The 144179-nt window shown below is 44.9% G+C and overlaps 2 protein-coding genes across 5 annotated transcripts; both read right to left on the reverse strand.

Annotated features, from left to right (window-relative positions):
* Positions 1-9789: 9789 nt before the first annotated feature.
* LOC310780153 (uncharacterized protein) lies at positions 9790-43801 on the reverse strand. The gene is made up of 9 exons (XM_083640712.1): positions 43759-43801; positions 40356-40461; positions 38470-38569; positions 38157-38296; positions 36164-36247; positions 35064-35204; positions 16955-17050; positions 16763-16849; positions 9790-12180 (listed from the first exon to the last, which is right to left on the reverse strand). Exons 2-9 carry the CDS (start codon positions 40371-40373, stop codon positions 10348-10350), a joined length of 2499 nt encoding a protein of 832 aa, XP_083496838.1. The 5' UTR covers positions 40374-40461; positions 43759-43801; the 3' UTR covers positions 9790-10347.
* Positions 43802-61766: 17965 nt separating this feature from the next.
* Positions 61767-102708, reverse strand: LOC310780156 (uncharacterized protein). 4 transcript variants are annotated; one of them, XM_083640718.1, is made up of 7 exons: positions 102621-102708; positions 93255-93362; positions 80876-80984; positions 79129-79236; positions 76497-76610; positions 73921-73988; positions 61767-66527 (listed from the first exon to the last, which is right to left on the reverse strand). In XM_083640718.1, exons 2-7 carry the CDS (start codon positions 93295-93297, stop codon positions 65308-65310), a joined length of 1662 nt encoding a protein of 553 aa, XP_083496844.1. In that variant the 5' UTR covers positions 93298-93362; positions 102621-102708; the 3' UTR covers positions 61767-65307. The 4 variants fall into 4 exon arrangements, with proteins under 4 accessions (XP_083496844.1, XP_083496843.1, XP_083496845.1 ...); XM_083640717.1 differs by having other exon boundaries at positions 76497-76607; positions 79129-79239; XM_083640719.1 differs by having other exon boundaries at positions 73945-73988; positions 79129-79239.
* Positions 102709-144179: the final 41471 nt, after the last annotated feature.

Below are 144179 nucleotides of genomic sequence, written 5' to 3' on the forward strand. Positions count from 1 at the left end.
GGACAGTCCATACACCTTGGTAATGTGGCTCAAACACAGGTCATACCAGAGTAATTACAAAATAAAAACAAAGACTAGGTAAAAACTAGCCTCTAGCTACGTTAACAAGCAGGCGGAAAACACTAGCCTCTACATTAGCATCAGGCTACAGTTCTCAGACAATAGGATAGCATGCAAAACTTTAGCCGTACAAACACACTTATTACAAATGAGTCAGGCTAATTGTAGAGTACTTGAAAATAGTAGACTTGGCTTGCTTTGGGTAGCTAGCCACTACGTTAATAGGAAAACACACGCGCTATATCAGTAGTATCACCGCACTGTCAAAATCCTAACACTCAGTCCCACCCAGCCGCCCCATTAGTCAATAGCATTTTTGAGAAACGGGATGTACCTCTCTAGACTGACCAATCAGAAGCAGCTAAAGATGAGCAGTACTAGCAAGTTAGTTTGTCACACCTCGTGTGCAGCTGTTTGACAGTGTTACCAAACTATAAAGTGACAGGTCAATATTCTTAACTCTGGAATTTAACCAGGGGTTACAATTAATTGTGTCGGGAGATAATTTACAGGACACACTGCAGATTTTAATTGACAGGTTTTTGATTAATTTTAAAGGCCAATGTCCTGCAATTACGGGACAACGGAAACGCTGATGCCAATTTGCCAGATTATGTCACATGATAATGTGCATATCAATATAGAGTTAGGTCCATATACATTTGGACATTGGACACAATCATCAGTTTGGCTCTGTACACCACCACACCACAATGCACTTGAAATGAATCAAGATGTGCTTTAACTGCAGACCTCCAGCCTTAATTTGATGTATTTACATCCAAATTGGGTGAATGGGGCAGGAATTACATTACATTTTAATGGACCAAAATTAGATTTTGAGGGACCAAAAGTAATTGGATAAACTAACTGAATATGAGCAGATCATTTTGCCCAGAACACTTCAGAATTCATCCTGCTGCTGTTGTCAGCAGCCGCATCATCAAATGCAATGGAAGTGGAACTGACAGTCATACACCAAAATTATGAAGATTGTGTCCAATGTCCAAATATATATATGGACCTAACTGGGCCAGTTAGGTTTGGTGTACACCAGGAAACACTTACAAGTGGACCCTATCCCTGCTCAGTCTCAGCAGAGGGAGGCGGGCTGTGCTGTGTGGGAAACGCTGTGATAATTAGACTATCTGGATTAGACAAGTACAGCAAACCAGTACCATAATGTCCATTTAATTTCCACAGTACCATAATGTCCTTTAACTTCCACAGTACCATAATGTCCTTTAATTTCCACAGTACCATAATGCCCTTTAACTTCCACAGTACCATAATGCCCTTTTAATAACTTCCACAGTACCATAATGTCCTTTAATTTCCACAGTACCATAATGCCCTTTAACTTCCACAGTACCATAATGTCCTTTAATTTCCACAGTACCATAATGCCCTTTAACTTCCACAGTACCATAATGTCCTTTAATTTCCACAGTACCATAATGCCCTTTAACTTCCACAGTACCATAATGTCCTTTAACTTCCACAGTACCATAATGTCCTTTAATTTCCACAGTACCATAATGCCCTTTAACTTCCACAGTACCATAATGCCCTTTTAATAACTTCCACAGTACCATAATGTCCTTTAATTTCCACAGTACCATAATGCCCTTTAACTTCCACAGTACCATAATGTCCTTTAATTTCCACAGTACCATAATGCCCTTTAACTTCCACAGTACCATAATGCCCTTTAACTTCCACAGTACCATAATGCCCTTTTAATAACTTCCACAGTACCATAATGTCGCTTTAACTTCCACAGTACCATAATGTCCTTTAATTTCCACAGTACCATAATGCCCTTTAACTTCCACAGTACCATAATGTCCTTTAATTTCCACAGTACCATAATGCCCTTTAACTTCCACAGTACCATAATGCCCTTTAACTTCCACAGTACCATCATGTCCCTTTAATAACTTCCACAGTACCATAATGTCCCTTTAATTTCCACAGTACCATAATGTCCCTTTAATTTCCACAGTAGCGTAATGTCCCTTTAACTTCCACAGTACCATAATGTCTCTTTAACTGTGCCATAATGTCCCTTTAACTCATTCATGGCCAGTTTAGGACTGCCAATATTTAGCACAGGCCAAAGATTTTCATAATTGTTGGTCATCTTTCAAGACCCACAGTAAATTATCTATTAGCACCAAAGTGATTTGCAATACCTCAAAATGAAGATGTACGTCTCTGGGTTCACCAGGGAAAAAAAAGTGAGCTTTTAGCATGTTCTGTACTCTACTTATAGCCATTTATATACACCCTGTTTTCACCAAAAAGGTCTCTCTGAGAAGACAAATTGCAGAAAATGGCATTTTTGTAAATCACACATTCTCAGGCAGAACTCGCTCTCAATTCTTTTATTTTGAACTGTATTGACATCAGACATGTAAATATTATTCGTTATGACACAAATGACAAAAAAAAAATATATATATATACAAGTGCTTTTTTTACATTCAACAATACAGTTTACTCAGTGTGAGTGAGTGTGATCATAGAATAGAATGCAGAGATCAGTGTAGTCTCTCTCACACACACACACACACACACACACTCCTTACCGCGAGATCATCCGGGTCCTGTCGCATTGGAGTCAGTCCAGTCTTCCTCGCCCTCGACAGGAAAGTGGCCGTGCTGTGTGCTGCTTGGCTCTGTGTGAAAGCCATTTCTGTGGCGAGGCTGCTGTTCTCCTCCTCCTCACACAGTTGTGACTCCGTCTCGTCTCTTTCGGGCTGGGACACAGGAACGGGGTGCAGAGACCAGGATCGATCATGTTGGTCATGGGTTTGACTACCGCGGTTTCGATGTCCGCTGCCCTGCAGCAAGCCGATCAGCTCGTGCAGCGCGCCGAGGGGTGTTTCAATGGCGTTTCTCCTCTGCAACAAGGAAGCGCGTTTCTCTGTTTTCTGTTTTTCCTCCTGCTCATTTCAAAACAACAGCTGCGGTATGTGTTTGATCGCGTGTTGTCGGCTTGCCTTTGAGGCTAGGGACCTGAAAACATGTCACAGGCTGGGGAAGTCTTTGAACTACGCGCTGCACTCATAAAAACAAAAACACGTCAAACACGTCATTGGCCCTGAGGGCTATTCCTGATAACACGTCAAAGACGTCTTTGGCCATGAATGAGTTAACTGTGCCATAATGTCCCTTTAACTTCCACGGTACCATAATGTACTTTAACTAACACAGTACCATAATGTCCCTTTAATAACTTCCACAGTACCATAATGTCCCTTTAACAACTTCCACAGTACCATAACGTCCCTTTAACTTCCACAGTACCATAATGTCCCTTTAACTTCCACAGTACCATAATGTCCTTTAATTTACACAGTACCATAATGTCCCTTTAACTCATTGAGTGCCAGCCACTTTTGGAGAACGGACACTCCCAGTGCCAGAGTTTCAGAGCGTTTTCAGTGATTTCTCGAGGCCCACAGAATATTGTGTGATATTACTATGTAAACACTGAACACGCACAAAGAACGATGAGACTCTATTGTATCAGCAGCAAAAAAAAAGTTTATTGATATCATTTTCCGTTCTTTAGTTATCAGCCGGAGAAGATAGATCAAAAACAGCAAAAACAGGCGTTTCCATCTACAAGCTGAGATATTGAGCCTTTTGTGAAATGAAGCATTTCAAGCAAATCACTGACTCTGAAGCTAATATTTTCTGACCTGAAACATCTGAACAGTAATTTCCTTCAATATAACAGCACCCCCACCCCCTCTACTGCAAACTCCTCCTCCGTGGGTGTGTCTCTGGTGGCTCTGCTCGCTCTGAGTGCTGCGTGTATCAGGCGAGTCTCTGCTGCCCGGATGGCGGCTGCTCGTCGTGGGAGTCTGGATCGGGCTCGCTCGTTTCTGGGGTTTCGGTTGTGAGCTGGGATGAAGCTGTGTCCGATTCTGGGCTTTCTGCTGCGCGTTTCAAAGTGTGCTGCACCCAGAGTCTATTTTCGGAGCCCCCCACCGTTGTGTGCCGGCTCCCAGCGCGACAGCGAAAAGCCAAACCATTCTCATGAGAATGGTTTCATCACGGCTTTTTCTGCTGTTTTTACTCAACTTTCTCTAATCTGGAGAGCACTGTCGCCACCTAATGGGTCGGTAAAATAGGTTATACACATTCAACATGCCCCAAAATTTACAGGAGATATATTAGGCTTTGATCCACGTCCCACCGTCAAAAAACGCAATTGACGACAATCGTCGTCAATGGCACTCTACATTACTAAACGAATTGACGACGATTGTCGTCATTGGCACTCAATGAGTTAATTTTCACAGTACCATAATGTCACTTTAATTTCCACAGTACCATAATGTCCCTTTAACAACTTCCACAGTACCATCATGTCCTTTAATTTCCACAGTACCATAATGCCCTTTAATTCCCACAGTACCATTACCTTCCTCAGTACCATTTTGTCCCTTTAACTTCCACAGTACCATAATGTCCTTTAATTTCCACAGTACCATAATGCCCCTTTAACTTCCACAGTACCATCATGTCCTTTAATTTCCACAGTACCATAATGTCCCTTTAACAACTTCCACAGTACCATAATGCCCCTTTAACTTCCACAGTACCATAATGTCGTTTCATTTCCACAGTACCATAATGCCCCTTTAACTTCCACAGTACCATCATGTCCTTTAATTTCCACAGTACCATAATGCCCTTTAATTCCCACAGTACCATTAACTTCCTCAGTACCATAATGTCTCTTTAACAACTTCCACAATACCATAATGCCCTTTAATTCCCACAGTACCATTACCTTCCTCAGTACCATTTTGTCCCTTTAACTTCCACAGTACCATAATGTCCTTTAATTTCCACAGTACCATAATGCCCCTTTAACTTCCACAATACCATAATGCCCTTTAATTCCCACAGTACCATTAACTTCCTCAGTACCATTTTGTCCCTTTAACTTCCACAGTACCATCATGTCCTTTAATTTCCACAGTACCATAATGTCCCTTTAATTTCCACAGTACCATAATGTCCCTTTAACTTCCACAGTACCATCATGCCCTTTAATTTCCACAGTACCATAATGTCCATTTAACTTCCACAGTACCATAATAGTTGGGGAGCTCGCTAAGGTCAGATTGATTGTTTGTTGTTGGTCATGATTAACGGTCCGCATCAACAGGGCTGAATCATTGACAGTGGTGGTGTAGTTAGGGATTGTTTGTTGTTGGTCATGATTGACGGTCCGCATCAACAGGGCTGAATCATTGACAGTGGTGGTGTAGTCAGGAATGTCATACCGAACCGACCTGGATAGCTAGGCTTAGATAGTGAGGTAATATGCAGTTGTGGTAGCATGGAGGGGGGTGTTTCCAGGACGCTGGATTACACCGTTAAGCCTTCTTGAGGTGTCGTGGGCCTAACTTAACGAAACGTCGGTGAAGGAAGGTGCCCACTTGAAAACCCCAATGACATGCTTCATACTGCTGTTGGCTAGGGTAGGTAACTGGTGATTTGTGTCTTGTTTATTAGTTTGTTAGCCTGTTAGCTTGTTTTATTCTGGATTGGGCTTCTAAATGTGTTTTTCCTCGGATTTTGGCACAAGGGATAGTAACATCTTGTCCTGTGTATTAATTAATAACACAGTACCATAATGCCCTTTAATTGCCACAGTACCATAATGTCCCTTTAACAACTTCCACAGTACCATAATGCCCTTTAATTGCCACAGTACCATAATGTCCATTTAACTTCCACAGTACCATAATGCCCTTTAACTCATTCATGGCCAGTTTAGGACTGCCAATATTTAGCTCAGGCCAAAGATTTTCATAATTGTTGGTCATCTTTCAAGACCCACAGTAAATTATCTATTAGCACCAAAGTGATTTGCAATACCTCAAAATGAAGATGTACGTCTCTGGGTTAACCAGAAAAAAAGGTGAGCTTTTAGCATGTTCTGTACTCTACTTATAGCCATTTATATACACCCTGTTTTCACCAAAAAGGTCTCTCTGAGAAGAGAAATTGGAGAAAAAGGCATTTTTGTAAAGGACACAATCTCAGGCAGAACTCGCTCTCAATTCTTTTATTTTGAACTGTATTGACATCAGACATGTAAATATTATTCGTTATGACACAAATGACAAAAAAAAAATATATATATATACATGAAGTGCTTTTTTTACATTCAACAATACAGTTTACTCAGTGTGAGTGAGTGTGAATGTGTGTGTGTGCGCGGGGCCCATGTGTGTCTCTTTACATTACATTACATTTCGTCATTTAGCAGACACTTTTATCCAAAGCGACTTACAATGTCACATTCTGTCAACATTAGTGGAATCAACTGTGGAACATCATCTACACAGATACACCCTTGCAGCAGTAGAGTAACTGAAAACTAAAAGAAAAAGTTGAAAAAAGAAAAGAAAAGGAGTTTTCAATCTTCGGCGAAAGATGGGCAGGGATTCGGCCTCATTCTGAGATGTGGGCTCACTGGGTTGTGCAACAATCGGCTCCTCATCTGAAATAAAATCAACATATCCTCAGTAAACTATATAATCACATTTAGTACAGAGACAGTGTAGTGTACTAGTGTCTCAGTAAACTATACGATCATAGAATGCAGAGAGACAGTGTAGTCTCTCACACACACACACACACACACACACACACACACACACACACACACACACACACACACACACACACACACACACAGAGAGTTCTGTCCACAGCTGCTGCTGGATCGCACCTCCTTCCCAGGGAACAATATTGATCTCCCCGCAAATTAGCATAGGAGGAGAACACCAAACTGGTCTGAGATCAGCGTCTAGCCTCCTCTGCCTCTGCATCGTTGGCAATGCATATATATCAACAACAAAATTACTCCTTACCGCGAGATCATCAGGGTCCTGTCGCATTGGAGTCCAGTCTTCCTCGCCCTCGACATGGAAAGTGGCCGTGCTGCTTGGCTCTGTGTGAAAGCAATTTCTGTGGCGAGGCTGCCAAGCTTTACGGGCTTCCCGAACTACAATTTTGCTTGATCTGTGTTTGAAAGAGCCTATAGTCACTTTCAATGTAATCCCGGCGGGTCTTTGCACGGCGCAAATGTGGAATGGAAATCATGTCTGTTGCTGTGTTGTCCTCGTTCTCCTCCTCCTCACAAAGTTGTGACTCCGTCTCGTCTCGTTCGGGCTGGGACACAGGAACGGGGTCCGGCTTGGGTTTGGGACCAGGCGCTGGAACCGGATCGATCATGTTGGTCACGGGTTTGACTACCGCGAACAACTCATCCAGGTTCGCTGCCCTGCAGCAAGGCGACCAGCTCGTGCAGCGCGCCGAGGGGCGTTTCAATGGCGTTTCTCCTACTCTAACAAGGCAGCGTTTCTCCGTTTTCTGTTTTTTCCTCCTCCCACATTTCCAAACAACAGCTTCGGTAGTTGTTTGATCACGTGTTGTCGGCTTGGCTTTGAGGCCAGGGACCTGATACCATGTCACAGGCTGGGGAAGTCTTTGAACTACTCGAAGCACGAATAAAAACAAAAACACGTCAAACATGTATTTGGCTGGGAGGCACACTCCTGATAAGACGTTAAAGACGTATATGGCCAGGAATGAGTTAATTTCCACAGTACCATAATGTCCTTTAACTTCCACAGTACCATAATGTCCTTTAACTTCCACAGTACCATAACATCAATTTAACTTCCACAGTACCATAATGCCCAATGCCCTTTAATTTCCACAGTACCATAATGTCCTTTTAACTTCCCCAGTACACTTTTGTCCCTTTAACTTCCACAGTACCATAATGTCCCTTTAATTTCCACAGTACCATAATGTCCCTTTAACTTCCACAGTACCATAATGTCCCTTTAATTTCCACAGTACCATAATGTCCTTTTAAATTCCACAGTACAATAATGTCCCTTTAACTTCCACAGTACCATAATGTTGCTTTAATTTCCACAGTACCATAATGTCCCTTTAACTTCCACAGTACCATAATGTATCTTTAACTGCGCCATAATGTCCCTTTAACTGTGCCATAATGTCCCTTTAACTTCCACGGTACCATAATGTACTTTAACTAACACAGTACTATCGTGTCCTTTAACTTCCACAGTACCATAGTGTCCCTTTAACAACTTCCACAGTACCATAATGTCCCTTTAACAACTTCCACAGTACCATAATGTCCCTTTAACAACTTCCACAGTACCATAATGTCCCTTTAATTTACACAGTACCATAATGTCCCTTTAATTTTTACAGTACCATGTCACTTTAATTTCCACAGTACCATAATGTCCCTTTAACAACTTCCACAATACCATAATGCCCTTTAATTCCCACAGTACCATTAACTTCCTCAGTACCATTTTGTCCCTTTAACTTCCACAGTACCATAATGTCCTTTAATTTCCACAGTACCATAATGCCCCTTTAACTTCCACAGTACCATAATGCCCTTTAATTTCCACACTACCATAATGTCCTTTTAACTTCCCCAGTACAATTTTGTCCCTTTAACTTCCACAGTACCATAATGTCCCTTTAATTTCCACAGTATCATAATGTCCCTTTAATTTCCACAATACCATAATGTCCCTTTAACTTCCACAGTACCATAATGCCCTTTAATTTCCACAGTACCATGTCCTTTTAACTTCCACAGTACCATAATGTCCCTTTAACTTCCACAGTACCATAATGCCCTTTAATTGCCACAGTACCATAACGTCCATTTAACTTCCACAGTACCATAATGCCCTTTAACTTCCACAGTACCATACTGCCTTTTAATTTCCACAGTACCATAATGTCCATTTAATTTCCACAGTACCATCATGTCCCTTTAACTTCCACAGTACCATAATGTCCCTTTAACAACTTCCACGGTACCATAATGTCCCTTTAACTTCCACAGTACCATGTCATTTTAACTTCCCCAGTACACTTTTGTCCCTTTAACTTCCACAGTACCATAATGTCCCTTTAATTTACACAGTACCATAATGTCCCTTTAACTTCCACAGTACCATAATGTCCCTTTAATTTCCACAGTACCATAATGTCCTTTTAAATTCCACAGTACAATAATGTCCCTTTAACTTCCACAGTACCATCATCCCATTTAATTTCCACAGTACCATGTCCCTTTAATTTCCACAGTACCATAACGTCCTTTTAACTTCCCCAGTACAATTTTGTCCCTTCAACTTTCACAGTACCATGTCCCTTTCATTTCTACAGTACCATAATGCCCTTTAACTTCCACAGTACCATAATGCCCTTTAATTTCCACAGTACCATAATGACCTTTAATTTCCACAGTACCATAATGTCTTTAATTTCGACAGTAATTTTGTAAATTTTGTAAAGCGGCCTTGGGTTTCTTGAAAGGCGCTATATAAATCCAAGCTATGATTATTAGTAGTACCATAATGTCCCTTTAACTTCCACAGTACTATAATGTCCCTTTAACTTCCACAGTACCATAATGTCCCTTTAATTAACACAGTACCATGTCCTTTTAAATTCCACAGTACCATAATGTCCTTTTTGAGTGTGAGAACACAGAGTGTAGCTGAGCCTTGATGTTTTAAACTGTGTTTAATAATGAAATCGGTTAATTGCTGCATCTCTAAAGCACCTGGGATTTGAAGTGCAGAGCCTCGTACATCGATAACTGACCATGGTGTCAATTTTGCATCAGAAAAACAAGCAACTGTAACATTTAGTCTAACTCACCAGTGCTGTGCAACCGATTCAAACCTGCAAATCCACAGGTTTAGTCAGTTAGCTGGATTATGACCAGCCCAGGCCTTTTTTTTTAATCCATGAAAACATTTCCAGGCATTGCTGCTCCTTTCCTTACATGGGTACACAAACCTTCCACACACTGGTTGCTCTTTATAGTTTATTTCCGTACCCACAAATGGCAACACTAGGCATCGTTGATGTATTCTTTTTCATTGATAGTCAAAGTGAGCTACAGTGCCACACTAGGTAACATGGACGATAGGTACATGTCAACAAGACATATGCTATGGAATTAGCTGGAAGTGTGACATACACACAGAAGATACACACAAAAAAACATTACATTGGTTACAATTAGTTCTCCACATAAATGCACATTGCCGATTCATCACATTACAAAGGTACAAAAAAGGCACTGACGAGTGCCAACAGTGCGGGACACACCACAAAGACTAGGGCCACAGACGCTCACCGACGGCTGACCGTCTGCCCGGTGTGTCTGGGGCTTTAGAGGCAGCGGTGGTTCTTCAGCTGAGATGACCGAGAGAAGATTTTCTTACACTGGTCACACCAGTATGGTTTCTCTCCAGTGTGGATTTGCTGGTGTTTCCTGTAGGAAACCAACTGTCTGAAACTCTTGCCACATTGGTAACAGTGGTGTGTTTTTTCCCCTGTTGTTTGTGGACAGTGATATTGTTTCTCCCCATTGTGGATACGCTGGTGGACTCTTAGGTGAGTTGACTGGTTGAAACTCTTTCCACATTGGTCACAGAGGAATGGTTTCTCTCCGGTGTGAACACGTTCATGATGTGTTAGAGAACCTGAGCAACTGAAAGATTTCCCACACTGCTGACAGGAGTAAGGTTTCTCCCCTGTATGAGCTCTCTGATGACTCTTTAAGCTGTTAAGTGACCTGAATGCTTTGTCACACTGTTGACAGGAGTAAGGTTTCTCCCCTGTATGAGCTCTCTGATGATGCTTTAGGCCATTACGTGACCTGAATGCTTTGTCACACTGTTGACAGGAGTAAACTTTCTCCACTGTAGGAACTTTCTCCCCTGTATGAACTTTCTGATGATTCTCTAGGCGTTTAGGTGTTGTGAATGCTTTGTCACACTGCTGACAGGGGTAAGGTTTCTCCCCTGTATGAATTATCTGATGAATCTTTAAGCTTTCATGTGCTGTGAATGCTTTGTCACAATGTTGGCAGGAGTAAGGTTTCTCCTCTGTATGAGATCTCTGATGAATCCTTAAGTTTTGATGTTGTGCGAATGCTTTGTCACACAGTTGGCAGGAGTACGGTTTCTCTCCTGTATGAATCCTTTGATGCCTCTCTAAGCTATCACGTATTCTGAATGTTTTGTCACAATGTTGGCAAGAGTAAGGTTTCTCCCCTGTATGAATTAGCTGATGCATCTTTAAGGCAATACCTCTTGCAAATGCTTTGTCACACTGCTGACAGGAATAAGGTTTCTCCCCTGTATGAACTCTTTGATGAACCTTTAAGTTTCGAGGTGTTGTGAATGCTTTGTCACACTGCTGACAGGAGTAAGGTCTCTCTCCTGTATGAATGCTCTGATGATTCTCTAAGCGCTGAGATGTCGTGAATGCTTCGTCACAATGCTGACAGGAGTAAGGTTTCTCCCCCGTATGAACTCTCTGGTGAATCTTTAAATTCTCACGTCTTTTGAATGCTTTGTCACACTGCTGACAAGAGTAAGGTTTCTCTCCTGTATGAACAATCTGATGACTCTTTAAGATCCGACGCGTTGTGAATGCTTTGTCACAGTGCTGACAGGAATACGGTTTCTCTCCTGTATGAACACTCTGATGACGCCTGAAGTTTCGACGTGTTTTGAATGCTTTGTCACATTGTTGACAGGAGTAAGGTGTCTCACCTGTATGAACTCTCTGATGATCCTTTAAGTCTGGACGTGTTCTGAATGCTTTGTCACACTGCTGACAGGAGTAAGGTTTATCTCCAGTGTGGATACTTTGGTGTACTCTTAGGTGACCTGACTGACTGAAAGATTTCCCACATTGCAGACAGGAGTAAGGTTTCTCCCCTGTATGAACACTCTGATGATTCTCTAAGTTTCGAGGTGTTGTGAATGCTTTCTCACACTCTTGACAGGAGTAAGGTTTCCCCCTTTTATGAAATCTCTGGTGATCCTTTAACTTTAGAGCTGTTGTGAATGCTTTGTTACACTGCTGACAGGAATAAGGTTTCTCCCTTTCATGAAGTCTCTGATGAATCTTTAAGTTTTTAAGTTTTATGTATGCTTTGTTACACTGCTGACAGCGGTGACGTCTGCGGCGTCCACAAGGGCCTCTCCGTGTCTGTAGAGAAAGATATAGGAAGGGGTCAGGACAGAGACACAGAGTGAGTGTGTGCTGAGGGGGGGGGGGGGGGGGGCATTAACACGTTCAGTGCCAGCGACGCCATATGGCGTCATTAGAAATTTACCGTACAGTGCCAGCGACGCCAAATGGCGTCATAACTCCAAATTGTTTTTTTGACGGGGGGGTGTCGATCTAAGCTTCTTACGTCGCCTCTAACAATATTGTAGCTATTGGAGGTCGATAACCTATTTTACAAACCCATTAGGTGGCGACAGCACTCTCCTGATCAGAGAAAAAGGAGCCAAACACACAGAAATAGTCACTGGGGAAAATGAGGAAATCGCATCGCATCCGTCCGTATGCATCGACGTGCCTCCATAAACGAGCACAACGCCAGCTGTGCCCCCAGCAGCAGCATCCGCTGTCACAACTGAGCACCTCCATGTACGCTGCAACAGCACATTCACATAATCAGCCTTATTATTCCGAACTGGAAGCATGCCAGCCCGTGACAAACACACGCGGAACCAAAAAGCTGAATGTCGCGCACCATTCACTGTGTGTGCGCAGCAAACTCAGCAGAGACTGAGAGCCACCAGACACATAAGACACACCCAGGAGGCGTGTGCAGTTGAGGGGGGGGGGGGGGGAGCACGCAGAGCAGCAGAGCAGCATACACTTCACCCAGACAGACCCAGACATCAGAAAATTAGCTTCAGAGTCAGTGATGTGCTTGAAATGTTTAATTTCACAAAAGGCTCATTATCTCAGCTCGTAGAAAAAAAGGGATGTTTTTGCTTCAATCAAGCTATCTTCTCCGGCTCATAACTAAAGAACGGAAAATGGGATCAATAAACTTTTTTTTGCAGGTGATAGAAGAGAGTCTCATCGTTATTTGTGCGTGTTCAGTGTTTACATAGTAATTATTAAAAAAATTATATGACTGTTTTAAAATGCATTGCGGCCTATGTGGCACAGCAAGCAACCTTTTGCCCAAGGGCCGTGGCACTGAAAGTGTTAACACTTAACTCATTCCCTGCCATTGATGTGTTTTTACGTAATAAAAAATTAAATTAAACCAATTAAAATGCATGAACAATATTTGCATTGCTTGACACACCATGGCCAGTGTTGGAATAGTTTCAACTGGTAATCTTTATTAACACTTTGAGTGCCACGGCCCTTGGGCAAAAGGTGCTGTACTGTGCCACATAGGCCGCAATGCATTTTAATATAGCCATATCATTTTTTGTGTTCCTCTTATATGGACAACCAATAGCCTCAATGAAACTTTGAACCCTTCTGTTTCATTTTAAAAAAAAACTGTGTTTATAAACCGTTCCATTTTGGAAATACACCCCTCTGAAAAAGAGTGTTTTCGACCGAAAAGAGCATGCTGAAATTAGTTTTTGAGATAATCACCTCTTTATGTTAGAAAGGCGACAGAATTAATTCTGCTTTGAGTTCGAGCCTGCTGCTTGCTGCCTGGGTGTGTGTGTGTGTCAATGGTTGTATGCTGTTAGTGCCCTGCGTGCCCACCCCCCTCCTCCCCCTCCTCCGTGGTGGGAGGAGTCGAGTGTCTCTGCTCTGCGGTTTGCTCTGTTTGCTCTGAACTGAAAAGTCCGCTGACTGCATCCCCCGCTCCTTCACAGCGTGTCCTCGGCTCCCAGCCGAGAACAATGTAACCCCTCAGAAAGACGCCGCTGTCGCCGTGTCGGCAACTAAATCATATGGATGGACCATAGCAGCGGACACGGATGGGGCTCAACCGTGGCAGCAGATGACTGCTTTTCACAGGCACAGCCAAGTAACGTTATGCTTCAAGCATATCAATGGCGATTTCCGTTTCCTCATTACTTCTTCTCTCTTTTCTCCTGGCCTCTGTCTAATCGGGAGGGCACTGTCGCCACCTAAGGGTTCTGTAAAATAGGCTAGACACATTCAACAGCTCCCATATTGTAAGAGGCGATGTAAGAGGCTTAGATCGACATTCCCCCGTCAAAATATGAATTTGGAGTTATTGACGCCATTTGGCGTCGCTGGCAGTCTACGGTAAATTTCTCTTGACGCCATATGGCGTCGCTGGCACTCAATGTGTTAACTGTTACCATTTATTAGGCATCCACTGCTGAAGCCCTATTGTTTTTGTCTTTCATTCTGTCTGTCTTTCTTTATTTCTGCTAGAAGTGTTTGTGCAGCAAAAACTAAGACCCAAACTCACCAAAATTGGCAGGGGCGTTGCAAATTCCTCCCACTACTCAGGCACATACAATTACACTCATTCACCTCAAGGTGGCGCTATAACAATCAAGTTTACATTTTTGTAATATTCTAAGTTAAAATTGGTGGGCTCTGTGTCTGTGGTGGTGGGCGGTGTCAGTCACGATTTGTGACGGAAGAGATGGAATTGATCGCGTGTTTAGTTCTTCTGTGGTGTTTTATGGCAGTTGGCATCCTTTATGTTGCATTACCGCCTCCCATTCCCACCAGCTTCCCACCCGCAGACACGGCCAATTGTGTCTGTAGGAATGTCTGACCAAGCCGGAGGTACCGCTGCCGGGAATTGAACGCGGGTCTCCGCGGTGGTAGGCGAGTGCTTTCACCTCTACACTACCCAGACGCCTCTCCGCGTGTTTAGTTAAAATTGTCAGTCACGATTTGTGACGGATGTGACGTCATCAGTGATGTCACTTGAGAATTGTGATGTCATCAGTGATGTCACTCGAACAACTGATGTCATCAGTGATATCACTCAAGCAACTGTGTTTGTAGTATAGCCCATGGCGCACAGTTGCACGATGGCGCCTAGGTGGGTGGGCGGTGTCTGTCAGGTGATTTCCATAACTGCAGCCTAGGCATGGGTCGATTTCCGGTTTTACCGGTTCGGTTCGGTATACGAGCCCAAACCGGTTTGATCACGTGCAAACCGAAAAAACCTTAAAAAAAAAAAAAAATTTTTTTTTTTTTTCTTTTTCCCCCAGTCCATTCTGATTGCACTATTGTTCGTATTAGCCTCTTCTCAAGTTGCACTAGTAGGCAAAAGTCTTATTTTGTTTATTATGTTGATGTTTGAAGAAAAGTTAAGCTGAATAGTTATGAGAAATAAAAACAGTGTGTTGTTACAGTTAAAAGGTTCTGCTTATTTGTATTCAGTGTTCGTGCTGGTTGGCAGCATACCAGCTTAGAGGTGCATTATCGCCACCAACTGCAGCCGCTTTGATACGTTTTTTTGGGGAATATCGAACCGGTTTCAAAATGTTCAAACCGACTCATGCCTAGGCCCTATATTGTGTGAATTTGTGAGTTTTGAAGTTTATAAGGCAGCTCAGCTGTAAGCCAATCCATTCTGATTGCACTGCTTGTGTTTTTATTAGCCTTTTCTCAAGTTGCACTATAGGCAGCAGTCTTATTTCATTTATTATTTTGATGTTTAGAAGAAAAGTTGAGCTGAATAGTTATGAGAAATAAATACAGGGTGTGTTTGTTACACAGGTGGCCTGCTTCTTTTTATTCAGTATCATTGCTGGTTGACAATACCAGCTTAGAGGTGTATTATCGCTATCAGGTGGACTGAAGTTGCACTACAGACAGTTATGGGCCACACTCGGGAGCCCTGCTTTAAAAAAAAAAAAAAAAAAAAAAAAAAAAAAAAAAAAAATTACCAAAAAAATCGGTATACCGGTTCGATCCGGTTTAGACGGCAATATCGAACCGGTTTTAAAATTTTCAAACCGACCCAGCCCTACTGCAGCCATGGCGCATCATCTCCAGAGTCTCCACCCTCGAGCGCGAGATTCCTAGTTACTTAACAAATGGCTTAGCTTAGAGTAAACATTCTTTCATCATTTTAATGTCTCAACAAAAAAGAAATCTGATTTTATCCCCAATTGTACTTGGCCAATTTCCCCCTGCTGCCCCCGTCACTGCTCCACCCCCTCTGCCATAGACTAGCACCATGCTTCCTCCGACACATGCGCAGTTGCCAGCCGCTTCTTTTCACCTTACAGCAGGGAGCTTCACCGGCAGGACGTAACATGCGGGAGGATCACACCAGTTCCCTTCCGTCCGGAACAGGCGCCCCGGCAGACCAGAGGAGGCGCTAGTGCAGTGACCAGGACACATGCCCTTAATCTGGCTTCCCACCCGCAGAAATGCTACCGCTACACTACCCGGAGGCCCATTTTTATCTCTCAATTAATCTGTATCTTTGCTCCAATGGTCTTCTGCTTTAAAAAATCTCAAACTTCTGTGACTTTTCCTCAAAAACCTATTTTTGCTAACTCCTCCTAAACCGTTAGACCAATTGCCCGAAAACCCTTCTAATTCTTCTTTCATCATCTACGGCAGTGGTTCTCAAAGTCGGGTCCAGGGGGTCCTCAGCAAAACGGATAATAATTTATTTTCACTACAATTCCATCCATAAGTAACACAATGACAGAATGTATGACTGTTTTGGTCATGTTTCTCAAACACTTTATGAAATAAAACATCTAAAAGCAAAAAATCTGATCAGATGGGGGAACTTATCCAGGTAAATAATTTACATTTCACCAAATCTATTGGATGGTATCAAACTCACGGTTCTCGTAGCTTCCAGCACTACTTGTATCTCTGGAACCTGGTTCTCAGATTCTGCCTTCCGAGCGGTCTTCTGTAATTCTGCATCCTAAGCAATAAGCAAACAGCTTGTCAATATAAAAGATAAATGATGGCTTTTCATTTGATGTGATTCGGTGGTCAAATGAAATGAACAAAATCCATCAGGACTCACCACAGCTTGGTTGATTGTGGCACTTGTCTCTTCTTTAGCGGCCAGTGGTTCATTGAGGCATCTTTCCATATTAGTCACAGCTTCCTCAGATGATTTCTATAATGTAAATATCAGTTAAGTACGTCGAAAAATGTAATGACATCAAGGGTCCAAGTGGCGTGCCACTGCTGGAGGCCTATTGTTTTTGTTTTATTTTTTGTTTTCTTTCTTTCTTTCTTTCTGCTAAAAGTGTCCGTGCAGCAGAAACATAATGCAACTCTGTGAGCCGCTAACCTTGGATTCGCGAGATCACGATCGCGCAAGAAATCCATCTTGTCGCGCTCCAAGCTATATTGGTTTAACTCCATCCCAGCAGTGGGCCAGACCAATCAGCGCCCAGAGGGAGGTAGGGGCAGGGTGAGAAGCAAGCTTGTGATAGACGGTGATAGACAGATGGTTCATCCAATCACCTGCCAGGTAATTTTTGAATGCACCTGCCCTTTTCTAAACCGTTTCCAAAGATGGTTCCCAGATGGTTCTATGTAACAGCGTCAGGTTAGTGAGCCGCTGTGGTGTCTCTGTAGGCCTGGGCGATATAGCTAAAAAGTATATTCGTATAAAATATTTCATATCAGTCGATATCGATAATTATTGATCATTTTAATGACCTGTTTTTAATTAAAAAAATAAGAGAAAAAAGTTTGCATTTAACAACTTTATTTTGAACCATCTTGTTTTCAAGGCACACAGGTAATAATTGTAATGCTAACAGTCGCAGACACACAGACACATGCTCTGAGTGCAAGCAGTAGTTTACTGACATGGTGACGTTATATTTTGATGACATAGCTTAGTGTTGCCAGGCTTCTCAAACATAAACCAAAGTTTGGTAAACGTGTATTTCAGGATTGTTTAACGTTAACGTTATGTGATTCAGTGAATGAGTTACTTTGCCGGGCAGGCAAAGTAACATTATGCTGGGCAGACGTTGTGCACTTGTGAAATTAGGCATCTTGTTACGCGCGCTCGTTTCCTAGGCTCGCCCGCCCTGCAGCTCGCCGAGCTGGCCCTGCAGCTTGCATACGCAGCACTGCCCTGCAGCTCGACCGCTGTGCGGGCTCACTTGCTCCCTCGCCCGTCCTGCAGCTCGCGTGGGCTCACTTGCTCTTATGACACTGCGCGGCATGGCCTCGCCTGCTCTATGACATCATAATTAGGGCAATCACCTAAATAAAAATCTGGCTCTGTCAGGTCACCCGCACAGCACAGGGTCGGAAGCCATCGTCTCTGTCTGGTTCCTCCCGATTCTACCTACTTATACTCCCATCAATTATATAGCCTCACACAGATGACATCATCACTGATGACATCTTCTCTGAACTATAGCCTCAGCCTTAGGGCAATCAGCCTTAGGGCAATTAGGGCAATTAACCTGCCCTAATTAAAAAATCCGGCTCCATCAGGTCACCCGCACGGGTGCTCTTTACACTTCATGAAAGTTTCAGCCAGGTCACACGTAGGGATGCAGCGCTTTCCGGTTTGAAGGTATACCACGGTTTGAAAAAGTCACGGTATCAAAACTTAGATTTGGCGTCATACCTTCCCCACGGTATCAGCTGTTTCCCCGAGATAAAGTGCCCAGGTCGCTTGCAGAGTGCAGCTTACGCGCCACTATGTAAACACCGAACACGATGAGATGAGACTCTCTTCTATCATCAGCAAAAAAAAGTTTATTGATATAATTTTCCGTTCTTTAGTAATGAGCCGGAGAAGATAGGTTGATTTCACCAAAAAGAGACGTTTCAAATTAGAAGCTGAGATAATCAGCCTTTTGTGAAATGAAGCATTTCAAGCACATGACTGACTCTGAAGCTAATATTTTCTGATGTAGTCACACCTCAAAAATAATTTCCTTCAATAAAACAGTGAAAACAAAGGAATTTTGTTTGGCAAAATAATATTTTTTAGCTGCAACCAGCAGCGCTGGCCCCTGCGTGCGCTGCTGGTTGCAGCTTCTTGCTGGTCTTGATTTACTGCTGGTGGGCATCAGATATTCTAGCTTGTGTTTGCCAATCCTGTCCTGCTGTCTGGGTCTGTCTGGGTCGGTGTTGTATGCTGCCCTGCGTGCCCCACCCCGCTCAACTGCAAACCCCACCTCCGTCGGAGTGTCTCTGGTGGCTCTCTGCTGCGTTTGCTCTGTACTGAAAAGTGCGCTACATCCAGCTTTTTTACAGCGTTCCGCGTGTATTTGTCACTGGCTCCCATCGCTTCCAGTTGAGAATAATAACAACTCGACAACTAATCATGCGGATGGGCTATCGCAGCGGACACGGAGGGGCTCAATTGTGGCAGCAGATTGGCTGCTGTTCACAGGCACAGCTAACGTTATGCTTCATGCATATCGATGCATACCGATGCGATTTCCGTTTCCCCATGACTTCTTCTCTGTTTTTTCCTCGCCTTTCTGTAATCTGGAGAGCACTGTCGCCACCTAATGGGTCCGTAAAATAGCTTTTACACATTCAACATCCACCATACTTTCACAGGAGATGGATCAGGCTTTGATCCACGTCCCACCGTCAAAAAACGCAATTGACGACTTTAGTCGTCATTGGCACGCAACGTTACTATTTGAATTGACGACTATAGTCGTCATTGGCACTCAATGAGTTAACACCTTAAGTGCCATAGCCGAAATAATTCGTCTTACATAATCCAACGCTTGAGTGCCAGAGCCGAAATAACTCGTCTTACATGTTTTTTTGACGGTGGGACATCAATCAACCCCTTTTACATCTTCGAGATAACTATAGGAGCAAGAGCATGTGTGTAATCTATTTTACCGACCACTAAGTGGCGACAGAGACAGAGAGAAGCCACAGCCACGGGACCCGTACACCAAAAGCAGCCGCCTCCCGCGGAAATGGCTTGGCGATTTTACAGTCAGAAGCCCGGAGACACACACACAGAACGGACAGAGATCCCCTCCCCCCAGAGCCGCGGAGCAACGCGCGAACACACACACACACACACACACACACACACACACACACACACACACACACACACACACACACACACACACACACACACACACACACACCGCGGGAGCAAGCCATTCAAGGAAATGGCTTGGCGATTTTACAGTAATCCATTTCAGACTCGTCCCCGCACGCAGGCAAGCAGGCAGGCAGGCACGCAGACAGACAGGCAGGCAGCAGCAACGCGCTTCTGACACGCCCGCTGTTAGAGCCAGGAGGAAGGAGGAGAAGACACACGGAGGGAGGAGTTTGAATGAGAGGGGTGTTTCCTGTTGTTATGGAGGAAATTACTGTTCAAAACTATTGTTTAGAATGTCTGACGGTCTTACTGATGCCAAAAATGAATGGTTAAAGTGACTGTTTCACAAAAAGCCATTTATCTCTGAATAAATTTCCAGACGCTGAAACCATGCTGTACTCAACGGCTAATATCTACATAACTACTAACTCTGCAAACTAACTCTTTTAGACAGAGAAAGCACACATTCTATTAGTTATTTTTAGATGATTGGTGTTCATGAATTCTTAACAGAAAAGAATCCTCGGCTGTTCTAAAATGAGCCAGAATCGTCAAAAACACCCCTGGCACAACTTACCTACAGGAATGAAAACATGGCTGGCACTCAATGTGTTAATACAATCTGCCGTTAGCTTGGGTTAGCTACGTTTGCTAACGTAGTTCGTTCTGGCTCAAAACGTCGCGATAGTCACTTTTAACCAGTTTCAATTTATTTTGCTAATATGCCCACCAGCTTTGATATCTGTTGGCTGGTTATGCTGATATTTATATCAATATGTGGCTTCTGGGTGAACATTTGAGGCAGCCATACTGTTTTTGGTCTGACCGGCTGTAAAGGAGACGAAGATCGTATTGAAGCGAGTCTCGGCCACAACACACAGGACGCGGAAGCGCAGCGCAGAAGCAGCAGAGCACGCTGAGAGTTATCCTTTTTGGACAACAGTCTTGACGTTGCAGTGGAACATCTTACCAATAGACAAACTTTGGTGCAAAAGATTAGACTGTTGACGTAGTTGATGATGGCGCGTGCAGTTTTTCATTTCCACTGTACAACAGGATTGTACACAGGTGGAAAACTGACTGGAGTGGAGCTTTAAGGCCATAAAAACTGTCAGAAAACTTTAAAAACAACATTACAGTTGAATAATTGTGACATGGCTATCTTAACAAAATATTCTGTTACACACAAATACTACATCATGCATTTTCTGTGTTGATTTTATGTATCACTCAACTCATAAAGAAGTCATCCAAAGCAGAAACTTGCTCTTTGAAAAAACGTTAAAAGATAAATCCTTAAAATCTTTGGGGGGTTGAATATTTCTGATTGCAACTGTAGATAGATAGATTGGTATGTATCATAGGGGTGTCGCGGTACATGTATTTGTCCCGTGAGTTCACGGTACGGGCATCACGGTACGTCGTTTCACGAATGACACGACGAATACGTCAAATCCAGAAGCACCTAAACGCTGTTTGAATGCCATTGAATTGAATTGAATTAAACGCCACAGAAGAAGACACACCAAAACAACACAAGGGCCATAGAAATCCGCGTTCACAGAATGGAACGTTTTGTGGAGAGGAAACATTACCGGGGGGGTCGCTCCAGAACAGACAGAACAAACCACAACAATATTAGTCTCTTAAAACAGACTGTCTCATCTACATCTGGCGAATGCAGCTATACAGTCTGTACGTTACACCCCCAGAACATGCACAAGGAAGTTGGGAAAAAAACCTTCAGACAGGAAAGAAGTTCGACGGAATCCGACCAATCACGACACGTGTGTCCACGAAAAATGCGGCATATTGGATTCTGATTGGACTAATGAGTGGAAGACCCGCCTTTCTGCGATTCTGATTGGACTAATGAGCGGAAAACCTGCCTTTCTACTTCCCATTCCGGTTGGTGCATGATTCTCCCCCACGAAGTACAGACGGTATGGCGGAAGCATTTCAAAATTGCGGAAGCCAACTCGTCTGTTCTAAGAGACTACAACAATATTGAAGCGGCCAGCTGCACTCCCGTTACCATCGTCAAAAAAGTGCAGAGCAGTATCCTAATGACTTTTATGACTCAGGCGATAAGCTGTTTTGCAAATTCTGTCTACATCAAGTGAAGCCAATGAGGTAAGCTTGTCAATGTAAAGTTACGTAGCCACGACAAAGTCCTTTATAGTTGCGCATTGGGGCTAAACGTTACATAACACTTACAACTTACATCGCGTGGGATGACAAGCAAGATGCGGTGAGGAAGAGGGGATGACTCCTTGTCATGTTCCAATAATCCATTAGATGACCGAACGTAATCATTATGGTAAACAAAACTCATCCAATAACGTTAAGGCGCTGACGAGGGTTCTTTCCTGTACTTACTGGGAAAAGTGAAACCCACCCCGTTGTCTGTCAGACAGTGGGGGTATTATATCTTTCAACAGTAACTACAACTTCTTACAACATAAATAAACAAACGGAAACGATTATAAAACAAATGATTGGTCTTTACTGAACGATCTCAGTCATTACAGCATTGCAGTAGTAACAGGCTTGCTGTCTAATCTTAACGTTGTTCTTCTTCTGCCGTTTTATTCTTCTTCTACTGAACATGTAGGTATTTTGGCGTTGACTAAAGAAATACTGCCGCCTAGTGCTTAAATCAAACACATCAATAGCAAATGCTACATAAAAGTGGGAGTATTAGGCTACTCCACACATGCGCTCTGTTTACAAACTTGTGTACAATAAAGATTTAAAGTGGGGGGAAATGCCTTTGCCCTGTCAAACAGCTGGAATACAGACATCTGAGAGGGAGGCGCACCCCACACTTTGAAAATCACTGCTCTAGAGTAAAACCATTTTGTGTGGATTGCCTAGATCTTATTAAATAGTGGACATTTATTCATTCCCACTTATTAGACACTATTTCTGATGGTAAAATTAGCGTAAAAAGCAGAATTCACAACAATTCAAAGGGGGAAAAAATGAATTTGGGATTTGTTGCTTTTTCCCCCCGTTGTACCGTATTCGTACCGAACCGTGACCCCAAAACCGAGGTACGTACCGAACCGTGACTTTTGTGTACCGTGACACCCCTAATGTATCATTAATGTTAATGTCCTGGGCGCACAAGACTGGATCGTAATGGTAACGTTATTAATATGGAACACGTCAATTTACATTAACGTTCACATGAATTGAAACTCACTCGCCTTGAATTCTTTGCAATGTTTACAATAATGGTGTTCTGCTTTCGGTCAGACTTGAATATAATATATAATACTGCCCCGAGCTGACAGGTCTCTTTTATTGACAATTTCCTCCACGTCTTCTCCCTCTGCACTACTTTTCTCGTTTCTGTGTGTGGTGCATGGATGTATTAAATTAAGAACGTGTGGTGCCGTGAAACCAAACTTTTTCGCGTCACTAGCACTTCCCATTGTCAAGGGACATGATTGGCTGCTTATGGGCTGGGGAGGGCGCACGCTCGGGGTTTGTCTGTTATTGGCTGTTTGCTTGTCACTCGTAGCATGCTCCATTATCAAGGGACATGATGGGCTGTTTATGAGCCAGGGAGGACAAGCACTCTTGTATTTTTTTCATGCTGTTGTTGTGCTCGTTATTTGGGTGAATTTAGTTAGGTAAAATAAAATATTAATAATCCGAAAATTATTAATATTTCATAAAATTATTAAAATCAAATATGTAATCCTTGGTAAGGATTAACCTAGGGGCACCACCGGCTTAATCACCGGACCTAATCTGAATCACCTTTAGTCTAATCTGAAAGGAGAGAGTTCTTACACCTTAGACAATAGTTTACCACAATTCCACAAAATCACTCTGAAACAGTTGAATTCTAATAAAAGTTGACAATATTTATTATATATAAAATAAAAGAGAGGGATTGGCAATACAGTCAGTGAATTCAAGTTGTAACTGAGTTACATTCTAAACATTTCAATGCATGGTCGGTAAATGTGAGGTAGGGGTATTTATCTGCATCAAAAGTGTAAAGCACCGGATGAACACTAGAGGGAGGCAGAGTGTGTGTGTGTGTGGGTGTGTGTGTGTGAGTGAGGGGTCTGTTCTCAAAATGGCCGACCCGGAAGGACCGACTAGACACAAAATGGAGGCTACGGGGGTGTGCTTTCGGGCCAAAATGGCGATCGGCCCAAGATGGAGACTAAGGGAATGTGTTCTCGGCACAAAATGGCGGTTAGCCGACTAATAGCTATGTGTGTGAGTATTTAGCAAGGAAGGGTCCGTTCACGCGCTTGCGCACGTGCCCGTGAGTGAGAAATAACACCGTCTAGATGAAAAACAGGGCCGTGAGGCTCTTACTTCGCCACGATTAGTTAATCGACTTTGAATTGGCGAAACAAGTTCCTCTCAGCTCGTTGGCTATATTAGATCCACTCCGTGGATCGGTGAAGAAGTAACTGGCTAGCGTCTAAACACTCGGATTCAGTAATGCATGTATAACCCACAGTCACAGTCAGATATAAACAGTCACAGATTCATTCACAGTATCATATCAGTCAATCATGTATATCTAAAGATATATATATCATCTAACTCTAACAATTCTAAGCCCGGACTTGAGTGATCAATTCAGTCAGCTTACTTGGCTTGTTCGTTCAGCTCTGCAAACGCGGATGTAGGTTTGTTGCGGTCGGACTCGCAAGGTTCCTCCAGCGGGGAGGAGGGGTGCTCGTGGAGCGGGCGGCCGCTTGTCTCGAAGAGGAAGACGTGGAGGAAGGAGCGGGGGTTTGAGAATAGGCAGTCGATCTCAGCTGGCCACGCTGGGTTCTTGCATCTGCTGTCGTCTCAGTGGAGGAAAGGGGGAACCTCACAGCTCGCTTCTTCGGGTTGAGGGCACTCAGGCGATGCGGGTCGGTTTCAGGATATCAGAGCTGGCTTAGCTCTGACGTGGAGGTCGTCGGCCTGGTTGCGGCCTTGGCTGCTCGGGTCCGGGCAGGGGGGAAGGGCGGTTTGTCTCGGGATACAAACGCACGTCCTGTCGCGACGATTAGTCACTTAGAACTTCTCAGAGGAGGACCTGTCTGCAGCTAGGCTGCTTAGGAACTGACGTTTTCAGGCTTCAAACCTGTATATGTTTTGGGGTGCAGGGCGTGTCTTTGCTGTGGTTTAGGCACACCGATTGGTTCCCCTTATCTCGCTGCTGTGGGACAAAGGAATCGGCTCGCTTCCCTGTGGCTTTTATCACGGGTGTGGTATTCAAATTGGCCCACATGGCCAGGTATGTGGGGGTTGTGTGCTCCCAGTGTCTCCACATACCAGCCAGTATTCAAACAACATGTCTTTCATTCAATGTCAGTGTTCGATCAACATGTCTACTCATTCAATATCAATGTTAATTCAATATCAATATTCCTTCAATATGTCTGGCCCAACATCCCCCCGATGGTTGAAAGGGTGTGTTCTGGCACAGTCTTTAAAGCATCTCCAGGGCCATGCGGCCTGCGGGTGGCAACCCATTGGTTGCCTAGTCCGTGAGGCTGAAAGGAGCAAGTTCGTTAGGTCCTACGCTATGTGGTCCTATGTGGGCTCAAGTCCGGGCAGATCACCTGTGTCCGGGCAGGACTTTTCTCAAGCTATTCTATCATTCTATATCACACAAACAATACATTCAGATTGTCATCCTATACTATATCACACAAACAATACATTCCGATTGTCATACTAGTCTACATCACACGAAGCAATACATTCAGATTGTCATACTTCAAGTTTTCTAGGCAGGGCCTGGGCCCGGTTCTCTGTCTTGGTCACTTAGCTCTTCGTGTTTACACGATTTGCATAAGGGGAAGGGAGAGAAGGAGTGTGAGGTAGTGTAATGACCTGGTTACATGTTTGGTGAATGGGGGTCCAGTTGCCTTGGGGCTGAACTAGACTAGTTTGGTCCCTCGGGGGACCGTGTAGAACACCGTCTGATTCATAGGCTCAGTTTAGTGACCATGTCATAGCGGTTGTGTGACAGTGTTTTAGCCTACATGTTCTGCGGTTCAATGATTAGTAGGTTGACAAGGAATCCTATTTCTAGATGCGGTGGATCTATGAAAATTGGGATTGCACTGCCAAGACTATATGCCAAGTGTACCTGAGAGGGCCAGGCCACGGTGGTCGTGGCGGATTTTAAGATTTGTTCAACCAGAGATAGGGAGACTAGGTAGGGGGGTATGTTACCCCCACTCAGACTGGTGACTGAGGAGGATATCTCCCTGTAGGGTCTTGTGTCAAGTCTCTGGTCGCGTGCACATAGGTCTTGTCCTCTCGTACTATGCTGGTTAGAGTCTGTAAGGCATGGAGGTTGAGTCTGAGTTACTGGCAGTAGGGCTCTATGTAGCCTAGGTTAGTGGTTAGTGCATACTGGCGGAGTGAGTGGACATGCACCTATCCTGGCTACCCTACTAAGTCTCGTTCACTACCTCTGTGGTGGGGCTTGCCCCCCCCCCTTTGGAGGTGTGTACAAGCTGTTAACTGACACTCCCAGTGGCTGCCGCATCAGCGCTGGGTCAGGTGCATGCGTCGGGTTCTGCACCAGAGTGTTGGTTGAACGATTGTCCAACTTAAAGAAAGGAGTGCCGCGCATCGTCATGTTTTGTTCTCTGTGCCGGGGCAACGGCTGGGAGAATGCCTGCCTGCCAGGCAGTTTCTGTCCTGGGCTGATGGCCAGGCGTATGGGAACATTCGCGGTTCGAGCGGGAACTGACGTGCGGGTTTCGTTTGCGGAGAATGCGGGGAGCAGCCGCTCCTGTTTGCACAGGCGGCGGTACAGCTCGGGGCTAGCGGTGGAAACGTTGCGTGCCGGCAGCGATGTGCCAGCTTCCTTGATGACAGCGACTTGTCTGTCTGTGCTAGGCTGGCGGCCAGGTGACGCCCATGGCTTTGGCGTTTGAACCTGAGCCCAAATGCGATTGCTGGAGCAGTCGATGATTGGGACTAGCCGGTCCAGGAGATCCTGGCCAATGAGAAGCGGTTCGGTATCGAGAGGGCTGATGTGAATGGGGTGGCGTATAGTCATCCCCTGGAAGGTGATGTCCAGCAGAGCACGCTCAGCAATGGGGGTTCGGTCTTGCGTGTAGCTGGTGATGCTAAAATCACAAGGCTCGATCCGAAGTGGCCTATTGGTGGTGTGCATGGCTTTGCAGACCTTCTCGAAGGTGTTGGCACTCATCAAGCTGATGGAGGCTCCTGTGTCCACTAAGGCGAGGGTGCGAGTGCACCCCCCTACCACCACTGGGGTGTAGATGTGATGGGCGTTGCCCTTGCGGACAAGGTTGCCCATGAAAGTTAGAGTAGGACGGTTTGGTGAAGCCTGAGAAGGAGACTTAGGAAGGGATCTGGTTCTTCGGGGTCCCCTCCGCCTGTTGACAAAGCGAACTTTGGCAGGTGGCGGAGGTTCCCCCCCGAGTAATGCGACCGGGGTTTTGTCTGGCTCCGGCGGGGAGCCAGCTGGTTTGTCTTTATCAAAGAGCATTTTTACTGTGTCCGCTAAAGCGTTCAGCGCGTCTCGGGTCGACTGGTCTTCCGCGGTTGTTCGCCTGTCCCTACCGTCTGTGCCACTCCCTGGCTTTTTCTTCTTCTTGGGTTTACGTGGTTTCTTCCATGGCTTTTCCTGGGTTTGGCCTTGGAAGTTACCTGACGGGCGTGGGTCCTGGTCTTGGCTCTGCCAGGACCGTCCCTGACTTGGATGGTAGAAGCTACCATGAGGGTTTTGGGCCGGCTCCTGGTTCTGCCAGGGCCGTCCCTGGGGGTTTTCTCCCCCTTTGCCCCCGCCCCTGGAGCTTACCGGCCTGTCGGGCTGGTGGCTGGGTGCGTGGGGCCACGGTGGCCGGGGAACAGCTGGTGCTCTGACTTGGGGCACTTTGTCGCCCTCTAGGGCTAGACTGTCAGCTACTGGGTCCTCTACTCGGTAGACTTCCCTCCCCTGGGCCTCCTCCTCATCCGAGTCGGGCTCTACCCCGTAAACTTGGGAGCCTTCTGGGTGTTTCTTGGCTACCCGGGGGCGTGCTTCCCATGCCAGCTGTGCATACTGTCGCGTATAGCTCAGTGTGGCTTGGTGGTGCCTACAGTGTGTCTCCACATTGGATCTTATGCTCTCATGCAGGTTAGACATGTACATGCGGATGAACTCCTCATCTCCCTCCCCACCGCCGGTGGGGGGGCCTCTACCCTGAAAGTAGGCTGCTGACAGGCGCCTGTGGTACTCTCTGGGGTCCTCGCCTACTCTCTGCTTGATAGCTTCAGCGGCCCGTCTCGCGAGCATCGGGCAGGAGTACTGACGGTACTCCTGTCGGAGGGCCTGGCAGACGAGTCGGTAGCTCTTTTGAGTCCGACTGGGAAGTATGTCTATGAAATCGCGGGCTGTGCTCGTGGTTGTCTTCCAGACCAGCCAGAGCTTCTCGCGTGTAGTGGGTCGCTCCAGATTGGTGAGAGAGCGATTGACCTCCCGTATGTAACGGTCGACGTTGGAGGCACGGTTAGTCGGGTCAAAGCGTTCTATGTCCTTGGCGAAGGACTCGATCCGTCGGTCGCGGACGTCCCTTTCCCGCGTGGTGAGCAGATCCTCAGAGTCGGATGACGGTGAGTCACTGAGGTCGTCCTGCTCCGGGCCGCGCCCCCCCCAATCCAGGAAGGGGTGGGCGTCGCCTCGACCATGGCAACGTCCTTCCTCCCGTCCCGGGGGAGGGGAGGAGTCGATGTAGCGATCATCGCGGTGCTGCCCCCCATCGCGCTCGAGCACCGATGAGGGGTCGCGGTGATGGCGGTCAACATAGCGTGGCGGCGGCGTGTTGTCACGACTGTGATCATTGTGGCGACGCCCCCCCTCGCGCGTGCGTGGTGGGGAGTCGTCGCGGTAGTGACGTCCGCTTCTCCTAGTCTCTTGGTGATCGTCCCAGCGGTCGTCTCCCCCCCACCCCAAAGGTGGGGGGCAGTCGTCGCGGCGATGGTCATCTTGGCGACATGGCGGAGAGTAGGCACGACGGTGGTCAACATAGCGATGTCCCCCCTCGCTCTTGCGTTGTGGGGGGTCATAGCGGTCGTCGTAGCGTCGTGGCGGAGAATAGTCACGATGGCGTTCACCATAGTGAGGCTCCTCCCTGCGCCTTGACGGCGGGGGAAAATCGTCACGGCGGTGGCCGCCATGGCGTTGTGGCGGAGAATAGTCGCGATGGCGTTCCGTGTGGCGTTCGTTGCCCCAGCGGTCGTCTGCCCACCGCCCTGTGGGCGGGGGGCAGTCATCCGGGCGTGGGGGCGGGGAATAGTCACGATGGCGGTGTGGGGAAGCATGGTCGCGGCGGTGGCCTTCGCGGCGAGGCTCCTCCCCCCGCCGTGACGGCGGGGGAAAATCCTCACAGCGGCGGCTCTCCCAGCGGCGGCCATCGCCTCTCAGCCACGGGGGAGCGCGGTCGCTCCTGTGTCTATTCCCCCCCTCCTCTTGTGGAGGGGAGACTTCGGTCCTACTGTACTCGAACCATGGTTGTTCAAAGGTGGCCTTTTTGTGGCCCCTCTCACGGGTTAGCGAGCCCCCTCGGTCGTCCCTATGCGATTGCCTTAAGGACGTGGACTCGAACGGGGGATTGGGTCCCCTGGCCTCACTGGGCTGGGACCCGAGTACGACGGGCGTGTCGATGTCGTATGGCGAGGGTTCGGCTCCACTACCGAGCCCGTTACGCAGTGAAGCCGGCGTCTGGACGCCGTGCGATGAGGACGCTTGTGGAGGCAGACTTACCTGCCTCTCTTCTCCTGGGACCTGGTGGGGGGTGGACGAGAACGGAGGCTTGTCGGTTTCACGCTTACCGTCATTGCCTCCCTCTCCATCACCCTCTTCCTCAGAATCTGCTTGGGCTGCTCGCAGTTTCCTTTCCAAGTCCTGGATTGTCCTCTCTTGGTCTTCGTTTGAGACCTCCAGGCACGCATTTTGCCTGTCCAACTCAGTTGCTCGGTTATGCAGCTGTGTGTTGGTTTTTCTGTGAAAGGTTTCTCTGTGGAGAACGAGATAAAGCAGCTCTGACAGCATGGTGCAGTTTACCGTATCTGCACTTTTCATGGCGGCTGCTTTTCCTTCCAACATTTTCTCACATTCTTCTTCTGTGAGCTTCCGCAGATGTTCGATCTGTCCTCCGCTAGGAGGAACCGCGTTCATGAGCGCTTCATGTAACAGCTGGTCGGGCGAGGCCGAGTGCTCTGCAGCAGCACTCTGGCCGTTGTGCTGTGACATCTTACCTGCTAGTCAGTGCACTTCTTAAGCTTAGGTGGAGCTCGTACCTGTAGCTTGAATGTCAAATAACTTGTATTTGAGAGGCAAACGTAAAATAGGCTTGTGGTCAAACTGTGTTTGCGAAAGTCCTATGGTTGAATTTTAAATATACCGTAAATTCCGGACTATAAGACGCACCGGTCTATAAGCCGCAGCACCAAAATTGACTATTTTTTTCTTCTATAAGCCGCACCGGACTATAAGCCGCGGGTGTTTTGATGTTTAATTACCATATGAAAGGGTTCTGCACAGAGAGGAATGTCGGGAAAGAGATCGCTGTTTGGGGAAGCTCCCATTTATTTTCAACAAAACAAGCATTACGGTAGGGTAGGCTATAGGCTATAAGAAGCTCCCATTTATTAACATTTCAACAAAATAAATACCGTAGCTATAAAAAATAAAACAATAATAATAATAATAAAACAATCCTCAAAAGGATAAAGTGCTGTAAAAACAATAAAACAATTCTCAAAAGGTTAAGGTGCAGTAAATAACTGGAAAACAAAAAACAATCCTCAAAAGGATAAGGTGCTGCCAACAAAACCAGGTACCGTAATCCTTCTCTTCATCTTTTAGATGAAGGTGCAGCAAACGGCTGTAAACAGAGTCAAAGTAAAGTCACTAATCCTCGTCTTCCTCGTCTTCCTCTTCTTCCTCCGTACTGAAACCAGCAAAGTCCTCAACTTCAGTGTCGGAAACAAACAGGTTCAGGGTGGCTTCGTCAACCACTCCTCTCTCTCCTTCGTTGTCGCTCTCAAAACCAACGAACTCCTCTTCGTCACTGTCCGAATCGAACAGCCTCTGAAGGCCCTCAGCTGTGGCGGCGTCCTCCTCTTCGTCACGCAGCAGTCCAGCCTTTCGGAACCCGTTGGTGATCGTGGATGTCTTAACACTCCTCCACGCTGTCAGGACCCACTGGCAAACTTGTGCGAAAGTTGCCTTCCTCATTCGCCCTGTTTTTGTGAATGACTTGTCCCCGGTCGTCATCCACGTCTCCCACTCGATGCGCAGCGCCACTTTAAATGCGCGATTGACACTGATGTCGAGTGGCTGGAGATGCTTGGTCGTGCCCCCAGGTATCACAGCTGGAATGCTGTTTGTTTTCTTGATGGCTGCTTTGACCGAATCGGTGATATGAGCCCTCATGCTGTCCAGGACGAGCAACGCTTTCTTTTGGTGAAAGAATCCTCCAGGGCGCTGGACGTAGCACTGAGACAACCACTCCTTCATGACACTTTCCATCATCCACCCTTTCTTGTTGACTCTGACGCAGATACCACTGGGCATTTTCTCTTTCGGCATCGTAATCCGCTTGAAAATCACCATTGGCGGCAGCTTCGCTCCAGATGCTGTGCAGCCTAGAACACAAGTGAAGTTGGTTCTCTCGTGACCTGTGGTTCTTAACGTGATCGACGATTCACCTTTCTTGTTCACAGTGCGAGTGAGTGGCAGGTCGAACGTCAAGGGCACTTCATCCATGTTTATGATCTGCTCCGGTTCGATGGAATGATCCTTGATCTTCCTTTGTGTGTATTCGCCGAAGTTTGCGATTTTCTCCTGGTAGTCGGGAGGGAGTTGTTGGCACACAGTCGTCCGCGCCCGGACAGACAGTCCCTTTCGTCTCATGAAACGAAAGCACCAAGATGGCCCACCTCTGAAATGTTCAATTTTCATCTCGGTGGCTACTGTTTTTGCCTTCAGTCGGATCTGCACCGTGGAAACGCCTCGGCCGTCTGCTCGCTGGGTCAACACCCAGTCCTCAAGGGAATCTTCAAGCTCCGGCCATCTGCTTTTGTGGCCTCTGAAGGACTTTTTTGTTTTCTTACACTGAGACAGTTCCTCCTGCTGCTTTTTCCAACGTCTCACCATCGATTCATTTATGCCCAGAGTACGCGCGGCTGCTCTATTTCCCTCTTTTAGTGCGAGTTCGACTGCTTTCAGCTTGAATGCTGCGTCGTGTGAATTTCTGCGTACCTTCCCCATGGTAAGTGAGAGACAGACTGCTCGTCTTGTTGTGATTCCGGGCTGATGAACTTTGCTTACCGTAATTACCATATGTAAGGGTTCACGCACAGAGGGGATTGTTGGCTGTTTGAGGAAGCTCCCATTTACCGTATTACCGTAACATTTCAACAAAACAACATAACACAACACCTTTGTTTATTTCGACAGTGCACACAGTGTCCGCGGTGTGGTGAAAAGAGGGCAACAGAGGAAATTAAAACAGAAGTGGATTTATAGGTAGAAAGAGTGCTAAAAAAGAGAGATTTTATTTGTATTTGAAATTTTTTTTCTGAAAAAATCCATAGATAAGACGCACCGTTATATAAGCCGCAGGGGCCAAAAAACGGGAAAAAAGCCGCGGCTTATAGTCCGGAATTTACGGTAAGCAGGTTTTAATTCAACTGTCGTTGCCTAATGTTAGGAGTTAGTCGCTATGCAAGCTTGAAATAAGGGGTTCTTAAATCAAAACGATTGAACTGTGTTAGTTGTCTGTGTCAGTCTGAATCTGTGTCAGTCTGAGCGGTGGTAGCTCTGTCTGGCTCCGCTCGTTCTGGCTGGAAGCTGTTTGGGAGGTTATTAGCATTCAGTGCTTGGCATGCGCTTCAGTGGTTACACAATGCAATTTAGGTAATTCAGTGTTTCAGTCAAAATTGTGATATTTGTGGTAAACTCTGCCTGAAAGATGCCTCGGGCGGGGCTCCAAATGTTGTGCTCGTTATTTGGGTGAATTTAGTTAGGTAAAATAAAATATTAATAATCCGAAAATTATTAATATTTCATAAAATTATTAAAATCAAATATGTAATCCTTGGTAAGGATTAACCTAGGGGCACCACCGGCTTAATCACCGGACCTAATCTGAATCACCTTTAGTCTAATCTGAAAGGAGAGAGTTCTTACACCTTAGACAATAGTTTACCACAATTCCACAAAATCACTCTGAAACAGTTGAATTCTAATAAAAGTTGACAATATTTATTATATATAAAATAAAAGAGAGGGATTGGCAATACAGTCAGTGAATTCAAGTTGTAACTGAGTTACATTCTAAACATTTCAATGCATGGTCGGTAAATGTGAGGTAGGGGTATTTATCTGCATCAAAAGTGTAAAGCACCGGATGAACACTAGAGGGAGGCAGAGTGTGTGTGTGTGTGGGTGTGTGTGTGTGAGTGAGGGGTCTGTTCTCAAAATGGCCGACCCGGAAGGACCGACTAGACACAAAATGGAGGCTACGGGGGTGTGCTTTCGGGCCAAAATGGCGATCGGCCCAAGATGGAGACTAAGGGAATGTGTTCTCGGCACAAAATGGCGGTTAGCCGACTAATAGCTATGTGTGTGAGTATTTAGCAAGGAAGGGTCCGTTCACGCGCTTGCGCACGTGCCCGTGAGTGAGAAATAACACCGTCTAGATGAAAAACAGGGCCGTGAGGCTCTTACTTCGCCACGATTAGTTAATCGACTTTGAATTGGCGAAACAAGTTCCTCTCAGCTCGTTGGCTATATTAGATCCACTCCGTGGATCGGTGAAGAAGTAACTGGCTAGCGTCTAAACACTCGGATTCAGTAATGCATGTATAACCCACAGTCACAGTCAGATATAAACAGTCACAGATTCATTCACAGTATCATATCAGTCAATCATGTATATCTAAAGATATATATATCATCTAACTCTAACAATTCTAAGCCCGGACTTGAGTGATCAATTCAGTCAGCTTACTTGGCTTGTTCGTTCAGCTCTGCAAACGCGGATGTAGGTTTGTTGCGGTCGGACTCGCAAGGTTCCTCCAGCGGGGAGGAGGGGTGCTCGTGGAGCGGGCGGCCGCTTGTCTCGAAGAGGAAGACGTGGAGGAAGGAGCGGGGGTTTGAGAATAGGCAGTCGATCTCAGCTGGCCACGCTGGGTTCTTGCATCTGCTGTCGTCTCAGTGGAGGAAAGGGGGAACCTCACAGCTCGCTTCTTCGGGTTGAGGGCACTCAGGCGATGCGGGTCGGTTTCAGGATATCAGAGCTGGCTTAGCTCTGACGTGGAGGTCGTCGGCCTGGTTGCGGCCTTGGCTGCTCGGGTCCGGGCAGGGGGGAAGGGCGGTTTGTCTCGGGATACAAACGCACGTCCTGTCGCGACGATTAGTCACTTAGAACTTCTCAGAGGAGGACCTGTCTGCAGCTAGGCTGCTTAGGAACTGACGTTTTCAGGCTTCAAACCTGTATATGTTTTGGGGTGCAGGGCGTGTCTTTGCTGTGGTTTAGGCACACCGATTGGTTCCCCTTATCTCGCTGCTGTGGGACAAAGGAATCGGCTCGCTTCCCTGTGGCTTTTATCACGGGTGTGGTATTCAAATTGGCCCACATGGCCAGGTATGTGGGGGTTGTGTGCTCCCAGTGTCTCCACATACCAGCCAGTATTCAAACAACATGTCTTTCATTCAATGTCAGTGTTCGATCAACATGTCTACTCATTCAATATCAATGTTAATTCAATATCAATATTCCTTCAATATGTCTGGCCCAACACTGTCGTGAGAGTCGTTAAACTATCGAATGTTCGTATGTATCGAAGTATTTTTTTAATTGTATTGATGACGTGTCTATCGCCGATATATATTGCTCGCTGAACGTTTTATCGCCCAGCCCTATGTCCCCTTTTTGACTATTAAAATTCCAAATCAGTGTGCACAGTCTACTACTCTGCTGGCATGGTTTAGGAATAATGAATTACCAACGTGCGCGATTACCAATCGATGCCCGATTTCCAGATTAAAAAATGTTTTGCTTACCAAGTGACCCCTGGGGAGCTCCTTCAACTCCTCTCTCTGGGCAGTAGCCAGCTGGAGCCTGGAGTGTAGCTGATTAATCTCCTCCTCTTTCAGCTCCAGAGTTTCCTGCATCTGACGCGTTGTCTCTGCAATGATCATAGCCTAGAAGACAACAACCCATAGCAGAAAAACAACCCTTTAGCAGTTTCAGAAATTGACGGGGGCTCAGGGCAAAATGCCCATAAAAAAATCTACAATTGCTATTGCAATTGGGATGATGGGGCTTTTAAATGCCCCCATAAAATAAGGATGAACTTGCTGTATTTTAATGTTACTCTATATTTGCAAAGAACGACTCGAAAATGGCCAGCTACCTGCACAACAAAAGGCATATCCCTCCGCCTTGGTCATGTGGGCAGTGCCAGTGCCCGACTTAGGGCTGGGTATTGGCAAGGATCTCACGATACGATACGATTGTATCGCGATGTATTGCGATGCGATACATATTGCGATATATTGCGATATTCTATATCACCAGATGCAGAGGCCTGGCATGGCATGGCCTGCAAAAAAAAATAATAATAATAATAATAATAATAATAATATCGCGATACTTGGCATCCAAGTATCGATACAGTATGGGGAAATAAAATATCGCGATATATTGCCCAGCCCTAGCCCCACTATATAAATGCTCCGCGGAGGGAGGGGCCGATTCAGTTTTTACAATCCTTCTCACCTGACAGTAAGCGCTACTTCTGCTCTTTCCTGGTTCAACTGTTCATTAGTCAGCCTCGCGGCTCACGCCGAACACCCGGTGGGAAGTGTAGCACTGCTATCTACACCGACACCTCTCCACAAAAGAGGATTTTTATTGAGAAATACGATAGCAACCAGCCAACCACCTATAATTTCCCTTGGTCACCACGCTGAGAAATCCCAGGAAGCCCATCTTTCTTCCCGGGAATCTTCCCGGAATCATTAAAAAAGAAAAGCGATCCTAAACCCTCAATTAAAATTGAAATGGAAAAAAAATAATTTGTAAAAAAATAAAGGGGATTTCATATGGGCCTACATTCAGTCAAGATGTGACCAAAGCCTGAAAAGCCCTCCTCACTCACCTTGTCCTGCTCCAGCTGTTGAGTGAGGGTCTTGGCATCGTGCAGCTGAGCGATCAGCTCTGTCTTCTCCGCCGTGTGTAATTCCTATGAACATACCAACAACACATTTAAAATAATTACCATGGGGTCATTCTAAAACAGGGGTGGGCAACTATTTTTCATGGGGGGCCACATGAGAAACCCAGATTGTTGCCGGGGGCCGAACAAATATTGTCATGCCGTAACCCATGGATGGGGAACTTTGATGATAGAGAGGGCCACAAAAAAATGTCCTCGCAACCAGATTTTGCTGAGGGCTGAACGGCGCCAGCGCAAAAAATTCGGGGCATTTGAAGCAAGGTTTAGAGGAATAACTCATTTTAAATTAACAGTTGTGTTGCAGTCTTACCACCAATATTTGATCCTTTTCTCACTCACTCCTACTGTATGTCACCACCTGCTCTCCCTGCAGGGCTTGAAATTAACTTTTTTCACCACCTGCCAATATGGCTGCTAGATTTTAAAGTTACCAGCCAATTAGAATTTCCACTAGCCGAAATGTTTTTCTTGAAATAAACCAGAATATGAGTGGGTTAATTTAAGCATAAGTATCAGTAAGTGGCCCGGGATTTTCAAAGCCTGTGTTGAGGGTCACACAAGAACAAAAATGCACTCTTGAAGCTAAATAAATCCAAAACCAACAAGTTAATTATTTAAATTTCTACTTCAATGTAGAACAGTCATTTCTTACACATGAATACTTTGAGCCTTTTAGTCATAAATATTATATTATTGAAAGATATTCCATATTCCAGACTGAAATGCTATAACAGAAGAGTATTGGCCAGAATGACATGAACATTTGGACACTTATTCAGCGGGTATCTTGCATCTTGCGTTCAGGTGCACTGTTAAAAAAAAAAAAAAAAAAATTCAATTCCATTGCGGGCCACACAGGGGGCGCCCGCGGGCCGTATGCCGCCCACGGGTCGTATGTTGCCCATGTATGTTCTAAAAGGACGCATATAGGCACTTATGGCTAATGTACACCGCCTCCAGAACAGATGCGGTACTGCTCCAGTACGGCTGTGAACAGACCCACACTCATGTAATCTGTCAGACGGATGCAGGATCCAACAAAAATAGAACAGGTGCGTAATTTTTCCGTACCGCACGTATCGCTATCGCCCATCAATTAACATGAGCGAGAGTCGATCCGTCAGTTTTGCCGGATCCGCAACACAGCCGTAACGCAACTGGTGTACACTGCCTGTCAGGCAGGCTTTCCCAACCTTGGGGTCAGGACTTCAAGTGGGGTCGCAAGCCATGAACGTTTACTTGCAACATAGTATTACAAACTACTACATGATTGAAAACAAATTAATTTGAGCAACAAAATGGTCTGTGTTTTGAATGTCTGTCAAAGTGGGGTCACGAGCCAAAAGGTTTGGGAACCACTGACACACACATACACACACTCACTCCCTCACACGCACGATATGTGGTAATAAACATGTACTGTATAGAGGCTGTTAAGACCTGGCACTAACCCGGCCCAGCTCCATTCTTTGGCACGCCGATCTCAGTAAATACGGGTCTGAACGCACCCAATGTGCATATGCTCCGATTCATGTGTGTGTCTGAACAGCTATGTGACATCAGACGCATTATGGCCCGCCTTCTCTACTGACGCCCTCTGTGTGGGGCGAAAATACGTAGTAATTTGCGTGCTAAATTGCAACATAAAGAGAAGCCGGAATCCGCCATAAAAAAACAACACAAGACAGAAGAAGAAACAGAACGGCAAGCAACGATATTACAACAATGCATTGCGCAATTGGATGCACGTGGATGGAGCACACAGGAGACACCATGTCTGATTTCTCTTGGGGCCGAGGAGTCTTTACTACGCAAACTGCATGATTCATATCGCAACCGGGCGATCTATGACACTGTATGACACTGTATGAACAGGGCCAGTAGTAAAGCTAGGCAATAAAGCTAGGCTAGCTACCTTCATGTTGTCCTGCAGAGTGTGGTTCTGGCTGCCCAGCTGGTCGATCTGCTCCCTGTGTGTACAGAGCGGCTCTTCCTGCCTCTCCACTCTCTTCTGCAGCGCTTCCATCACTTCAGCTGGATCACTGCTGCCCTCTACTGCTCAGAAAACAAAGTGCACCACAAAATTACTACAGAATAACTAGACAGATGTGGAATAGTAACTCTCACATTATACCCACAAGCCTTCAAGTCATCATGTGGACATGGAGGTACATACATGGAGGTACATACATGAAGTGTATAGTATAACAAATAGTATGCATACTTACCCTCAGCAACTCCAAGCTCTGGCCCTGGCTCCTTAGAGGGGCTCTGAGGGGCTGAGGCCGAGTCCACAGCATCTTCAGATTGACAGGTGTCCCACGCCTTCTACAGGATAGGAGAGGATAGAGAGCCAAAGTCACCACCTACTTCCTGCTTCAGCACATGCAGCAGCGTGGGAAAAATATGAGTGGTGGTGGACGGCGAATAGTTGCCAACTTCCTGAAATTTAAATAAGGAACCGGGGGGGCTCCAACTAACTGTGGACCTATAATAATATGTCTGGGTAGTGGAACATAATGTAAGCTATCTTTATTGAGGTTCATCATATTTAAGGCTCTGAGTGATTTAAGTTTATTTGATAACAGTTACGCACGTAGAGAAAACAGTGTAGGGTTTTATTTTGGAGGCTGAAACCGTAAGTGATGGTGTTAAGTGCCGTGTTCTTGTCTTCTCTCACACTCGCCCGTCATGGGTCGCAGGCAAACTTGTGTGAAAAAACCTGATGGCATCTGGTTCCAACGTTAACTCATTGAGTGCCAGCCACTTTTGGAGAACGGACGCTCCCAGTGCCAGAGTTTCAGAGCGTTTTCAGTGATTTCTCGAGGCCCACAGAATATTGTGTGATATTACTATTTAAACACTGAACACACAAAAAGAACAAGGAGACTCTATTGTATCATCAGCAAAAAAAAGTTTATTGATACCATTTTCCGTTCTTTAGTTATGAGCCGGAGAAGATAGGTTGTTTTCAGCGTTTTCAGGCATTTCAAATTATAAGCTGAGATATTCAGCCTTTTGTGAAATGCAGCATTTCAAGCACATTCACTGACTCTAGCTAATATTTTCTGATGTAGTGACCTGGTGTAGTTCTGTGGTGCATGCGTGCCCCACCCCCCTCTCCCCCACTCAGCTGCAAACTCCTCCCCACACGCACCCAGTCTATTTTCGGAGCCTCCGTTTTTTATTATCCGTAGGTTTTGACGGAAAATAAACACTCACAAAGTGTTTTCTATTACCAATAAGTGAATGCGCTGTTCCGTAACTTAAAAAATGAGCCCAGCTGCGTCTCTCTGCGTTCAGCCAATGTAAAGATATTGCAGGATTTTTTGCTGGTTGCTGGTCAAATTTTCACAGCAAATTTGGCGGATGTGACGTCCTTTGCGTCTGCCCGTTGTCATCCTGGCTTCGACCGGAAATATTACCAACGAATAAGAAGGCTAACAAGTGATGTTACGTTTGTCGCTAGCTGCCAGCAAAAAACAAACAACACAGACTCCAGCAAAAAGTCCACACAAAAAAAGAAATAAATATTCATCTAGTGAAGCCCGTCTGGCCAGACAGCAGCAATGTGACCACCATCGGGGGAGAAATAGGGTCGGGCTGTGTCCGTCATTTCACTGCCATATGATAGATGGCGCTCTTGGCCACCTTATGAAATGCTTACCGATCATGTAGTCCTCTGCAAGCCAAAGTCCCCCCCCACCCCCAAAACCAGCCAGCGTTCTCAGCATCCATCTCCCTTCATGCAGTAAACTAAAAAAAACACATCCAGCCTGCCAGGCTGAGCCAGGTCAGAGATGCGCTTTTTCAGTGAAAACGACCTACCTAAACAAAGTCCCCCCATGAAGCTAGAGGCTTTGTTCTGTCTTTTGAGATATCCTGTGTTTACATAGTGATAGCAGAAAATATTCTGTGGGTCATGGAAAATCACTGAAAATGCACGGAAACACTGGCGGTAGCTGGCGACTTTCCTTTGAAACTCTGGCGGGGAATGAGTTAATAGGCTAATCAATGTTACGTACACAGTAACATTTAGTTCTAAATAGACAGGCTAATTGATTAATATTACCACGGGATTAATGCCAACGTTAACAGTGATATTTTTTCTCACCTCTTCCAAAGAATTCATATTTCCTCCTTTTTCCTGCACAAGTTCCACAAGTTGGCTGATGATGTTCCTCTCCTCTGCCAGAAGCTTCTCTTCCCTCCAATCAGCACTAGCATCATCAAAAAGAGACAATCAGTAAGACAGGGAACACAAAACACAGCAAGAATAATATTATTCTTATTATTATCAACAACAACAACAACAAAGAAATGTTTTTATGATTTAAGCATTTCTATTCTTTTATTTAGACACACATACGGGCATTTGGGCTCCAATTTGGGCATTTGGGGGCGGTGCCAAATCTGCCAGGCTCTTGGAGGTCATGATGTTTTGAACAGTGTTTTGAAAGCTTTAAAGAGCATGGAGCAGGGTAATTCCTTTGCTAAATGTATACTTAACCTTGTCCCTATGTCCATTTGAAAAGTTAATGCATCATTAAAAAAAAAAAAAAAAAGTTTGAAAAAAAATATGGAGAAAAACACCTTCCTTTTTCAGAAGGAAATAACAGACTTTTAATCTGACAAGAAAAAGCCTGCTACGTCACAGTGGGGAGTGGCTCCCGCGTGCGTGTCTCCCTCTCCCCTCCCACTGTGCTTGTCTGCGCTGTGACACGCTCTATCTCTCTCTCTCTCTCTCTCTCTCTCTCTCTCTCTCGGTGTGTGTGTGTGTGTGTGTGTGTGTGTGTGTGTGTCTACGCTGTGTGATACGCTCTCTTTCTCGTCTCTCTTCACTCGAGGGAGGGGGAGGCTGCGGCTCCTTCCTCCCCAAACAGCACAGCACCGCTGCTCTGCTCTGCTCTGCTCTGCTCTGCTCTGCGCCGGGCTGTCTGCAGCCTGGGGTCCGCTCTGCTGTGCGGGAGAAAGAAGGAGGAGGAGAAACCGCCACCTCCACAGCCAGCCACCTCACACACCCCAACTGTTTAATAGTGCCCGGCTCGCATGCCTCTCGGTCGGCTGGCCGGACAATATGCACCCCGCTGCAGCAGCAGCTTCGGGAGGTTTTCTCACTGTGTTCGGGACTTCGGCTCTAACTCGGCCAGATGGCTGGACACATACGTCACTTTTGCGCGCGTGTGTGTGTGTGTGTGTGTGTGTGTGTGTGTGTGTGTGTGTGTGCGTGCGTGCGTGCGTGTGTGTGTATCGAATTACAGTCCGCACCTCGGCCCGCCTGCTCGCTTGCTTTCTCAACTCTCTCCGCGGTCCGTTGTTTTGTAGCTGGGCTGTTCCTGCTCTCTTTCACTGTCAAAATTAGGCTGAGGCCATCATATGCATGTGCATAAACATTTGCTACCTCCTCTTCCTCCTGAAAACCGGCGTTAGCATCCATAGTGTGTGACTGACAGCCCTGACCTAAGTGACGACAGACAGAGGGACAGACAGAGGGACAGACGGTCATGCCTGGCGACTCCCCACTGTGACGTCAGAGTTTTGGGATCCAAGATGTCAAAATAAAAGTTAAAAAAGTAAAACGACCCCAGAAGTCACTGTAGTGTATATGTAAGTGTCTTAATGTGAAAATCGAGTTCCTCCATAATTCACCTACACATTGACTGATTGGGGTCTCTAACCTGCCCCATGCTCTTTAAGCTTTGGCACTTTTGTGACACTGTCGTGTTGAAACAGTGGTTCGAGGTAGGCGTGTGCCATATCGTATCGTTATTAATATATCATTACAGTTCATTATCATATCGTCAGAAATTCATATCATAATATTGTGATAATGGCAATATTCCGACTTGTTGATGTAATGATGTCACACTGTTAGGCTGCATAACCGTGTGGCGTACGCACAGCAACAACAAGCATGGCTGAAAGCAGCTCCACAGTGGAGAAGTTCAAAAAGGGGAGTGGCTTAAGTAGTGTGGATGTGGTTTGGTTACAAAAGAGCATGTACAACAAACCAGTGAAACCACAATAATATATGAAAGCAATAACCTGTAGCATCTACCTGTGTATATAATCCCTTGTATATGTTTACTGTGTGTGTGTGTGTGTGTGTGTGTGTGTGTGTGTGTGTGTGTGTGTGTGTGTGTGTGTGTGTGTGTGTGTGTGTGTGTGTGTGTGTGTTGGGGGGGGGGGGGGGGGGTGCACACAACTTTTTTACTGAGTAATATCTGACCCAAAGCCTTGTTCACATTGATTGAACGGTAAAGAACTGGTAAATAACTGATACCTGATTGTTTGCATGTGTGTATGTATACTTTGTATATTTTTTACTGCTCAATGTTGAAAACACCAAAGAACTAGTTATTGATTTTGGGAGGAAGAAGGCAGAAGTCTCCCCTGTCATTATTAATGGGCAGGCCGTAGAAATAGTTCAGTCCTACAAGTATCTCGGTGTCCACCTGGACAGTAAGCTGGACTGGAAGAAGAACACAGATTCTGTGTTCAAGAAGGCCCAGTCTCGACTTTTCCGCTTGAGGAAGCTTAGATCGTTCGACATCAGCAGGTCACTTCTTCATGTGTTCTACCTAGCTAGTGTCCTTTTTTATGCTGTGCTCTGCTGGGGGGGCAGCATCACTGTCATGGACAAAAATAGGATAAACAAAATGATTAAAAAGGCTGGCTCAGTGATTGGCCTTCCCCCTGATTCCTTGGAGATGATTATAGCCAAGAGAACAAGGAGAAAACTGAACTCTATTCTTTCTTTTGAAGGCCATCCTTTGTATAATGTATTTGATGCTCTGCGTAGTTCGTTTAGTAATAGGCTTTTGATGCCTCTGTGCTCTACTCAGCGATTTAGAAGGTCCTTTGTTCCTGCTTCTGTAAAATCCTTTAATGAACACTGCTAGCTCTGCATTGTGAGGCTCTCTCTCTTTCTACTGTGTTATTGTTATTGTGCTGTATGTTACTGTTTCTTGTTTGTGTATCTGTACTCGCTCTGGTGGCAAACCATGTTTTCCCTCGGGGATTAAGAATAAACACCATACCATACAGCTTATGTATATGTAGCTAGTTTATTTATGCATATACATTCATATATACTGTACATAATGTCCTTCCATACACGTATTCAAAAATAGACGCTTTTGTTCATCCACCTATTATTATTGAATTGTATGTAGCAGTTAATGTAAATGTTTTACTATCATTTGCTTGTTACTCTTGCCTGTCTCAGACTGACTGACCATTCACTGTTCTTTTGTGTCTGAGTACATTGAGAGCTAATAATTCAGAGAGAGAGAGAGAGAGAGAGAGAAAGAAAGAGAGAGAGCTACAAGGGCTAACACAGCGGTAGCCTAGCATAACACATCCGAGCTGAGACAGCACAAAGTTAGCACCTTTAGAGGGTGTGACGTTAAACAGTAGCCTGCTTACAGCGTTTAACCCGGACTGCTATCAGGAAGACTCAGATAAAAAAAGACTCACCGATTGGAAACTAATGGTACTTTTTTCTCTTTGTTTACCTAACGTTACTTCTCTCTTCAGCAGGCGGCCGCCATGTTGCTTTCCCCGCGCTTCTTCTACCACTTCCTGTTCTCTATCGTTGGGACTGTAGCCGTTTAGTCGCATTGCTGCCCTCTGTGGTAAGGAGGACTTAAACACTCAATATCAAAACGCCACCCTGAAATATCAAAGGCTTTGTTACTTTTCAGGTCAAATAAACAGGTTAAAAAAGTGCAATGGCAGTCGGCAAAACACCTCAAAACATTTGATAGTTATCAGCATTTATCAACTTAAGTCAAATTCAATACAATACTAAATAGCCTACATGGATGCCATTGGAAAAAGTAGGTTTATGGACACTTTTGGAAGAAATGGTCATGGATTGACTAGAAATAAAATAGAGTAGCCTACTGATGATGTTAGAGATCTGCTTCTAACAGCAGGTTTTATCAGAATAATGTTCAGCTAGTGTATGTGCATTTTTCACCATTTTGTTAAGTATTGCGTGACATCACGACAACAGGTGCCAATGCAGCAGTTAACTAGAAATTTCAAACAAACGTTAATATTTCAAAAACTATAGCCTACACATTACTTATACTTTGACTTTGTGAGTGAGAGCAGAAGTAGCTCAAAGATCTGATGTATGTATTTAGTGTTAAAGTTGTATGAACTGTCACAGTTTTGTGTGGATTTTAGTAAAAAGTACAGCCTGCTAGAGAGTGAGACACTCAAGGCTGGCTCCACAGGGTCTGATTATAAAGACTGAAAAGAGCATAAAACTTAAACTGCGATTTCTCAAACAGTACAAAAGGTAAATTAAAGCTAAATAAGGTCTGTGGTTAACAAAAGTTTATGAAACAGTGGAGTTTGTGTTCAGCAAGATAATCTTCACAAATGACGATCACTTTTATGATTTTTGAAACATTTTATAAAAGCATTTATGCTTCAAAAGTCATAAAGTGGTGCACATTTGTGAAGATTATCTTGTTGAACTTTCCTGTTTCATAAACGTTTGTTAGCCACAGACCATATTGCATGCATTTAACCAAAATTCCCATGCCTTATACAGTAGTATAAGGCATGGGAGCCTTATACTACATACAGTAGTACTTGTATGTAGTATAAGGCTCCCATGCCTTATACTACTGTATAAGGCATGGGAATTTTGGTTAAATGCATGCAATATGGTCTGTGGCTAACAAACGTTTATGAAACAGGAACATACAGTAGTATAAGGCTTATACGAACCAGGAAGCGCAGGGACTTCTGGGTAAGTCTACAAAAATAGGTCATCCCTGGTACTCTTTTTCTTGGGACCCACTTAAAAAAAAAAGACAAACTGTCGTGATCACCTTATTATCTTGAATAGGTAAACCAGCCATTTCAAATCATTATACGTGTGATAAGTCACAACTTAATTTTATGCATGTTATTGAAAACATTTACACATTTATTTAATATAATCGGTACAATATACAGATTTTAACTTTATAAATGAGACATAATAACTATATAGGCTGAGTTAACAGGCTCTTTTTTCCCTTCTCAACAGCTAATTTTGAATAAAGATAATCTGCAAATGTATTTGCCGACCCAAATAAAATCTCCTGCGACCACCTGTCCCGACCCAGCTGAGCAGCATTTTGGTAAACAAACCGCATTTCCGGGTGGAAACGGCAATGGGACCCGGAGCGAGCTTTGAGTGCTCACTCTAGCCTCAGCTGTGCGGTGTACATTTTAAAAACTGCGACAGTTCACACAACGTTAACACGACATGCATACATTATAGTCCATGGGCCAGAGCTCAAAATTTCACTTGTCGGTACCACTCAAGGTGGCAAAACTTATGATTTTTGATAAGATACATGTCTGTAGCTAGATGATATTTTGGTGATAGCCATTCCTGAGTGGTAGCTGTAAACAGTTACTAGCTCGTGAAGTTAACCACCCCTAAAGTAAATGGGTCATAGTCTTCCGTCCGACCTCTCAATAGTTCGACCACTCATGAGTTAGACTACCCAAAGATCCGCCCTATTATTTTAATCTCATAAATCCGACCTCCCAAAAATCCGACCGCAGTAAATTAGACAGTTGCGTGGGACACACACACTCACACACACACACACACACACCCTCCATCTCTCTCTCATTCCGAAGCAAATGCGCAGCGGGTCGTGCATGCCACGCACAATTGCGGCTTTTTCACAGTTCATACGGTTATTTCGGTGCCTCATAAGACCAGACACAAAAATTATAGTTTGTTTTGTTTTCCAGAAATTCCAACTTGTTTGGTGCGGTTTCACACCAGCCAAAAAGCACCGACCAAAGTTGCCAAGTGCCAACGCTCAGATTGGCAGGAGACTTGACTCCTAACCGGAATTTCTGCGTAGCCTATAGGCTATTATGGCGATGTATATGACCCTAACCCTAACCGTACAGAGAAATGCACAGACTGCTTCTGTTGGAAGTGCTGTATATAGGCGGATTTACGCGAGGTCGAACTACTGGGTATGAAATCCGACAGTCGGAATAATGGCGTTAAAATGGTCGGATAAATGAAGGGTCGACATTATGAGACTACAATGATAAAACTCGCCGTAGACATCAATGGTCGGATTAGCGGGTGGTCGGAGTTATGTGTAGTCTGACCTATGGGGTGTCGTACTAACGCGTGGACCCCAAAGTAAATTGCATTTTAGACACTGACTGGTGCATATCCTAGTTTAGGCACATGGTCAGAACATTTTTCAATCTTTTGTACTATTGTTTTTGGTCCTATTTTAAAGGGGACCTTCTTAGCTTTCATTTAAGGCCAGTTGTGATTTTATAGAGGTGACTTAAGCTCTTCAAAACATCAATTACACATGTTTCCACAATTCTCGCCTAAATTGTATAATTTATTTTAGCCCTGTGGCATCAAGGAACATCAGAGACATGAAACACAAAAACTTGCGGGGCATGATTGGGATGGCTTCCCTGATCTGAGTGTTCTGTTATTGGACTTCTGTGCTTTGAACATGGATTGGCCATGGTCAAGCATAAGGATGAGCATAAGGATGCTCATAGGTCTATGGTACCAGAGTATCTTATCGATTGATTGATTGATTGATTGACTGATTGATTGATTGATTGATTGATTGATTGATTGATTGATTGATTGATTTTATGGATATAGAATAACAAAATCCAAGGGACAGACATGTAAAAGTGTGAACACTTATTTCCAACATGGTCCCTGGTCTTATAAAAACAGGACATACGGTAACACCAGAGCAATCTAGTAAGAGACGGGCGTCAGTGGAGGTCTAAAATGCCTGACTCAGTAGCCAATGAATAGCCAGGAAGGAGGCTCACGCTACTTTTGAATGCTAAAATAAAGCTGTTAGTGTACAATTTGATTCTTTAAACGTCGGTCCCTTTCAAAGTACATCACAAACTGCAACTCGACAGTGCTGCTTAAAAACTGGTCCATTGGAGTGAACAGAGATGTTGCGGCTCTTCTATATACTCTGGGTAACACATAACATAAAATAAACCAAATAGAACGATCAACAAAAACACACAAGTTCAATAACCATGACAACGGAAGGCATTACTCTAGTTTACTCATTTTTTTAATCATTTTTTCAGGTTTTTAAAACCATTTAGAGAATATGCAGATTTAATTCTGTTAGGGATCTTGTTAGGGATCCTCTCCACGGGTATAGAGGAATGTACTTCTCCCAACATCTTATGCCCCATAGGCGGATTATGACATGATGGGCCCCTGGGCATGGTCACATAAAGAGCCCCCCTCACAGCACACATACCGGTATGCAGAATTAAAGCCAGAATAACTAAGACACATTCACCTGACTCTCAGCAGGATTTACAGCACAGCCACCTGAACACTCAAAAGCCAACAGCACAACAACAAGAAATACATTCACCTGGATCTCAATACAGGCTCCAAAATTAACTTTTTTGTCCACCAGTCAAATGGCTAGTGAATGTTAAAATTTTACCAGCCACTCATTAGATAGAAGGACCATTGTGGGGGTTTTTTGGATGGTGAATGAAGCAAATCTAGCCACTTGCATATTTTATACCAGCTGGTGGCTGGTGCTAATTTTGGACGCTGTCTCAATAACACAGGATTTACAGCACAGGTACATTCAATTAAAGCCAAAAGCACAATACGCCTCTAATTGCCTATAAACGTATGGAACATTTTGTCAAAATAAGGGATCGTTTTGTCCTGGCCAAGAGACGTGGTGGGTTTCATTTCAGAGCTCCGGTTTGTCAGATTTAACATCAAACGTGTCTGTTGTTGACCTAATTGAGGTGTAATTACACCTGCATGCAACATGTGTTTATTGTTTATAATCTATTTCACTTGAATTGTTTAATATTTTACCAATGCTGGCTTTGCGTGTGGTTACTATGGCTGAACAAACTAACTGACGTATGCAACTCACACCATGAGCGACTTTGACCGCGGCACGGTATGGTTGTTGGTGCAACCCTTCTGAAACTGCTGATCTCACAACAGCCTCAATAATTTACACAGAAATGGTGCAAAAACAACAACTTTGGTCAGCAGAAAAGTATCTCAGAACGCAACACGTCAAACCTTAAGGCGGATGTCACTTTGGTAGCCGGTTGACACCGAGCTGAAAGCTGATGCCAGTATTAGTCTGGCGTCCGCGTTCCAGTAAATTGCTCAGTGAGTGTTCTTGTTGAGTGCAAAGTGTGAAAAGGGGGTGTGAAAAGGGCGGAGGTGTTTAGGCCCTTTTCTCAGCAGACAGGCAGGTTTCCTCTTGAAGCAAACACGTGGCTCTCTGTCCACTCAGAGGCTCGTTTCTGAGAAGCGACAGGCAGGACAGGAGGGCTTCTGAGAAAACTAAGTAGACCTTTGCAAATGATTTCTGTGACATCACACATCACACACACACATGGTGGGCATGATGGGCCCTGGGCCTGGACACATAAAGCCCCCCCTCAGCGCACATATGCAGAATAAGGCCATAATAACTAAGACACCTGCATCTCAACAGGATTTTAAGAGAAATGTCCGTGTGTGCGTGCGTGAGCAGAATTTTGGCCGACCACAGCTATGCCGTTTTACGTGCGATCAGGCTGAAAATTTCAGGGGGTGTAAAGAGCACCCGTGTGGTGACCTGACGGAGACAGATTTTTTAAATTAGGGCAGATTAATTGCCCTAAGGCTGATTGCCCTAAAGCTGAGGCTATAGTTCAGTGATGATGTCATCAGTGAAGATGTCATCAGTGATGTCATACATAGGCATTGTGACATCATTGTGACATCACTGATGATGTCATCAGTGACACACACTCGCACACACACGAGAGAGAGACTGAGGGAGAGGGAGAGAGGGGAGGGGAGAGAGACTGAGGGAGAGGGAGAGAGAGAGGGGGAGAGACAAGGAGACAGAGAGAGGGACAGAGAGAGAGAGAGAGAGGGAGACATTGCGCGCGCGCATAGGGCAGGCGATGCCACGCAGCAGCCGAGCTGCGGGCGAGGCCGCGCAGCGCGTGTATGCGAGGGGGCCCGCTCGGCGAGCTGCAGAGCAGGCAATAGCGAGCCCGCCCAGCGGGCGAGCCTAGGCTTAGTATTATATATTTCCAGAATCCATAGTCCTGTGAGCATTCTAGTTTTATTGTTGTATGTTTAAAATACATCCAAACACAATATTATAAGACATTGAAAAATGCCCTGACCATGTGCCTAACCCAGGATATGCACCAGCGTCTAAAATGCAATTTACCTTAGGGGTGGTTCACTTCACAAGCTGGTAACTGTGTCACCACTAAGGAATGGCTATCATACCAAAATATCATCTGCAGACATGTGTCTTATCAAAAATTATAAGCAAGTTTTGCCACCTTGAGTGGTACCTGAATCTGGTCTGGCCCATGGACTATTATAGATCAAACTCTTGAGCTACTTCTGCTCTCACTCAGAATGTCAAAATATAAGCTATGTAGTTTTTGAGATATGAACGTTTCTTTGGCACAACTCATACTAGTTAACTGCTGCACTTCCAGGGGATTTGCTGTGATTTGTTAAGTTATTATTATTTGTTGTTGTTGTGACGTCATGCTGATTCCTCGTATAGAGCTTGCAGAGTTGATGTGATGCATTGTTGTCAGCCATGATGGGGGGGGGCTGCGAGAAACCCTGTGCTGTGTCAGGTCCCACTGCCTGTTGGGTTCTGTTCCTGATCCGGTTTTCGTCAAACATGGTGTTTTAAAACACTGCAGTGCCTTTAACAATGTGTTCTGCTGCTCCTGTATTGACCCATCAGGGGTCAATAAGCTCAGCAGTGACAGAAAGCAGCCAGCAGGGGGCACCACATGACCGCCAGATGAAGATGAGGAAGTTGAGTTTCTCTCTGCTCCAAACAACCTGATGTCACTACAGAAGTATTACAGCAACGATACTAATAAAAGTTTGATACATTTTAGTTTCATTCTTTATTGGAAGGACGAGTTTCCTTTAGGGAAAACCCTAACCCTAGCATATCAGTCAAAATTAATCGAACAATTATTCAATGTTTTTAAAATTGCATCCTGCCTCTCCTCTGTCTCCTCTCAAAAATATAAACACTGACACCGGTCAAACTGAAGAAAAAGAAAAAGTGAAATAGTCCTAACGATAATAGCTGTTGACTGCTCCAGCAATATAGCCTACTGTAGCCTACATGTCTATATGCATGTATACTGTACCCTACATGTCTACATGTAGCCTATACTGTGCATTATGTCTGTATACTGTAGCCGACATGTAAGTAAGTAAAACTTTATTTCTATAGCGCCCTTCACAGCACGAGTGCACAGAGTGCTTTACATAAATAAAAACAGCATCAAAAAAGAATACAGGCACAGGAATAGTACAAGAAGGGGGAAACATAAAACAAAAACAAGGAACATAGGGAACAAAGGGTGGCTAAGAATGACTAATTAAAAGTCTATATACATAGTAAAAAGGAAGAAGTTTCACCGCACACAATGTGGAACTTTTAAGTTGATTTATTCTCTAAAAAAGCAACGTGTTTCGCCACTCAGGCTTCATCAGGCTCATATCAGTCAGTCACATATCAGCACAATGTTTTTATAGGCTGCACCTATAATCAGTGGAACGGGCAGCAGCTGACAGAGGGCTACCAGGAGCCAGTGGTAATCAATTCCAATCTTCATACAAATTAGCAATCTCATTCATAATATCAAAAGGCTCAATCAATATCAATACAAGTATTAGGCCATGAACAACAATATATATATATAAAAATCATTAATTATACAAAAGGGCAACAATACATTTAGGGCAACAATAAATGTACTCCATGATCCCTGCTTCTGATCCCTACATAAGGGGAGGGAGGGTGGTGAAAGAGGAAAAAAGTGTAGGCGGGGGTGTGGTCCTGCCTTCCCTCACTATAGGTGGCATATCTGGAAGCAGAAAGAACATGGGAATAACAGGCACAAATATTTATTTGTGCCTGTTACTATGGATTTCCTTCCTGACACCACCGGCACCAATATGAAGATCTGAGCTGTGCAGGGCAATCTAACTTCATTGAACTCTTAATGTCTATATACATGTAGCTATAGCCTATGTATATTGTAGCCTACATGTGTATATACATGTATACTGTAGCCTACATGTCTGTATACTGTAGCCTACATGTGTATATACATGTATACTGTAGCCTACATGTCTGTATACTGTAGCCTACATGTGTATATACATGTATACTGTAGCCTACATGTCTATATACATGTACTGTAGCCTACATGCCTGTGTACTGTAGACTACATGTCTATATACATGTATAGGCTACTGTAGCCTACATGTCTGTATACTGTAGCCGACATGTCTATATACAACCACAAACACAGGAAACAACATGAAAAATAGAGCAGACTTGTCAAACAGACGCTGTGAATAAATAATAATGTAAACAGGCCAGAAGCCTTTCTTCATATGGGAGTTTTCACCACAAAAGAGCAGCAGCCAAACTAAATACAAACAGCCTGGACATGCTTGGAAATACAGTCGTCGTACAGCACCACAAGGCATAGGCTATTAAATGCTATTTATATTACTGAAGAGGATATCAGGACGATAATAAAGGATTTTCAAAGGTGCTTTAAACCACTCAGGTTTGATGTGTTTGAGTCTTTTCTCTTTTAGTTCAGTTTGTTGATTGAGGTTAGTGTGAACCCTGGGTTGGCTCTAATGCATACAGGTGAACTTCAATGATGACGACAACAGTCAGTGTGGGTCAAGATGCCAATTTCAGGCTATTTATTAATATAGGGTCAAAAGGTTAAGTTAGTTTCTCTTGCTGCGGTGGCGCAGCACGCCAGTCAGCAGGCTGATGCACTGGGAGTATACTATCAGTGAGAAACAAAAAGGTTAATTACACACAAAATAAACCCTCTTTATTTTCCTAAACACAAATCACCCAAACTATTATCAGTGCCACAACAAACCTTAAATGATACCACCACAAATCAACAGGTGAACTCCCAACGCACCAACCGCTCACGTGGCTGGAGGCCACACCAGCCGCAGAAGGGATAAAGGTCAATATTGGTCTTGATCTGACGTAAACAAACATTAACAGGAAGTAAATGGCAACCAGCACTTTGCCTTGCCACTGCCACAAGGCTATGCCTGGACTCTCGACCCCAGAGGACGTGCACAGGTGTGATCTGGATCAGGAGTGAGCAGACATGAAGCTGACACACCTGTGCTCCATGAGCCTCTTATTAGTTTGTGTAACTCACTCTTGATTGGCCAAGGGCTGTCCTGGGTCCTAGTGTCCCCCTACTACATTAGGTTACATCAAACAATGTGGGAGGACATGCTCAAACTGAAAAAAGAAACTTGTCAAAAAGAAACTTAATCAAACTTCTTTCACTTTCAGACTGAGGCTGAGAAAGCACTGACACTGTTTCATTGTTATTTAGGATAAAAGGAGATTTCTTGTAAAACCCAATGGTGTTTCAGCATTCTCTTCTACCCTGGCAGACAGACAGCATCATCAAAGAGAGAAACTAGTGTGGTTTCAGAGAGGTGAGAGGTGGTTGGATGGAATTTGATATTCAAACTATGAGTCACGGTTTGCCACATATGCACCATAGCCTACAGGCCTACAGGTCTATATGGATTAGTCATCTGCTGTCACCACCTCGAGACCAGCTGAGTTTCCTATACGGAAGTTGAGCTTCATGTTTAACCTGTTAAACATGAGATCACTATAGAAGTATTATCATTTTAGCAACAATAAGCCCATAATAAGACATTTAACATTATATTTGTGCTACAAAAGTGTTGTTTATAATCACAGCTGTGTGTGTGTGTGTGTGTGTGTGTGTGTGTGTGTGTGTGTGTGTGTGTGTGTGTGTACACACACACTACAAAACCACAAACAATGGCATGGGATAATAAGTAGGGTCAACTCAGTTCATATCTAGAAAAGAGTCTACATGTCTGCACTGTAGCCTACATGTCTATATACATGTATACTGTAGCCTACATGTCTATATACATGTATACTGTAGCCTACATGTCTATATACATGTATAATGTAGGGTACATGTCTATATACATGTATACTGTAGCCTACATCTATATACATGTATACTGTAGCCTACATGTCTATATACATGTATAATGTAGCCTACATGTCTATATACAGTGCATGTATACTGTAGCCTACATGTCTATATACATGTATACTGTAGCCTACAAGCCCAAATTGGGCTTCAAACGGCCCAAATTGGGCTTCAAAACGGCCCATTTTTTATTTTATTTTAACCTTAGGTGCTGGCGACCTTAGGTCGCCGGCACGCGCGTCGGCCCGTATCGGCCTGGCCTGCTTGGTATCTAATGCCCGGCCTGAATTATGATCCCAGTCCGCCCCTGCACGTACCCCTGGTTGGGAAACACTGTGAGCCTACATGTCTACATGTATACTGTAGCCTACATGTCTATATACATGTATACCATAGCCTACATGTCTATATACATGTATACCGTAGCCTATGTCTATATACATGTATACCGTAGCCTACATGTCTATATACATGTATACCGTAGCCTACATGTCTATATACATGTATACCATAGCCTACATGTCTATATACATGTATACCGTAGCCTACATGTCTATATACATGTATACTATAGCCTACATGTCTATATACAGTACATGTATACCGTAGCCTATGTCTATATACATGTATACCGTAGCCTACATGTCTATATACATGTATACTATAGCATACATGTCTTTATACATGTATACTATAGCCTACATGTCTATATACATGTATACCGTAGCCTACATGTCTATATACATGTATACTATAGCCTACATGTCTATATACATGTATACCGTAGCCTATGTCTATATACATGTATACCGTAGCCTACATGTCTATATACATGTATACTATAGCATACATGTCTTTATACATGTGTACTGTAGCCTACATGTCTGATTACTGTAGCCTACATGTCTATATACAACCACAAACACAGGAAACAACATGAAAAATAGAGCAGACTTGTCAAAAAGACGTTGTGAATAAATAATAATGTAAACAGGCCAGAAGCCTTACTTCATATGGGAGTTTTCACCACAAAAGAGCAGCAGCCAAACTAAATACAAACAGCCTGGATATATTTGGAAATACAGTCGTCATACAGCACCACAAGGCTGCATCTCGGGCTATTAAATGTTATTTATATTACTGAAGAGGATATCAGGACAATAATAAAGGATTTTCAAAGGTGCTTTAAACCAGTCAGGTTTGATGTGTTTGAGTCTTTTCTCTTTTAGTTCAGTTTGTTGACTGAGGTTAGATTACATCAAACAATGTGGGAGGACATGCTCAAACTGAAAAAGAAACTTGTCAAAGAGAAACTTAGTCAAACTTCTTTCACTTTCAGACTGAGGCTAAGAAAGCACTGACACTGTTTCATTGTTATTTAGGATAAAACGGGATTTCTTGTAAAACCCAATGGAGTTTCAGCATTCTCTTCTACCCTGGCAGACAGACAGCATCAACAAAGAGAGAAACTAATGTGGTTTCAGAGAGGTGAGAGGTGGTTGGATGGAATTTGATATTCAAACTGTGAGTGCATAGCCTAGGTCTATGTAAAGTATGGTTTAGTCATCTGCTGTCACCACCTCGAGACCAGCAACAATAAGCCCATAATAAGACATTTAACATTCCAATTGAATTATCTGTGGGAGGGATTTGTTTCCTTTCCAACTATATTCAGTCAAACAGATCAACATTATATTTATGTTACAAAAGTGTTGTTCATAATCACAGCTGTGTGTGTGTGTGTGTGTGTGTGTGTGTGTGTGTGTGTGTGTGTGTGTGTGTGTGTGTGTGTGTGTGTGTGTGTGTGTGTGTGTGTGTGTGTGTGTGTGTGTGTGTGTGTGTGTGCACACTACAAAACCACAAACAATGGCATGGTTATAATAAGTATAGGGTCAACTCAGTTCATATCTAGAAAAGAGTAAACAACAAAATGGTGGAGTGTGTCAGTACCCACTGCTTTTCTTGACAAGACCTGCCCTCCATGGCATTCAAGCACTAGGATTGGCCAATCAGAGGCAGAGTAGGGCGGGCCTTGTCAAGAAAAGCAGTGGGATGCAGAATAGCATGTCAGTACCCGATCACGTGCAGCACCACCCTGTTGTTCAGATCTCCATGTGACAGATCAGTTGTTTTGAAGATTGTCTGCCATTTTGCACTGAATGCGCCAAAACTGTTTCACAGCAGTTGTGGTGCCTTCAGGTGCTGCTGGGAAAGTCTCACATTAGGAATTTACAGTAAGCAGCGATACAGAGTTCTACTCACATCAACACCAGTTTAGTTATTACATTTGCTGTATCTTTGTGGCTGGAACTATTTTATTTTTCCACTGGTCGACTTCCTTGTGCTCAGCTTCTGTCCTTATGTTTTTAATGATCTAGCCTATGTCACTGACATAAGTCTGTCTGATTCTGTCTTGTCTGATCTCTGCCTGGTTCGGTTCCCTTTTTGTATGTTGCTTTACTCACAGTAAAGTATGTTTTCATAGTTTATCTGCCTCTTATCTGTGTGTCTGCATCTGGTTCCTAGTTTGCCTACCGACCACAGAGTTTCTAACTGCTGACATGTGGTGTAACTTTGTCGCAGGATGTTTTGTACTCTGCTGACTTCCTGATTTATGCAACAGCAGGGGTGGAGTTTGACAGTAAACTGGCCTGCAGTAACTTTAACCAACAACAACCCGCCCTCACATTAAAGTTCCAGCCTGTCCAGTATTATCTCTTGTGAGTAGAAAGATGCAAGAAGGTCTCTACTTATTAATGTGATTTATGCTCTTTAGTGTCCTGGGGTCATTGCTGTGAGGAGCTCCTTCTACCCCCCCCCCCCCCCCCCCCCCCGATTTTTTTATCCCATTTTTATCCCCCATTAGTGCTAATTTATATTTATCCTGGTTGCTGCTCCGCCCTCTGCCGATCTGGGGAGAGCCGAAAACTGGCTCCATGCGTCCTCCGAGACATGGAGGAGCTCCTTCATGCCGTCAGTATCACTGTCAGATTGAGACCAGCTCCTCTGCTGCTGTGGAAGCTGCTGAACTCAGCTCTGTCTTGAGGAGTGAAGAAGTGTTTCATACCTGCACAGTACTAAACACCACTTTACAACTAACAACAATGTTTTGAGTGACTCTTTAGCTCTTTCTGTTTCGGCAGTTTGGAGCCCTTACTATTACTAGACAGTTTTTTTTTCTCCATTTTCCCACTATTCTCCCACCAGGAGGTAATTTGCTTCTTGCCAGGCTGTCACTGTGACTACGAATTTCTCCTTAATAGTAAGCACATGTTAAATAAAAGAGAACAGAGAGAGGGTGAGAGATGTGACCTAGAGCAGCCCACATCATTCCCACACACTAAATTCACAAATGGTTTCAGAGGAATTTCTTACTGACACCCTCTTCTTCAGTCTATATAGTGGGGTAGCTTAACAAAAAATTCCATAACAATAACATAATAACATAACATGAGCTCACTTGAGCTCATCTCAACACTGGGTGCCTTCCAGTTTAAATGCTGCAAACTGGCCTGATTGGATAGATTTCAGTCATTATTTTAGTGAGGGAGCCAATCAGGACAGAGTCCAGCTCTGACTGGAAAAAAGGGTGGAGTTGTGAAACGGCAACAAGTTAAAATGTAACAACTGAAAATCTAATGTTAACATTGTCTTCATCAAACAGCTTTGAAACATGTGACCTTAAACCCTGAGGGCAAAACACAGGAGGAACTTGGCTCTACAAGTGTCATCAAAATAACCAAATCACCCCAGCAAGCAAGGACGCACCCGGACGAATTGAGAGAGCCCAATCGGGGCCAGCTCAAATCATATCATGACGAGTCAGATCTGGCCCAGATTATCACTGTATAATCACTATCCAACTAAGTTCACTCACCAGTCACCACTGAAATATCCAAGACGATAACTAAATGGTTGCAATCAATCACTTATTTCTCAGCCTGGGCTATTTATTTATCCAAAATCTGAGTGATCAGCACTTGCATGTGGACAATCTGCGCTGATTAAAGGAGAATTTCGTTTTTTTTTAACCTGGACCCATCTCCTGGCAATAATTATGATTTGACCACTCATCCAACGATGTCCGCGGCGTTTCTGGCCGTCCTAGCGTTGTTTTGAGATCAATAGCGTCCAAGTCAGTTGTAAAATGGAGCTGATTTGGGGCCAAGTGTGAGCCTGTCTTTCCTGCATCTAAATAGCTATTTTTATTCCCGTTTTCCCCAAATATCGTCATAATGTGATCCCTCAACATCCACCAGAGTGATATTTCGCCCCAGGGCATTTCCTGGAGTCGCACAGGGATCAAATTACCTCAAACGTGATCTCGGTCACCAAGTCTCGTGAAGTCCCACGATACTTTCCTGCCGACTGGACAACTACAGGTAGGACGCTTTGCCGTGGTGGTTTTAGCGTAACCTATGTGGGGTTTGGCATAACCTTCGTTATTTCGAATCCCACATAGGTTACGCCAAACCCCACATAGGTTACGCTAAAACCACCACCGCAAAGCATCCTACTGTTGTCCAGTCGGCAGGAAAGTATCACGGGACTTCACGAGACTTGGTGACCGAGATCACGTTTGAGGTAATTTGATCCCTGTGCGACTCCAGGAAATGGCCTGGGGCGAAATATCACTCTGGTGGATGTTGAGGGATCACATTATGACGATATTTGGGGAAAACGGGAATAAAAATAGCTATTTAGATGCAGGAAAGACAGGCTCACACTTGGCCCCAAATCAGCTCCATTTTACAACTGACTTGGTTTATGATCTCAAACTTGGTATTTACTTGGTATACTTGGTATACTTGGTATACTTGACTTGGTATTGATCTCAAAACAACGCTAGGACGGCCAGAAACGCCGCGGACATCGCTGGGTGAGTGGTCAAATCATAATTATTGCCAGGAGATGGGTCCAGGTAAAAAAAAAACGAAATTCTCCTTTAACAAACTGTTTATTCGTCGAGGTGGGACTACGAGGAGATTAATTGCGGGGGAATCCTGCAATTGTCTGCAATGTGTTTCGGGGTTCTTCTTACACAGATTGTAGACGGTTACACTGTGATGTCCGATCCACAAAGACTTGATGCCAACGTTTTAAGTATAAAACAAGATTCTGCCATAATCCTACGGTATAGGCTATATTCGTGTCTCGTATAGCCTGCGTGTGAAGGAGCACTGGAACAAACGTTATAGGCTGGTGGTGACACTTGTAAATTTTGAGGGAACCCTCAATGATTCTTCGAGATTAAGGTTTAAATTAAATTAGCTTTCGTTTTTAGTAAAACTGTCCCGACTCCATGGATGTTATACCGGTATAAAAAGAACAAGGGGTCAATTTTTTTAAATGGTAGGCTATATTACTCCAACGTACAGCAGACAATTTTAGCGAACAGATAACGTAGTGGTAGAATAGTCGTCCCAAATCACACACAGGGCAGTATTATATTTTTTGAAAATGTAGCATAAATTGTTAATCTGGACATAAGCTTTATGTATAAAGCTGCTGAATATACACTGTGTACATAGCAGAATAAATGAACATGCCCATTCATGGTAACGGTCATATTTCGACATCAGCTTGATGTTCACACGTCTAAATCATCCCCAAACCGGCTGTGATTTGGCCACATCCTGCACGTCACTAAAAGACGTCATCACAACGTTATCATGATGTAATTTTGCTTGCTGGGACCATGGGCCCTACCTTCCCAAAAGTGCTAAGTTTGCGCTCGTTTAACGCCACGCCGTGCGCAATGCAAATTGGGGGCGGACACAAGCGCATGCCTGTGATAATTGTACTGGGCATTGGCTGCCACATGCCAAAACAGGCGTTTGTTTGTGGGATAGATGGCATTACCCTATCGTCAGCAGCGCGGAATTACTTTGCGCTAAGAGCTTTGAAAAGGACCTCTTACGCGCAAATACCTCCCTGCGCTGGGAGCGCACCCGAGCGCACCCGTAATCTCCGTGCAGCGCAGCGCAAAGTAGAATTCCTTTTGGAGATGTCATTACGCACATCCTAGCCATCAAATTATGCTGCTAAAATTGGGTATTAGCAGATAATTCAGTGAGGCAATCAACTATAACTCACTGAGAAACTTTTATCACATCGCAAAATTAATTGAGAAAACGTGTTGGACAACGGACATAGGCTATTTACCTTCATAGCCCAGAGGGTCGTTGGCACCACAGACGATCTGTCAATAAGCTATCTCTGTCCTCGCACGAGTGAGTACACTCTATTACGCATGGAGAGCATTACAGCATATTGCATGCCTCGTGCAAACAGCGATCGCGAGACGGGAATCTGATTGGTTTTGATTGACGTAATGCCCAGCATTGCCTGGCCACCCCTGTGAATAATTCTGGTAGTTAAGACAGCCCAAATCCCGTTTGCGCAGGCATTTGGGGGGCGCAGATGATTTTGGCACGGCTCTAATTTGCGTCTGCGACAGGTGCCGTGAACGTTTCCGCATGCCCGCCGAGAATTGCATCCCCAACATATTTCGGGTTTTTTTTAACTTAGAAATCAGGGAGGTCACGTCTACCAGACAATTATATCCCCACAACAATCCCCGTACCCCCCAGGGGGTTCCTCCGTACATAAACCCCCACTAAAAAAAAACATGCAGAAGATCGTCATCCGACCAGTGACGACAACATCTGAAGTTGGTCCCTGGGCGCTGGAAAGAAAAAGCGACCACTGCTCCTGGCCTGCCCCCTGGAGGAAAGGACAAGCCTGGATGGGTCAAAATCAGAGGACATATTTCACCGGCCACCGTCAGCATGAGTGTATTGTGGCGGCATGCATGTGTTGAAGTGTTCGTGTGACAATAAAAGACGGGCTTGTCCGTCTGAAATCGTGTTTTTTATATAACTTTTAAACAGTTACATTTCTGTATAAATCATTACTCCCATGATGTGGGGATACTGCGGGCGCTGGGGTGCAAAACTCGGCATAACACTTGGCGGACGGCGCAAGGCGGACTGCTATCTTCCCTGCCGGCACACGCAAACAGGTGCACAAGTGCTATCAGGGGATAGCGACGCGGCACCGCTATGCCAACCACTCGCAGTGCCGACAGCCCGCAATGCCAACGTTGGTTTAGGCGTGTGGGGTGGGAGAGGTTAGGGTTAGGGTCTGGGGGAGGTTAGGTTTATGCGTGGGGAGTGGGAGAGGTTAGGTTTAGGGTTAGGGTCTGCGGGAGGTTAGGTTTAGGCATGGGGGGTGGGAAAGGTTAGGTTTAGGCGTGGGGGCTGGGAGAGGTTAGTTCCAGCCGGTCCCCCGACACGCTGCACACCGCCTTGCTCAGCTGGTTCTGCTTGTGGGCTATCGGCACTGCGGTCTGTCGGCGGGATAGTGCCTGTCGGAAGATAGGGCCCCATGTGTTTGGTTTGGTGGTGACTTGCTTAGGCTATTTCAACCTGACATCATTTGCCTTCCCCTCTGGAAATCCCCACCGCCATTTTAAGAGCAGTTCCTCCAGCGTTCCATTCACATTAACTGTAACATGAACACCAGTTTAGTTATTCCATTTGTTGTTTATTTGTGGCTGGAATAAATTTATTATATATATATTTTTTTTTGGGTAACATTTTACTTGGATAGTCCGCCTACAGATAGTCTACACTCTACAGAGTATTAGTAACGTTTCAACAGCTTATTAGTTGACATTCAACAATTAATCTATTCAGCTTCGTCTGTAGAACGTAGATGTTTCACGAATATTCAACAAACAATTTGTAAACTATTTAATTAATATTCTTTGAACTCAACCTATACAACAACTTATACAATTTACGAATATTCAGTTAACCATTTAATTAATATTTGTCGAACATTCTAATGATCAACTAATGTTCAAGATTATACCTACCAATGTTCCACAAAGTTTCAACAGCTTATTATTGGGATTCAACTGTTTTGCTGTGTCTGTGTCACGGTTCAGCCATGTCGGTCTTCAATGGCACGGCTGAACATCAGCTGTTCCGCTTCACTGTTAGCACCAATGGTAGTCACTCTTGGAGTTTTCCCAGGTTCCTGGCTCCTGTAGGCTACATTAATCATGTTTCTTCTGTGATGAAGATTCATCTCCTCTCTGCTGCACTGCTTGTCTGTCAGCCCGTCTGCCTGCTTGGCCTGGATCACAAACACCCCGTGGCTTCCAGCTTCCATCCATCTTATCATTCACATCCCCTTGACCACCATTGTTTTGCAAATAAACCTTTTCATCTCCACTCACCTCATGTCTGTGTCTTTCTTTGGGTCCAAACTAGCAGTAAAAGTCTATAGCCTAGATCAGCAACCTTTTTGGTATGAAGTGCCACTTTCAAAATTTCTTGTCCATCAGTGTGCCACACCAAGATTAATGACTCGCACATCAAAATTTTAATTGCCAACAGATTTGCAATTTTATTCCATCCAAAAAATCAGGACATTCAAATGTCACATCTGACTTGAACTTCAGTAATAATCTAAAAAATATATATTCAAAAAATTATATACACAGTTGCCATTGCAGTGTTTGCAAATACCAGCAAAGCAACTTGACTTACCGCTATTACATGCTTACACCATAGACCCCGCCCACTTTCACCAATGATGACAAAACTTCTGATTTTGACTAGGACATCCTCCTTGATATATCTGCCAAGTTTCGCAATAATTACAGGTGCGGAGTTACGGCTTTTTTTGTGTTGGGCCACACCCATTTTTACCACAAAAACATTATTAAGAAATAACCTTAATACATTGTATATGACCTTGATAGAAGAAAAATAGCAAAAAATAAGTCTATGCTTGAAAATTTACAAAATGTTACTGATGAATGCTCTATGTAAATAGACTCAAACCATTTGCCATTACACAAAAGTGTGCACTGTTTCTCACATCGTTGTTTCGTCAAGTTGTTTGTTAAGTGGTTTTATGTCATTTAGATTACTGCTCTGTATTATGGTCATCTGCATCCAATGGTTTACTCAGAAAGTTACAAGCAGCTCAAAACAAGGCAGCTTCCTGGGCTGCTCCCCTAGGTCTAGCGTAGCGGATCTGCATGCACATCTCACTTGGATCAGTCAGTACGTTTACATGCACAGTTAATTTGAGCTATGGTTATAGCTTGATTAGGCTATTTACTCAGACTATGTCCTTGTCCAAGTATACTGTACATGCGGGTGGGAAATCGATTTTTTTGATGGAATCATGTTGCCTCCGCTACGATAGGTGGCGATATGCACTCTTTCCCCCCAGGCTCGGCCAATTCTAACAACTGGTCTCTTAATAATGCAGCTATTTAATTAAAAATGATTATATAATTAAACAAATGTTTCCCCTCAAAACGATCTGGTACATAATAGTGTGTTTATGTTGAGAGACATTTTGCCTTGTGTGTATTTTAGTGATAGGACATTGTTTTGCTGTGTTCTGTGTTTATGTGGTCGAGCGAGGTTGTGTTTATGTGGAGAGGTTCAAACGTTCAAATGCAGGGATGGTCAGGTAACACAAAGCTGCCCCTTAGCTCAATACAGTTGAAACTAATTCCATTAAAAAAATATTTTTTCTAGACAGGTTTAGCTCTACATCAAGGAACTTCACATTTAGCTTTAGCTAATCGCACCCTGGCTGCTAACGTAACACTTTTACACGCTGTTCGACTTCCGGGTCAAAGAGCGTTAGCGCATGCGCTGATCGCCTCGTCCAGGTCCTGGCCGCAGGAGTAAATCGACTTCCAATCGCATTATCTGGGTGTGTTAGTCCGACTTTTATAACTTCGATTTCAGTTGAGCTAACATGTTTACATGCATTTCAAAAGTCCGGTTTTAGGCGGACTAACGCAATCATTCAAATTTTTTAAGTGCATGTAAACGTACTGAGTGTTAAGGAAAGACTATAGGCTAACTTACTTATATATTTCTCTCCACAGTTCTCCGCCACAAAAACAGCACTCAGCACAATAGCACAGGTTGGTTATAGCAGGACAGGTGGCAGTACAGGATAACTGTAATTAACTCAAAAGAACACAAAAAGAAAATAAGCAACCAAGGCAGTGGCCCCACTCACTGCAACCCAAATGGGAGAAAACATAATTCCCCACACTCATAACTCTCCCCCACAAGACGACCCAACATAAACATTATATTTAAACCCACCTCGGATTCCCCCCACTATTGCCACGCTGTCCCTGCGAGCCCTATAAAACAAATACATAAATTAACACCAGGGCCCCTATCGTTGCATCGGCGTAGTTTCTAGGCCGAGCGCCTGGCGCAGCGCAAATCAGTGGGCGTGGACCAGCGCACTTGATATCTTGGTCTTGGCGCTAGACGCAGCCTCAACCATTACAACCACGCCTTTTAGGCGTAAAATTATGCACCGTCAGTTCATTGGATAAGTGCAATAAACGAATCGCACGCTTGCCTTTTAAGCTCCATTCCAGTGGTCCAGCAAAACCAGACGAAAGCCAAGCGCCCGGCCCCCCCCCCCCCCTCCCTTCATCCAGTCTGTCTGTCATGAGATTAGATGAAATTTGGCCAGAATGATATCGTTTTCTCTCTTCTCCCCCACTGCATGATGCAACATCCTCTGAATGACACCTATCACTTTTACTGGATCTGATTACTTTATTCTATTTTATTTAGCCTACTGGATTTTATTATTGAGTATTTGTATTTTATTTGGCCTATGCTTTCCCCCCCCCATGCCACAGGCTCTGACAAATATGTTCATTCTCAATAAAATCTTCAGTAATCAATCAGACTGGCTTTAAAAGCCAGGGGGTGCCTGGGAGGGGAGCGGCCGGGCCTCGAGCGGCCTGTCGGCGATCCAGGCCGGTTGCGGGAGTGGGCGCCGCACACCCCAGGTCCCGGTGGAGGGGAGGGGGAGTGGATGGGAGGAGAGCCCTCGCCCTCCGACTCAGTGGTTTCCACTGCTGTAAATAAAATAATTGTATGAGCACTCAATCTGTTTGTCAGTCAGCTCCACTGCTGCACGACCCGCCTGCACGACCACCAGCGCCTCATAGCACACCAGCGCGGCTCCGCTCCCCGCATCTCCTGCATGATGCCCGGCGTCCTGTGAGGAGGAGAGGACGGCCCGTGCAGGGAGAGGAGAACAGTAGAGGACGCCCCTATTAAATTAATCTTTTGCTTTGTCATTGTTTTTCATATTTTATTTAGAATTGTAGCCTAATTAAATATCCCCCTCTCTCTTTCTCATTCTTTCTTGCACTTAATGTAGGCTACACGGCACCTCGGACAGCTCCGCTGCCACAGACGGGGGAAACATTTGGAAATAATTCTAACTACTCTGCTTTGCAAACAGAAAATATAAATACAACAGACAATTCTGTAATGAATAGCTGTAATGAGAGTGGGGTTTGAAGAAGCGCTACACAAAAGTTTCTCCAGTTTCTTTCTCTCTTTCTTTCTCTCTCCCTTTCTCTCACATTAAACGATATACATGCCTATAATGTAAATTATCTGAATGAAATAATAATACATATTAATTAGGAATATTAGTAATATTAGAAGCCTAGCTAATTTCGGGGGGGGGGGGGGGGGGTAATAAAACGTTGAGCTATATTAATACAAAGTTAATATTGCTAATCAAAATGTTCCAAAACGATTTTTTTATACATCAAATATGTGTAGTTAGACAGCTATCCCACTTGAAAAAGATCTGACAGATATAACTCTGCTGCTGTCTGGATGCTGCACATAAATGGGGATTATTATGATAGCCTAAACTAAATAAATGAAACTGTGCATTGCAGCTTCACCCAAAGCCTGAGAAGGGTTGCCACTGCATGCTGTAATCTTCCAATCTTATATTCTATTGTGTTCTAAACTATTTTTTTCTATATATTCTATTCTCCATTCACTATCCTGTACCCGGCACTGAATAGGCCTGCTTTTCAAAAGCGCAAAGTGCTAAATTTACGCCAGGTCGGAAGATATCAGTAGGCCGGTATTTAGCGCCGACACGCCCACTTTGGCCCATTCTGGGACTGCGCCACGCCCATTCGGCCTAAAGCGCATTTTGCAGCGTAAAGCCATATTGATATCGTCCCAAAACAGGCGCAAGGCACGTTTTTTGCGTTTAAGGCCCGTTTTAGCGCCGAAGGCCTGTGGGAGAATAGGGGCCCAGGTATTTACACAGCAAACCACCCTCCCCCCAACATACAGGCAACACATTATAAAATATACCTCGTACAGGTGGTCCAGCGGCACACACACAGAAGAAAGGCCAGACGCCTCTCTGACACTGGGCCCGCTCTCCCCAAACACAGCACACGCTGTCGTCAGCCCGTCGCAGCCTCGCAAGCTGCTCAATATGCCACTGGGCCGCTGTATGGGTTGACAGCGTGCGGTCAACCCATAATTGAATTTCTGTCTACGCCCCTGGCTGGCTTGCTCTTCATCTTTGAATCTCCTCCTGAAATACTCTTCCTTCTGTAGGTCAGGGAAACCTCTCACCTCTGTCACCATGTCAATGCAGTCAACAGGGATCCGATTGGCTGCTGCAGGTCGTGTGGTCATCCAGATGCGAGCAGCAGGAAGCAGGCTTCCGCTGATGAGGTTTGTCAGCAGCACATCCACTGAGGCTGACTCATGAACATCAGTCAGGATCTTGTTGTTCTGGAAGTCCAGAGGAAGTCGACACTCATCCAGACCATCAAGGATGAACACATTCTGGAACTTGTCAAAACTGCAGATTCCTGCTTTTTTGGTCTGAGGAAAGAAGAGATGGAGAAGTTCCACTAAGCTGTACTTTTTCTCTTTCAGCAGATTCAGCTCTCGGAAAGTGATTGGAAATATGAACTGTATATCCTGGTTTGCTTTGTCTTCAGCCCAGTCCAGAGTGAACTTTTCTGTTAAGACGGTTTTCCCAATGCCAGCCACTCCCATTGTCATCACTGTTCTGGTTTGTTTAACTCTTCCAGGTAAGGGTTTAAAGATGTCTTCATATCTGATTGGTGTTTCTGATCTCTGGTTTCTGGATGCTGCTTCAATCAGTTTGACCTCATGTTCATCATTGACCTCTCCACTCCCTCCCTCCATGAGGTAATGCTCTGTGAAGAACTGATTCATAACTGTTTGTTTTTGAAACATCTTCCAATTGGATTTGAATTCACGTAACACTGCAGCATGAGTTTCTGAATGAAAAAAGAAAAAGAAATTGGATGTTGATGTAAATATGAGAAGTATCAACATTTCTCAGTGAATAGATACTTCATACTTCAATACTTCTCCCAACCCCATGGCATCTATTCTGCTCATGACTGGTGGACAAACAGATCCTGACTGTGTGTGCCCGCAGCTCAGCCACTGCACAGCTTCGCCTGCTCCATTGGCATGTGCGGCGCACAATTGCTTAACTGCACATTTAGTGACATCACTAATGACATCACAACTTTCTCCCCCTCCCTCTCTCTCCCGTTGTGAGCATGTGCGGTTGAGCAATCTTGTACTTAAAAAGTCAGATAACACAGTGCAACTAAACAGAGGGCATGGGGAGAATGGCGAAGGAGGGGGATGAGGAAAACAACATGCACCAGAAGATGGATGTGGTTTCCCCACAAAATGGAGATTGAGACAAAGATACTGGGTTGGTGATCTCAGAAGTGATAGTGGGGAGGGAGGAGGGAGGAGGAGAGAAAGCCGTTGTTATTTTTGAGGACGGTTCGTTTGTAACTCGGAATGCTACGAGGATGAGAAGTAAGGAGAAGAGCCGTCCGTTGAGAGCGGAAGAGGAAGAAGATCTGGATCGGAGGAGGGAGGACATGATGGAAGTATGTTACTTAGCAGAGAGAATTAGTGGATCACTGGTGGGATGCCAAGGAGGAATGAGAAGTAAGAAGAAGAGCCAACGGTTGACAGGGGAAGAGGATGAAGATTTGGATCAGAGGAGGGAGGATACGAGAGGAAGGACAGGAGAGGAGAATGGGGGTGACATGGAGGATGCGGGAGGCCTTGGTAGCAAGGATGGGAAAAGGAAATGGAAGTATGTGAGTGATTCTGATGATTCGGTGGGGGGAAATTTTTCTTTTTTGGTTGAAATGGCTAACAGATCATATAACGGGATTTTTGGGGATCCACATGCAGTTGGGAAGTTTATTGGAAGAAAAGTCGGAGATGTTCACTCGATTAGGATCACTAGAGGTGGTATGGTTGTGATTGAGTGTGTCCCCGAGAGTCATAGGGTGAAAGTCTTGAAGATTGATAAGTTTCAAGGGTGTTGTGCTGTGAGATGTTTCCCGCTCGGGTCAGGAGCCAGAAAGAAAGGAGTGATAAGTGACGTGTCAAGGTCGGTAGAAGCCAAAACATTTCTGGGGGTGGGTGGTGTGTGTGAGGCAAGGAGAATGATATAAGATTTCGGGAAGGGGTGAAAGAGGAGTGAGTGTAAATCTGTGTGTTTAACTTTTGAAGGAGATGTGCCGCCGAAGCAAGATATGTAGGAGATGTGGGAAGGCTGTGTGGTAGCATGGGGTAGAAAGTTAGAAATGTGCGATGTAAAGAAGGAGGAAGCAAAGTGCCTACACTGTGGGGGGAGTCATGATGCGGGGTCTGCTCCAGCGCCGCGGGAAGTAGGGGTGCTGCAGGTGCTGCAGCACCCCCTAGATTTTTTCAAAAATTTTTTTTTTTTTTTTTTTTTTTTTTACAAATGTAATTAAAAATATTTTGCAGTGCACTATGTTCCTTTCTTGTTTAAGAATGTTTCGGGAAATGAAAATGTAGCCTATTTAAATAGAATTATCAACAATAACAATCAAGGAAGTTACATGCTTGTAGGCTAGAGAAGAAGAAGCGCACATGCACGCACATGTTGTGTTGAACCAACCAACAACCAATACGAATTGTTTAATCTGGCAATAAAGAAATGTGAACTTGACATGCTATTTTAATAGCCTACTCAAAAATGCACCTCCCACTATACAGCAAAGAGAGGAGTCAATGTTTATTGATATATGCCATTCAGATCAGAATAATTAGTCTAGTCATTAAGTTTGCTGATAATATTTCTATCATGTTAAGTCTGTGTCATGTTAACTGGTGTATTCAGAGCAAATAGAGAGATATAGAGCATTATCATCATGCTATATATCTCCCTCTTTGCTCTGAATGAGTGAGAAAAGGAGAAAATACTGAATAATTACATCACAACAGTATCCTAATGTTAATTTATAATGAGATATTCCTCTAAATATGGCAAAAAAAATGTAAAAAAAAACGTCCAAATTTTTTCCGGCGGGGCCCTTGCGGGCCCCACCGAGAGTCCCTTCCTCCCAGCACCCCCTGCCTAAAATGACTTCCAGCGGCCCTGGTCTGCTCAGTGTCCACAAAGAAAGAAGGAAAGGGAAGTGACCAAGATCATAGAAGAACAGAAGTTATTATGCTGAGGCTGTTAAGAAGTGGGGTGGGGAAAGAAACGAAGAAAGGATGGAAGTGCATAAGGCTCCGTAAGCCCGAGGTGGGCGTATTTGAAGCAGAGATAGATGAAGTACTGAGGATGTGTTTGGGCAAACTCAAACTGGGTGAGAAGAGGAAGAGTATAAAACACCAAAGAAGAAGATGGGTGGATCCAGAAGAGGGCGATAATGCAACATTAAGGATGCCAACTGCCATAAAACACCAAAAAGAAGAACCTGCTGTGGACCATATTCAATGAACATATTTCCGCAACTGTAATATCAGAGACATGGGGCTTTTGTGTTCAATGTTATTTAACCATGGCTGGGAGCTGAGCTCGCTAGCCTGCTGTTACAACCAACTGTGCAGTAAGATTAGATTTAAGATGATGCTTAAAGTCGAGCTGAACCCAAAAATGACTTATTTTATTTTAGTTCAAATACCTGGGTATGCAGTGCACCTATTTAATAATGTATGCAAACAAATCACAAAAATAAAAATTTCTTTAGTTTTTCACACTTTTTCACATCAAAAGTTCATTTTTCAAGATTTCATTGATAACAGTAATGTACAGTTTTCTGACGTCACCTAGTACTATCAAATTTCTACCCCATTTCAACCAATCATATCACAACATGCAGCTGTCAACCAAATCTTCATTTCAGGATAATTTTCTCTTCCAAATGAAATAGAAAATTGCGCCTAGTGCCTGTCATCTGGCAGAATTCCTATCCCATAAACTAATTACTAACTTGGCCAATTGTTAGAAACATAAACAAAAAACAAAAACTATAATCTCTAATGCAAAGAAATGTAACTGGCTCGTTAAAACGTGCATTCCAGGGATATCGTATTTACAGAAATACTGTAAAAGGCGCGCGCTTGAGAGCGTGGTTGTCAGGGGTCTGCCCTCGGAGATTCCAGGCGGGCGGGCAGCACCCATGCATCGGATTGTCCGCTCGCTCCGCACGAAGCAGCTGGCTGCCTGGTACTCCGCGGATCCCACTGGCGTAGCACGACAACATGCTGAATCCCACTCGATTTGGGGGTGGAACACGCCATGATTGACCAATGCCAAAGCCAGTCGACAGAATTGTCAAATCAAATCATCGACATGATACTATGACCCGCCTCTCAACTTGTCATCTCAGAGAAATTATGTTTTCAGTCTGAAACGGACTGCGATGCACGTGACGAACGGGTTCAGGTCGACTCTAAGATGATGGAAATTGCCCACTCGCAGATGCAGCCCGCTTAGCTCACATACGCAGCTTGGCCACTGCACAGCGCAGCGCCATCGGGCCCTCCAATTATAGTATTGAAAGAGTTATGACATCGCTGATGATGTCACGACATGGAGGCGAAGAACCACCTGACGCCGCAGGCGGAGGAGCGTCGGGTGGTTCCCTCCACGAAGTGCATTAAAATCGTTTAACACACACCCAGGAGTTGATTATCCCGCTTATACCATGGTCATTTGCCAGCAATATAAAATAAAATCATTCACAAATTTTTGGTACAAGTTTAGCAATCGAAATCTAAAGTTTTTCACAAGCCATCACTGTTTACACCTGGGAACCCGACTTATATCTGGAACAATCATTACCATCCCGTCAGCTTCTCATGCAATGGAAATGTTCACTGTTCCAGTAAATAGGATGAACCTTGGCTATGAGCCAGTATGGTGCAGGGAATCTAGTCCGCTCAGCTCATAGAAGCTGAGGTAGCGAGTTGAATAACATTAGCTGTGCTGTTTGATTAAACAGCTGTGCAGGTTGGGTATGAATTCACAACATGTGATTAGACTTGAGCTGGACTACGTGTGCATTAAACGGTTTTAACACCTGCCAGCCAATCAGAAAAGAGCACTCACCCAGACCATGGTATCTATCTATCTATCTATCTATCTATCTATCTATCTACCGTATATCTATATCTAAAAGTAATTTTTTGCAAGTCCAAGTCAAGTCTCAAGTCTTTGGTCACAAGTCCAAGTCAAGTCTCAAGTCTTTGAGGACCAAGTCCAAGTCAAGTCTCAAGTCTCTTATGGATGAGCATTCTATCATCTGCTGCATGCCATCCAGTCCAGAACACTGCATAGCTAAAACGAAGGAATTCAAAGCATGTACTGTATTATCCTCACTCCTTATCTATTAGAATACAGTAGCAGCAATGATTAGAGATGGCATTAATAGACATTTATTTAATGTTAATTCACCAAAAAAATAAGAAAAAATAAAGAAAAATTAAGATTGTTCAGAAGTCCCAAACCTTCAAGTCCAAGTCAAGTCTCAAGTCTTTGAGGACGAGTCTCAAGTCAAGTCTCAAGTCACTGTATGTGTGACTTAGGCCCAATCCCAATTCTTTTCTTAACCCTCAATCTTAACCCTCAAGCTCAACCCTCAATCTTAGTAGCCCTCAAAACTAAGTGTTAAGGGCTATCTTGCGACTTTAAAATGGGACAGCCCTTAAAGGCAGATACGTCTTCAGACTGTGGGGGGCAGCAATATGCCAAAGCTCCGTCCAGTCTGTCAATTCAAAAGAAGAGGAAAAAAGCATCTCTACAAATATTTCCTTGATAATATAGATGTAGAAATTACGATAACCATTGTATTATCTTAGTTTAAATGTCATCTTATGGATTTCCGTTTTGGAGCCTAACACATTTGTTGTTGCTAACTATCGATAGTCAGTAGCCGTGCTGGTCAAGCCATATTATTATTATTATATTATAACATTGTTAACGTTGTTACGAAATGCCATAATTCTCGGTGGTAATGTCGTTGTTGAGTTGTTTTTATCAAGATACAGCCTACGTGTAATGCAACGCACCACAAAACAAGTGGGGGCTAGAATGACCGTGCTTTCCGACGTGAGGGCTGGGTTGACTGCAGTTAAACACTGCAGTCAAGCCAGCCCTCACGTCGGAAAGCACGGTCATTCTAGCCCCCACTCGTTAGCAACAACAATTGTTGTTAGGATTCCAAAACGGAAATCCATAAAATGACATTAAACTAAGCTAATACAATGGTTATCGTAATTTTTACATCTCTATTAACAAGGAAATACTTAACTTTGTAGGGCTACTTTTTTCCTCCTTCGCCGCCATCTTCCATCTGAATGGATCTAGCTGATGACACGCAAGGGATTCTGGGATCGCACTCACCGCCAAGTGTGGTCGTGGAAAATCTCAAAACTGAGGGCCGTAGAGCCCTCAAACTCGACCCAAACTCGACGCCTAAGGCCCAATCCCAATTCCTATCTTAACCCTCAATCTTAACCCTCAGTCTCAAAAATGCGCACTCCCGCGAAGTGCTAGTGCTGTCCCGATTCTCACTTTGTTAAGTTAAGGGTCGAGTTTGAGGGCTCTACGGCCCTCAGTTTTGAGATTTTCCACGACGCATCCAGAGTGTTTTACCCAGTACACTGACTGTATGAGAGTACCTCATAGGACCCCACTTCAAACAAACAGAACTATCCCTTTAAGGCTCTCAATGCAATTCTCCTGGATGTGGCATACTTAAAAAATTAAAATAAACAATAACAGCCGCCCTCGGAAGCAGATTCTGCCTCTCCAGCACAACTTCCACAGCTCCGTTCTGATGCGTAGTGACGTAAAACGCGTCAGAATGGATCGCTTTGGCAGAGGAGGAAATGGGAGATCTCTGTGAGGAAATCACAGAGAGAGATAAAAACTGTGCATTTGCTAATAATACAGAGATTATGAATGATAAAAAGTGGGTTGATTACCGGTAAAGCCATCCTTTAACAGGCGAGGCCATTCACACCAGCCACGCGCGTGTAACGCTCAAGGCATGCTCAAGCGATCGTTCAGGATTCAGTCCTATTTTCCATGCGTGACGCATGAAGCTGCCAGGCATGAATTCAATGGAAGTTGTGAGGGGGGAGGGGCCGGTGGAGCAGCTACGAGCGAGGCACTGAGGAAAAGAGACTGCTTGAATCTTGAATCTTGAATCTTGCTTCTGGTGTGACCGGTTAAGCGTGAGCTCAGGTTCAGCGTGCCTCAAGCTTCAGCTCTGCTTATGTTAAGCGCCTGGTGTGAACAAAGGCTTAAAGTCCCTGGAAACCAAAATCCACAAAAACGTTCTAACTATGTTATTTAGGGTCTTATGTTAGTAATTTTGTGCCTCCGAAATTATTATACATTACTTTCAACCCAAAGCCTTAAAATCGACACTTTTCTACAAGATTCTACAAAGTACTTCCTCATTGAAGACAGCAGTGTGCAAGGTGCTAAAACGCAGGAGCTTATGACGTCATAAGCTCTATATAACCTTTGTACACGCGCGCAATCCGCACCCACCCTCCTTTTGTCCGTTCTTTGCCCCCCAGTGACAGCGCTCCCTCGCTGTCCGTCTCCCTCCCACTCTGTGTGCCGCCGTGCCAAGCTCTCTCTCTCTCTCTCTCTCTCTCTCTCTCTCTCTCTCTCTCTCTCTCTCTCTCTCTCTCTCTCTCGGGACTAGCGAGAGAGAGAGCACAGAGAGAGACACACAGGCTGGTGACGCGAGGTTACTCTCTCACACACACACACACACACACACACAAACAGACACTCCACAGCACGAGTGCTGTGTCACTCGATCTCTTTCTCCGTTTCCCCCCCCCCCCTCTGTCTCGCGCTCTCTCTCTCTTGGAAAACCTGCTGCAGACGGGACACGCCCACACATTCCGCGGGAGAAAATACACTCTAAAAAATAATTGATTCTGATGAGTTTTGCCACGACTGTCAAACCTAAATTTATATACTTTGCGACGTTCATCATCGTTCAAATTTGGCTGGTGGCTTATTAACATAGGGTCCTGTGATGTGATGAACTCAAAATGCTAAATAATAAAGAAATATTTCTGGTTTCCAGGGACTTTAAATGTGACTCAAGTCCAAGTCCCCATCTCTGCTATCTCTATCTATCTATCTATCTATCTATCTATATATATATATATATACACACACACACACACACACACACACACACACACACACACACACACACACACACACACACACACACACACACACACACATATACATATAAATATACATATACATAAGACTGTTATGACCAGAGAGGTTGTTTTCATTTGTAGCTGCAGTAAAATGTAAAGTAAAATATGTTGTACCACCATCATTATCGTTTGAATCACCTGGACAGACTGACCCCTGGGAACCTCTGACCTCTTCTGGTGGACTATGGAGAATGCATGATGTACACGCACACACACACACACACACACACACACACACACACACACACACACACACACACACACACACACACACACACAGTTAAAGGTGACTCATGTTCTGTCATGATGGTGTGCACTGCACCATCACATCTTGATAAAATTAGTAACAATGAAAACAACTGACACATTTCTGTGCTGATTGAATACAACACAGCATTATTAAAGACCATTAAAGTCATGTTTTAAAGGTCCTATATATGTGTACGAACAGGTAAACAATAAACATGTACTGTATTATGCTCTTTTTGTATTGTCAATGAGTGAATGCCCCGTAACACAACTTAAAAATGTAACCCCCAGGCCACGGTGTGGCCTGCTCTGTTATGATCCTGTGTGTATTTCCATGTGTGTAATTCCTTAGGAGCTGGGATCGATCTAGACTCAGTGGACCTTTAGTCTTATACTGTAGAGAAAGGAGTTTGTTATTATGTTTATTCCTTGTGTATTAGTCTCTGTCTTCTCCCACCTGTTGCCTATGTCTCCTCGTTAGACTGCCCCATTACCTGAGTTCTCCCCACCAATCAGTTCTCCCGTTTTGCCCTCTGTGTTCCTGCCTTCCCAGCTGTCCTTCATGTTCATTAGTTACCTCTGTCTATATATTGTGTCAGTCTGTGTCAAGTCATTGTCTACCCTGTCTGGTATGTTGTTGCTCTCCGTGTTGATCTTGTTTCAAGTTTAGCCTAGCCTTGTGCTAGAGGTTTTGTTATTTCTTTTATATTAAAAAGTTTCAGTAAACCTTTTTTGCTCCTAAAACCTTGCCTGCTGCTTCTCTGTTCTGCATGTGGGTCCACACACCTGTACATTCCTGACAAAAAAAATTCCCTGTCCAGGCGTTCAGACTCCATACTGATGTCTATGAGCAGGACTCTTCCGCTTGGTGCGGTTCGTTTGGAGAAGTGTGAACACACTTGGTTAGTAGGTTTCTGTGGGTTTCCCCCCACAGGTGGAAGCTGGCCCCGCTCGGGGCGAGGCTGGATGCTTGCAGGATGCCTTGGGGGGCACCTGGGTGGTTTTAAAGGTCTTTTTCAGAGGTAAAAAAGAAAGGAATTCAGTTCAGCGCCACTAGGCAGCCTTCAGCATAATGTGAGAATCCTCGTTCTCACTCGTAAAACCTGGGTTGTAGGACAACCCTAACATTAGCGGAGGTTTAGCTATGGTATTAGCATCAATGCTAGCAGAGATTTAGCTCCGTTTAAACCACATTTCCAGAGATGGCAGTGGCAAGAGAATACACACAGGCTTAGATAGGGGTCTTACCTACATGTGTATGAGGGGAGATTGTGTTCACAACAGTGTACAACTAACGTTACTTGCTGGTCTGTCTAACCAGAGATATGATGAAGTCAGACAGCCAGGATAGGAGGGAGCGCTTGTAATTTACACCAGCGCAGCTGAGCACATGCTGAGATGATGATGAGATAAACTTTATTGTCCCAGGAGGGAAATTTGTCTTGGGCAAAAAGTGCTTGTACCAACATCGGTGTAACAGACACAGTAACACAAATCAGACACGGTCACAGTCACAGCATTGCACTAAAACACAGGAAGAGTGCCAGCTAGGCACAAGATTGCACTATTGCAAAGATTGCACATGCCCTATTGCATGGTGTGTTTAAATCATCCAATCCCATTAGTAAGGGAAGAATAAAATAAGCAATAAAACAATAATACCATAAAAATCATAAAAGTAAAAATCTAATAAAGATCAAATAAAAATCGGCAGCGGATTAGATAAAAGAATAAAAGAGTAAAATAATAAACCAATAAAAATAGGATTAAGAGGTAAGAGAATAAGACCAAAGTAAGAGCAGTAAAAACAAAAACAAACAAACAAGGCTTTAAATACCGCTCCTACTTGGATACCTACCTAACCTTACTGGAGTGCTACACCTGGGGGAAGAGCAGGCTGTTTGTTCAACAGTGCAATAGAGGTGGGGAGAAAGGAGAGCTTATAGCGGTTGCTCCTGTGTTTGCTAGCTCTGAATCTTCTCCCGGATGGTAGCAACTCATATTCCAAAAATAAAATGTGGGAAGGGCCGTGGTAGTAGGTGTTACCGGTGTTACACGGTGGTGAGGCATACTGAAACTGAAACTGAAACTGTCACGAGCGGGCGGAGTTGAACGGTGTTACCAGTGGGCATGTTATGTAATCGGTGTATGCCTCACCACTGTGTAACACCGGTAACACCTACTACCACGGCAAGCCTAGTAGACAGTTAAATAATTCTATGTGTGTGCCTTTAGCCTACAAGTTGCTACGGAGTCCTCTTTTCCACCTACACCCAAAACATCTCGGGCAGTATGAAACATTCAGCTGACCAGTGCAACAGGCAGCAGATTACTGGATGTGATGTTTTGAGAGAAGAAACTAACTCAAAAGAGTATCATGACTTCTTCCCTCTGTTCAGTAGAATCAAACATTAACAAAGTCATCTGTTTTCAATTCTTACCGTTGCCCAGTAGAGTGATGTCCATCGTTGAACACATTACCAGGATCCATAGACTGGTCACACTTCATGGACAGACAGCTGGGTACAGGGGAGTCTGCTCTCTGCTGGATGCTGCTAAGGATTGATAAAACAGGGGTGGTGGCAGTAAGCATGTTAGAGAAGCAGAGTTTTGAACAGCTGCTCAGCACTGGGTAGCACCAGCTGTGCATCAGTTCAAACAAGTTCAAGTTGTTTATTCACCATTTGCATTAAAATTTACATTCAAATGCATTGGAATTTATCAGAAATACATCAGTGGGTGCACGCCCATCTGCTCTCTCTGTCGGCGGCCCACATACAGGGCCAGTTGAACTCGGGCGCGGATCTGTTGTCGAGAGGCAACCTCCGCATGTCAGAGTGGTGTCTGCACACGCAGGTGGTGGAGCAGATCTGGGCCAGGTTCGGCCGGGCGCACGTTGATCTCTTCGCAGCGCAGCGCGTGGCATATTGCCCCCTGTGGTTCTCCATCCACGGGGACAGCCCCCGTCTGGGGCACGATGCTCTGTGTTCTTTCTACCAGTCGGTGGTGGCCAGTGCTCTGTTCTTTGGGGTGGTGTGCTGGGGGGAGGGTGCTCGCTCAGCTGACAAGAACAGAGTCAATAAACTCATCCGGAAGGCGAGCTCCACCTCTGGGACTGAGCTGGAGCAAATCCAGCAGGTGGCAGAGCGGAGAATGCTCTCCAAACTCCACTCCATCATGAGAAATCCAGCTCACCCACTCCATGCCCTGGAGGTGGTTCGGCTGAGCACCTCAGTCGTAGGCTGATCCTACCCAAGTGCAGGACTGAACGTTACAGGAAGTCCTTCCTGTTAGCTGCCATCAGGTTGTTTTAATCAACACATCAAATAATGTCTTTATATGCTGTGCATATATGCACTTCCCTGCACTTTAGATATTCGTGCAATGTACCTGTGTGTGTGTGTGTGTGTGTGTGTGTGTGTGTGTGTGTGTGTGTGTTCTTTATCTAGATACTTGTAAGTCACTTTATGCAAATTTTTTGCACTTTAGTATTATTATTATTATCAGTATTTTGCTGCCCCTTTTTCTTTTCTTTTCTTAGTACTTGACAGTACTTTTTGCCCTCCTCTTTTGGACCCGACGGAGGAGCAGCGGTTGCAGACGATGTGCCCTGTACGGGCGCTCCTGGCCTGTGTGGACAGGACGTGCGCGCTGGGCACCTCTAACCAGCTCTTGGTTTGCTTTGGGCCCTGTGCCATGGGCAAGGCCCTGTCCAAATTGCGCATGTCGCACTGGATAGTGGAGGCCATTGCCTTGGCCTACTCTGCCGCGGGGAAAGTCCCCCCGGAGGGTATTAAGGGCCACTCCACAAGAGGCGCTGTTGCGTAGTGTGTTAGTGGAGGACATGTGTGCTGCGGCATCATGGTCCACTCACCACACCTTTGTAAGGTATTACAGTCTGGATGTGACCAGCGCGCCGTTCGCGCATGCTGTCTTGTCAGCTTCCAGGCGTTAGTGCCTTGCAGTCACTCGCTGTGAGGTTCGGGTTGCCATGACCCCTGGTCATGTGCCCCGCATGGCCATCCATGGGTCTCTGGGTTGCATAAAGTGCGTCCTTGCAGCAAGGATGGTTGTACATCAGCATATGTGAGAATCCAAGTTCAAAACAAAGTAAAACATTAGGGTTGTCCTACAACCCAGGTTTTACGAGTGAGAATGAGGATTCTCATAAATTTGCTTTGCTGCCCTTGCTCCACTCGGGGCGAGGCTGGATGCTTGGAGTGGTGAGCCTCAGCCGGTCTGCACAGGTCATGTCAGAGACACGGGGGCGACTGTGGGTGGCTGCGCTGGCTGAGGTTTGCCAGGATGCCTTGGGGGGCACCTGGGTGGTTTTAAAGGTCTTTTTCAGAGGTAAAAAAAGAAAGGAATTCAGTTCAGCGCCACTAGGCGGGCTTCAGCATATGTGAGAATCCTCATTCTCACTCGTAAAACCTGGGTTGTAGGACAACCCTAACGTTAGCGGAGGTTTAGCTATGGTATTAGCATCAATGCTAGCAGAGATTTAGTTCTGTTTAAACCACATTTCCAGAGATGGCAGTGGCAAGAAAATGCAGGCTTAGATAAGGGTCTTACCTACATGTGTATGAGGGGAGATTGTGTTCACAACATGTACAACTAACGTTACTTGCTGGTCTGTCTAACCAGAGATATGATGAAGTCAGACAGCCAGGATAGGAGGGAGCGCTTGTAATTTACACCAGCGCAGCTGAGCGCATGCTGAAACTGTCACGAGTGGGCGGAGTTGAACGGTGTTACCAGTGGGCATGTTATGTAATCGGTGTATGCCTCACCACCGTGTAACACCGGTAACACCTACTACCACGGCAAGCCTAATAGACAGTTAAATAATTCTATGTGTGTGCCTTTAGCCTACAAGTTGTACGGAGGCCTCTTTTCCACCTACACCCAAAACATCTCGGGCAGTATGAAACATTCAGCTGACCAGTGCAACAGGCAGCAGATTACTGGATGTGATGTTTTGAGAGAAGAAACTAACTCAAAAGAGTATCATGACTTCTTCCCTCTGTTCAGTAGAATCAAACATTAACAAAGTCATCTGTTTTCAATTCTTACCGTTGCCCAGTAGAGTGATGTTCATCTTTGAAGACATTAACAGGATCCATAGACTGGTCACTCTTCATGGACAGACAGCTGGGTACATGTGTGTACAGGTGCTCGATGCTGCTAAGGATTGATAAAACAGGGGAGGTAGCAGTAAACATGTTAGAGAAGCAGAGTTTTGAACAGCTGCTCAGCACTGGGTAGCACCAGCTGTGCATCAGTTCAAACAAGTTCAAGTTGTTTATTCGCCATTTGCATTAAAATTTACATTCAAATGCATTGGAATTTATCAGAAATACATCAGTGGGTGCACGCCCATCTGCTCTCTCTGTCGGCGGCCCACATACAGGGCCAGTTGAACTCGGGTGCGGATCTGTTGTCGAGAGGCAACCTCCGCATGTCAGAGTGGTGTCTCCACCCGCAGGTGGTGGAGCATATCTGGGCCAGGTTCGGCCGGGCGCACTTTGATCTCTTCGCATCGCAGCGCGTGGCATATTGCCCCTGTGGTTCTCCATCCACGGAGACAGCCCCCCTCTGGGGCAGGACGCTCTGGTGCATGATTGGCCAAGAGAGGGCCTCTATCTGTTTCCCCCCATCCCCCTGATCCCGCAGGTGCTGGACAGGGTGAGGGAACAGGGCCTGCAGCTCACGCTGGTAGCGTCGCTGTGGCCGACACAGATCTGGTTCGCGGACCTGATCTCCCTGGCACAGGGGTCACCGTCATTCCTGCCGCGTCGACCGGACCTCCTGTCACAGGCGGAGGGGGAGATACTCCACCCTTCCCCCCACAGGTGGAAGCTGGCAGCTTGGTCCCTGAATGGGACCGCTTGCTAGCTCAAGGCCTGCCGTTGAAGGTGGTGCAAACTATACAGAGCGCTAGAGCGACCTCTACTCGCTCTCAGTACGCATACAAGTTTACAGGCCTTCGCGCACTGGTGCGCGGAATGGGAGGTGGATCCAGTGTATTTACACACAGGCTTAGATAAGGGTCTTACCTACATGTGTATGAGGGGGGATTGTGTTCACAACATGTACAACTAACGTTACTTGCTGGTCTGTCTAACCAGAGATATGATGAACTCAGACAACCAGGATAGGAGGAAGCACTTGTAATATACACCAGCGCAGCTGAGCGCATGCTGAAACTGTCACGAGCGGGTGGAGTTGAAGGTGTTACCGGTGGGCATGTTATGTAATCGGTGTATGCTTCACCACTGTGTAACACCGGTAATACCTACTACCACGGCAAGCCTAGTAGACAGTTAAATAATTCTATGTGTGTGCCTTTACTTTTGCAGAAGATCGTCATCCGACCAGTGACGACAACATCTGAAGTTGGTCCCCGGGCGCTGGAAAGAAAAAGCGACCACTGCTCCTGGCCTGCCCCCTGGAGGAAAGGACAAGCCTGGATGGGTCAAATGCATAGGACATATTTCACCGGCCACCGTCAGCATGAGTGTGTGTTGTGGCCGCATGCATGTGTTGAAGTGTTCGCGTGACAATAAAGACGGGCTTGTCCGTCTGAAATCGTGTTTTTAATCGTGTTTTTTTAGCCTACAAGTTGCTACGGAGGACTCTTTTCCACCTACACCCAAAACATCTCGGGCAGTATGAAACATTCAGCTGACCAGTGCAACAGGCAGCAGATTACTGGATGTGATGTTTTGAGAGAAGAAACTAACTCAAAAGAGTATCATGACTTCTTCCCTCTGTTCAGTAAAATCAAACATTAACAAAGTCATCTGTTTTCAATTCTTACCATTGCCCAGTAGAGTGATGTCCATATTTGAACACATTAACAGGATCCATAGACTGGTCACTCTTCATGGACACACAGCTGGGTACAGGGGAGTCTGCTCTGCTGGATCCTGATAAGGATTGGTAAAACAGGGGTGGTAGCAGTAAACATGTTATAGAAGCAGAGTTTTGAACAGCTGCTCAGCACTGGGTAGCACCAGCTGTGCATCAGTTCAAACAAGTTAAAGTTGTTTATTCGCCATTTGCATTACAATTTACATTCAAATGCATTGGAATTTCTTGGTCACAAGAATCATGTCATTTAGTCAAAGAAACAGATGAGAAACATGATAGAAAAGACAGAGAGACTTGTCTGAGGAAGAGCGTGTGTGCTCGAAACGTCACTACTCTGTTTTGCTGGATGGCTAAATAAAAGGTAAATGGGAGCTCATGCAGTGTGCGGACCTTCTCTCTTTGCATATTCTTGTTTTTGGTTCCTGCACCTGCCTTATTGTTTTGGATGTGCGCGACTACCTTTTTTCTAAGAAAAGACAGAGACACATAAGACACCACGTAAAAACAAGATAAGACAGACATCTTGCATTGTTGGCAAAGTGCAAATGTTGCTGTAGTTAGTAAAGTGTGTTGGGCCAGACATATTGAAGGACATTGATATTGAATGAGTATTGATATTGAATTAACATTGATATTGAAGTAACAGCAACATTGAATGAAAGACATGTTGTTTGAATACTGGCTGGTCCTTGTGGAGACAGTGGGAGCACACAACCCCCACACCTGGCCATTTGGCCAATTTGAATACCACACCCGTGATAAGAACCACAGGGGAGCGAGCCGATTCCTTTGTCCCACAGCAGCGAGATAAGGGGAACCAATCGGTGTGCCTAAACCACAGCAAAGACACGCCCTGCACCCCAAAACATATACAGGTTTGAAACCTGAAAACGTCAGTTCCTAAGCAGCCCAGCTGCAGACAGGTCCTCCTCTGAGAAGTTCTAAGTGACTTATCGTCGCAACAGGACGTACGTTTGTGTCCCGAGACAAACCGCCCTTCCCCCCTGCTCGGACCCGAGCCGCCCAGGCCGCAACCAGGCCGACGACCTCCACATCAGAGCCAAGCCAGCTCTGATATCCTGAAACCGACCCGCATCGCCTGAGCGCCCTCAACCCGAAGAAGCGAGCTGTGAGGTTCTCCCTTTCCTCCACTGAGACGACAGCAGATGCAAGAACTCAGCGTGGCCAGCTGAGATCGACTGCCTATTCTCAACCCCCCCGCTCCGGCCTCCACGGCTTCCTCTTCGGGACAAGCGGCCGCCCGCTCCACGAGCCCCTCTCCTCCCCGCTGGAGAAACCTTGCGAGTCCGACCGCAACAAACCACTGCATCTGCGTTTGCAGAGCTGAACGAACAAGCCAAGTAAGAGACTGAATTGATCACTCATGTCCGGGCTTAGAATTGTTAGAGTTAGATGATATATATATCTTTAGATGTACATGATTAACTGATATGATACTGTGAATGAATCTGTGACTGTTTATATCTGACTGTGACTGTGGGTTATACATGCATTACTGACTCCGAGTGTTTAGACGCTAGCCAGTTACTTCTTCACCGATCCACCGAGTGGATCTAGCATAGCCAACGAGCTGAGAGGAACTTGTTTCGCCAATTCAAAGTCGATTAACTAATCGTGGCGGAGTAAGAGCCTCACGGCCCTGTTTTTCATCTAGACGGTTATTTCTCACTCACGGGCACGTGCGCAAGCGCGTGAACGGACCCTTCCTTGCTAAATACTCACGCACATAGCTATTAGTCGGCTAACCGCCATTTTGTGCCGAGAACGCATTCCCTTAGTCTCCATCTTGGGCCGATCGCCATTTTGGCCCGAAAGCACACACCCGTATCCTCCATTTTGTGCCTAGTCGGTCCTTCCGGGTCGGCCATTTTGAGAACAGACCCCTCACGCACACACACACACACCCCCACACACACACACTCTGCCTCCCTCTAGTGTTCATCCGGTGTTTTACACTTTTGATGCAGATAAATACCCCTCCCTCACATTCACCGACCATGCATTGAAATGTTTAGATGGTAACTCAGTTACAACGTGAATCCACTGACTGTATTGCCAATCCCTCTCTTTTATTTTATATATATATTAAATATTGTCAACTTTTATTAGAATTCAACTGTTTCAGAGTGATTTTGTGGAATTGTGGTAAACTGTTGTCTAAGATATAAGAACTCTCTCCTTTCAGATTAGACTAAGGTGATTCAGATTAGGTCCGGTGATTAAGCCGGTGGTGCCCCTAGGTTAATCCTTACCAAGGATTACATATTTGATTTTAATAACTTTATGAAATATTAATAATTTTCGGATTATTAATATTTTATCTTACCTAACTAAATTCACCCAAATAACGAGCACAACATTTGGTGCCCCGTGTGAGGCATCTTTCAGGCAGAGTTTACCACAAATATCACAATTTTGACTGAAACACTGAATTACCTAAACTGCATTGTGTAACCACTGAAGCGCATGCCAAGCACTGAATGCTAATAACCTCCCGAAACAGCTTCCAGCCAGAACGAGCGGAGCCAGACAGAGCTACCACCGCTCAGACTGACACAGATTCAGACTGACACAGACAACTAACACAGTTCAATCGTTTTGATTTAAGAACCCCTTATTTCAAGCTTGCATAGCGACTAACTCCTAACATTAGGCAACGACAGTTGAATTAAAACCTGCTTATATTTAAAATTCAACCATAGGACTTTCGCAAACACAGTTTGACTACAAGCCTATTTTACGTTTGCCTCTCAAATACAAGTTATTTGACATTCAAGCTACAGGTACGAGCTCCACCTAAGCTTAAGAAGTGCACTGACTAGCAGGTAAGATGTCACAGCACAACGGCCAGAGTGCTGCTGCAGAGCACTCGGCCTCGCCCGACCAGCTGTTACATGAAGCGCTCATGAACGCGGTTCCTCCTGAGAGAGGACAGATCGAACATCTGCGGAAGCTCACAGAATCAGAATGTGAGAAAATGTTGGAAGGAAAAGCAGCCGCCATGAAAAGTGCAGGTACGGTAAACTGCACCATGCTGTCAGAGCTGCTTTATCTCGTTCTCCACAGAGAAACCTTCCACAGAAAAACCAACACACAGCTGCATAACCGAGCAACTGAGTTGGACAGGCAAAATGCGTGCCTGGAGGTCTCATACGAAGACCAAGTGAGGACAATCCAGGACTTGGAAAAGAAACTGCGAGCAGCCCACGCAGATTCTGAGGAAGAGGGTGATGGAGAGGGAGGCAATGACGGTAAGCGTGAAACCGACAAGCCTCCGTTCTCGTCCACCCCCCACCAGGTCCCAGGAGAAGAGAGGCAGGTAAGTCTGCCTCCACAAGCGTCCTCATCGCACGGCGTCCAGACGCCGGCTGCACTGCGTAACGGGCTCGGTAGTGGAGCCGAACCCTCGCCATACGACATCGACACGCCCGTCGTACTCGGGTCCCAGCCCAGTGAGGCCAGGGGACCCAATCCCCCGTTCGAGTCCACGTCCTTAAGGCAATCGCATAGGGACGAGCGAGGGGGCTCGCTAACCCGTGAGAGGGGCCACAAAAAGGCCACCTTTGAACAACCATGGTTCGAGTACAGTAGGACCGAAGTCTCCCCTCCACAAGAGGAGGGGGGGAATAGACACAGGAGCGACCGCGCTCCCCCGTGGCTGAGAGGCGATGGCCGCCGCTGGGAGAGCCGCCGCTGTGAGGACCTCACCCCGCCGTCACGGCGGGGGGAGGAGCCTCGCCGCGAAGGCCACCGCCGCGACCATGCTTCCCCACACCGCCATCGCGACTATTCCCCGCCCCCACGCCCGGACGACTGCCCCCCGCCCACAGGGCGGCGGGCAGACGACCGCTGGGGCAACGAACGCCACACGGAACGCCATCGCGACTATTCTCCGCCACAACGCCATGGCGGCCACCGTCGTGACGACTTTTCCCCGCCGTCAAGGCGCAGGGAGGAGCCCCACTATGGTGAACGCCATCGTGACTATTCTCCGCCACGACGCTACGACGACCGCTATGACCCCCCACAACGCAAGAGCGAGGGGGGACATCGCTATGTTGACCGCCGTCGTGCCTACTCTCCGCCATGTCGCCAAGATGACCCCCCGCAACGCAAGAGCGAGGGGGGACATCGCTATGTTGGCCGCCGTCGTGCCTACTCTCCGCCATGTCGCCAAGATGACCGTCGCCGCGACGACTGCCCCCCACCTTTGGGGTGGGGGGGAGACGACCGCTGGGACGATCACCAGGAGACTAGGAGAAGCGAGCGTGACTACCGCGACGACTCCCCACCACGCACGCGCGAGGGGGGGCGCCGCCGCGATGATCACAATCGTGACAACACGCCGCCGCCACGCCATGATGACCGCCATCACCGCGACCCCTCATCGGCGCTCGAGCGCGATAGGGGGCAGCACCGCGATGATCGCTACATCGACTCCTTCCCTCCCCCGGGATGGGAGGAAGGACGTTGCCATGGTCGAGGCGACGCCCACCCCTTTCTGGATTGGGGGGGGCGCGGCCCGGAGCAGGACGACCTCAGTGACTCACCGTCATCCGACTCTGAGGATCTGCTCACCACGCGGGAAAGGGACGTCCGCGACCGACGGATCGAGTCCTTCGCCAAGGACATAGAACGCTTTGACCCGACTAACCGTGCCTCTAACGTCGACCGTTACATACGGGAGGTCAATCGCTCTCTCACCAATCTGGAGCGACCCACTACACGCGAGAAGCTCTGGCTTGTCTGGAAGACCACCGCGAGCACAGCCCGCGATTTCATAGACATACTTCCCAGTCGGACTCAAAAGAGCTACCGACTCGTCTGCCAGGCCCTCCGACAGGAGTACCGTCAGTACGCCTGCCCGATGCTCGCGAGACGGGCCGCTGAAGCTATCAAGCAGAGAGTAGACGAGGACCCCAGAGAGTACCACAGGCGCCTGTCAGCAGCCTACTTTCAGGGTAGAGGCCCCCCCACCGGCGGTGGGGAGGGAGATGAGGAGTTCATCCGCATGTACATGTCTAACCTGCACGAGAGCATAAGATCCAATGTGGAGACACACTGTAGGCACCACCAAGCCACACTGAGCTATACGCGACAGTATGCACAGCTGGCATGGGAAGCACGCCCCCGGGTAGCCAAGAAACACACAGAAGGCTCCCAAGTTTACGGGGTAGAGCCCGACTCGGATGAGGAGGAGGCCCAGGGGAGGGAAGTCTACCGAGTAGAGAACCCAGTAGCTGACAGTCTAGCCCTAGAGGGCGACAAAGTGCCCCAAGTCAGAGCACCAGCTGTTCCCCGGCCACCGTGGCCCCACGCACCCAGCCACCAGCCCGACAGGCCGGTAAGCTCCGGGGGCGGGGGCAAAGGGGAAGAAAACCCCCAGGGACGGCCCTGGCAGAACCAGGAGCCGGCCCAAAATCCTCATGGTAGCTTCTACCATCCAAGTCAGGGACGGTCCTGGCAGAGCCAAGACCAGGACCCACACCCGTCAGGTAACTTCCAAGGCCAAACCCAGGAAAAGCCATGGAAGAAACCACGTAAACCCAAGAAGAAGAAGAAGCCAGGGAGTGGCACAGACGGTAGGGACAGGCGAACAACCGCGGAAGACCAGTCGACCCGAGACGCGCTGAACGCTTTAGCTGACACAGTGAAAATGTTCTTGGATAAAGACAAACCAGCTGGCTCCCCGCCGGAGCCAGACAAAACCCCGGTCGCATGTCTCGGGGGGGAACCTCCGCCACCTGCCAAAGTTCGCTTTGTCAACAGGCGGAGGGGACCCCGAAGAACCAGATCCCTTCCTAAGTCTCCTTCTCAGGCTTCACCAAACCGTTCTACTCTAACTTTCATGGGCAACCTTGTCCGCAAGGGCAACGCCCATCGTATCTACACCCCAGTGGTGGTAGGGGGGTGCACTCGCACCCTCGCCTTAGTGGACACAGGAGCCTCCATCAGCTTGATGAGTGCCAACACCTTCGAGAAGGTCTGCAAAGCCATGCACACCACCAATAGGCCACTTCGGATCGAGCCTTGTGATTTTAGCATCACCAGCTACACGCAAGACCGAACCCCCATTGCTGAGCGTGCTCTGCTGGACATCACCTTCCAGGGGATGACTATACGCCACCCCATTCACATCAGCCCTCTCGATACCGAACCGCTTCTCATTGGCCAGGATCTCCTGGACCGGCTAGTCCCAATCATCGACTGCTCCAGCAATCGCATTTGGGCTCAGGTTCAAACGCCAAAGCCATGGGCGTCACCTGGCCGCCAGCCTAGCACAGACAGACAAGTCGCTGTCATCAAGGAAGCTGGCACATCGCTGCCGGCACGCAACGTTTCCACCGCTAGCCCCGAGCTGTACCGCCGCCTGTGCAAACAGGAGCGACTGCTCCCCGCATTCTCCGCAAACGAAACCCGCGCGTCAGTTCCCGCTCGAACCGCGAAGGTTCCCGTACGCCTGGCCATCAGCCCGGGACAGAAACTGCCCGGCGGGCACGCATTCTCCCAGCCGTTGCCCCGGCACAGAGAACAAAACATGACGATGCGCGGCACTCCTTTCTTTAAGTTGGACAATCGTTCAACCAACACTCTGGTGCAGAACCCGACGCATGCACCTGACCCAGCGCTGATGCGGCAGCCACTGGGAGTGTCAGTTAACAGCTTGTACACATCTCCAAAGGGGGGGGGGGCAAGCCCCACCACAGAGGTAGTGAACGAGACTTAGTAGGGTAGCCAGGATAGGTGCATGTCCACTCACTCCGCCAGTATGCACTAACCACTAACCTAGGCTACATAGAGCCCTACTGCCAGTAACTCAGACTCAACCTCCATGCCTTGCAGACTCTAACCGACGTAGTCCGAGAGGACATGACCTTGGTGCGCGCGACCAGAGACTTGATGCAAGACCTTACCCGGGAGATAGCCTCCTCAGTCACCAGTCTGAGCGGGGGTAACATACCCCCCTACCTAGTCTCCCTATCTCTGGTTGAACAAATCTTAAAATCCGCCACGACCACCGTGGTCCAATCCTCTCAGGTACACTTGGCATATAGTCTTGGCAGTGCTATCCCAATTTTCATAGATCCACCGCATCTAGAAATAGGATTCCTTGTCAACCTACCAATCATTGAACCGCAGAACATGTAGGCTAAAACACTGTCACACAACCGCTATGACATGGTCACTAAACTGAGCCTATGAATCAGACGGTCTTCTACACGGTTCCCCGAGGGACCAAACTAGTCTAGTTCAGCCCCAAGGAAACTGGACCCCCATTCACCAAACATGTAACCAGGTCATTACACTACCTCACACTCCTTCTCTCCCTTCCCCTTATGCAAATCGTGTAAACACGAAGAGCTAAGTGACCAAGACAGAGAACCGGGCCCAGGCCCTGCCTAGAAAACTTGAAGTATGACAATCTGAATGTATTGTTTCGTGTGATGTAGACTAGTATGACAATCTGAATGTATTTTTTGTGTGATATAGTATAGGATGACAATCTGAATGTATTGTTTGTGTGATATAGAAGGATAGAATAACTTGAGAAAAGTCCTGCCCGGACACAGGTGATCTGCCCGGACTTGAGCCCACATAGGACCACATAGCGTAGGACCTAACGAACTTGCTCCTTTCAGCCTCACGGACTAGGCAACCAATGGGTCGCCACCCGCAGGCCGCATGGCCCTGGAGATGCTTGAAAGACTGTGCCAGAACACACCCTTTCAACCATCGGGGGGATGTTGGGCCAGACATATTGAAGGACATTGATATTGAATGAGTATTGATATTGAATTAACATTGATATTGAAGTAACAGCAACATTGAATGAAAGACATGTTGTTTGAATACTGGCTGGTCCTTGTGGAGACAGTGGGAGCACACAACCCCCACACCTGGCCATTTGGCCAATTTGAATACCACACCCGTGATAAGAACCACAGGGGAGCGAGCCGATTCCTTTGTCCCACAGCAGCGAGATAAGGGGAACCAATCGGTGTGCCTAAACCACAGCAAAGACACGCCCTGCACCCCAAAACATATACAGGTTTGAAACCTGAAAACGTCAGTTCCTAAGCAGCCCAGCTGCAGACAGGTCCTCCTCTGAGAAGTTCTAAGTGACTTATCGTCGCAACAGGACGTACGTTTGTGTCCCGAGACAAACCGCCCTTCCCCCCTGCTCGGACCCGAGCCGCCCAGGCCGCAACCAGGCCGACGACCTCCACATCAGAGCCAAGCCAGCTCTGATATCCTGAAACCGACCCGCATCGCCTGAGCGCCCTCAACCCGAAGAAGCGAGCTGTGAGGTTCTCCCTTTCCTCCACTGAGACGACAGCAGATGCAAGAACTCAGCGTGGCCAGCTGAGATCGACTGCCTATTCTCAACCCCCCCGCTCCGGCCTCCACGGCTTCCTCTTCGGGACAAGCGGCCGCCCGCTCCACGAGCCCCTCTCCTCCCCGCTGGAGAAACCTTGCGAGTCCGACCGCAACAAACCACTGCATCTGCGTTTGCAGAGCTGAACGAACAAGCCAAGTAAGAGACTGAATTGATCACTCATGTCCGGGCTTAGAATTGTTAGAGTTAGATGATATATATATCTTTAGATGTACATGATTAACTGATATGATACTGTGAATGAATCTGTGACTGTTTATATCTGACTGTGACTGTGGGTTATACATGCATTACTGACTCCGAGTGTTTAGACGCTAGCCAGTTACTTCTTCACCGATCCACCGAGTGGATCTAGCATAGCCAACGAGCTGAGAGGAACTTGTTTCGCCAATTCAAAGTCGATTAACTAATCGTGGCGGAGTAAGAGCCTCACGGCCCTGTTTTTCATCTAGACGGTTATTTCTCACTCACGGGCACGTGCGCAAGCGCGTGAACGGACCCTTCCTTGCTAAATACTCACGCACATAGCTATTAGTCGGCTAACCGCCATTTTGTGCCGAGAACGCATTCCCTTAGTCTCCATCTTGGGCCGATCGCCATTTTGGCCCGAAAGCACACACCCGTATCCTCCATTTTGTGCCTAGTCGGTCCTTCCGGGTCGGCCATTTTGAGAACAGACCCCTCACGCACACACACACACACCCCCACACACACACACTCTGCCTCCCTCTAGTGTTCATCCGGTGTTTTACACTTTTGATGCAGATAAATACCCCTCCCTCACATTCACCGACCATGCATTGAAATGTTTAGATGGTAACTCAGTTACAACGTGAATCCACTGACTGTATTGCCAATCCCTCTCTTTTATTTTATATATATATTAAATATTGTCAACTTTTATTAGAATTCAACTGTTTCAGAGTGATTTTGTGGAATTGTGGTAAACTGTTGTCTAAGATATAAGAACTCTCTCCTTTCAGATTAGACTAAGGTGATTCAGATTAGGTCCGGTGATTAAGCCGGTGGTGCCCCTAGGTTAATCCTTACCAAGGATTACATATTTGATTTTAATAACTTTATGAAATATTAATAATTTTCGGATTATTAATATTTTATCTTACCTAACTAAATTCACCCAAATAACGAGCACAACAAGTGCAAAGGTTGCTGTAGTTAGTAAAGTGCTAGAGTTGCTGTAGCTAGTGTTACTAGCACTACAGTCGCCCCCCTTCTCACATGGAGAAGATTCACTTCTATTTGCTATGGCTGATTTATCCTTTGAGGTGTTGGTTTGCTTGTGTGTAATGAAAACGGCGCCTTTTTGTTCATACAGGGCTGCAGACTTAAAATGTTCAGTCAAATGAGTTCAGTCTGGTCCATACAGAAGAGGCGGCAGCGGCCTGCCACACAATTTGTTGATAATCTATACTAGTTTACGTCTTGTTTTGCTTTATGTTGTCACTTTTGTTCTGTCCCACTTATGGGATTATGTGAATGCGGGAGGACTACTCTGGATTCCTGACGCAAACAGCCGAGTGGAGCTGGCCAGTGTTGTGACCAGCCAGGATCGCTCCGGAAGGCCATGTCAGCTAATGTCTGAGTGAGTAGCCTACCTGCATGTCAATGGATAAATCAGCTTTCCAATCTTTCAGTCATTCCTTCATGTTACAATTATCGGCATAGTAGTGGAAACCCCCTAGACAACGAACGATGCCAAATTAAATGAATGAAATTAGATGCACTGATGCTGACCTGTAACATTATGTTGGCCCGTCGGTATTGAGGTAATGAACGCCGCGGCGGCTAGGTTGTAACAGGCCTCAGGTCCGAGATATGAGGTGTGGCCTAATGCAAATTGTAACACTAGTAAAGTGTAGTAGTGCAATTCATTTAAAAACCAGACCACCTCTGGGTAGAAACTGTTTACAAGTCAAACCTTATGCTTATACCACTCTGTCTGGGCAGCCCTCATCCCAGCGGTAGGGTCTACCTGATGGTAGCTGGGTGATAAGGTCATTGCCTGGGTCGCTGGGGTCCCGGACTATTTTCTGGGCCCTGTCCGGCACCTTTTAACATAGATATCTGTCAGAGTTGGCAAGTCTTCTTCAATAATTGTCTGTGCTCTTCTTACAACCTCGTCAATTAACATACGGTCCTCCACAGAGCAGCTTCCATACCAAACATTTATACATCCTGTGAGGAGGCTTTCAACAGTGGATCTGTAGAAATAAATGTGTGTCTTGGTGGTTACACCAGCCTTCCTTAAACTAAGAAAGCTGCTGTTGTGCCTTTTTGACAACAGTTGGGACCATTCGTTTTTTACGGAAGGGGTCACTGGAGAAAAATAGGAGAGGGTGATGCTTTTTAAAATGTAGTCTCAGCCGCCGATACTTCTGGCAGCGGCGCTGTGGAGCAGCCGAAACCCAAAATGACACAGCCGAAGGAGGCTGTGTCTGAGCTAAAAACGTTGGCACTTCCATGTGAATAATGGCTCGGTATTGGAAACTACGGAAGATTTTGGAGTACATTGGCACCGTAGCATTGGATAACAACATGTCATATACATGTTATGAAAGGCATCTGTAGCCTGGGCCAAGTTAGAGAAAGCGTGTGTTGTAAATCAGAATCAATGGGACTATCTAGTGGAGAAAACAAAACACATAAAAAATCTGAGCAGGAGAGGTTGTTTTGTTGTGGATTTGCAGTGCATGGAGAGCTGCACTGGCTGCCTTGACCGAAATAGAGGAGAGTATTACTTCTGTGTGAAGAAGAAATGGAAAATTGTATTTTACTGCGCTATGTCAATTTGGCCATACTGGCGATAATTGTACTAATTTTGAGCTTAATATGCATCATCATTTCATATTTTATTTCATGGCCAGATGTGGCCTTTCTTATCTCATAGTGCAAGTCAAGCTGTTTATGTGCTTTGCCTAATTTTGTCCCATGCGTGACCATCTGAGGTCTCTGGATATTTGTGTCCCTAAAAATTTGAAGTGGACTACTATTTATACATACACACCATTGCTCTTACTGGGAGTGTGCACTTTCTCATTTGTGTGGAAATCAACAATGATTTCCTTTGTCTTGGTGACATTAAGATGCAGATTTTTGTCGGTACCCCACTCTATCAATTTCCTAACCTCCTGTCTATAGGTGGATTCATCATTATTCTGGTAGCCTAGTTTGAGTGTATAGTCTCACTAAGTCTGAGTTTACGCATTACTAAAATTGTAACAGTTGCACTAACTGAAATAGTTCCAACGTAGGCATAAGTTACAACTTAAATCTTACACCTAGCCCTTTGTAGGTGTAAAATCCGCTGTGAAATAGCGGTAATTGGCACAGTTTGCATAGCATTTGGCAACTTGGCATGGCACATTCTTTTGAAAGGTGGGATAACTTGGAGGATGAGGATGTTTGGAGATTAATGTTAGCAATTTTTGCCTTCTAGCCATTTAACCTACGCTACTGCTTATCAAAGCACATGAGAGACTTGTTTTTGCACACACTTATTGAGGATATCAGGGTGTAGAGTACAAAATGTTACATTACTGTAAAAACATCAATAAATACAGTGATCAACACCACAAGCAGCCTAGTCTACTTTATTTTCTGAGAGTATCGTAACGTGGTAAAACAATGCAATGATGATGAAAAGTGGTCACCAGAGATGTAACAGTCTATGAACGTAACGGATAGCAACAGAATAGCTCTGTGGTGCAGTTAAACAAAGATACAACTCTAGTGTCAAACTAACTTTTCAAGTTAGTGTAGACTTTACACCCTAAGAGAGAATATACCTTCAGCTGGTGAGAGAAGAAACTAACTCAAAAGAGTATCATGACTTCTTTCTTCTGTTCAGTAGAATCAAACAATAAACTCATCTGATTTCAAGTCTTACCTTTGCTCAGTAGAGAGATGTTCATCTTTGAACTCATTAACATCCATAGACTGGTCACTCTTCATGGACAGACAGCTGGGTACAGGGGAGTCTGCTCTCTGCTGGATCCTGATAAGGATTGATAAAACAGGGGTGGTGGCAGTAAACATGTTAGAGAAGCAGAGTTTTGACCAGCTGTTCAGCATTGGGTTGCACCCAGGGGTGTAGTCTACCTTTTTTCAGAGGGTATACTGACTCTGACTCCCCCCCCCCCCCCCCCCACGCTCGGCGTAGACTGAAAACCATTTGAAACTTTCAGTAGCCTATGTTGGAGTCCAGGTATGTTTTGTACAATGACGTCTCTCAGTGTGTTGCTGTTAACTGCCCATTTCGTTGTTTTCTTTTTGTTGATCTCGTCTTTTTTCTCTTCGACTTGATTTGTATCAGTGATAGAGGCAGTGCGCGCTCTCCCAGAGCGCCTGGCTGCTGCTTGCTGCAAGTTGTAAACAGAGGGTTTGACAGTTGACAGCTGAGAGCCCGGCTTCTGTCAGCTGACCAGAACGAAAATCAGATTTCTAAATAGCCGTTATTTTAATAAACTGAGCACACAGGGGTAATCTAAATAGTTACTTTGACCGACTACATTTTTTTCTAAACTTATAAAAAATGTTGTGACTTAGGCCATTATTTTAAGAGGGTGACATACAACTGCTCTTTCCATTCCATAGACTGGGCAGGTAGAGGGCTTTTAGGACCATTGAGATGGACGTTACAAAAGTGGTTTGAGTGAAACACACTGTATCTCAGTATTGGTTAGGGATGGGCATTTCTTGCAAAAACACTAGTAGAAATTTGCCGGGCCAAATCGACTTTTCGTCGAAATTCGGACACCCTTAAAAAAAAGGAAAAAGAAAAAAGAAAAAAAAGCGAGTCAAACTTAAGTCTAAGTATAGCTGAATCGCTTGGTTTGACCAAGTAAAACATTTTTATACGCATTTTAAGCAAGATCTATAGACCAAATCAGCGGGGATGTTTACATTTACTTCCGGTTACCCCTGGGGTCCACACATCATAATGGCGGTGAACGGCACAAACTGACATGTTGAAGACAAAAACAGACAAAGAAGACAAAAATGGTTTGTTCGTGTTGTGTTGTTGTTTAATATCATTCATAACAACACTTTCACTAACGTTAGTGGAGACCAGACTAGCTAATTTACCTGTTGGACCAGACCAGACCAGAGTAGACTTGAAGCTAAATTAAATTAACGTGGCGTAGTAGCTCTGTCTGTAACGTTAGCTATAGCTACGTTAACGAGTCTGCAAAAAAACAGCAAGTTTGACAGTTGTAATAATAATAATAGGGCCTCAGGCTGCAGAGCAGGGTGGATGGAGTGGGCCTCAGCCCCAGGCCACAGCTAGCAGAGCAGGATGGTGGAAGCCCCAGGCGACAGCTAGCAGAGCAGGATGGTGGAAGCCCCAGGCGACAGCTAGCAGAGCAGGATGGTGAAAGCCCAGGCCACAGCTAGCAGAGCAGGATGGTGGAAGCCCCAGGCGACAGCTAGCAGAGCAGGATGGTGGAAGCCCCAGGCGACAGCTAGCAGAGCAGGATGGTGAAAGCCCAGGCCACAGCTAGCAGAGCAGGATGGTGAAAGCCCCAGGCAACAGCTAGCAGAGCAGGATGGTGGAAGCCCCAGGCGACAGCTAGCAGAGCAGGATGGTGGAAGCCCCAGGCCAACAGCTAGCAGAGCTGGATGGTGGAAGCCCCAGGCCACAGCTAGCAAAGCTGGATGGTGGAAGCCCCAGGCCACAGCTAGCAGAGCTGGATGGTGGAAGCCCCAGGCCACAGCTAGCAAAGCTGGATGGTGGAAGCCCCAGGCCAACAGCTAGCAAAGCTGGATGGTGGGTGGTGGAGGCCCCAGGCCACAGCTAGCAGAGCTGGGTGGTGGATGGTGAAAAGCCCCAGGCCACAGCTAGCAGAGCTGGATAGTAGATGGTAGATGGTAAAAGCTCAGGCCCAGGCTGAAGCTAGCAGATGATGGTCTGCAGCCTACTACAGGTTTAGGCTGGATCCAGTGCAGCAGAAAGAGTAGGCCCGGGGTAGAGAGAATCTACCAAAATATCAAGGATTACAAAGACCATCCATAGCTTTTGGTTGTTTGTCAGTTGCTGTTGCAATAAAAGTCAGGTAGTGCAACAAGTTAAAACTTGCAAAAATTAAAAACATAGAATAATGGTTTAAAAAGGTTGGAGAGTCAGGAGCCCAGAACACATGCTGTCTCACTCTCACCTTCCCTCCCTCTGACAGATTAGTTGTAAACAAACTTTATTAGCTAGAAACAAGGCTATACGTCGGACAAGCATGTTTACCAACCGTTTGAACATTTAAATTGAAAGTAGTCGGCCGAAAACAATGAGAGGGTTTGACAGCATTTATTTGTCAACACGCAAATTTAAACCTGCCGCCTTCCCGAAGTGGTACGCGGAAGTAATGTTGTTTACATGGTGACGTCACGGTGATTTGGTCTATAGAAAATGAATGGCGGATGAAATCTCATGGACAGGGAGAGGGGGTGACTTTGGCACCCTATTGCAGCCAGACCTACATTAGCCGTTAGCAACGTTAGCATTAGCGTAGCGCCGAGATGGCCCAGCACCAGTTTATGTGGATACTTATCAATGAATCACAAAATGCAACTGAGTGCAGCAGTAACTGTGTTAGTGAATGGAACACGGAGGGAAAATACAGACAGGCGAAATGGCCGACACAACAACTCAGACACATGGTTACATGACCAATAGCATAACAGAAAGGCAATGGTTGCCATAACAACCAACAACAACATTCCTGGCGCAGGGAACAATAGACATAATGAGCTTTTCTTTTTTCTTCATGCAGTAACAAGCCTTGAAACATTTTCATTGTGGCAGAGTGTTGCTGTAGCCTAATATAGAGTTTAAGACCATTTCTACTACATTTTAACAGTGTTTCTAGAGCTACTGGGTGCTGCTCACTGGTGCTGCTACTGTCTGAGCTGTCTGCTGTCTGAGCGGCGTTATTACGAAACCCACCGTGGTTATGCCAAAACCACGCCCTGTGCCCGCCTACGCAGCAGTCAAGCGCCGGGATTGGCCAGGTGCCCATGCTCATGTTGGGCCCTCTAATACAGGGACACCATTCCTGTGAGAAGCAACAACACCAACAACTATACAGCGAGGCTGCAGCGAGGATATTGAAAGACAAAATCCTACATCGCACCAAAGCATACAATGTACCGCAGTTATTTCACTTTCTGACCACCCGCCTCAGTGCTATGAGGCCAGAATAACAGATGCTGCCCTTGGCCATTGGGAAGGCTAACCATTTACTTTTGGTTTTATTGATTATGATTCAACTTTGTATCTATGATTTTATATTATTGCATGTTTTTGTAGATTGTTGGGACTTCACTGGCCTGGAACAAACGGCTGGACTGGGGGGAATGAATAGCTGTGCCAAAAAAAGAAGAAGCTAGGCATATGTGCTGTAGCCTATTGTATTTTTAATTTTATATTTTTTATATTTTTCATTTGCAGGTTAAACTGTCAGCTGAGCTCTGTTATTGAAGCTTTGGCTAAAGGCCTGAATTTTACAATGATGTTTTGAAATAAATATGTTTAAAAATCGATTGTGTGTTAATTGTGTTACGTTTTCATTAGCATTACAGTTTTTCACAATTGTTAACACACATTTCTCAAAACAATAACGGCTTTCTCAAAACTGCACACACAAAACTGAAAACCTCACACACAAAATGCTAAACCTGACACTCCCTTTGCAAGATGACTCTTTGCCATCAAATCTCTTCACTGTTCACAAAATGGAACTCGTGTTTTCATTTGGTAGCTACACACAGCCATATTTTCAAATGACACACAATACACATTCATTGAGTACACACAACTAAGCATTTGCTGCACACTACTAAGCATTCAGCACACTGAAGTGCAAAATTGAAAACACAATCATATAAATGGAACACACCATGACTCTGGAGAATGAGCCATTTCTCCTTTTGTAAAATGTCTCAGTGTAGGCCTACTACTACTCATAGTCAAACATAAAACAGCACACACATATGCAGCAAAAAAAAGGTTTTACAGTATTTCGGTACACACAGAGAACAGTACAATACTGTAAACCGGCCTGCTCAAACCCCCCCCCGGCGTTCACCAAACAAAACAGAGGCTCAAGGCACTTTTATGCTGCAGTCCTGATTGCAAATTGCTCAACAGAGCTGAATGTTTAGAGATTTGAATATTTGTGTGTTGTAGGTTGATGCTTTGAGATTTGACTTGAGAAGTGTGTGCAACAACTGAACATTGTGTGTAGTGTTTTGACAACAAGGTGATGTGTAATTGACGCAGAGTGTAAAGAAGGAAAGTCAGAGTCTAATGCAGATAGGGAGTGTGAAGTAGTGCCAAATTGGGTCAAGCGATTGGTAGCCTACATGAAGTGAAGGTTGTGCAAATTGTGCCAAATTTTCGCTTTTTGTGTGTTAACAATTGTGAAAAACTTTAATATACAGTAATTTATTTTCAATGTCCGATATCAAGAGCAATTTGGTTAATAAAATCGCTGGGCTGGGCGCAGTGTTTGTGGTGTGGGAAATGTGTTGAAAGCTTGTATTATCAGAGGGACCTCATCAACCTCCTCACTTCACATACTCCTTCCACATCCAGGCACACTCACCACTCCTTTCTTCCTTCCCTCTGATCCCAGTGGGAAACAAGTTACACAATGCCATTTCCTTTCTGAACACTCTAATCTTCTTCAAAGCCATCTCTTGCTGCCGCTTAGATATACACTCAATTATAACCATTCCACCCCTTACTCTTACCAACCGCACCTCTCCAATTTTATCCTCAACATCCAACTCTATAGGAACATGTTCACCACTCAATCTCAACAAACACATGCAGAAGGGAAAGGCTGTTTGGAGACATATTGGGTGGAGGGGTGGAGGTAAAGAGCCTGTGGGGGACAGGGTGTCCTGTGTTAGGCCTGGCCACTTGTCTTTTCTCCTTATATATATATATATATATTGATACTGCATATCGTTCCGGTACTTTAACTATATATATATATATATATATATATACTGTAAAAATGGCTGGCAGCTAAATAAAAAATTGTTTTAGCCTTATTTAGCCTATTTTATGTTTAAGAGAAATAGCCATCCTGCAAGGAGATGTCCATTATTTCAAAATGCGTGATGTCTGCATCAAATAGCCTGACATTGCAGAAACCACAACTTGATTTAAAAATGAAAATTTGTTTGTTCTGATTTATTTTCACTTCTGTTGACATACAGTATATTCCTCTGAGAAAGGATTGTCGGCAAGCGGTCATACTCATCTCAACAAGCCATGCTTGGCAAGCAGATCTCATCCCTTTGATCTACTGGTTATATGTGGTTGGTTGACACAGCCGAATTTAATGGCCGCAATCCTGAAATTAGGCGATGCTACTATAAATAAATCCATTAAGAATTTAGGATAGCAGAGGAGTTACTGATGTGTTCATATTAGGCAGCATGGGTTTTGACTGAAGGTTTGCGCATTGCAAGTTGAGAGACATGCATTTGGAGTCCGCAGGCAGCTCCTGCATGCAAGCCAGCAAGCAACAGAATGTGATATAGCCTGCTTACCATTTAAAGTAGACTCCTTAAGGGACAAATCAACTGACCTCTGATAATCAGCAATATAGTAATTTATGCTGTATATATGGCCACGGGCACGGTGGATGGGCAATTGGGCACTATGAACACACCTGAATCCAAATGTCTTCATTGCACAATGCACAGCCCAACGTTTGCATTTGGGCTCATGCGGGTTGAATGACAGAAACATGGTTGACACAAAATCATCATAAATCTCGAGATTATGGCAATTTGAATTAATTAAATCCATCAAGAATTGAAGAGAGAGGAGTTTGAAACACGCAGATCTTTGCTGCCAATCTATAGGCTATGGCATGCGCCAGTCAGCAATAAATATATTTTTTTGGTTTATTTTCCAGTTTATTCTAATTTATTTCATCTGATAATATTAGGCCTAAAACTGTGGGAAATTAATTGTGTTTATAGGTGTTTCCCCACACCCTTATGCATGAGTCTAATTTATTAGGTAGTCTACTGTACTTTATTTTCAAAAAAAATAAATAGCCTAATGTTATTTAGCCTATGGCTATAGCCGTTTTCAGAGGAGCTGTGTGGACAAAGAGAAGGATTATAGAACATATTCTTCCTGTTTTCTCGAAAACGGCCTTCTTCACTAGGTCGTTTTCCAAAAAACAGGCAGAATATGTTAAAATTAGTCTATCTATACACTAATCCTTCTCTTTGTCCACACAGCTCCCCTGAAAACAGCTATAGCTTGGCCCTATATTGGCATATAATATTATAGGCAATTTTTTTATTATTGAAAAGTAAAGTAGACTAGTTATAGCCTACATTTTATTAACTATAATACATAATATAATAATAATAATATAATAATACAAATTAATAATAATAATAAATAAATTAGACTCACATGCATAAGGGCATGGGGAAACACCTAAACACAATTTCCTACAGTTTTAGGCCATACATATTATCAGATTAAATACATTAGATGCACTCTTTGAAAATAAACCACAAAAATAACCATATTTATTGCAGACTGGCGCATATATAGGCAGCGAAGATCCGCATGTTTCAAACTCCCCTCTCTTCAATTCTTGATGGATAATCTCGAGATTGATCATTCACAGATGATCTTGTGTCAACCAAATGCAAACTGCATTGTGCAATATGAAGACATTTGGATTCAGGTGTCCAAACGCCCATCCGTGTGCCCCGTGGCCATACAGCAAATTATTCTTATTGCCTTTATTAAGGAGAGGACATCAGTTGATTGCCACTTAAGGAGTCTACTTAAAGTATCATCAAGTGCTTTCATAGGCTATGGTTACTTACATTTTTCTAAAAAAATCATAAATAACGCGCTCAACTCCTTACTTATTATTTTATTATTAGGTTATGTAAACTGGGTGCTGAATCCCTAAAACAAGTATAATTCTAAAAAACGAAAAGAACAGCACTCCAAGTTTAAAGGTTTTATTAATATAGGACGTTTCGGGCAGCACCCCTTCTTCAGCTGTAATGGCAATTACAGCTTGCCATTACAGCTGAAGAAGGGCTGCTGCCCGAAACGTCCTATATTGTGTGGCAATAAAACCTTATGCAGCATGGATTTTGCGCATTGCAAGTTGGAGAGACACTTGGATATGGAGTCGGCAGGCAGCTCCACGCAGGTGCGCAGCAAGATGAGAGCCTGTATCTGCCTGTCACCAGCACAATTCTGATATAGCTAGGCCTATTGAAATGGCTAGAATAACATTTTCACACATCTCCATCTATTAAATAATCTATTTTTTGTGTGTGAAGTGTAGGCTTATGCGCGGATTGGCTGCACATGGACAGTGCGCCTCGGCTGCGCCTCGGACCGGTTCACGCCTCTGCGTTGTCCCTTAAAAAGTGATAATGGACACCTCGTCGGGCAGTGGCGTGCCGTCCATTAGGCGAACTAGGCAAATGCTAAGGGCGCTTGAGCCGCTAGGGGCGCCAGAGAGGGTAAAAAAAAAAAAAAAAAAAAAAAAATTTTTTTTTTTTTAGAAATACTTTTTCATGATAATAGGCCTACTATTATTTTACAATAGTAGACAAAAAATAAGCACAACAACATCTTAAGTCTTTAAATAATAGTGAAATCATTTTTCTAATTCTGGCTTTCTGGCTGCCTGGGCTGCAGCACTTTCACCATGGTCCCTAATCCATACCACCCCACCCCCTGCGCGGCTGCGCCCCCTTTTACCTGCTCGGAGCTTTTTCCCAGAGTGGGGGGGAGCAAGGGAGCTGGAAGGTGGGTGCTGAGGGTGCTGCAGCACCCCCTGGTGGCAAGAAATGGGATTTTCGAAATTGTTGGATTTGGCTGTCTTGTGTTTATACCACCAACAAAATGCATTAAAAAACAGTTTGTGCTTCCCAGCTCTGATCTTATATGCTCTCTCTTCAAAAGTGTTTGATTTTCATCATAATCTGGTTTTCCATAATAATAATAATAAGTTCAGTGTTTATGCCTGTGTTGCTTTCTGTTGTAGTGTAAAACGACTAAAGGGAGAGCAGGTGCTTATATGAAAGTGAGTGAGAAAAGGAGAAGATACTGAACAATGACATCACAACAGTATAATCCTAATGTTAATTTAAAATTAAATATTCTTCTAAATATGGATTAAAGTCCAAAAAACATCAAATTTTCTTCGGCGCTGCCCTTGCGGGCAGCACCGAGAGTCCCTTCCTTACAGCACCCCTTCCTAAAAGTACTTCCAGCGCCACTGGGGAAGGGCGATTCTGAGCCTGCACTGCAGTGGTGGAATTCGCTGCGATATCATTTTTATTATATTTTCTTTGGGGGAGGGGGGGCACCAGCACAAATCTTGCCTAGGGCACCAACTTGGTCAGGCACGCCACTGTCGTCGGGCATTAACCCTTACATATATATATACTGCAATGGGGAATTCCAAGCGTTTGTGTTTTCCCCATGTCCACACTGCAACTCTACAGCGGATTTTGGTGATAAAGACGGGTCAGTTTCATCAAATGGCTTGATGCTCAGAACAATAGCACTAATATGTCAATAGGTGCAAATGAAGTGCCGACCCATCGCAATACGCGTGATTTCTAACCCCACATAGGATAAGCAATAACCACGCCCTGTGGCGCCGGGATTGGCCAGGAGCATTGAAGCTTGGGACTAAAGCACCTGGGGTTTTTCATCTTTTAAAATAAAGATGTTTAAAAAACTATTGATTGTTACATTTTCAGTGCTGTACCTTTTCTCTGGGTAAGAATTGAGCTTGAAATTAACGATATGATACATTATATTATATGAGCTATGAACGTGAACACAACGGTAGGGTCAAGTACGTTGTCAAATACGACGAGGTAGGCGTATACCTATATGGCACAACTGCCACTGCGCGCGTGTGTGTGTGTGTGTGTGTGTGTGTGTGTGTGTGTGTGTGTGTGTGTGTGTGTGTGTGTGTGTGTGTGTGTGTGTGTGTGTGTGTGTGTGTGTGTGTGTGTGTGTGTGCGTGCTTACCTGTGGGTATTTTCTAGACTGTCTCACAAATGTTTTTGATTCATCCGAGGTTAACCGTTTTTGTTGGGAGTGTTTTTGTTTGCCCTGTAGCCTAATTGAAGCATGAAATAAAAAATGTTTCTGTCTGTCTGTCTGTCTGTCTGTCTGTCTGTCTGTCTGTCTGTCTGTCTGTCTGTCTGTGTGTCTGTCTGGGCTACTTACCGCGAGAGGAAGAGGAAGACGACACGGCACACGGAGCAGAGTGGTGCAGCTGTAAAAGTCAGCAGGGTGCCGTGCGGCCGGGTGTGTATTGCTGCTGTAGAAATCTGAAATCTCCCAGGTTATATAGAGAGCCAAAGTCACGCCCACGTTAGGCAAATAGTATTGCCAAGCCTCATGGATTGGCAAGGATACACTCCGGTAGGCTAATAGCCTCTCCGGATGGAAAAAATAATTCCCAGAGATTTTCCTATATGATTATAAGAATGCGTTTTGTTAGACCTATGTCGGGCGTGCCCGTGCTAGGAGAGAGAGAGAGAGAGAGAGAGAGAGAGAGAGAGAGAGAGAGAGAGAGAGAGAGAGAGAGAGAGAGAGAGAGAGAGAGAGAGAGAGAGAGAGAGAGAGAGAGAGAGAGAGAGAGAGAGAGAGAGAGAGAGAGAGAGAGAGAGAGAGAGAGAGAGAGAGAGAGAGAGAGAGAGAGAGAGAGAGAGAGAGTCTCCTTGCTGATGATTATGAACTCCCTTGGTTAGTCGCCAACTCGGAAGTGGGCGTGACGTGGTAGCAGAGAGACACGCCTCTGTGTCACATGCTTTACAATAAGAAGAGCGTTTTGCAGGAAGAAATGCTGCCTTCAGTCACATAGTATTTTCCAAAGTCATCTATATAGCCTACCTCCCTGCAGGTAGCTAGTTTTTTTTTACATTTTTATTGACAGTATTAATGTAGGCTATGGAAAACAGAGATAAAGACAAAACAAACACATAAATAAAGATGCCATTAATACATACAATTAGCTTACAACAGAGCCGGGAGGAATTTCTAAATAAATACATTAAATAAAGAGCATAAATCAATAGTCATTGCCGCTTTCTTATTTTTTTTTAGTAAAAGATCGTTTTGATGTAGGCTTGGTTTCATTGTCAAAAACCAAAATAAAGGTTTAGAATGGCTAAAATTGGTGAGTGGTGGCAGCGGTGTCTGTCTGTCAGTCATCATGGTTTGTGTCACGTTTTGTCCTACCACGCCCCCACACACACAGACAAACCCCCATCCCACCCCAGACCCATATAGGACGAATCAGCGTGACGTCACTTGCCACCCAGAAATGCGGAACCCCGCGGCAGTTAATAGTATGAGTTGTGCCAAACAAACATTAATATCTCAAACTATACTAGTGGAGCGGATAAGCACATAATCATGCACTTTTTGACAGAAATGTGAAATTTCACACATAGTTAGGGAATAGTCTAATGTACCGCCAGTCTAATGTACATGTGCTTATAACAATTGTGCACTTCTAACAAAAACACTAAATTTCTCACATAGTGAGTGATAAGGTTTACTTTAAGATTGGGAGGGGAGTCAGATTTGACCTCAAATACAAGATTGCCACCATTTCCCCTAGTCCAATATACAAATGTGCTTATAAAAATTGTGCACATTTTCAGAAAAGCATGACATTTCTCACATAGTGAGTGAATACCATAAGGTTTATTGTCAGATGTGGAGGGAAGGCGGATTTGGCCTCAAATCCAAGATGGCTCCATTCCCCCGGGTCTAATGTCCAAATGTGCTTATAACACTTGTGCACTGCTTCAAAAAGGCATGACATTTCTCACATAGTGAGTGAATACCATAAGGCTTATTGTCAGATGTGGAGGGAAGTCAGATTTGGCCTCAAATCCAAGATGGCCACCATTCCTCCCTAGTCTAAAGTTCAAGTGTGCTCATACCATGATACAAGTTTCACAAATCTTAAAGTATTTCTTGGTGAGCGTGTAGGGCCCCCTTGGTAATCTAGAACAGATTTGAAAGGTATAAGTGTAATGGTCTTTGAACTAGACCTGGTTTTATGCGGTCTAGATGGGGCAAAAACAATGAAATCTTAAATTTTTCCATTTTCACAGATAAGATAACATTTTCACAAATCTCAAAGTGTTTATTGGTCAGAGCCTAGGATCCCCTTGGTGATCTAGCCCAGATTTGAAATGTGTAAATGTAATGGTCTTTGAACTAGACCTGGTTTTATGCAGTCTAGAGATGCGAAAAAAAACAATGAAATCCCAGTGAAAATGGCGGCCATCTTGGATTTTAGGTCAAATCTGACTTCCCTCCACATCTGAAAATAAACCTTATGGTATTCACTCACTATCTGATTTGTGAAACGTTTATCCCATTTGTGAAAACTAGAATAATGGGTGATTTCACTGAAGGGGAGTTCCGGTGATTTTCTCCGCTGTCCTCACCACTCTCCTCACATTCTTCCAGTCACGGTACGTGCACATCTACAATGGCAAATTCGCTTTTCCGCTGTGTCGCAGCGTTTTGTGGGCGTGCAAACCAGCTTCCAGCTTGGAGCTGTAGCCTGTAGAAACGTTGTACACAGGAGGGTGCGGGGAGGAAATGTGTAGGAAGAGCTGTCATTGGGTAGCTTCAACGAAAGGTCCCGCCCTAGTCCCGCCCCGCGAGCGTGAAGCCGCTCGGAGAGAAGCCGCCTCTAGTCTGCGACTGTGAAACGCTGAAACGCTGGGGGCGGTTCCCGCGCGATGTTGAAATGGACCAATCAGAATCGAGAATACAGCAAGACAGCCTATCAAGATGCAGCGTCAAAGCGGCTTTTTCAGCAGGCAAGCCGCCGTGCCATTGTAGATGTGCACGTACCGTCAGCAGCGCTGCAGCTTCCGCACCACACAGAGATGCAGTTGGTCAAGATCTCTATACATCAGATCGGCAATTAGGCCCCCTTTTAGGGCGAAAAACGCAATTTTACAAACTTCAATGTAAAATAGCACTACCCCAGAAAATTTTAGAAAAATAACATAATCAATCTCGTTTATTAATGACCCCAAAACACCATGACATGACAATATATTACAACTCGCCTGGCCATAGAATGGGCAAGATACATCGGAAATATTACTTTGAGCAATCTAAAATCATGTGACTCATGTCACATAGGCTATACATTACAGCCCTGGCTGGTCGTCATAGCAACCGCACATCTGCCCTCCACCCTATAGCCCAAGTAGGCTATGACGTATAACGTTAAAATTAAATCCATACACGGAACTTTTAAACTGGTTAGGAAATCCTGTTGCATCTGACCTACATGGGCAATGAGACAGTCTGTGTGTATATATGTCATTTTAAATGCAGCCATTAGTTATGTAAAATTAGAAAAGAGCATTATAGTTATAATTAATCCAGTTAAATGTGAAAACTGTAAATAAATTGGTGATGTTTATTTTGATTTAACAGTCATTGACTACATATAGACCATGACCTTTGCTTGAATTTTTTTTACTGGACTTCTTTGAATTTTAAATGAGTGTCCCTGACCTAAGGCATTATCAACCACGGCAGGCCAGCTTGTCGGGAAGGGAGGTTATAATGCTCCAAAGTTAGACTATATTAGGCAAAGGGAAAACCACGCATGGCCATTTTCAACCTTGACCTCACACATCAAGATATCTGAATAGGAATGGGTTCTATGGGTACCCATGAGTCTCCCCTTTACAGACACCCACCTTATGCTAATCCCGTGCACCTTTTGTGCAGAAACCATGTATATTTTTGTCATAGTTTAAATGTGTTATTGTCACTTATTGAATATGTGTAGCCCAATGATAGGGTCTAAAGTACAGACATAGCATAGAATGTTTACAGTCCGGTTGATAATATTGACACAATAATAGCCTCACATCATTGATAGCTTCAACTTTCCACCTCTCTCTCGTAAAACTCTCTCGTAACTCTCTCTCGTAACGGGACAAGCCCGTCTTTTATTGTCACACGGCCACAACACACTCATGCTGACGGTGGCCGGTGAAAAGTGTCGTCTGCATTTAACCCATCCAGGCATGTCCTTTCCTCCGGGGGGCAGGCCAGGAGCAGTGGTCGCTTTCTCGTACAGCGCCCGGGGACCAACTTCGGATGCTGTCGTCACTGGTCGGATGACGATGACTATCTGATCTTTTGCATGTTTTTGGTGGGGGGGTTATATACGGAGGAACCCCCTGGGGGGTACGGGGAGAACATGCAAACTCCACACAGAGAGAAAGGCCCTTACGACGAGATACCCCACCTGGGCAGTGGGCACTGAAGATATGGGGGGGAACACAACCACAGCGCCCACAGTGTCCCAGGCGAGAATCGAACTCAGGACCTTCTGACTGTGAGGCGACAGCTCTACCACTGAGCCTCCCAGCACAATCTATCTGACCCTCTCCAATCTGGTTTCAAACCCGCTCACTCAACCGAAACTGCTCTTCTCGCTGTCACTGAGGCACTTCACTCCGCCATGGCTTCATCCCTCTCCTCTGTTCTCATACTCCTGGACATATCTGCTGCTTTCGACACTGTTAACCACCAAATTCTTCTTTCCACCCTTTCTGACTTGGGTGTCACTGGGTCTGCACTCTCCTGGTTCTCCTCCTATCTTTCTGACCGCTCCTACTGGGTTTCTTGGAGAGGTTCCCTTTCTATTCCTTGCACCCTTTCCACTGGTGTCCCTCAGGGTTCTGTTCTAGGTCCTTTCCTGTTCCTCCTCTACATGGGTTCACTTGGTCACGTCATTTCATCTCACGGTTTTTCCTATCACTCCTATGCCGACGACACACAGCTTTACCTTTCCTTCCCCCCCTCTGACACTTCAATTGGGTCACGGATCTCTGCCTGCCTGAAAGACGTAGGTGTCTGGATGGCGGATCACCACCTCAAACTCAACCCTGAAAAAACCGAGATCATCTTCCTCCCTGGCAAAGAATCCCCCCTGACTGACCTCTCCATATCCATTGACAACCACACCGTAACTCCATCTCAAACAGCTAAAAACCTGAGTGATCCTCGACCACCAACTCACCTTCTCTGCCTACATTGCCGCAACAGCACGCTCCTGCCGGTTCTCCCTCTTCAATATTCGCAAGATACGCCCCTTTTCTCACCAGAGAAGCTACACAAATTCTGGTATAGTCACTGGTCTTGTCGCGCATCGACTACTGCAATGTCCTTTTGGCAGGCCTCCCTGCCTCTGAAATACTTCCTCTTCAGCTCATTCAGAACACAGCAGCCCGTCTGGTCTACAATTTACCTAGATTTTCCCATGTCACCCCCCTTTTCCGAGAGCTTCACTGGCTTCCCATCCTGGCAGGCATCAAATTCAAAACTCTGGCACTAGCTTTCAAGGCCGTTCACCAAACAGCCCCCTCATACTTACAGTCTATGGTCACTTTCCAAACCTCTCACCGCCCGCTCCGCCTCTCCACCAGGACGTCTCGCCCCTCCCCTGTTACGTGGGCTCAGAAGCCGCTCTCGGTCGAGACTCTTCTCGATGGTGGAATGAACTTCCCCCTGACATCAGGACTGCCGCATCACTCCCCATTTTCCGCAGAAAACTTAAAACTCATCTCTTCAGACTTTTCATAGACCCTTCCTGAATTCCCTCCCTCCTCTCTGCCTGCTTTCCATGTGTTTTTAATTGAATTTTCTGTTTCTTAAATGTTTGCTCCTTTAATTGTTCACACCTTTAATCTCCCCTTTTATATTGGCTTCTCATATTTTTACTATTGTTTTTCTATTTTATCTATTCATGTTATTGTTTGTGTGCTGTATATGATCATGATGTAAGTCGCTTTGGATAAAGGCGTCTGCTAAATACCAATAAAGTAAAGTAAAGTTATTAAAAGGAGATCTCAGAATAGCCTAAATGTGTGATTTGGTTAAAGAGATAGTTTTCCCACTTTCCCAGAGTCAGAAACAAATAAGTGCCTTCAGACAGACCGTTTTTTCAGACAGTTTTGGTGTAGTCTGAAGTCAAATAGCAATATCAGGTTATCTTGGCTCAATTGTTGAGTGTCTATGGTGTTGTATAAAATCTATATCATATGGGATCAAAACTCGAACTGATTTTGATTCACTGACATGTTGTCACAGTCCCCCCTGGGACTATGGATCAGTCTGAATCTGTCCATTTGTTAGTCACAGTGTAACATTGACTTTGTGCCACTAGGGGGTGGCATTGATAATGAATGAGGACTTAGTGGTAATGCCGGAATCACTTAACAAAGGGGGGACTATCACTGGGGGACAACATGTTGCTTAATTAGATTCTGGTGTCAGAGGTGTCTCTGCTACCTGTGTGTGTCATTATATTTTTTATCACAGTGATGTTATTACTTCACATTTATCACAGTGGAAATGAACTAAATAAAACTAAATAAAATTAAACAAAAGAACCTGCTTCCTAGTAGCTGCTGAACATAAAACCAGACACTGACATACAGTCACATACAAAGAGGAAGGGGGTGGGCTTTATATTGTGTGACTGATAAAACTCAGTGTTGAGCTCATATCGTCACACTGTAGCATGGGGGGCACAACGCTACAATGGCTGCTCTGTAAGTAGAAATAGTGTGTGTGTGTGTGTGTGTGTGTGTGTGTGTGTGTGTGTGTGTGTGTGTGTGTTTTCCCTATTTTTCAAAGATGAATTGATTGGTAATATTTTAAATAACACAACAATTATACATAATACAGGAAAATAGCAATGTAATTTCAAACATGGATGTAACTAGTTTGCTTATTAGCATTAGAATGACCGAGTAGTGACTTAAGTGCATTACATGATGTACATGCTATATTATTGCATGGGATATGTAACCCGTTTTACAATTATCAAATACCGTACATCAACTCTAATATATAAGTAAAATGCACTTTTAGCAGTATTTGTATTTAATAAGTGGAACTATATACATTTGAAAAGTTAGACAATAAAAGATTGAAGAGAAGAAAGTTTCTCTGCAATGTCTTCACTGAGTTTAGCTCGACAGAAGTGAGGGACACTGATTACAGAAAGTGATGACAGAATCTGTTTTATGAAGTTTTTATTTATGTACAAAGTAGAATAAAATGAACAGAAAACAAAAGAAACTCCAGAACAAGCCTTGCCCACTGCTGCGTTACAAATTCTCAACTGTACATTATAGCCTACTGTATATTCTTTATCTGGATAGGTCTGTTATTTATGATGGTTGCCCCCCTCTGTCCTTTTCAGGCCGGACAGGCTAGACCCGCTCTGAGGTTCCTGTTGTTTTACTTGGATATTAGTTATTCCCATGTCATTATTGAATAATTAATGGACTGTAGTTATTATTATGTAATTATTTTAGGTGTCTGGGTTGTTGAACAGGAGTAAAGGATAGACGGGCCAAAAAACATTGTGAGATATGCTCAACGTCTTTAGACAAGACAAACCAAGATTAATTTGACTCATCACATGGGGAAATTGGGCAGCAAAAAATAAGCTATCAGGGGGTCCAACCTTTTTTGGCTACGTGATCCAATTTTGAGTCACAATCTAGGGACCCTAGACATTCAAATTCCGGTACACCGTCGATAATATCATCAGTGACATCTTCAGTGATGTCATATGCTTGTTTTCCGTGAAAAAAGAATGATCCGCACACCAGTGGACTTTCGTATATAGGTAAGTCATTGAGACCACTCAAAACCCGTATCTCTGAACACCGCAGCACAATCAGAAATAATGTTACGTCTAGTGGCTGTCCACTTTACCTCTGCTAAACATTCTGTATCCACTCTCAAATACATTGGGATTGAGGCTCTTAAACTGCCACGCAGAGGGGGTGACATCAACAACTTGCTACTCCAAAGAGAATTATTCTGGATATATACATTGGGCACTCTGGCCCCAAAAGGCCTAAATGAGGAATTTGATATGAGACCTTTTCTATAGAGGGTGATGTAATCCTATACTCCAATCTGTTACTAGGATGTCCCTATTGTGATGCTCTTCTCTCTCTACTGTTCTCTCTCCCTTCTAGTGGTGATCTCTTTTACATAAGTGGTAGCCTACTTCTGTATTTATTTAAAAACTTTTTGCTATTTATTTTAAGTAATAGACTAATAGACTAGGTCCCCATTTCTGCAAATGCAGTATGTTGTGGTTAATGGAGTCGCCTCCAGGGATGTATTTGCATTTGTATTTGTATTTGTTTTGGGCCTCTTCCAAATTCTACTTGACTACTTACTATAAAGCAGAGCCCACAAACTACTCCCTTTGGGGGGCATGTATAATTATATTTGTCCTACTTGTCTATACTGTATATATATACTGTTAGAATCTGTACATTTGTGTCTATAATAACCTACGTTTCTTATGTGTGTACATCTTTATTTTAACTTTTCTAATTGCTAATTGCTGAACACCTGGTGATCTGTCATGTATATTGATACGGGTATATAAGATGGCGTCTCTCTGCCACTTCAGAAAGCGTCTTGAGGAAGGGCCAGTGTGGCCCGAAACATCACGTTGTTTGCAAATAAAAAAACCTAACGGGAGCTCGTTTGGTGTGCGGATTGTTCTTTTTTCACTGTGAGTAACCTTTTGATCCAGCACCCAGGCCCAGTGTGGCCCAGTTTGGATGTGCGTGTCCCTGTCTACTATATGCTTGTTTTCCCCCTCATAATTCTGACTTTAATCTGAGAATTCTGACTTTAATCTCAAATTCTGATTTATTTTCAGAATACCGCTTTTATTCTCAGAATCCTGATTTAAAGTTATAATCTCAAAAATGTTCATTAAAAAAGTCACTATCTGATAGTGAGCCCATTAACACTGTTTGGATCTCACCTGCAATTACCACTCATCGCCATAGGTGTCACCCAAGAGAACAAAGCTGAAATCTTTGAGATTATCAATTTCACTTTAAACTCAGAACAGAACAAAAAAAAGAATCGCAAGTGACCCTAATCATCTTTGTTACTTTTAAATTGTGTGGTGTAAGAAAAAGAATAACGTTTTGGTCGTGAGACCTTCATCAGATTCTCTTCAGAGAATGCAGAGAATCTGATGAAGGTCTCACGACCGAAACGTTATTCTTTTTCTTATTAAACTTTTGATTGCATGTGGAGACAGTGTGCGGGAGTTTATTCTTGTAGCCTACTGTGTCGGGTTTTGGCCTTCTCCGACGCACCTGTTGAGCCTAGGTGTGCAAAAGCTTTTTTCCTTCAAATTGTGTGGTGTAAAAAAAAAAAAAAAAAAAGTCAGGTGACCGTATTTGAATTTCAGGCGACCCCACTTAGGGTCGTGACCCACTTTTATTTACTGTTTATATAAACTGCTTGGGAGAGAATGTCCAAAACTCATCTCTCCATTTTTATGCAGATGACACGGTTATTTATTGTTATGCAGCAAGCGTCAAGAAGGCTTTTGAGTATCTGCAAAATGCTTTTAATGCTGTGCAAGCTCAGCTTTTTCATTTGAAGCTGGTCTTGAATGCTGAAAAAACCAAAGTAATGGTCTTTTCTAACTCTAAGAAGATAGAGTCAAATCTGAGTATTGCTACTATTCAAGGTCAACAAATTGAGGCAGTGTCCACCTACAAATATCTAGGTTTTTTAATTGATGACCACCTTTCTTTTAAGCATCATACAGCATAATGGTGAAAAAGTTGAAATTAAAGTTAGGTTTTTATTTTAGGAACAAATCGTGTTTTTCTCTTCATGTCAGACAGAGATTGGTAGAAGCAACATTTCTGCCTGTTCTTGATTATGGTGACATGCTGTACATGAATGCCTGAGCTCACTGTCTTCATATGTTGGATACTGTGTATCATGGTGCTTTGAGGTTCATTACAAATTGTAGAGCCCTCACTCATCATTGTACTCAATGGTCACTTGGCCTGCTCTGTCGACTCGCCGGCTTTAGTCACTGGTATGTTTTTATTTATAAGGCCATTCTCGGTAGACTTCCTGAGTATTTATCAGTCTTTCTGTCCCAAAAGCACTGTACTTATGGCTTACGGTCTCAGGACGTTTTGCTCATGGCTGTCCCTAAAGCTCGGACGGAGATGGGCAAAAAGGCCTTTATGTTTTCTGCACCATCCTCTTGGAATAGCCTGCAGAATGGGCTTAAACTATGGGACCTAGTTACCCTTAGTGAATTTAAAGGCATTGTAAAGTCCCAGGAATTTGATTATATTAACTGTAAATGTTTTAATTGATGATTCAAATGTATTTTTTCCTGCACCCGTACTGTATTGCACTCTCGAGCTTGTTTGTTTTCTTGTTTGTTGTCTTGTTGTAAGTTTTACTGTTTGTTGTGTCTGAAACTATGTAGCTGCAGCCATTCTTGGCCAGGTCTCTCTTGTAAAAGAGATTTTAATCTCAATGAGACATGCCTGGTTAAATAAAGGTTAAATTAAAAGAAATAAAGGTTGGGAACCACTGCTATAGATAGTGAAATATAATAGAAACAAGACACAGCCCCATATAGTGCAGGGGATTAGATGGTCAGTCGGTGAAGTCACTTTTATGAAAGGTAAACATAAACATAACAAACTACAGGTGGGAAGATAATACAAATGTTTTCATGCACTGATTCCTCTCTGTTTTCTCAAGTAAAATTGTTGTAATGCAGGTCTAAAAAATGTCTCTTTTTTCTTCAGTGACCATATTGCTGTGCAGCAAACCCACACAAGGTTGGTATACTTCACCCTAAGGAGCTGTGTTTTGGGTAGCTTGGAATTTAGACAGGGTTGTTTCAAGAGTTTTAGTTTTAAAATCCAAATTCTTGGGATGTTTATCAAAATAAGAAATGCTGTTTCAATAATTGTGGCCTTGTGGAGAATATTGTTCCCAACTTGTCACTGAAAGAACAAATTCCTCAAGAATGCAAAAACAGAGAACACTTGAGGGTTGTCCTACAACCCAGGTTTTACCAGTGAGAACGAGGATTCTCACACTATGCCAAGCTGCACTCTGCCGCAACCCAAATGGAAAATGTCCATTTCTCAAGAAAGTGACCACTATAGAACCAACCATTACGTCTAACAATGTGATGGCGTTGGCTATGACGTGGCCACCCGCTCCGCCCCCGTGGCTGTAGCCACGTCCGCGCCATAGCCAACCAACGCCACTCTCAATCGTTCCAGCGATCCTGCTGTCCTGAACGAAAGCAGCAAGGCTGGAGGTGTGAGAATCCTCGTTCTCACTAGTAAAACCTGGGTTGTAGGACAAACCTCAAGGTTTACTTAATTTCGAACTTTGGATTCTCACACTATGCTCATATACAACCAACCTTGCTGCAAGGAAGTATGACGTGCGACCCTGAGACCTAAGGCTAGCAACGGGGCACATGGCTCTTGCACATGGCAACGCGACGGCATGACGAGTGACTAAAGTAAAGCACTAAGTAAAGCACTAAGTAAAGCACTACCGCCTAGCGGCTGACAACACAGCGTGCGCAAAGGGCACGCTGGCCACATCAAGGCTATAGAACCTGACAAAGGTGTGGTGGGTAGACCATGACGCAGCTGCGCACATGTCCTCCACTAATCCTCCACTAATGCCCATGAAGTCATGACACCTCGCGTAGAGTGTGCCTTAATACCATCCGGGGGAACCTTCCCTGTGGCAGAGTAGGCCAAGGCAATGGCCTCCACTATCCAGCGCGACTGTTGGGCTGTGAGTGTGTATGTGGACCCAGGAGCAGAGACGACAGGTAAACGTCTTTTACTTTAGACTTGAACAAAGGAACAAATAAACAAAGAGCAGCAATAAAGCTTCAAGCTAAATCTAGCTTATACTGTGTGTCGGACGGCCAACAACTAAACTAAAGTCTCTTGGCAGAGAAAACACAGCGAAAAGTCCACTGAAGTCTTTCAGCATGTGATCTTGAACAGGAGTAGCCAGGGCACAGCAACAGCAAGGCAACGATCAGCAACGGGGTCTGCAAGCAGAAATGAATATAGGCTGCCAGCCAGGTGCAGAAAATGACAGTAAATCAGCAAGGATTATGTCATGGCAATTTCATAGGCTGTTGTGTCCCACCACTGTTATGAGCGCGGGATCTTCGTTCAGCACCATGGACAGTGACGGCGCGTCCTGGTTACTCGCGCTCTGGCCGGTTCCACACCTCGGACAGCTCCTTGACCACAGCCCGATGCAGGGTCCCTGGGCCGTGCTCCCGAGGGTGTGTCAGCGACAAGCACTCCTTGGACAGTGGCCCACCTAGGGCCCGCGGCCCAAAGCACACCAACAATTGGTTACAGGTGCGCAAAGTGCACGTCCTGCCTACGTAGGCTAGGACTGCCTTCACCGGGCATAGCGCGTTCAAATGCCGCTCCTCCTCTGAGCTGAACGGGGGAGGGCAAAAAGCTGCCAGGTCTATCACCATAGACCTGAAGCTGGCATCAATGTTCTTGGGCTGGTACGCAGGGTTAGGCCGAAGCGGAACTCTCCGCCCGTCATCAGCGAACACCATGCAAGGCTGTTGGACCGACAGGGCATCCAAATCACCAACCCTTTTACCTGAAGACAAGGCTAACAGGAGTGCAGTCTTCAATGACGGGGAAACGGGGGGAACGGGGAACCCGAGAGACCCTCCAACACCGTGACCAAGTCCCACTTAAGAAAGACCGCACGCGGCCGTAACCTACGAGCGCCCCTCATGAAACAGGAGATCAGCAGGAGACTACCCACCGGCTTCCCCTCGATCTCCATGTGGCAGGCGGAAATCACGGCCACATACACCTTGAGGGACTGAGGGGACTGACCCGCCTCATACAGGCTCTGCAGGAACAGAGAATGGGCTGAACGCCACAAGACACCAGGTCCACGCCCTAGCGCTCTGTATAGTAAGCATTACACTCATGGGTAGGCCCTGAGCTTAAACTTAGGCACTGGCATTTGAATACATGTGAAACTACGCAATATTTGGGAATACCATGGCATCAAAATCTTGGATAACAATATTGTGTCGGAGGTGACACCTCTGACAACTTTAGTAGCGCTAACATTGACGCTAGCATTAGCACCTTCGCTAGCTAGGTTAGCATGACAGTGGTGACAGCTCAAACACAGCCTTCTTCGACTGTGTCATTTCGGGTTCAACTGCTCCACAGCGCCAGATGTATCGGTTCGGTGCTCAGTGGTGAGAGTGTGTACTGCAGCTTACAATTTAGACCATCGGCTGCGCTTCCTTGAATATCGTGGATATAGGACTCGATCCAGTTGCTGTAGCCCTTATTTTTAATCCTGTACACATTCATCTGCCCATTTATCGATGTGATCAAACGAAATTGGTGTGACATTGGTTATCAATGGGTTTAGATGAGAGCCTCTCTGGCTTTCCCAACCAGCTGGTGACGTCATCCCAAGATGGCCGCGCTGTGAATAAGGTCTATGGGTTATCTCAGGATCTTCTCGCTGTTAGCATGTCTCGCCACTTGGTGGTAGTCCTTCCACAGCTCCAGAGCACACTGAGCTGGTACAACCAACTGAAACGCCTGCTGGCAAGTATCTGGTTTCTGGATGCAGTGGCCCAGGATTCCTCCATGCAGCTTCAACCTCAGCCGCTTCGGCGGGAGTAGCCTCTACCCCCCACATGCTCTCCTGGCCCTCGTCGTCACCCACCTGCACCTGTACGACAAGGTCCTCACAATCATATACCGGTATATGATCGTACTCCAGGCTGCCTACGTCCTCCTCATCTTGCATTTAGGAGTTGTTCTGTAGTAGGCGAGACTCCAGCGAGCCTTGGGAGGCAGTGTGACTCCCGAGTCCCGTGGGGAGGGAAGTAGTACGCTGCGAGGCACGAGCGAAAGCTCGGCCTGCAGTGATCACTGGCAGGTAGCTTCCCATGGATGGCAGCGGCCCGGTGGCGGCGTGTCATCATGAGAAGAGCGGCACACTTCCGACAAAAGCGTGAGTCAGCTAATGCATGCTCAGCATGCTCCGGCCCCAGGCAGAACATGCACTGCTCGTCAGGGTCGTCCGTGGCCAACTCAGCGCAGCACTGGGTGCACTGTCGGAAAGGCCCGTCCCTGTCCATGACTAATAGAGGCGGGTTCGCAAACACAGCCTGACTAGCACAGGGGAAAGCTCGCAAACCTGGGAAGCGAGCGAGGCAAGCCGCGAAGCGAGCCGGCTAATGGTGTCAAGCAACAGCTAGCAAACCTAGCAAAAGGTTAGCTAACCTATGGCTAACGGTGCACAAGCAACAGTTTCAGTAAGGCTAGCATAGCAATTCTACCCTGATGTACAAAGGGAAGCTAGATTAAACGCTGGCAACCTTGCCTACGTTAACAAACTAGCTAATAACAACACTCCTTGGCTGGGAAGGAAGCTAATCAAGCTATCTAAGGCTAGCGTAACAATGCTAGCTAGACCGAGCCACAAGGCTGGTTAGCACAAGAGAAAAGACTTTCGTAGCAGGTCCCGCCGTTCCTGGCGAAGAGAGATGGGTTGATGAAAAACGTCCCGCAGTCCCGTCCGCCGCTCCCATGTGGGTTGTGGAACTCAACTCATATCACTGCATACCTCTCCAGCAATGTATATGTTGAATGTTCTGTATTTATGTTGTCATATGTCTGTCTATGTACTGAAATGTCTCATGCTGATACATATTCATGTGCTAACAATTGCTGTACCGGAAGCAAATTCTGCCGACTTGTTGTGCAGTCCTTAATAAATGAATCTGAATCTGAATCTGAATCAAGGAGACGGGTATCCGCTAGCCAAGAGCGAACCGTTACTAGCAAAAAGGTCAAGAGAGAAGGACAGTCTAGCCAGGCCAGGTCGCTGGATAAGCAAACATAGTGAGGTATTCTGGCTATTGGCACGGACGTGACGTGGCGGGCACGGGGGGCGGAGCAGGTGGCCGTGTCATAGGCGTAATGGGTGGTCGTGGCGCACCGGACCCGGCCGAAAGCAAAACAAACGCATGTGAACATGAAATCAGACACACTGGCTGTAGTTGCTCCCAACCAGCCAACAATCGAGCAAGCAATCACAAAATCCATTGCAACTTTTATTGCCATGGATATACGCCCGTAGCCTACTCGTATACAGTATACTGTATATGAGTACGGGCGTATATCCATGTATGTATATAATATACGTACATACATGCATATACGCACATACTCACATATACATACATGGATATACTCCTGTACTCAGTCGTTGAGAAACAACCGCACTTTGGAGCCGTATATAGCCTACTTAAGAGCACAAAAATGAATATATAAAAACATATTCCAAAGTGGTAAGTAGGGCTTAATTTAAATGTAGGATGCAACAAGTGCAAGGCTTCAGTCCTTGATTAATTCAACAGGAGCCATATGTTTTTTTTCTTTTTCATTTGAATGCAATGCATTTTTCAGATGGGGACCATATGGATGGTGACTCGCTGTTTCCAGAGAGCTGATTGGTGTCTTTCATGGGTTTTGATCTTATCCTCTGAACTAGGGTTAAACCTGAAGTTACCTTGCTAAAGGGCTCATTATACTCGAGCAAGCTCCATGGGGTGGAGCTCCGCGAGTCACCGTGCTGACCTCGTGCTGGGGCTAGGGATGCAGCGGTTTCCGGTTTGAAGGTATACCGTGGTTTGAAAAAGATCTGCCCCAGCATCCCTAGCTGGGGCAGATGCTTTTATACTCAGAAGTGATCAGCCAAGTGATCAGCATGTATTGTACAATGGTAATAGTGAGAACAGCCCGTGAAAAAGTTACAATTAAACGCTATTATGTGCAGTACTGAGTGCGCTTTCACTCTCAAACAACCGTACATCAGCACATGAATGAATCACCAAACTTGTGTTTACTGAATAGCCGTTTCAGTTCTCAGCCCTGATAGCCTACTCTGTGCTGCTTTTAATCTCTCTCAATCATGCTCTCAACACAACACATTTACTTGGTGAAATGACTAAAAACGAACAGTTGCAAATCAAAGTTTAGCCTACCACATGGGTCAAGAAATGTGGTGAAAACACAGCCCAGTGTTCAGGGCTCAGTGGCTTGAAAGCGGCCATGTTTGGAGAGAAGCCGTGCGGAGGTCGCCCTGTGAGAAGAATCTTCAGGTACACGGTGGGTGCCCTACGGAGGTAGCGCCCAACCACGGCCAACAAATTTACGTCATTTGACACGCCCGGCCCTCGCTCCACCCCCGCGCCCTTCACGGCATGGTGAGCATAAAGCAGCCTAAGCCACTAATCTTGCTTCATGATACAGGCTAGAGATGCTTGCTTCAGATGTTACAGACAAGATGAGAGGGCTTACTTCTTGTAGCTTGGTCCAACACGAAATCCAGCATTGGTACTCTTCAGCTAACTTAGCCAGCTAGCTTGCTAACAACAGTCATGGACTGGAGGATGACTTTCAGTAGCCTCAACGCACGACTCATCAGTCCTTCTTCCTTCGAATGACTGACGAGTCTCGCGTTGAGGCTAGAATTTCGGAAACTCTTGGCCGAAGTTTACTCTTTATCCGCCAGTCTAGAACTTACACTCCTGAATAATAGGTCATTAAACTGGTAAACTATAAGACTGTTGGGAGGAAAACGTGTTACATTTTCTAAAAGTTTATTTGACAGCTATACTGTTCACCATCATCTTGTCTCCCTTGTTGTTTTTTCTCTCTCCTCATCACTTCCTCCTCATCACTTCCTCCTCCTCTTCCCCTGACCCCTCAACCTCGCCATTCTTCTTCATAGGTAAGTAAACAAACTTTTATCATATCTCATACATATTTTGATAACAATGAATATATCAACCATTTCAACATTTACAATAGAGTACAACTGTTATGTTGGCAACGTGAATTTATCAACATTTCAAACATAGAACACTGTACCAAAATAATTGTTATACTAAAGACTCATCTTTACTCTCCGGCTTTCAACTCAAGCTTAGCTGTCATTTTGACTTCATCATTTCGACTTATGTCTGTGTTTATTGTTTTACCGTTTCTTAATGGTACTATTTTATATTGTATATTTAGGCAACGGCGGTTATTTTAAATGTGCTATACAAATAAACTTTGCCTTGCCTTGCCTTGCTTACACACGCACACACACACACACACACACACACACACACACACACACACACACACACACACACACACACACACACACACACACACACACACACACAGAATTCTCACTTTAAGCCTGAGCTGCATGGGCTCATGCCGGGTTTGGGCAGACAATTTATGCTAATTGGTCAGGTCGGGTTGGGTTTGAATTTTCAGGCCCGTTGAGAACTCTGGTTCAGTTTATTAACCCTAACCCAAACCGGCATAACCCTAATAAACTCAACCTAGTTGTTTAGTTGCCTAAACCCAACCAAGTTGTTTTAGTTAAACCAACACCACAACATTTTAAAATTAACTGACCCAATGTGACGTTTTCAAATTAACGCGCAGAGGAGCGTAACTGTTGGAGGAACGTAGAACAAGTGGCCTCGAAAAATGAGGAAAAAGGGTACCATGTGCATTAAGAACTGAAGCCAAGGATCAGCGTTGGGAATAAGAACGGTGTTGATGGACTCGTGGTCATAACCCAGACACAGCAGGTGTGGTTACTGGTTACGCTTGGTGTTTCAGACCTTTGTAATGATGAAGGTATGTCCTCATTTCGCCCATCAGCTCCTGCTGCAGTTCGACCTCTATCTGGCTTTAATTGTTCCAGGTTTACTGCTGTGCTCCGTGGGGCTGGAACAGCAACCTTCTGAGACAAGATGGCGTCGTCCCCATCGTGCAGCTCCTGTTCTAGGGCCCGAGCTTCTCTGCAGGTGGCGGCGAAGGTTGTGCGCTCGTTCCACCGCATCTGCCGACACAATTCTTGCTTTATGGGTCCTGCTTGTAGCCCAGTAATCAGCTGGTGGAGCAGCAGCTCATCACGGTCTTCAGTCCCACCTCCATCTTGCTCTTGCCATCTGAAAAACAGCTCCCACAATCTGAGTATAAAAGCACTCACACTTTCATCTGCCCGTTGTTTACAATTATGAAAACTACCCCGTAGTTGTGCTTTGGTGGCTGGTTTGGCATATAGGGCCCTATCGTTGCAATCGGCGTAGAAACTGCGTTTAAGGCCTGGCGCAGCCCAGATTAGTGGGTGTGGACCAGCGCACTCGATATCTTGGTGTCAGCGATACACGCAGCCTCAAGCATTATAACCACGCCTTTTAAGCGTAAAATTATGCACCATCTGCTCATTGGATAAGTGCAGTAAAGAGTCACAAGCTTGCCTTTTAAGCTCCAATTCCAGGAGAAATCCAGTAAAACCAGACAAAGCCAAGCACTCTGCTCCCCCCCCCCTCCCTTCATCCCATCTGTCTGTCTCCATATATAGTCTATTATTCCATATTTTTATGCTTCTCAAACCAATCTAACTGCAGTTTAAATACTGCAAGCATGTAAATACGCTACACTATAGCAAGATCAAAGTGAAAAGAAAATATAGCCTATCCCTATATGATGAGATTAATTAGATTGGTGAAAGTTTGTCCAGAAATATATCGTTTTCTCTCCCCTGCTGCAGGTAGAATGATGCACATAAATATAGCCTACATTATGTAAAGTCATTGCAGAAATGTGTTTTTATTGTAAAACTAAATGTGAAGTAGGGCAAAGTTATTGGAGCAGACATCACAGTATAGCACATGACAGTAGAAGCGCGCTACGCTGTCACTTATCTAAATCACGTTAAATCGACAAGGGATATATATAGGCCCAGGATGACATATATGTTTCACATAGGGTGGTGTTTTCATTTCGATGTTTTATTTGGTCCAATATTGAAATGTTCTACAATTGCAGGTTGTGTTACCATTACACATTATTTAGATCTACCTTTATATCTATTTCGGCTCATTTGTAGCCCATTGCATGCTGGGACATTTCACATGCCAGGCAGTGAACTTACAACTTCTTCTTCCTATGGGACGTGTGTTGTGTCTGTCTGAGCAAGGGAGTCAGAGAGAGAGAGTCGTATTGTGCCTGTCAGACTGATATGAGCAAGAGAGAGGGAGTGACACAGAGAAGGGTGACAGAGGAGAGCCAGAGGAGCGCTCCGCGCAACCAGCGCACTGAATAGGCCTGGTTTTCAAAAGCGCAAAGCGCTAAATTTACGCCAGGTGGGAAGATATCATTAGGCCGGTATTTAACGCCGAAACGCCCATTCTCACCCATTCAGGGAGTGCGCCACGCCCATTCCGCCTAAAGCGCATTTGGCAGCGTTAAGCCATGTTGATATCTTCCGGAGGCAGGCGCAAGGCACGTTTTTTTGCGTTTAAGGCCCGTTTTAGCGCCAAAGGCCTGTGGGAGAATAGGGGCCATAGTGTTTGTAAAATATCCAGTACTTGCTGTCCTGTTCTCTTTTCATTTGGGCTGACCAGCTGTAGCTCACGCTTAGCTTCTCCCTCTGGGGCGCCCAACACAAAATCAGCTTGTTGCTGTTCATTCAGTCCTTGTGCCCTCAGCATGGCCTCCAGCTGAGCCCTCCATTCTACAAATGTAGCTTTTTCACCATCAAATTTAGGAATCCAAGCAGCCCCCATAAACCATGGCATGACAAACTGTGCCGCTACAGGCGTGTTAGGACTACTCCCGTCAAGACTCATTTTTTAACAGTGGAGCTGGTATCCTGCCGACTAACGCCAAAATAGATGTCACACCGAGTTCGTAAAATACCAGCAATTAAAATGGTTCCACTGTTAAAAAGGTGAGACAATGACAATAGGGAAAGTGTACCCAGGTCAAGAAAAATAATAATCAACAATCAATTCCTTAAAGTCCAGATAAAACCTAATAAAAAACGTCAGAGGAGGAGAAGGCTCTGCTGGGGTGCTGTGGTGGGTAGAACAGTCCAATGTCCGATTCGCTGGCATCCCGTCACAGCACTCTGGCCCGACCCTTGGCTGGCTGTAGAGCTGCTGTGGAGGAGGAGAGGACACCTTCAGGCAGGATCCACATTCAAAGAGGGTTGATGCACATGCACACAGGGCTTGGTTGAGTCACGTTCCTTTACTTAGCTTATAGAGAGCGTTGAACCAAGTCTTTCCGTCCGTGTCGACTCGTCCGGCTGTGTCTGGTCAGGCTGCGTCTCGTTGGCCTCTGCGTCGTGCTGGGCTCTGCTGTGGAAACATAAATGATGCCCTCAGTCTGGGTTTGCATTCAGGGGTTAGCTCACACACACACAAGGCTTGGGTTCAGCTGATCAAGCGCGTTGAACCAAGCCTTTCTGCCTCCGCGTCCTGTCTGGCGCTGTGTGTGATCCGGGTCTGGTTCACCCACGTCGGTCCGTTCCAGCCACTCGTCCTGTCTCGATTGACTTGCTCTGTCTGTGTGTCGCCCCGCTACTCCGTTGTTCTGTCCTGCTGTACACACCTGTCTCAAAATCCATTAAAAGCACATCTCCAAACACCTTGTCTCGTTGTTAATCAATCCGAATGTCTGAGGCTGTAAGGGGGTGTGGTCAAGTTCATGTTCACAGCTGTTCCCATTCAATGATCCTTCAGTTCAATCATGCAATTGTATGACACACCAAACTCATGCAATAATAAAATGAGAATGCGTAACTAAAACGCACACAATAAAAAGCAAACAAATATAATTGATAAATACTGATAAAAGGGGCGGCTGTAGCTCAGGAGGTAGAGCGGGTCGTCCACTAATCGCTTTGGATAAATGAGGTCGGTGGTTCGATTCCCGGCTCCTCTAGTCTGCGTGTCGAAGTGTCCTTGGGCAAGATACTGAACCCCAAATTGCTCCCGTTGGTGTGCCAGCACCCTGCGTGGTAGCCTGCCGCCATCGGTGTGTGAATGGGTGAATGTAACTACTGACTGTAAAGCGCTTTGGATAAAAGCGCTATATAAATGCAGGCCATTTACCATTTAAAAGCCACGCTGTAGAATGATCAAAGCCGCACAATAGAATAAAAGGCATGTACAATATAAGGATCAACAGGTATAAAACAACTTAAAAGGATGTACCACTGTGACAGGTATAATTTAGTTTTGTCCAAAACATCAATAATTTGTCCTTCCGGCTGCTTCTCCACAGCCTCTCTGACTGTGAGTCCCAATAGATCTCAGTTCTTCACTGGAGGACCTGTCTCTCTGAGCTGTGAGGACAGCTCTGCTGGATGGACAGTGAGGAGGAAGACGACATTCAATCCAACAGTGTCTTGTGGATATGGCTGGGGGATCTCAACAGCTTCTTCCTGCAGCATCCCTCATGCACTCTTCATCGACAGTGGAATTTATTGGTGTGAGTCTAGAGAGGGTATCACCAGCAACACCGTCAACATCAGTGTCCATGGTAATACCATACAACATCTACACATTATCGATAGATAAATATGTATTCATTTACAATCGATAGACAGATATGTATCTATCTACCTACCTATCTACCTATCTATCTATCTATCTATCTATCTATCTATCTATCTATCTATCTATCTATCTATCTATCTATCTATCTATCTATCTCTATCTATTTATACCTATCTAATCTACTGTATTCTGTGTCCAGTGTTGCGCATGAGCGCGCTAATAGAGCGCTGCTCACTGAGTAGGCTCATTATTTGGATGATCGGTGAGCTGAGCGCACCTTTTTGCAGATCCGTGAGCGTCGCTGACGCATGTGTACATGCGTGTGGTAATTTACATAGGAATAAAACCGGTTTTCATTTCGCCAGGCTGCTTCCCTCTGCTGCCCCCCCCCCCCCCCCCCCCCCCATACAAATTGAAGTTTGACTGATCCATGTACGTATAGCCTAAAGTAGGCGTACCACAGCCCATCAGGCTGCACGTAGCGCTCTCTGTCAATCAATCAGCTGATTATCTGCGTCTTATACATAAAAGAGGAGGGTGTTCCACGATCGAGTCTTCATTCTGAGTCTCGACTTAGCAACCCCTCCACTACTGCAGGCTCAGCTAAGATGGCTGCAAGCGACATACACTTTATCAATCGCAATAAAACTGTACCCACCTCCAACGATAACGTTGTTATCCAAGATTTGGGTCCCATGGTATTCCCAAATATTGCGTAGTTTCCGAGAGCCTTCACATGCCAGAGCCGAAACTCAATATTGTAAACAGTGCAGTACACCCTCCCAACCACTAAGCACTGAACCGATTCACTTGATCCCAACAGTTGCATGTTTATACAGTGGAATCCGCTTATAGTGATGATTATATTATAATGATCTATATAGATGTATAATATAGAATAATAATATAATGATTTACAAGATACAATACAAGATATAGCCTACCATAAGTACCAACTCAATACCATATAAGATACAATACAAGAGAGTTATAGATCTATAGGATCTATACTTTATAGAACAGCTGCATGTGATTAACTGGACTGGGGGGGATGAATAGCTATGTAGGCTACTGTATTGTATATTAATTGTATATTTTTGATTTTAGAGCAAGATAAAATATGTCTGCTCTTGTTGAAGCTTCGGCTAAAAGCCCCTGAATTTTTAAATACATTTTTAAAATAAAGATGTGGTTAAAAAGCTATTGCGTGTTAAAAGCTATTGTGTGTTACGTTTTCAGTGCTGTGCCTTTTCTATGGGTAAACAAGAAGTGAGCTTGAAGGGAACTGAGCTGCTCATTTTTTGGGCCTGTGAGCTAGAGCTCAAAGTTCAAAATAAGCTATGAACGTGAACTAGTTCATTTTAATCTGCATGAGCTGAACGTTGAGCTAGCTCTTGTGAAGTGTGAGCTTGCACAACACTTTGACTGTGTCAATGTGTGTCTCTGTGTCCAGCTGGGCTTGTGATCTTAGAGAGTCCTGTCCTTCCTGTGATGGAGGGACCTGCTGTGATTCTGAACTGTAAAATGAAGACCCACTCCATCCTCCCAGCTGAGTTCTATAAAGATGGCTCCCACATCAAGACCGAGTCTACAGGACAGATGACCATCCACCATGTTTCTAAATCTGATGAAGGATTCTACGAGTGTAACATCTCTGGCAGAAAGTCTCCAAGAAGCTGGCTGGGTGTGAGAGGTGAGGAGGGGTTCTTAACTTCAGTTTCTTTCCTATATTCATGTTATAGGTTTTCTGCGCTCATAAGGGTCACAGCAGACTGTGTGAAAACAATCATCTTACAGAAAAACTTTCAGCATTCAAACCTCTGTCAGAGTCTCATGTTTATTTTATTTTGTACCTCTGCTAATGAAGTTGGAAGGTTATGATTTAATCTGTTTCTAGCAAGATATCTAAATTAATAGTCCAAAGACATTCAGGCCAGGTCTAAATTGCCGATAGGCATGAGTGTGTTTGTGCGTAGTATAGTATATACTCTCTCCCAAGACTCAAATATTGCGTTGAATCACTGTGCTCTGCATACTAATGTTGGGTTAAGGAGCTGGTATGGTTATTCATATGATTATTAATAATTCATAAATTATCAATATTCATAACATCATTAAGTTTATCAGAAAATATGGTAATTCTCTATCATTTAGGGCCACCAGCATGAGATAAGGCTTACGCACCTCTGTAACACTCTTGTTATGACTATTAGACACCAAACCATTCAAATCAGTCTCGTATTTGTACAATCAGAAGGTTAAAGTCTGTACACTGGGCTTCTTCACAGCTAATCACAGATAGACATATACACATGAATAATCACTGGAGGCTTATAGAATGTGTGACAAAAAGTTCATTCAACCACAGCATCAATTTTGGCTATCAATGTCTTAAACAATCAATCATCACACCTAACTATAAACTGCTAATCACACCTATAGCTAAACTAATTATAGACAATAAACCTCACTTGTAATACTTGTTGGTCAGAGTTTATACAAGTGTGTATATGTATATGTATATGTATATGTATATGTATATGTATATGTATATGTATGTGTATATGTATATGTATATGTATATGTATATGTATATGTATATGTATATGTATGTGTGGTTATCTTCGTGTGTTTGTGATATTTTAAGTGTGTTTGTGTGTGATGTGATGTTGAACTGTGTTGCAATGAGCAACCAGGACATGGCAGCAGAATGGAGGGGGAAGAAGGACAGAGAGAAGGAGGGAGGAGTGATCCTTCAGTGATATCACAGGGAAGCGCGTTTGTCACTGAGGCTCTGGGGCTTTGCTAGGGAGGTCCTGCCTCCCATTTAAGATGGCCACCTTGGCAAATTTTCAGAAGGATAGCTATGGCAGGAGACGAGACTTGGGATAAAATCACTCCTCTGGGGAGATGATTAGTCTGTTTGATCAGTTACAATCTCTCTACTCCAGCCTACTCTAGCAGATGGAATACTTGGATCGATCTAAGACCCTTTGTGTTAAAGGTTTCGGATCAACACCAGGCTTCATGGGTCCGGCTAGGTCCCTGGAAGCTGTCCCCGGATGACACATCTGGTGATGACATCATCACCGCGAAGATGACATCACAATGTGACCAGTGATATCAGACATGTGACGTCCGACCAACAATGTCATAATCAACTAGACAATCCTAGACGTCGATGACATCACAATGCAATCTGTGACATCATTGAGGCTGTGACATCAAGGATATCAATCTGAGCACAGAGCAGAGTTCTAGGTTGTTGTTGGTCTATGGCTTCGATATTCAGGATTAAGGAAGAGGACAACCACAATGAATGGAACAGGAATCCAAGGCGGGCTTCAGCTGGTCAACACCCAGTTGGCCAGCGGGTTATGGGAGTGAGGGGCCTCCATCACGCTCTTGCCAGTGTACCTGCGACATTGTCAGCTTCAAGAACTGAGCCAACCAGACAAGTGGTGAATGCAAACAGGAGTCTGGGCCTTTCAAACCCATAACGAACGCTACAACACATGGTGCCGAAACCCGGATAGCAACATTGTCGCAGGAAAGATCCCTTGCCCCTGACCAAGAGCTCCAGGCCAAAATAAATAAGGGAGAGGCCTGGTTGGTTGCACAGTTGCAAGCCGAGAGAGCCACGAGGGAGCAAGCCAAGAGAGTCATGGGGGACCCGGCACCCACGGTTTCGGCGCCCATGCTTATAGTAGTGAGATGTTTATTTCCCGCAGTGAGACCAAGTCATCTGTGTTGATTAAGCAGATTTATTATTTAAAGTTTGTAATTATTAATAATAATAATACATAAGTTTTATATAGCGCTTTTCTGGGGAACTCAAAGACGCTTTACAATACATAGAAAAGTAATACAGTAAACAAACGAAATAACAAGAACGAATACAGATACAAAACAAATACAAATCAATAGATTGCAGAGATGGAATGGTGGTTAGAGGTCGAAGTCAGATATTGTAGGCTGTTTTGAAGAGGTGCAATTTGAGTTGGGTTTTGAAGGAGGTGAGTGAGTCGGAGTTTCTGATATTGAGGGGCAGAGAGTTCCAGAGGGTTGGGGCAGCGATGGCAAAGGCTCTGTCCCCCGTGGTGCGGTGCTTGGTTTTGGTGATGGGGGTGAGGGGGTTGGCATCAGCAGAGCGGAGACGGCGGGTGGGGGAGTGGCGCTGGAGGAGATCTGTTAGGTAAGAGGGGGCCAGATTATTGAGGGCTTTGTAGGTGATGAGGAGGATTTTGAAGTGGATGCGGTGCTGAATGGGGAGCCAGTGGAGATTATTATTATTATTTCTTGTTTGTTTCAGCAAGTCCCACAACTACTCCTGCTACTACTTCCTCATCTCCCTCCTCTCCTTTCCTCCTGTTGTGGTCTGTTATGCTGGTCTGTGGTCTGGTTGTACTGGTTGTGACAGTGGGGTGGTGCATCTGGAGGAAACTCAAAAGTAAGTCATATGATAGACCGTTTTACACTGAACTGAATTTCAACTCCAATTCCTCAAATTAAATGTCCGTTAGCATTCTCATAACTGATAGTGTTCCCTATGAATGACAATGGTATGTGTGTGTGTGTACGTGTGCGTGCACGCGTGCATGTGTGCTGTATGCATGTTCCATTGCATTCCAGGTCGGTCAGGAGCTGATGAGATCGCATACAGTGACATCAGAATAAGACATGACGTACAGCGGCCAATCAGACAGAGCAGAGGTAGTATATAATTCAATAAAATTTTCCTTCAATAAAGTTCAATAATGTGTTGTACTCCTGTCTCAAATCTGTTAATGAAGATGCTTATAAAAAAGGGATCCAGAGGTGGGGCACGGAGCACAGGGTCTCGTTGTATGCTGATGACCTCCTTTTATATGTATGTGATCCCTTAGCCAGTATCCCACGCATCATGTCAGTCTTGAAATCCTTCGGTGCGATTTCGGGATACAAACTAAACATTCAAAAAAGTGAGTGCCTCCCTATTAATAAACCGGCCGACATAATTCCATCTACGTCAATACCTTTTAGATTATGCAACTCTGGTTTCAAATATCTCGGCATTCAAATCACTCGATCCATCCGTACATTACAGGATAAGAACCTGACTAACCTTACAGCCTCAGTTAAAGCAGACCTCCAAAGGTGGGATCGCCTGCCTCTTTCCCTGGCGGGTCGAGTCCAAACAGTTAAAATGAACATACTTCCTAGATATTTATATATTTTTCATTGTTTGCCCATTTTTCTTTCTAAATCATTTTTCATTACCATCGATGGTATTCTCTCTTCTTTCATTTGGGCGGGCAAACACGCAAGAGCTGGCAAGTTGTTACTACAGGGGAACAGGTCCCATGGCGGACTGGGCTTACCAAACCTCATGGGCTACTACTGGGCGGCCAACGTGCATAAGATCATGCTCTGGTTCACCTCCCCCCAAAGTAGTTGGTGTCAGATTGAGGCCATGTCATGCCGTTCTACATCACTTCAGGCTCTCGCGTGTAGCACCCTACCCGTATCTTTCTCACAGTTCACTTCTAATCCTATCGTGATAAGCTCTCTTAAGATCTGGGCACAGGTCAGGCGTCATTTTGGTTGGTCTTCTTTACCTCAGGCGACTCCGGTTTGCAACAACCACCTATTTCTGCCTGCTAAGTCAGACCCTTACTATTCACTTTTAGAGGGAAGAGGTCTCCGCCACCTGGGAGACTTGTATATAGACGGTGTGTTTGCCAGCTTCGATCAACTTCATACTGTTTTTAACCTACCCTGTTCAGATTTTCTTCGGTACTTTCAGCTACGAAACTTCGGTAGAACCCACTCCCCTCTATTTCCTCAAATCCCGCCTCCCAGTGGAATAGATCTACTGCTTAAGGCAGACATTCTATCCAGGGGCCATGTCTCCTATTTCTATGATCTCCTCTCTCCAGTGAATGTGGTGGCCATCAATAAAAGCAGAGAGAGCTGGGAAAGTGAACTGCAGACGTCCTTCTCAGACAACTTCTGGGAGGAAGCCTTGCGAGGCGTCAACTCTTCTTCTAGTTCTGCCAGACTTAGCCTGATACAGTTTAAAGTAGTACACAGACTTCACTATAGTAAGGCCAAACTGGCTAAATTCTACCCAGATAAAGTGGTTGATGAATGTGAGAGATGCTCACAAGCACCTTGTAACTTGACTCATATGTTCTGGACTTGTCCCAAACTATCTGGTTTCTGGTACTCCTTTTTTAATATGTGTTCGGACATTCTGAAGGTGAGAATCTGTCCATCCCCTCATATTGCAATCTTTGGTAGACCACCGGATGAGCTAGATATGTCGGTCACCCAATCCAATGTTATCGCTTTTGCCTCGTTAATTGCTCGTAGGAGGATTCTTTTTCTTTGGAAAACCTCTCAGCCACCTTCATTTAAAGCTTGGCTTGAAGACATTTTATTTTTGCTTAAATTGGAAAAAATTAAATTCACCCTTCGGGGCTCCTCTGACAAATTTTATTCACATTGGAGACCGCTGATCGAATACGTAGATGGTCTTCCCCCAGACGACGTGGCTCCATAGAACAAGGGCCTGGGCCCTCCCAGGGATGGACGAATACCTTGCTGCCTGCCCACCACACTCACAGCCGCGCAGTGTTTTTTTGGCCTCATGAGAGCGAAATAGGCCAACTTGACCCAGATGCTTGCAAGTATAAACTTTGACAACTTGAGTTATTACTGTTTTCACTGTTATATTACCCCCTACTGTATGTACGTGTATATATGCATGTACATATGAATATGTGTACGTATGTATATTATTATTCTTATTTTATTTTATTATCTAATTTTATTTATTTTTTCTGTTGGAATGGGATTGGGTTGTGGGGAGGCAAAGGAGGGTGGATGTGTTGGTTGCGATGTTTCAATGTGAAAAAAAAAGAAAAAGAAAATTACACTGGTTACTGTACTGTAATGCCAATGCTCCCTGCTCAAAAATAAATATTATAAAAAAAAAAAAAAAAATGAAGATGCTTATATTAATTATTTGTTGTATTATCAATTTGTTCATTTGTTATTGTATTTTCATCAATACTGTATGTTTTTCTGTTTTACCTACATCCCATTGTTTGCTATTTCAATGACAAAAAATGTTTTAAGTGTCATTATTAGTATATATAGTATTAGTATTGGTAGTAGTCATGGTACCAATACGGTATATTTAATTACTTTCATGTATTTTGCAGACGGTATTCCAGATCCAGTCTACTCAGCAGTGAAAGGACCCGGAGATGTCACTTATGGACAAGTAGTCATCAAACCACCCAACAACCCACGTAGCAAGAGAGGTAGCTCCCCTCTTCCTTATATAAACTTTGCCGTTTTATCACCACATATCAAACACCTGAGTGTTTATTAGGCCTACCTACATATAATGCAGTATCATTAGCAAACAGGTTATATTTTACATAGGCTACTACTAGATTATGTTGTATAGTAGCAGTAGTATTACTAGCACTAGCAGTGGTATATTTGATTACTCATTACATCATATCTTTTGTAGACTATGTTCCAGATCCAGTCTACTCAGCAGTGAAAGGAACTGGAGATGTCACTTATGGACAAGTAGTCACCAAACCACCCAGCAAACCACCCAGCCAGAGAGGTAGGTCTCCTCCTCCTTACCAACACATACTCACTCCAACTGGTCAAATACTGACGTTTGGCGTCACTTTTTAACAAACTGGGTACCTACATATAGCATAGCTGCATTTGTTCCCTTGCCCATCGCCAATATGGAACTTGGTCACATAAAGTTACCATCCATGGTGTGAGGTACTAATTGGATACAATGGTTTCTTACCCGATTCCGACATCATATCATCGATTTTAAGATCTTATATTCCTCTTAAGGCAGTAGTTTGTCCGGGGGTGTTAAAATGATATTCCTGCATGAAACAACTGTTTAAAAGCAGACAGCCTGTGTCGAATTTACAGCAGAGTGTGTTTGATTACTATCACGGTGCACCGCTTGCACACGGCGAGCAAACAACATTGCAGGCACACGGCAAAAACATGTCATGGAATACTCAAACGCCCACAGTTCCTTCAGCACTGGGCCGCCTCTCCTCTCCTAAATTCAGCACAGGCTGTTAAAAGACTGCTTTTAAACAGTTGTTTCACAGCGGAATATCATTTTAATGAATCTGGACAAACTACTGCCTTCTTTAAGATGAATATAAGATCTTAAAATCTACGATACGACGTCAGAAATGTGTAAGGAACCGTTTTATCCACTTGGTACGTCACACCACGGATGGTAGCCTAACTTTATGTGACCAAGTCCCAGAGCCACTGTCGATGGAGGAGGGAATAAATGGGGCTATGGGTACCCATTTCTCATCATTTTTCAATGTGCAGGGTAGTCCAATAGACTTCTATAGAACAATGCCTGAAATCAACACCGTGAGACCAAAACATCCTTTCATTTTTGCCAAAAACATCACGCAATGGGCAGTGGTTAATGTTGTTTTCTAGTTTAAACAACTTTATGTCATAACTCTCATGACCCCCCCCCCCTTCCCCACACATGCACACACACCTGTTGCCCATGCTGCCTCATTAGTCTCCCCTGCTCTGCACCCGATCTACTATGAATCCTCCGTTCAATGGAAAGGAATTGCATAAAAATGTCCCCATTTTTGGGATGGAGTTGTACAATCTCTTCAACCCAGCTTCTCCGGGTTGCACAGATTATTTGTAAAATCCCATTTAATGGCTCAGATTCCCCATTCTCTCGACCAACCTACCCACCTCAGCAGACACTAGGCTACTACGCTTGCGCAAAGGAAAAAACAGGCCGGGGATGCCAGCTTGTAAACAAGTCCCCATTCAATGGACTGCACTGCCGTATAAAACAGCTTTCCGGATACTAGCTGCCTGCAGTTGCATCCTCTTCTCACTCCCCCCCATCTGCCAACCCCTCTCTCCTCTCCTTTCCTGTCTGCCTACTCCCCAAAAAATAATATTTTAAATAATAATAATCATAATAATCATAATAATCATAATAATCATAATAATAATAATAACAAAAAACTGTATGAATATTACTTGGATAGAAAATACAGTATAGAGATTTGGTTTGACCGTGCCACCTGCTATTTGGTGTGTGTTTTTCAGTACAGTAATGTTGTGCTCGTAGGAGCTGGTTTGGTTATGAAATATGGTCATCAATAATTATGAATTATGGATGTCCATAGATTTATGAAATTTGTCAGAAAATATGGTATTCTCTGTAGGATTAGGGGCACCAGTGTGGATAAGGCCACACACCTGTCTAAAAGTCCAGTTATGGCTTATGTTAGACAGCAAACCAATAATCATATCACTCTCATAATTTATTAATAATTGCACATTGTAGAATTATTGAAGCCTAAAGTCCGTAAGCTTCTGTCACAGATCACCACAGATAAAATACATTATGAATAATCACTGCAGATTCATAGAATTGTGTAATAAAATATTAAATTAATTACAACATTAATGAGCATTAACATAATAATTAAAATGTCAGTTCATCACATCTAATTCTACAGACTAATCAGTGATTAGTTTGTAGTCACATAATAGTGGTCACATAATAACATTCATAGTCATTTAGTCATTTATAAGCCTTTACTTAATGATGAACTAACCATTTACAAAACATGAATATATATTTGTAGATGATTAATAAATGCTATGTTAACATATACAAAGGTGTTGTAAGTCATCTATAAACCTTTAGTAAATTAAGTGTTCCTCACCTGTTGTAAATGATGTGTAAATATTTTACAATTAATTTACAAGGCTTTCTGCATCCCCTAATCTAAAGGGTAAACCATGCATCACACATAAATGTCTTACATACAAGGGGGAAGCTCTGTTTGTCAAAATTGAAGCCAATGCGGAAGTGTCCTCTTTGTCTGCAGAGGGCAACCCATTGGTTTGTGGACTTCTGTTTTGAAGCGTCAAGTATGGCCTCAGTAAACACTTTCCTAATGTGTTTATAGTCTCAATCACTAGTTTCAGAGTGTTGTAGTTACAGATTATGTTTTGGGGCATGATTGACAGGTCGCTTGTCCACTGATCACACAGCTCGCCGATCATGGACCAATAGCAGGCCATGCTTTGTGGGAAACCCCTGGACTTGTATCGAGATCCAAGATGGCAATCGTCAAAATGCCATACATGAGCCGTCAAAAAACAGAAGTCCACAGACCAATGGGTCGCCTCCTGCAGGCCATTCAAATGAATGCAGGTTTAAGTGCACTTCCGCATTGGCTTCGATTTTGACAGAGCTACTCGCTTGTATTTAACACATTTATGTGTGATGAATGGTTTACACTTTAGATTAGGGGATTCAGAAAGCCTTGTAAATGAATTGTAAATGATTTACACATCATTTATAACAGGTGAGGAACACTTCATTTACTAAAAGTTTAAAGATGACTTACAACACATTTGTGATATGTTAACATAGCATGTATTAATCATCTACAAATGTATATTCATGTTTTGTAAGTGATTAGTTTATCATTAACTAAAGGCTTATAAATGACTTACGACTGAACGTTATTATAAAGTGTTACCGATTCTTCCTCCCCAATTGTCTTTTTCTTTTGACCTTTTTCTTTTGAAACACAGGCGTCTTTGACACCTTCGCTTGCTTCGTATTTTCTCAGATACAAAATGACTTCCTGTCCATTTCTTCTAAATGAGCCACACGCATCAGTTCTAGGAAGATGCGTGAGAGTATTTCTTACCAAGTCTAGAGTTAGGACCATAACATGAATTATGCAGAAACCAGTATCAAAGTTGCAACAAAAACGTTTTATTGTTCAAAAAGGGAAAGGGGGAACGAGGACGCTCTAACTGACAGGGAAATCTGGTCCAGCAGGCCGCCGCCTTCAACCTTCACCTGATGTTAACCCCGGTCGGCACTGCCGTTCCCTACCACAACAGGTAGCGCCTCGTTCCTGCAAGACACAAAGAAACAAACATGATTTATAAACAAAGACCAAAATGCACAAAGGAAACAAATTGAATGAAATGGTGTGTAAATGCACGGATGAGCGGGTACAGGTCTCACACTCCAGTACCACTCTGTTGTCATGTTGAAAGTGAGTCCTCTATCCACCTTATTTTTGGCGGCCATTTTGCCTTACATTAACTATGGGTTCTATTTCCGGTGTAACCAATTTAGATAACCCCCCCAGCCCCCGACAAAAAAAACGTCTATGAGGATTTTACCCTTTTACAGCAGAGCCATTCTGCTCTACAGCCGTGTCGTTCGGGTGCTGGGATAACGTAATGCATTGTGGGTAGTCGGCTACTAACTGTGGCTAATGTTAGTGGCTAGCTAGCTATGTTACATGGCAGTAAAACGCCACCAAATTGATTTAACTTTTAACCATTTCGAGTAACACACATTTCGAGTTTCCATACGGACCTCCAGCGTTGGTTAGTTGTTTATAACGTGACTATATTTATAACTTTTATAACGGACTCCAGCTTCCGGTTTATAATTCGGGTCTGCAGCCAGAGTATAACAAAGGAAATGGCAAGCAGCAACAATAAGTCACGTTAAACCGGACCTTGTACCCACGATTCTTTTTTACAGTGGGGCATTCAAAAATAAGGTGGATATAGGCAGACAGACAGGGCTGCTATCCAATCAGCAATCCAATCAGCAATCAAATCTCCAACCAGCTGCACCTGGGAAAGACACTGTCGACCACAAGATAAACACCCGCAACCAGGAAGTATGTCACGGAAATAGCTAACGACGAGGAAAATGGACCGGACTCTCAGTCCATTGACGAGTCTACACATAAACTATATAATTCACAAAGAAAAGAAGAAAAACAAACGACACAGTCGTAACACTCTCTCTCATTACATTAGGTTCAAAAGCCCACGCGAACGAACGTTATATCAGCCAGTAATTCAGTCAGTGTTCTCAGTGTGCAAACTATACTGTGGCTTTCGGGGGAGCCACTCCAGCCGCCGTCCGAAGGGCGGAAATTTGAGGCAATTTGAAGGCCAATTTAGGGGTATAACTCATTTTAAATCAGCACGCTCAAAGACACGGATACAGCTCGTGTTCCACTTTTCTCTCCAAGAGAGAAAAGCGTGCTGCGCACACAGAGAGGGAGGGAGGGTGAGAGAGCACAGAAAGGCGAAACGGGCGCACTGCTCTCCATATACACTGCATCCACAAGAACATGATATCTCTGCCCAACACTTTTATCCACTCCATAACGCACATGTCCCACTCACTGTGAAGTTCCTGACACATTCCATCTCACAAACAGTCCTCCATATGCGGGAGGACTCGGAGGTAGGCTATTCCAGCTTCACGTCGTCACTTTTTCCACATCTCTTTTTCCACTCCCACTTGCTGCAGATAGAGAAACAGTCACCTTTCTGCTTGCTCCTGCTTCTCTGCCAGCTTTTTGCTTTTTAACTACGAAACTTTCTTTTTTCTTTTATCCCCCTGATTTTACTACTACGCCACTTTCTAGTAACGATCTTTCATTTTGAATCGTTATCCTATTTTTATGAAATCACCACTAACAGCACTTTCGGAGCTCACCCAGGCTAAGTATAGCCTAGCATAGCCTAGCACTCCGGAGACTGTCGGACAATATGCCTCATATACGCTGCTGTGATCATCTTCAAAGGATTGCCGTACTGGAAACAACGATATTTCATCTCTCAAAGAACTCACTGCCATCGAGTCAAATTGCACGGAATGTCACGAGCAACGTGAGTACATTATCATCTCCCAGGGATGCTGACTCACTGCTACCGAGTCAAACTGCTATGGCTACTAACCTAGAGCTAACTGATGCGGCTAGCCTGCCAGGTCCGGAGAAAGCCCTTGGTAACATCGCTAACCAAACTGCGAGCCCGAAGCATAAACAAAGACATATCCCAAAGAGATTAGTGATTTCCGAATCCACAATTACTCCACAAAACCCTGAAATCAGCTCAGCAACAGGCTGGCCCTCCCTAAATTCCAGCCTGCGGTGCTCGGCTCGGCAAGCTAATGACCGCACACGGGCTCTCCGCACGAGAGAGGAGGGTCGTCAACTGCTTAACCACAAACCCCAAAACGAGCGGTCATGGACTACTGTCACGAGAGGAGGAACAGCCCCCCCTCCTCCGCTAATGGAATTGCAACTTGAGAATCGTTTTGGCCTGCTTCGATCACCTCCAGCTGACATAGCTGCCCAGCTCCACCATGAGAGGGAAAATCAGGCTAGCGCTAGCACAAGGCCTCAGGGAAGAAATGCTGCCTCAGAGCCCAAGGACACTCAAGCCATAACAACCCTGATAATAGGAGATTGTACAGTCAAAAACATCAGGAGTTGGAGAAATTCCAAAACATACTGCTTCCCTCAAGACGCAATCTCTGACATAACAGGAAAAATTACAGAGCTACTTACATCTCACAAAGCTGTGACAAGGGTGATCCTGCACATTGGAAAAAATGTCATTTATAAGCAAGAATCAGAGAAACTTAAATCTGACTTTGCCAATCTGCTGAATATGCTAGCCTCTCTAAACATTGAGGCTTTTATCAGTGGCCCTTTACCATCTCACGGCACGAACCGCTTCAGCAGACTACTAGGCCTAAGTTCATGGCTTTCCACCGCCTGCCCACTACATAAAGTAAACTTTATTGAGAATTTTAATTTGTTCTGGCAGCGTGAGCACCTCTTCACTCCGGACGGGCGCTATCTCAATAGTGCTGGCGAGGCTTTACTGAGTTCTAACCTACTATACACGGTGGACTATTACAAGGTCAAGATCCCTCTAAAGCCTCCCCAAGGCAGACAGCCTGACGCAGCGGCCACAGAGCTCTCCTCCAGCCCTGCTCCACTTGCTCAGATCGACGCAGCTTCCGGCCCAGCTGCCGACCCTGCCCAACTGACCAACGACGCCACACCTCCGGCAGTCGCCACACCTCCGGCTCTACAGGTCGACGCCCCACCTCCTGCCGCCGCCCCGGCCCAACTGACCAACGACGCCCCACCTCCTGCCGCCGCCCCGGCCCAACTGTCCAACGCCACACATCCGGCAGCCGCTGTCCCGGCAGCCGCTGTCCCGGCTCTACAGGTCGTCGCCCCACCTTCTGCTGCCGCCCCGGCTCTACATTTCGACGCCGCGGCTCAACAGGACGACACCGCGCCTCCTGCAGCAGCTGTCCTGGCTCTACAGGTCGACGCCGTGGCTCCACCAAACGACGACGACTTCATCTTCTCCCCTCCCCTCCTCTCTTCCACCCCCCCTTTCTCCTCCACCCCCCCTTCCCCACTCTTTCCCCCTCCCCTCCACTCTCCCACCTCCCTCTTCTCGCCCCCCACCACAGCTCAACGGCCCGATGACCCGGCGGAGAGCGACGCCCCCCCAGGTGTTTCCTTGGAGACCTCATTCCCCCCCCCCCCCTCCACTCCTCCACCTCCCTCTCATCGCCCTCCTCCCTTTCCCCCTCCCTCCACCTACTGCCATTCTCAGCTGGCATGAACAAGCTGATTGAGGAGGTTAATGTTAGTCTAGCTAGCCCGCTCCGCACCTCCAACAAACTGTTTGAGCGGGCTGACGCTGGACTAGCTGGCCTGCAGTGCACCCCTCCGCCTGGCCTAAAACAACTGGCTAATCAGCCCTCTCCATCTGTCATGAACACACTGGCTGAACAGACTCCTGGCCTAAAATAACTGGCTAATCAGCCCTCTCCATCTGTCATGAACACACTGGCTGAACAGACTCACGCCAGAATAGCCAGCGCCCCCTGCTCCTCCCCACCCTCAACACTTCCTCCTCCTCGCCCCCCCCCCATCCCAAAGACCCCCTCGCTTAAATGAGCTGGCTAATCAGCCCTCTCCATCCATGAACACACTGGCTAAACAGACTCATGCCAGCATAGCCAGCACCCCCTGCTCCTCCCCACTCCAAAGACCCCCTCGCTCCTCCCCACCCCCAAGACCTCCTTGTTCCGACCCCCCACCCTCAAAACCACCTCCCCCTCCCACCCGCTCACCTTTCCCTCAATCTCCCTGCCCGCCCCAAAGGGGAAAACTGAAAAAATCACTTCCGGCCCCAAAAACAAGGTCACAGAGCATCATGAAACGATCAAATGTCTAGCTATCCCCACCCTGATTAGCTACAGAACAAACAAAGATTATCTCTCAGCACGTCCTGTTCCAGGACCAAGCCTAGTATCTGTTCTCCAGGGACACTCTGAAAAGCATTTACAAAATCAACCCAGCAACGCAAGTATCAAGGCTGCACTGCTAAATATTAGGTCACTTGTAAGCAAGTCGCTTCTAATAAATGATCTGATTACGAGTCATAAACTGGACCTCATGTTCCTCACAGAGACCTGGCTTGATCTAAACAACAGGGAATATGTTCTTAATGAGTCAGCCCCACCTAATTTTAACTACATTGACGCCCCCAGAGTCGGTAAGAAGGGGGGAGGAGTAGCTATTATTTTCTCTGATGTTTTTCAATGTAAGCAGGTATCGTTTGGCGACTTTTCATCGTTTGAATATCTGGCCGCTGTTCTGAAGTGCTCTCCCTCTATTTTACTACTGATTATATACAGACCACCTAAGTACTCTAGTAGTTTTTTTGATGAATTCTCAGAACTCCTTTCTATAATCTCCATAGAACACGACTGTTTAACTATTGCAGGAGATTTTAATATTCATATTGACAACCCCAATGATAATAATGCCAAAGAATTGAATAACCTCCTTGACACTTTTGACCTGTTACAACATGTCTCTGGGCCCACTCACAATCGAGGCCATACCCTAGACTTATTTATCACCAAGGGCTTTGAGTCATCGTTTCTTTCAGCTAGTGATGTTGCTCTGTCCGACCATCTCTGTATCTTTCTTGAACTCAAGGTCACCCCTATCGCTCTTACTCGGTCAAAAACCATCAAAAAGCGTCACATCAACGAGAGCACTAGCACACGGTTCATGGAGGCTTTCTCGCTGGCCCCTTCCCTCTCCTCAGCCTCTGTCAATGATCTCCTAGATAACTTCAATTCTAAAACCCTAAAGGCTATTGATGCTGTAGCTCCCATTAGATCTAAACTAATCTCCGGTAAGAAAAAAGCACCATGGAGAAACGCTCCCTCTGTAAATAACAAAAAAAGAGATTGTAGGAAAGCAGAGCGCAAATGGCGGAAAACTAAACTTCACATCGATTATGACATCTATAAAAATAGTCTTCACTCCTACAACCAGGAACTAAAAAATTCCAGAAAATTCTTCTTCTCCGACATTATCAGCAAAAACACCAATGACGCTCGCACTCTTTTTGCCACTGTTGACAGGCTGACAAACCCCCCCCCCACAAATTGCCCCTGATCTTCTATCCAATGTCAAATGCAATGAATTTGCGACCTTCTTTAGGGATAAAATTATAAATATCAGACTAACTATTTCCACATCAAGAACAAATGTGGCTCCGCCGCACCCACAGAATAGGTGCTTAATTAACATGACTCAGTTCAATGTCATTGACCACAAGAAACTAGAAGAAACGATACGAGGCCTTAAATCCTCATCGTGTTGCCTAGACACCCTGCCAACAAGCTTTCTAAAAAATGTCTACAGTTGCCTGGCGACCGACATACTGAAGATAATTAATACCTCTCTTCTTACAGGCATTTTTCCAAAATCTCTAAAAACTGCAGTTGTTAAGCCCTTGCTAAAGAAGCGTAGCCTCGACCCCTCTATAATCAGCAATTACAGACCAATATCAAATCTTCCCTTTATTAGCAAAATACTCGAAAAAACTGTCTACCAACAACTCAATACCTTTCTATCCTCCAATGATCTCCTAGATCCCTTCCAATCAGGCTTCCGACCCCATCATAGCACCGAAACTGCGCTTATCAGAGTTATAAATGACATCCGAATGAACACTGATTCAGGTAAAATCTCAATCTTAATGTTACTAGACCTCAGCGCTGCCTTTGATACGGTTGACCACGAAATTCTATTGGACAGACTGGAAAACTGGGTCAGGCTTTCCGGCATGGTCCTAGAGTGGTTCAGATCTTATCTGCAAGACAGGAACTACTTTGTCTCCATTGGCAACTACACATCTGACCAAACCAAAATGACATGTGGGGTACCCCAAGGATCAATTTTAGGTCCTGTCCTGTTTAACCTTTATATGCTCTCTCTGGGCCTAATTATGCAAAAAAACAAAAATAGCTTATCATAGCTATGCAGATGACACCCAACTCTACATAGCCCTCTCATCGGATGACTATGCCCCCATAGAGACACTGTGTCAGTGCCTTGCGCAAATTAATGATTGGATGTGCCAGAATTTTCTCCAACTTAATAAAGACAAAACAGAGATAATTGTCTTCGGCAAAAAAGAAGATAGGCTCAAAGTTACTGCTCACCTCGAATCCCTATCTTTGAAGCCAAAGGACCAGGTAAAAAATCTTGGCATTATTATTGACTCTGATCTAAATTTCAACTCCCACATCAAGCTTATAAGAAAATCTGCCTTCTATCATCTAAAAAATATAGCAAGGATTAGAGGCTACATGTCCAAACAAGATCTTGAAAAACTAATCCATGCTTTCATTTCTAGCAGGCTAGACTACTGCAACAGTCTTTTCAATGGTCTTCCCAAAAAAGCCATTAAACAACTACAGCTCATTCAGAATGCGGCTGCTAGAGTTCTAACAAGAACCAAGAAAGCTGAACACATTACACCAGTTCTCAAATCCCTGCATTGGCTGCCAGTAAATCTTAGAATAGACTTTAAAATTCTGCTAATAGTTTACAAATCTCTCAACGGGTCAGGCCCACACTACATCTCTGAAATGCTTCTACACTATGAACCATCCAGATCCCTGAGATCTTCAGGCACTGGTCTACTAATTGTCACGAGGACCAAATCAAAACATGGTGAAGCCGCGTTCTCCCACTATGCCTCTCATAACTGGAACAAACTCCCTGAACACATTAGATCTGCCCCTACTCTGCCTATTTTTAAATCCAAGCTAAAGACCTTTATGTTTACTCTTGCTTTTAACTGCTACTAAACTACTGCCTCTCTCGGCCTGTAGTTAAAAAAAAAGATTCCTGTACATTTCCAACAAATGGACTGTACATGTAATAATAATACTGAAGAGTGCCTTGTAACTTATTTAAAACAGAAATAATGTTTCATGTTTGTTAATTTGAGTATATATTTTAACTAAAACTGTCGGCTGTGTTTTTTATGTGTGTTTTTTTTTTTTATATGTGCATTGCTTTGCTGCTTGTTTTTTCGATTATTTTTTTGTAAAGCACCTTGAATTGCCTTGTGTATGAAAGGTGCTATATAAATAAAATTTGACTTGACTTTGACTTGACATCTGCGTTTGAAGTAGAAGCGACTTGTTGCTGTTCAACTGACGGCTGCTTCCATTTCTTCGTGAATGTAAAGTTTGTCAAACTGCCTTGTTTTCTTTTTGACATCTTGCTGTTTTTTTAAATCTGACCTGACCGCGTGAGTGACGTTTGATTTGCACCTGCGCCGCCACGCTTCGATGTGGTGATGATAAGAATAACATGCATGTCGGTATAGGGGCTTACAGTGAATTTGACAGTGATTGAGCACACTCTGAATCATACGATTAAAATAGCTTAATTTTACGCATTATTCACTATGAAGGTACAGAAAAAGAAATAGAAAATACATGGGGTAATATATATTAGTCAATAATTTAGAGACCCCCCCAAATTTCACAAGTCATGCTTTCAGGGGGTCTAGTATTTCTTTAAGGGGAGCCAAAGCCCCCCCAGCTCCCCCGTAGTTCGCACCCTGAGTGTTCTTCCAGCTAGTTAAATTCAACACACACACGTTGTTGGTGAGGATCTGTAACGGTAACATTATTTGTTTTGTGCCGTTCAAATTGCTGGTAGTGACAGCCACTGCACACTTCAGTCGCCTGGCTCTGTACTGTAGCACAGAGCAGAGGCTAATAGCCTACCCAAACCCGCTGGTATCATAGAGCTCAGCTGTCCTGTTGTTAACGTGAACGCATTGCAGCAGCTAGACAAATGGCATTACAGCAACGCAGCGACTTAATAAATAATTAATTATTCCCCCAGTAATGACGATGCCATCGTCCAACACGATGTTTCACTGTAAAACAATCACAATCTGTATTTTTATGACATCGCACAACCCTACCGGCCAGTACAGTAACCTCTTTCCCTGCAATTGCACGCATGCAAGACCAGCTTCTCCACAGCGCGGATGGCGTGAACGCAGTCAATGGCTTAACCAGAGTGGACAATTCTGACACAGGCTATTGAAATATGGGGTGGCTGTAGCTCAGGAGGTAGAGCGGGTCATCCACTAATCGCTTTGGATAAAATAGGTCGGTGGTTCGATTCCCGGCTCCTCCAGTCTGCATGTCGAAGTGTCCTTGGGCAAGACACTGAACCCCAAATTGCTCCCGTTGGTGTGCCAGCACCCGGCGTGGTAACCTGCCGCCATCGGTGTGTGAATGGGTGAATGTACCTACTGACTGTAAAGCGCTTTGGATAAAAGCGCTATATAAATGCAGGCCATTTACCATTTACCATTTATCATTTGAAATAGGCTAGAAGTAAAATCTCACACATTCCTACCCTATTAAAGAAACACATATGTGTCACACTCTGGTAATAAGTGATCCGAGGTCATTTTTCAGTTTTCTACAGATTATGAAACTGCATGCTGTAAGCTTTCAAATCGAAATCTGAAAATTATTGAAGAAGATATGCTCATTTGAATGTTGGTACACCTCAAATCAAGTTTCAGAGAAACAGCCTCAAAGATTGACCACTTTTCACCTCTGGGCCAGCCAGGTAATGGGGGGAGTGAACAATAGCTACTTATTTACTTTAACCACTCCCCATTCACTCCAGCTGTCATCACTGTCACAGGTCACACGTCAACAGCAAAAAGGGGGGTACTTATTTTCACTATAATTCCATCCACAAGTATAATGATAGAATGTAGGGCTATTTTGGTCATGGGTTTCATACACTTTCTGTAATAAAACATCTAAAAGCAAAACTCTTATCAAATGAGGGTCCGTGGTCTAATTGTCAGTTTAGGGGTCCTTGATGTGAAAAAGTTAACTACTGTCTGAAGTGACCTTGACCTTTTCTTTAAAGTTGCAAGTAAGCAGATTTAGATGTGTAGGCCTATGTTATAGCCTATATGAACGAAACGTCTAATTACAGTAAGCGCACGCTTGGGGACATCACTGCGTAATTGCGCCACAGCCCTCTCTCTCTTCCCTCTCTCGTTCTCCCCCCCCCTCTCTCTCTTTCTCTCTCACCCTCTCTCTTTTCTCTCTCTCTCTCTCTCTGTTTCTCTGCTTGCTCTCAGCA

The sequence above is a fragment of the Poromitra crassiceps genome (assembly GCF_964638095.1).
Source record: "Poromitra crassiceps genome assembly, chromosome: 7".
Taxonomy (NCBI): Eukaryota; Metazoa; Chordata; class Actinopteri; order Beryciformes; family Melamphaidae; genus Poromitra; species Poromitra crassiceps.

Excerpts from the sequence above, each read along its gene's own strand:
- LOC310780153 (XM_083640712.1), bottom strand. Across the intron at positions 17,051-35,063 it reads AGCTCCCCAGGGGTCACTTG|AAATCATCTGAGGAAGCTGT; the intron begins GTAAGCAAAACA and ends TTTACATTATAG. Across the intron at positions 12,181-16,762 it reads TGCTGGAAGCTACGAGAACC|ACACGGAGAGGCCCTTGTGG; the intron begins GTGAGTTTGATA and ends CTTTCTCTACAG.
- LOC310780156 (XM_083640716.1), bottom strand. The coding sequence starts at position 93,297 with ATGTTAATGAGTTCAAAGATGAACATCTCTCTACTGAGCAAAG. Across the intron at positions 76,611-79,128 it reads CATCACTCTACTGGGCAACG|CAGCATCCAGCAGAGAGCAG; the intron begins GTAAGAATTGAA and ends ATCAATCCTTAG. Across the intron at positions 73,989-76,496 it reads CATCACTCTACTGGGCAACG|TCCACCAGAAGAGGTCAGAG; the intron begins GTAAGAATTGAA and ends CATTCTCCATAG.